Below are 113,382 nucleotides of genomic sequence, written 5' to 3' on the forward strand. Positions count from 1 at the left end.
GCGCGCGCTGCGTTCATGAACGTGACTATGTGGTAGATGCTGATATCGAAACAAAAATATAACAAAAACAGCTAAAATTATTTTGGTGTCTAAGTGTATTGAATGTAAAAAAATATTGTGATCTTGTGTTTTTATGTTTTAAATTAATTTATTTAAAAACTAATTCATTGATTAATTAAATTGGAGATTCCTTCGCGTACCACCAGGGGGAGCTAGCGCACAATCAGTCGTACCACAGCTTGAGAACCGTGGAGACAGAGTATTTGTCCCTGGTGGGATAAATGCCATACGTCCTTAAATCTAATAGACGACAGTTAAGTCCAGTATTTTGGTTCGGGCCTGCATTAAGTGTGTCCCATATTTATTTTTCTGTCCCATGTGGAAAATATGTTGTCGTGTTTCTGGAGTAAAATTTAGATCTGGGAAAAATCGGAAAATCCTCCTGTTATAACTGATATGAGTCTGAATTATGTTGCTGTTGATGTGTTGTGAGAGTTTGTCCACCAGAGGGCAGAACTCGCTTTTCTTCACTGTCCTGCTGCTCTGGGGGCTGGTGTGTGTGTGTGTGTGTGTGTGTGTGTGTGTGTGTGTGTGTGTGTGTGTGTGTGTGTGTGTGTGTGTGTGTGTGTGCTGGTAGCCAATCAGCCAATCATTGTGTGTTCATTAGTGGTGGACAAGTCATTGACAGCATTTAATGGAAACATTCACAGTTCTGACTCAAAGTATTTTCCACGTCTGTGTGTGCTGTGTTAATCATTCAGTCTTCTGAATTATTTTATTTATTTTTATATTTGTTGAGTTTTTATATGTATTACTCTTGTTTTATGTTTTATTTGTGTGTAGCAGCAGGTTACTTTCTGACATAAATATGTAGTTTAAAGTTGCGTTTCCATACTTGTGGTCGGAGAATTTGAATGGTAAAAATCTGAGGATCCGATGGGAAACAATGAATAAGCAGATCAGGCGACTGTGAAGTGGTTTTGATAATCTGTGGAGGCTGGAGAGGCGCTGAGGGTCGCATCTGCAGCCTCACTCTGAGCGCACAGCAGCCGGGATACTGGACGATCTGAGCGCGTCTCCCGCAGGCTGGGCTCGTTTTCTGGGAGGAAAGGAGGATTTTCTTTCTTCAAGGCTGCGTGTTAGAAACACAAGCGGAGTTCAGCTGACAGAAGAGGACAGGGGACAGATTCATGAGGTGAAGCTGAGACGGGCATGGCACCGACGGCGTGAGCCTGGATATCCATGGAGAGTTTTTATAACGAGAGCCAAAACCAAGACCAGGATCACCGAGTCCACCTGGATCAGCACCAGGTGGTCACAGCGGGGGCGGACAGCCCCGGGCAAGGTGGAGGTCTCAGTCTAAGGGCGCTAACTGGCTGCGTCCTGTGCGTTCTGATCGTTTCCACCCTGCTGGGTAACACTCTGGTGTGCGCCGCGGTCATCAAATTCCGCCACCTGCGCTCCAAAGTGACCAACTCCTTCGTAATCTCTCTGGCGGTGTCCGACCTGTTCGTGGCCGTGCTGGTGATGCCCTGGAGGGCGGTGTCCGAAGTCGCCGGCATCTGGCTCTTCGGCCGCTTCTGTGACACCTGGGTCGCTTTCGACATCATGTGCTCCACCGCGTCCATCCTCAACCTGTGCATCATCAGCATGGACCGGTACTGGGCCATCTCCAGCCCGTTCAAGTACGAGCGCAAAATGACACGCAGGTTCGCCTTCCTGATGATCGGCGTCGCCTGGACTCTCTCCATCCTCATCTCTTTCATTCCCGTGCAGCTCAACTGGCACCGCGCGGACGCCGACAACACGACGGCGGACAACCCGGACGACTGCAACGCCAGCCTGAACCGGACCTATGCTATCTCCTCGTCCCTCATAAGCTTCTACATTCCCGTGGTGATCATGGTGGGAACGTACACGCGCATTTTCCGCATCGCGCAAACCCAAATCAGGCGGATCTCGTCTTTGGAGAGGGCGGCAGGGCCCCGTGCGCAAAAACAACGCCACCGTGCGTCAACGCACGACGAAAGCTCGCTGAAAACGTCTTTTAAGAGAGAAACGAAAGTTTTAAAGACTCTGTCCATCATCATGGGAGTGTTCGTGTTCTGCTGGCTGCCGTTTTTCGTCCTGAACTGTGTGGTGCCTTTCTGCGACTTGGACAAACTCAGAGAGCCGCCGTGCGTCAGCGACACCACCTTCAGCATCTTCGTGTGGTTCGGCTGGGCGAACTCATCCCTGAACCCGGTCATTTACGCTTTCAACGCCGACTTCAGGAAGGCTTTCTCCACCATCCTGGGCTGTAATAAATACTGCTCCACCTCCACGGTTGAGGCCGTGGACTTCAGCAACGAGCTGGTGTCCTATCACCACGACACCACCATGCAGAAGGAGGCCTGCGCCATGCCGGGCCCCGGGGCGCAGAGACTCATGGCACCGCCGGCGCCGCACACAGGAGGAAATCTGGAGCAGAACTTTGACAAAGTTTCAGTCATTTCTGATGATTCCCGTAATCACAGCAACTTACTGCTGCCCGCCATCCTGCAGTATGAATGCGAGGCGGAGATTTCTTTGGACATGATGCCCTTCAACTCCTCCGGACCCACCGACTGTTATCTTATTCCGGGTCAAATCCACGACCTGTGAGCACCCTGCAGCTCTGAAACAATAGATGCGCTAAATGGCTTGCATGCAGTTAAAGTGCTGCAGTTGGACGTCAGTATTTGCTAACAATCTGTAGTTAACATGATGCACATTTTAACTTTATGTTGGAAATTTTTACATCAGCTCAACAAAGTGAGGTTCAGGTTTGAAATTCAGGGTTTAAACTGCATCAAATATTTTATTCCTGTTTAAAACTTCAATATGTGTCCAACATGCAGCAGTTTTTTTTTCTCCTCACTGACTGTTAATGATATGAGGGTCATGTACTGGATTTTGGTTCAGAAGTTATTAAAGCATTTCATGCTGTAAACCACGACTGTTGTAATGACTTTATACAGATTTACCACAAATCAGTCAACAAACAAAGTTTGTTGCTGCTGAAAATAGTCCTTAATGCATGCAGCATTCCTCCTGTTTGTTGAATGAAAACTAGTGTGAGCAGCTGTTTGAACCGTTTTGAAACATGAAACTGTATTTGTGAGGTGTAGATTTTGTCGTCAGTGGGAACCAATGGGCTTTGAGCTGCGAGCAGCGGACAGGAAGTCGGACGGGATTAAGAGACGAACTCACATGTTGTTAGCTTTGTTTTTGATGTGATTTTTCATGTTGACAGTAGGTGATAAACAATAACAGATTTCTTTTGTAATTCTGTTTGGTAACATTTCAATGGTGTAAATCGACTTTCAATGGAATAGTTTTATGACAACATGATCATATTCCATAATTGATTTACAAAATGTTTTTGTCAAGCCAAGATCATACACAACGGTGCATTAATTACTTATTTTTTATTTAGCAAATATTTGTCACAAGGTGACTGATATTAATGTTAGAAGAACATACTTCCTCATATCATTGTACAAATTTCAGCCTTTTTACTCTGCCCTCATTGTAAACTGCTCCTGGCTTTGCTTATGATCTCAAATGAATTGTGTTTAATAACACAAGGACTCAACGGGCTAATTGCCAACAGCAGTAGAATTCATTTGTTTGAAGAAGACGCTGTGGTCGAGTGACATTTTGAACCAGAGTTGTTTGATGTGAGTGTGTAGGTTCACTCACTGAACTGCCTTTGATATGTTAAAGAAGGCCGATAGGGTGAGCAGGGATAATTGATATCAATTACATCATTAGCTTCAGTGTTTAATTGCCCCTTCAGGTAATTGCGGGCTGTTTCTGTTGGAGGGCTCGTCCTCCCGTTGAGACTCTGAGCCAAATGAAATATGAAGCTGAGCAGGAGATCAGACGTTCAGCTGTGCTTTTAAGCTGAACTTTGTTGTAAAGGTCTGACGGTGAGTGTAGTGTGTTGAAACTGAAGGTTGTTGAATTATTTTAGAGTGCCTGTCTGGGGCCTCTTCACAGATGTTTTATCTGCTGGTTCTTAGCTAGCGGCTGCCAAACTGGCATGCTGGTTGTAGCTTCAGCTGTTGCTAGGTAACCGCTGGGGACAGGCAGCAATGTTGGAGGTCCACAACTCAAACAGTGTCAGATGGTTATTTTTCCATTTTTGACCTGACACTGGTGTGTTTCAAAACTCATCCAGCATTTTCAGCCATGACAGCTCCATTGAAATGTCAGTTAGCCAGCCAGTCCCCCACTTTGGTTCAGACTGAAACATGTCAATAACTATTGATGGATTGTTCAGAAGGTTTGTGCAGATATTTATGGTCCCCAGAGGATGAATCTCACCGACTGCTTTTAGTGCCACCATGAAATTGACATCTGTGGTTCAGAGTGAAAAACTTTATTTTTCTGCAAAGTGGTCATCGTGGATATTGGTACCACTGCTGGCATTGTTAACCATAGTCGCAGTGTTGGTTGGTCCAGACTGAAATATGTCAACAGCTGCTGGATGGATTGCCGTGAAATGTTCTATGGACACTCATGGTCCCTGGATGATGAATCCGATTGACTTTGTGTGATCCTCTGACTTACTTCCTCCAGCACCACCAGCAGGTTTTACATTTTAGTTTTTTGTGAAATATCTCAACAACTGTCAGATTAATTCTGACGAATATTCCATATTATATACAGTATATTTTTTCACATGACATGGGTAAAGACATGACTTCCGTGCATTCAGCCACCTTCCTGAAAAGGTCGGTGTTGTGAAATTTATGCACATCCAAAAACCTGATGATATCCAAGTCTTTCAGGATGTTTAAAAGTAGGTGTGATTGTCCTGAAATGTCTGGTCAAAAATCTTTCAGGCCAAGGACAAACTGTCCTCACACAGTTGTTTCCATCAGTTTGACATTGCATCAACTTATATTTCCTGGAGACTTACCAAATTCCTCACCTTAAAATTTCATGATTTACATCATGGGGACTTGTGTTTTGTCCCTATATTGACGGTGAGTCCTCATGTGACAAAACAGATTTGTATCTGTACAACATGAATGTGTCCACAAACATGCTTCATGACCATGGTCCTGGGTGGATCAGGTGTAGTGCTGTGATTTTGACTCCCTCCAGAGAGGTTAGAGTTGATTAACATTCAGCTTCCTGTCAGGAAAGTCACAAAATAAATGTCTTTGCAGGAGAAATTAAGTTCTGACATTCAGCGCTGCTGTGTGATCAACAGCTTGTGGAACATAGCAGTTCAGGCTGTCTAATCCTCTTCCAGTTTAGATGAACGGCTCAAAACAGCCAATATTAAATTCTTTCCCATTACTCATTTGTGGGCTCAAATTCTGCAATTTAATGACCTCCCAGTGTTTTTTTTTTTAAACAGTTTAGGGTTCAGTGGAAAAAGAATTGATACCTCAGATGTTTCACTGAGGTGCTTCGTCAGAACTCAACTGGCACCGTCACTGCATATAATTGAGTCAGTGATCAGAGCAATTAAAGTCCATGCAGATCATTTGGTGTGAGCTGAAGTGGGGGGGGGTAGATATTTCAATTGAGGTAGAGAGCACAATTTAAGGTGATGTCAACCAAAAAAAAAGTTGCTGTTTCAGAAACCAGTGTTGAGAATCAGTAATCTGCCCTTGTAGAACTTGAAAGTTCAAGCCATTGCATACAAATGACTGTCTTATGTAAAGCCAAAGCCATCATGTTTAAAGCATTCAGTAAGTGGTCACTGACAGCAAGGCTGGTCCACAATCTTGAAGTAATGGGAACACCCCATTTGACATTGAGTGCAGTGACAGTTTAGCAATGACAAACACAAGTTGACTGTTCATTTGTTTTATTAACACTTCTCAAAACACTCCACATGTTCAGGCTGAAGCCCAGTCACCGAGTTTACCCTGCAAAACACAAGGACAGTTAGTCATGATGAAACCACATTACAGAACAGCTTTAACATCAGTTCAGTTCTTACCCTTGGTTAGCCCTTCTGTCCTCCTGACCACAGTCACTGGTGCAGACCCGCTTGGTGCTCTCGCAGCCTGGTAGGGAGAGCCTGGTGGGTAAGAGGTCTCCGGGGAGTATTGAGTGTTGGAAAGAGACTCCCTTGCTCGCAGGTAGCCATTCCTGGACTGGATGATGTAGGATGAAGGTGGCAGAGGAGACGTCTCACTCATGCTCTGTGGCATTGCCTCAACCAAGCCTGGAGTGCCGGCATAGGCAACAGGGCCATCACCAAACCTGGAGCTTAAATCGCCCCAATAGGGAACGGGGCCATCACCAAACCTCAAGCTTGGAGTGCCAGCATAGGGACCGTCAAACCTCGAGCTCGGAGCGCCGACATAGGGGCCGTCAAACCTCGAGCTCAGAGGGCTGGCGTAAGGAAGAGGTACCTCAACCAAGTCAGGGGTTGGAGCTGTGTTCCAAGCAGCTGTAGCAGGGTATGCAAAGCCAGAAGGAAGAGATGGAGAAGCCATGTGGACTGATCCCGTATTGGAGTGTGCACTGGTGCCAGCAACACTCGAGGGCTGCACAGAGAAGCTGGGCATCTCCCGCACAGGGCTGGCAGGTGGTTGAGAGCCAACAGGAGGGCTGACGTACCCTGCGCTCTGAGAAGGGACCTCAGCAGCCTTGGAAGGCGTAGAGCTGGAATCATAAGCCACAAGGAAATTGTTGGGCTCATAACTTACTGATGAGCCTGCAGCCATACTGGGAGCTCCCAGGCTGGATGGTTGGTTTCCAGCCAGAGAGCTGGCATCATGGGGGGCTGCATCAGGCTGCAGGAATACCAGAGGACGTGAGCCTTCAGACTGAAAGCTTGTTCCAGGAGCAGATCCACCACTGGACCCCAATGTAGCTGTGTAGGGATATCTGTAGTCTAGACAGGATTCAGAGTCAAGTGTAAGGTTTAGCAATAAATAGCAGTAATTCATGGTTTAAAACAGTTTTTATAGCTTACTGTGGTCACACACAAAGCAGTTCTGTGGAATCAGAGGAACCTAGGGTCCTGTTTGTGCATTCTTATGAACAAATCATGGTGTTGATATTAAGTGGTCCTGTTCTCATGGTGAATGATGGAAAAGTAAATAAAGACATACTGCTGACTGACAGTGACTGCATAGTTAAGAATCTGTTGCTACATAGTGAGAAGGGAAACTCACCTTTTGCTGCAGGATAACAAACAGCACTGCTGAACAGCAGACAGAGCCAAGAAACCCTGGAAGAGTTACAGCAAAAACAAAAACATTACTTTCCTCTGAAGGTTGAAGCAAGTCAGAATTTCTGGAGTTGTTGTTCTATATTGCCACTGAATCTGAAAAGAAACCCATCCAACTCACCTTAAAGAGAAGCCAAGCGCCATGTTTGGTGGCAAAAAGCAGCAGTTTCAACTACAACAGCTTATCTTCAGCAGCCTGGTGGAGGTTTGCAGACAGAAGCTTTGTGCCGTGAGCTACATGTGGCTCCTCTGCTCTTATATAGGTGCTCCACATGCTTTCTGCTCTAATTAAACTCATTGATGACACCTGGAGCCCAATCAGTCCCTACAGAGCCAGGGGGAGAGTTCCCATGTGGTGGAAGAGAGGACTTGGATCGTTTTAGTTCATTTTATGAGATTTCTGTTTATAAAACCATTATCTAAAAGCATGTTGGAACTACAGCTATCAGATAGATGTAGTAGTGTAAAATGTACAATACTTGGTAACACTGACACTAAAAATAAACCAAACAATTCACAACTTGTTTCTGCTGCCCCCAAGTGGACAAAAACATCAATTATTTGTCAGGAGTGACAAAACTTTTTGACAAAAAGTGACAAAAATTTTAGCTGTTTTTGAACCATCTTAAATGCCACCGGATGATACTTGAAATTGACTTTCAAATGGTAGATATCACCACACCTGTGGCATCTCTTGTGCTTCAGTCATGTGAGGTAGGTCTGAGCAGCCACCGGAGTGTCTCCTGTGGTAACAATCGCTTGTGCAGCTGTTGTGTTAAAGCACACTCACAGAGGTGCACACCCGGTGAAAATCCACATTAGCACACAGTTGAAACTTCAGCAGGGACTCCTGCTGACAGTCACGCCGCCTCTCGCTGTTTGAAGCTTTTGTTCCACTTGTCGAAGCGCGGCTGCAGTCGCATGGCAGCGGGGTCAGAGGTCATGGAGCAAATCAGACCACAAACACAACAGGCCTGAAGAGCGCTCTCTAGCACACACTCCACTTTCATCTCTGGGAGAAGAAGGCCGGGATTGTGTTGGAGCCTCTTTTCATTCGCTCTCTGAAGTCACTTCAGCAGAGTCCGACTGCGTTCACACAACACGGGCTTTTAAGTGACGCTTCAGTCGATCAACAGAGGCAGAAAGAGACACTGAAGACAAACAGTATTTATCCTCTTGGGGTTGTTCCAGTTGCATAAATTTCACCACACTGATGATGGAAGAACAAAGGCATAAACCATTGTACACAAAGTGACTTTAAATCCAGTCTTATAAGTTTGATTAACTTATATCAAAAGATATATAATATTTAAAAGACTGGCTTCAGGCTATCAACATATATTTCTATGCATTTTGAAGCATCACATTAGAAAAAGTTAAAATTCCTCTTCATTGCTCCACACAGATCTGATGTAACCTTCCTCACATTAATACATGAAACATACACAAACGTCATAGTTCCATCGTGCTTTCTGCGTTTTTGTGGACACATAACAGCAGTCGACAGAAACAAGAATTAATGTGCATTTACTTCTGCAGATTTTCTTAAAAATACATTTGGATGGAAACTGAGCGATGGTGAAATCTTCCTCATCAGTCCCAGGTGGCGGTTTCAGATTTCACAGTGAGACATGTCCACCAATCCAACCAATCAGAATACGACATGAAATGACAGCACCATCGAGCGAGCATAATACTGCTGAAAACATATTTCCCTTAAATTCACTATTTCATATTGTGAGTGATGGTAATCCTGAACAGTGTGATTCTCTCCTGCTTGACTTTTAATCTGCGGACACTTCTGTAAAACCCACCTGTTTAAACTTGCACTAGAGTAGTTTTATTTATTTCAATCTCAATTGTATTTACTACTCTCACACTGCATTTTATGTTTTGCATTTGTTTTTTTCATGGTGTCTATTTTATGCCACATTATACTTCTACCCATCATGTTTCATAATAAGATATTGTTCTTTTACTCCATTGGATTCATCTGATAGCTGTAGTTCCAACATGCTTTTAGATAATGGTTTTATAAACAGAAATCTCATAAAATGAACTAAAACGATCCAAGTCCTCTCTTCCACCACATGGGAACTCTCCCCCTGGCTCTGTAGGGACTGATTGGGCTCCAGGTGTCATCAATGAGTTTAATTAGAGCAGAAAGCATGTGGAGCACCTATATAAGAGCAGAGGAGCCACATGTAGCTCACGGCACAAAGCTTCTGTCTGCAAACCTCCACCAGGCTGCTGAAGATAAGCTGTTGTAGTTGAAACTGCTGCTTTTTGCCACCAAACATGGCGCTTGGCTTCTCTTTAAGGTGAGTTGGATGGGTTTCTTTTCAGATTCAGTGGCAATATAGAACAATTCCAGAAATTCTGACTCGCTTCAACCTTCAGAGGAAAGTAATGTTTTTGTTTTTGCTGTAACTCTTCCAGGGTTTCTTGGCTCTGTCTGCTGTTCAGCAGTGCTGTTTGTTATCCTGCAGCAAAAGGTGAGTTTCCCTTCTCACTATGTAGCAACAGATTCTTAACTATGCAGTCACTGTCAGTCAGCAGTATGTCTTTATTTACTTTTCCATCATTCACCATGAGAACAGGACCACTTAATATCAACACCATGATTTGTTCATAAGAATGCACAAACAGGACCCTAGGTTCCTCTGATTCCATAGAGAACTGCTTTGTGTATGTGTGACCACAGTAAGCTATAAACTGTTAAACCATGAATTACTATTGTTAAATCTTACACTTAACTCTGAATCCTGTCTAGACTACAGAGATCCCTACACAGCTACATTGGGGTCCAGTGGTGGATCTGCTCCTGGAACAAGCTTTCAGTCTGAAGGCTCACGTCCTCTGGTATCCCTGCAGCCTGATGCAGCCCCCCATGATGCCAGCTCTCTGGCTGGAAACCAACCATCCAGCCTGGGAGCTCCCAGTATGGCTGCAGGCTCATCAGTAAGCTATGAGCCAACCAATTTCCTTGTGGCTTATGATTCCAGCTCTACGCCTTCCAAGGCTGCTGAGGTCCCTTCTCAGAGCGCAGGGTATGTCAGCCCTCCTGTTGGCTCTCAACCACCTGCCAGCCCTGTGCGGGAGATGCCCAGCTTCTCTGTGCAGCCCCCGAGTGTTGCTGGCACCAGTGCACACTCCAATACGGGATCAGTCCACATGGCTTCTCCATCTCTTCCTTCTGGCTTTGCATACCCTGCTACAGCTGCTTGGAACACAGCTCCAACCCCTGACTTGGTTGAGGTACCTCTTCCTTATGCCGGCGCTCCGAGCTTGAGGTTTGACGGCCCCTATGCCGGCGCTCCGAGCTTGAGGTTTGACGGCCCCTATGCCGGCGCTCCGAGCTCGAGGTTTGACGGCCCCTATGCCGGCGCTCCGAGCTCGAGGTTTGACGGTCCCTATGCCGGCGCTCCGAGCTCGAGGTTTGACGGTCCCTATGCCGGCGCTCCGAGCTCGAGGTTTGACGGTCCCTATGCCGGCGCTCCGAGCTCGAGGTTTGACGGTCCCTATGCCGGCGCTCCGAGCTCGAGGTTTGACGGACCCTATGCTGGCACTCCAAGCTTGAGGTTTGGTGATGGCCCTGTTCCCTATTGGGGCGATTTAAGCTCCAGGTTTGGTGATGGCCCTGTTGCCTATGCCGGCACTCCAGGCTTGGTTGAGGCAATGCCACAGAGCATGAGTGAGACGTCTCCTCTGCCACCTTCATCCTACATCATCCAGTCCAGGAATGGCTACCTGCGAGCAAGGGAGTCTCTTTCCAACACTCAATACTCCCCGGAGACCTCTTACCCACCAGGCTCTCCCTACCAGGCTGCGAGAGCACCAAGCGGGTCTGCACCAGTGACTGTGGTCAGGAGGACAGAAGGGCTAACCAAGGGTAAGAACTGAACTGATGTTAAAGCTGTTCTGTAATGTGGTTTCATCATGACTAACTGTCCTTGTGTTTTGCAGGGTAAACCTGGTGACTGGGCTTCAGCCTGAACATGTGGAGTGTTTTGAGAAGTGTTAATAAAACAATTGAACAGTCAACTTGTGTTTGTCATTGCTGAAGTAGATACCTGCAGCCTTTGAAGACTCAATTTGAGTTGGTTACCTTCTGGCTGCAGATGTGTTCATGTGCTCTGAAACCTCCAGATTTCCTGAAGAAGCTCAATTTTGAACTCAAACTCCAGAGCCAGTCTTTCAGAAGCCAACAGATGTCAGACTTGACAGTTTACAATGGGTTTGACAGAACAGTGGTTTCCAAAAGGCAAACCAGGAGCTGTGATCCTGGGAACTGACAGGCCAGCTGCAGCCAATGACTGGAACAGTCAGCATTCCAGTTCAGTCAAGATCATGTTGAAGCTCAAGCTGCTTGTCAGCTCCAGTTTCCAAGTACAACTGGTTGCAAAGCAATGGTGTACTAAGATCAAATGTTTACTGAGCCTGGCTAGATGAATTAAGTGTTTGCAGTAGGAGTCTGAAGCTGTGAGACAGGATGGATTCTGTTACATCATTGTCCAGTACCTGTGATACTGCTACAGTCATTAATCGCATTTTTAACAAGCAATGTACTGTCAATCTATTCTGCTCCTCCATTCTTTGATCCAATTTCTTTCATGCCAAGTTTGCCTGACTAAAGCCTATAGACCAGCCATGCTTGCACTTTTTTTTTTTTAATGCCATTATCTTGAACACAAGTTCACCTCAAAACAAGCTCATTTTGCCATAATTTGTCTCATTATCTGAGTAACTGGAGAAACGACTTCAGATTCATCAGTTGGTCATGACATACAGTCACTGCTCTGTGGGTTTGAGAGTTTCAGAGCAAACCAATATAAACTTTGGCCACTTTGAGAATGTTTTTCCTCATGTGATATGAGGATATTCATATTATGTATGCTTACTGTAAGGGACAGACTTACATACAGTGGTCAACTTAAAGCAGATGTGTTACCATTTGGCAAGAAACTACCCACCAAAGTATGGTTGTATAATGAAGTACGTATATAAATTAGACTGAAGTCCAGTTGGGAGTCCCAGCCAGTCAGGTAGGACTGATAAAGCCTGAGTTTCTTTGGTTTGCAGAGACGTTCAATACCGACATTTTATTCTGGCGACTGGGCGGTGGTCTGTCTCAACTTTGGGATAAATCAAAAAGTAATGTCCAAAATGCAGTCACCTCAGATGTAGTTTAAGCTTAACTGAGCCTGACAAAGTACAGCTTAGACTAAGGAAAGCTTAGATTCAAACAAAAACACAGAATCATTACAAAGTCCTTTATTTCTTCCCATCTGTCTGCTGCTGTGCAGGAACATCATCCAGCCTCATCAGCATTTTCCTGATGCTGCAGATTTAAGACTAAACACTGAAGAAGACCAGAGCAGGGAGGAACAGGGGGTGGATCTCATTTCTCAAAATTGTCGTTTCCTCGCTCCTCGATCCTCGCTCGAACCGGAAGTACTTCTGGTCCGCCATATTGCCGGCCGTCCCAAAGCGAAAATTGTGGCTCTGAGGAGCGAGGATCGAGGAGCGAGGAGGGCTCTCGGAGGAGCTATGAGCGAGGATACATCAGTGCATCCTACCCGGAAGTCTGTCAACTGAACGGTATGAAGACTCCGCCCCCACAGCTGGCACGTTTGAACGAGGTGGAGAAAGTGCGCTAGTGTAAATATCCTGCAGTGAATGGCTGTAATTCAGATGAGCCTAACTTAAAGTTACGTTCTCCAAAGAGCGATAATACAAGAACATGAGGATCCGTCATGTTTCAATCACGTAAGAGATGATGTATAGTGAGCAGGGACCATAGGAACCTGCTCACTATTATCCCGCTTAGAACTCTGCTCACTACTAAAGCATTCAATATAAAGTGACACAAAATAGTGATTAAAACATATTTATTGATTTAAAATGAGTCTACTCTCGTCTGTCATCGCTCTCACTGCGCAGCGGCTCTGAAAGCAAAACACTTACGTTGCGTAACAACCGCCTCTCAATGTGCGCAGGACGGCAGGCGGGGAAACTTATTTCTTTACAGATATTCAGAGAAATCATGTCAAATGTGGAGAAGAGACGGAATATCCCAGACCTGAGAGAGACGTAGCTGGAGACAGAGTTTGGTTTACCGCTATTATTTCTACTGATGGGTAAAAGTCCCGCAGCAGCTGATTTCTGCGTTCAGCGTCAGACATTAAAACATCTGTCTCCAGTTTTGTCTCCACTCAGCAGTCTTTAATCTACAACCTGTTCTAACACGAACACATCGGCCTCTCGTCACTTTTTCTGCGTGTTATCTGAGTGAAATAATGTGTTTCATGGCTCGTAGGTTTCTCTTCACTAACAGGTCTGAAATGTGTCTCATTGAACGGGACAGAAGACACAGCGAGGCTGATAAAGTTCAGGTCAGCAAATGACACCTGTTCACCTGGAAGAGGCGTCCAGCCAAGAATGAACTCATTAATTCTCATGTGTGTTAATAAAAGTGTTTCATATTTACTTGCTAGTGCTGGAGACTTTTTAACAATGTAAATATAAGTATGAAATGTAAATATATCTGCAGCAGCTCCAGCTGTGTCGCGTCATCAGAAACAGACGTCGCTTCACGTGACGCTTCAGAGGAAAGGACGTCTCAATTCTCATAAAACATGTTTCCTCGTTTCTTCTCTCCTTGCGTGGTTTCCTTGCGTCCTCTCATGCATCCCTGGTGGGAGGGACTAAGACGCAAGGAAAAGACGCAAGTGAGGGAAACGAGGATGCAATTTTGAGAAATGGGATGTACCCAGGGATAACACATCTGAACAGGAGCGATTCGTGTGACTTCACTGTGTTTCATACCAGACCCTTTTTAAAATGTTCACCATCATTCGCGATCATGCACAGTTCAGATTCATCCGTAACTTTGGAGAAGCGAAGCACGGCCGCATCTTCACTGTCATCAGAAACAAGACTTTCAGTGTTTAGTTGTTGGTAGCTGCTGGAATTATAACCTCAGTATTGAAGCAGACAGGTCGTCTGTGGCCTCCTGCTGCAGAGGAGGTCGACCAAGTTATATTGACCTTATACCTCAAAGCCTCAACTGGGCCAGAAGCAGCGAATTAAACCAGGATTCACCGTTGTTTCACTTTTCACACGTTTTCAAGCGTTTAAAGACCTATCCAGTCACATGTTGAATGCCCTCAACAGCTGTGTGTTGGAGTGTGTCTAAGATCAGTATTTTGTTGCTCCAATCTAAAAGTGTGAAACAGCATTTTACTAAATATGAGTCCTTCATTTGAGGGCAGGTCACGTTTTATCTGACAGGCTTTTCTCTGAAATGAGTGCAAGTATAGTTATTTTTGTAGTCATAGTTATCTTTATATATATTAAAGAAAGAAGTGGGTTTGGAGATACAGTCTCAAATTTCACTTTAAACATTTAGAAAGTTCAGTATTCAACATTTTTTACCAGATGTAAAAAGTTGCCTTCCCACCACAAACCCTGCCCTCATATCTCTTAGTGAACCAACATCTGCTTTCACTTCATGGCTGAATGATTTTCCTGTTAATGATTACTTTAAACGTGTCAAACGAACAGTGCGAGGATTTTGTTTCCAAAATGCCACAAATCCTGACGTCAGTTTCACTTTTCATTTATCGCAGAGAGGATAAATATTAACAGTTTTTGAGCCGAGGACCTTAAATGAGTTAAAAAGCACCATTTAGTTCTATCAATCAGTTTGTAGAGTCGGTGAGATGTTTACTGTCCCATTGTGGATTCAAGCCCTCCACATTCAGCTGCAGGTTTCCACCCAGTCTGCACCACAACAGACTAAACGAGGACAGTCAGACAGCACCACAGTACCATGCATCAGGGCACCAAACGTCCTCGTTAGTGCCCATTAACTTCACATTACAGACGACAGGAGAAGAACTCACGACAGCAGAACAGTCAGAGTAAATTCACATAAATAACATTCATTTTTTTAGGTTTTCCTCCTCACTTTTTCTTTTACAGTCTGACTACAAGACTCGAGCGCGAGAATGCACAAAGAAAACCAAACTGTTTTAAATCGGGTTTGTGTTTGGCTTCCGGCTTTGGCACTGCACAGTTACCATGCTTCACCCACCCCGCAGTCAAAGGAGAGGGTGGGGATGTGCACAGAGGTACTCATTCGACAGCTGAAGAGTACTTTGTAGTATGAAACAGTATGTGACAGATCTTGGTTAACTTGTCATTCATTTAGACATGAGAACTGTGTACCACATGAGCTTTGTCACTATGTCGCTACAGGAGAGAAGGAAAATCACGACTATAACTGCTGTCTGCTGTGCCAGAGACAGAAAGGCTGCAACAGGAAAAACTGTCTCCCAGCTGTCCAGACTGCAACTCCTACATCAACATATTTTACATGCATGTCAGTCACTAATGATTTATGAGGGCAAATAACTCTTCAACCAGCAGCGAAGATCAGTCAGTGAATATTAACACAAATTATCACGATATTCTGAGCTCTAAGTGAATCACTTACTGTATTGACTGATCCGTCACTGAATTATCCTCCAACTTCAGGTCCAACGACTTCATCGCAACTGTGTGAATTTAGCAAAGACGTCGGTAAGATAGCATATTAGCGCGCCATGTTGTTCAGACCGTAGCTACCAGCAGAGTCAGAGGTATCAGGACTGGGAACAGCCTGTTTTGCAGTTCTTCCCATTCTGCCTACATTGCATGAATGCAGCATTAGCTCAGAGGCGGCTAAATGCAGCTTCGAAGGGAAGATGGCAAGAACTTTCACATTAGAAATAAGAAAACTCCCTTACTACAAATCTCTCAGTTTCATTTGTTATTATACATTTTATTCTCTAAAAATGACGCCTTTAGCTTCTTGTTGATGAGTTCTTTAATGCTGCTGGGTCCAGTTTCTGCAGCTAATGGGAGTCAATGCACCCTACTAGCATAGCACACAAGGTGAACAACAAAACACCTGCTTGATGATTTCTATCTGGTTGATCAGTGGAGATTTTGTTAGCCATGCTGAGCCAATTGAACAACTATTCAGTCAAGCATCATGGTGGCTGTTTTTTGTGTGGGAGGGTGTTTGATATCATTTTGCCCAAACCAATCAGTCGTTTGTCAAAGAAATATGTTGATTTCAGATTTTTCAGATTTTATTTTTGGAAGTCAAGCAGCAGCATCCTCATCCACACTCGTCGCCAGTTCTGTGGCTCTGGCACAGAAATTTAATTCTGATTGACAGCAGTCAGTGAGCACATCAACAGACCTGTTTTCACTGAACAAGAGATGTAGTTCAGAGGTCTGGAACCAGGCTGGGCCGGTGGGTGCAGCATGGACACCTCTGCAGTGGAAAAATAAACATGTTTGTGCATTTGTACTTGTTCAATAGAGGTTTACGCTGTTGGTAAAAAAAAAATCAGGTTTTCTCATATTGTGTAAGTGGCTGATCACCACACAACCCAATCAGAGACGGCTTCTCATTAAGGCTGATTCAGAAAACATGAACTGAGAGAGAAAACCCGCTCCGCAGACTGCCGCAGGAAAGAGATATTTTTCACATTATAAATGTTACTAAACATGCTTGTACAAAAAATGAGTATACACAATGTCTTCACTTCAAATAAGATGAATACTTCACCTCGTTAGGATGTTGCCAGGCAACACGTAGAGCTGTTTTTGGAAATGTTTGTCTTAGCATCCATTCACTCTTCAGAAGGGATGAATCATTTCAGAAACATCAGTGTGTCTCGTGCTGAACAGCGAGCGTCAGTGTTTTCACTGCAGTTTTAATCACTTTCACGTCACCTCAGTTTAAGAATGACGTCATCCTTCAGTTCATAAATTACATTAAAGCATAGGAGGTAAATTCAAATTTTCACACCTTTGTAAAGCCTCCAGGTACTGAGGCAACCAACGGCAGTCCAGCGTGTCCAGAGGTGGGTCGTGCAGGTGTGTTTTTCACTGGTTGGGATGGCGCCCTGATTTCAAGCTGACGACGCCGAAGCTTTGGCGACGCTATTCTGTGTGACACCGATGTGATGGAAGTGAAACATCCCTTCTAAAAGTGCTTCTACCCTGAATCACTGGACGATACGGTTTAACGGAGGACAAGATCAACAGTCACGTCACATCATGATACAACCCATGGTTAATAAAGTGCATAAAACAAAGAATAGAAAAAACAGCAAAAAAACAGGCATCTGATAAAAACCTACATGTTTTATACATTGTATAAATAAAGTTTTTTTGTGCATGCAGTTAGTAATGCAAAGGCTCAACTGAACCGAGGAGAAGATGAGCGCTCCTCGTCTGCATCTCTTCGTAGTTTCCTCCTACGCTTCATCTTCCTCCTCATCCGTCTGCAGACTCATCAGGCTTCATGATCTGGTAAGTGATCAGGTACTCTGGATAGGCCTGTGGGCAGCAGAGAGGCGTTCACTGACACCCAGTAACAACAGAGACTCAGAGACCCTAACTCTGCTGACGCTGTGTAAAATGTGTAATACTTTCAATCTTTTAAATAAAGGTTAAATAGAAAAAATGTAATAAAGAAAACTACTACACTGATGGCCTTTTTAAATAACCCCCCTTTTCTGTCCCAACAGATATGTTGCTGTTTCTACCAAGTTTTATCAAGACCCTCCAGGTTTGCTGTGAGCTGTTTGGTTTCACTTTGGTCACTTAATCAATAAATAACAACAATGGCAGCTTCCCACATATATATTATGCTTGATCTCAGTACACAGTACAAACAGAAACAGAACAAAAAAGTGATAATAAAATATCTCAACTGTTGGATGATTGATTTGAAAATATCAAGAAGAACTTGCAGCTAACCTGCTGCTATCTGTAGCTTCATATTCACATTTCACTTCAAAAATGAAATTGAATCAGTTTGCTCTTTGTTCTGCTACATCAACGTGTCTGCTCTGTAAATCACTTCTCCTTTGAGAACAAAATCAGAAACCAGAAGGAACAGCGCCCCCTAGTTTTGAATGAATTCCATTGAATACCATTCTGGTATCTGTCTCCATAGATGGAGACCTTATTTCTGTACAGTTAATTAACTCTTGCATGAAGCCCTAATGGTCACACAAGAGCCGCAGACGGTCCACATGAACTCTTCTGATGATAAAACATCCTTCTTACAACTTATAAACATGAACACCTGAGGTAGGTGAGGAAGCCATCAAACAAACATTCAGCAAGGAAAAGTGCACTGCTAACACCAGTCTGCAGGCTACGTAGCTGCTCACCTGCAGCACATGGCACAACATGCAAACAGATATAAGATCCAATCATCTGGGGCGACAGTGATCTGATTGAGACCTTCTAACCTGCAGAATCACTTTCAGGGTTTAAACTTGCAGGAAAAGACAGAATATCGAAGGACAGAAAATGTGATAATATGACATGACAGCTCTGCTATAATGCTCCCAGCTCCTCTTCGTCTCTTCAGTCCTGCTGCTCTTCAGCTATCCGCTTTAAAGACGACCACCACAAGTAATTTCACACACTAATAGCACTGCTGATTGCTCGAGTGGACATCTGTTCATGCTGGATTGTGAAGTGCCACTTTATGAACAGCTATTGGTTTTAGCAGAAGACATCACACGTCCAATCATCTGAGCACAAACCGCGCTCTTCATGTATACAATCACTGCCGTCCTGCTCTTTTATGTCGGAGACCACTCTGCCCTTCAAAGACGCTTTATCGCTCAGTGTTTCCACATGTGTGGCATCTGGATGTTTCACATTAAAACACAAAATATTTCTTCTTGATATTCGTAATTCTTTCATCGATCCAAAGTAAATGCTGCATTACCTTTTTCATTTACCATCTATTTCTTGTTGCTTCCACTTTGCTGGTTATTCAGTCGCAGGTCAGCTGTACTTTTGTTGTTAAGCGAGCAGGTTCAAAGGTTCAAAGTTTTTTCCTCTGCGAGCATCACCACGTTTACAATTTGTGTTTGGTTTGCAGAGAAAATTATATTCAGAGCAAGTTACAGAAATGCTTCCTGAATTAACCGATTTATTAATCAGCAGCACTGCAGACAAATAACAGCTACGTCAAAGGTATCTGAGAACAGACACGACATGACTGAAAGGTCAGGAGCGAGGAGGCAGGGACAGTGGAAATGCATCGATTAGAAACGTGTTTGATTGGAGGCGTGCTGACCTGCTCTCCTCTGTAGATGACGTACTCGGCCAGCGCGAGGCCGTTAACGCTCGGCCTGCCGGTGACAGAGTGGTGACCCGGCGGGGAGTGAGCCATCTTCATGGCACTGAACTGCAGGAAGGACTTCCCCAGAGTCACCCTGCAGAACAACAGGTGCCTGCGAGGGGCAAAAAACACAGGAAGTACAGACATGAAGAACAGGCTTTCTGACAAAAACACGTAATTCACTCAGCACCTGAAGATTTCATTTAATCTTCAAACTACAGCTCGTCAGAACACGAGCTAACATTAATTGTGTTACGGCAAATTTTACAGAACATTCCCTTTAAAAGATTTTGTCCCAAGCTTACCTGACTGTTTGCTAAGCCCCGCCCCCCATAGTTACTGCTTCTACACCTGTAAAGTGTGTGGCGCAGCAAGCAGTTTACAGTAACACCTGTGGCTGAATGCTGTTGCTAGCGGATTTTATTAGCCGTAAGTAGCGAGCTAATTTAGCTAGGTAAGTTTGAATTGGTTAGAAACACTGTCTCCAGTTTATTTTTTTAATGTCTGGTGTTGACTGAGCCATGAAAAAGGGTTTTGGCTAACGCTAAACTAAACTCCGATACAGGGTTAGCATCATCCAGGAATGGCAGGAAGTGAATGAATTAGCCTGGATGGCCCTTTTTTAGTTCAATCTGTAGTCCCACAAAATGATAGAGCTATCTAATGATATGCTAACTCTTGACCATGGAAGTAACCATTTTATTATGGTTATTTTATTACCATTTGTTTTTACTACAAGTATTAAGCTAGTTAGCCCGGCATTGTAACATAAGCTGCTGACGCTGCTGAGGCTACGACTGCACCACTTCAGGGAGGGCTGCACTGAACGGTCAGTTTCTGATCTACGCAGGTAACTCGCACCTGTGGCAGACGTAGCAGGAGCGGTCTTTGTGCAGCGGGCAGCCCGTTCCTCCTCCGATCCCGTAAACGTACTGGTTGCTTTTTGATGAGTTCTCGGCGAAGTAGATGCCAGCACCGAACATCCCGCCGATGTAGGCGTGGCGCTCGTCAAAACCTTTATGGATGATGGCGTTGACGAACGGCGAGCCTGAGAGGGAACAGTCACAGTAAGATCAATACAAACAGTAATTTATAACTACAATTACTACTATTACAACTGTTACTACTACTGCTATGATTATTATCGCTATTACTACCTGTGTCATCGCTGCTGCTTTTAGTATTTCCATCGCTGCTACTGTTCTACTGCAACTACCACTGCTTCTATTACTGCTCCTACAGCTGCCTCTACTGCTACTACTACGACTGCTGCTGCTGGTACTAGTAGTAGTACTGCTTCACTGCTCTTTCTAGTACTACAACCGCTACAAATACTACTACTATTGCTGTTGCCTTATTACTGCCACTACAACAATGACTGTTACATGTGTTATGTGCTTTGTCGCTAATTACTATGATTGTTATCTACTGGCTACTATTAGTGCATCTTTTCCAACTGCATATTAGTACTTCTGCAACGTGTACTGTTCCATCTGTTATTACTTCTGTTTTAATTAATTATTAACTGTTAATAATTAATAATTAATGCTGTTTATATTCTGACCATGGAAGAGCATGCGTTCGTTGGAGTGGTTGTGGTTTTCCTCTGAAACCTCCTTCCTGCGGTGGGTGTATCTCTCCCACAGCTTCTTGTTGCAGACCTTCTGGATCTGAAACACAAGAGGTCAGACAGAGGTCAACATAAGGTCAGACAGAGGTCAACATAAGGTCAGACAGAGGTCAACTGTATGTCAGGCAGAGGTGAACATAAGGACAGGCAGAGGTCAACTGGATGTCAGGCAGAGGTCAACTGTATGTCAGGCAGAGGTCAACATAAGGTCAGACAGAGGTCAACATAAGGTCAGACAGAGGTCAACTGTATGTCAGGCAGAGGTCAACATAAGGTCAGACAGAGGTCAACTGGATGTCAGACAGAGGTCAACTGGATGTCAGGCAGAGGTCAACATAAGGTCAGGCAGAGGTCAACATAAGGACAGGCAGAGGTCAACATAAGGTCAGGCAGAGGTCAACATAAGGACAGGCAGAGGTAGTCAATAAGTTGAAGTAAGTCAATAAGTAAGTTTGAATCAAACAGCACACGCTACCTTGACCAGCGTGTATCTATTGAAGACTCCTCCAGCATGGCCGCCGTCCCGGTGCTCCCTGATGGTACTCTGCATCTGATTAACAAAAACAATGTTTTCATTGGTTAAATCTGAGGGTCATGTGATAAACCACAAGAAGAAGAAAGCAGGACAACCACTCAAACTCTGACATTCATTTTGCTGAGGAATATCATTGTCTTCATTATTTTAATCACCATCATAGCATTGATTGGTGGTCCCACTATAGTTTTGTAGGCTGCCTTGCCAGTAAAAACAACTGCAGTTTGGAGTGACATTAAAACTAACCAGTCACAATCTCCCAGTAATACAGTGACGACTTCCGCCAGGTAGAAGTCCTGAGGTGGCTACTCCACCTGGAGCAAAGCGGACATTGTTGCCAGCTTGTTGGTTTTTGCAACCAAACTTCAACAAATAATTTCAAGAGGTGCAAAATGGAAGAGATTTTTCAAAGCAAACTAGTGAGTCAGTTTTTATGTATTAAACCACTGCAGAACACAACTGCCTCGATGTAAACAGTACAACTAAATCTCTACCAGCTGATAAATCTCTGTCTTCTCACATAAACATCAACGTTCTGCTCCAACGACACGGCCTCAGCACGACACACACACAAAAATCACACACAAAATGTAGTTTTGATTCTTCTTGTTTTCATTCTTCTTCTTCTTCTTCTATTATCTGTAGGAATAGTAAACATAAACCTGTACCTCCTCCTCCACCGACTGGAACTCTTTGTCATCGGCTGAGAGGTCGATCAAGATCGTTCCGCTGTTGGCTGTATTTAACGTCAGGTAGGGGTTCAGACCTGGCACACACACACACACACACACACACACACACGCACACACACACACACACAAATCAAGACTATATCACATATTGCGTTCCAAATCTTTTCTGGCATTTGATGAAAAAAATTCCATGATTAATATATAGTGTGTTTAAGTGTGTGCGTTGTGTGTTTGAGAGCGTGTCTTTAGGTGTGTGTGTGTGTGTGTGGTGTGTTTGAGAGCGTGTCTTTAGGTGTGTGTGTGTGTGTGTGTGTGTGTGGTGTGTTTGAGAGCGTGTCTTTAGGTGTGTGTGTTTGTGTGTGTGGTGTGTTTGACAGTGTGTCCTCAGGTGTGTGTGGTGTGTTTGACAGTGTGTCTTTAGGTGTGTGTGGTGTGTTTGACAGTGTGTCCTTAGGTGTGTGTGTGGTGTGTTTGACAGTGTGTCTTTAGGTGTGTGTGGTGTGTTTGACAGTGTGTCCTCAGGTGTGTGTGGTGTGTTTGACAGTGTGTCTTTAGGTGTGTGTGGTGTGTTTGACAGTGTGTCCTCAGGTGTGTGTGTCCTCACTCTGCGGCCCGCTGATGAGCCTCTCCACTCCTTTGATGATCTTGTGTCTGTGTCCGTAGGCGTTGATGCCGATCTCCTTCAGCTCGCGGTGACCCATCTCCACCAGCACATCCAGAGTGATCTACACACACACACACACACACACACACACACACACACACACACACACACACACATTAATCTTAACTTGTTGTGTTCACAGCTTGTTCTGCTGCCCCCTGGTGGCCACAGTATCAGTGAATGCAGCTTTAATGTCTGGTCACAGGTTCAGTTTGACCTGTATTACAGTTATTTTTGACACGCAGTATCTTCTCTATAAATACAACATTTACTGCTTCACGTGTCACTTCTCACTCACTGCTCTGACATCAGCCAATCAGAGGTCTGACATCATTTCCTGTCGCTCATGTTGACAGATTTCACACATCACTTTTGTGAAATGGGCTTCAGACTTGTTGTCCGTTTGTACCTCTGCAGTATCTTCCTGAATGTAAGAAATGATGCAAAGAAGGTGACTGAAAAGACTACAAACTGCATAATTCTGTCAGATCTGTTTATTTTCTGGGCTGTGGTCATCACAGGAGGACCATGTTACAGTAAGTAGTGTGACAGCACCATTAGCCTTAATGATCATGTTGTATGACCCATGAACAGGAACTGTTACTGTATGTCGACCACAAACACTGCACCGATGGTCTCACCTGCTCTCTGTCAAAGATCTCCAGAAGATGCTCCAGTCCGAGATTCTTCAAGAACTGAGAGATACTGAGGTCAGCCACTACACACACACACACACACACACACACACACACAGGTTTTATGTGATCACGTCATGATAGAAAGTTTTAAAGGTGCATTGCTTCAGTTGTTGGTGTGTGACCAACAATACAAAGAAAACGTTCCATAGTGGGCGCAGAGGTCAAAACTCCACAGGGTGACTGGACAAGACTGGACAACAAGATAAAAGTTCATTCTGGACCTTGGAAACTAGGAGAGGCAGAAGTGACAGAACCAAGTTAGCGTCACACTAGACAAAGGAGATCCAGAGATATCGTCTTCCTTTCAAAACCTGGCACCTGCATTACCCACAATGCAATTCGACTGGTTCATATTGAAATTCAGGTAAGCTATGCTAATAGCGGTTAATGCAGCCTGTAACCTGCAGCAGAGATGAGGAGCAGCTGCAGAGGTCTGGTCAGATCACTTCTTTCCAACTGCACAAAAACAGCTGACTCAAGTGATATCACTCGAGGACATTTATCAGACTTTAAGCAACTTTTTTTCACATATGCAGAAGTGCTTTCTAAGACTAGACTCAAACTGAATTTGAGTCAAGTTTAGCAAAAAAAAGGTGATCGTGGTTAAAAGGAACTAACTCATGTTCTGTAAATTCTCAGATAATCCACAGTCTGCCATCGTTTTCATCGGCTAAATGAAAGTGAAAATGGAAGTGAGCCAAGGCTATATTAGCTGCTACTAGCACAGCACACCTAAACCTCTGAGCACACTGTCAGTGGTGGAGTTGCATTGTGGGTAATGTAGGCGGCAAGTGTTGACAAGGAAGAAGAATGTGTGCAACAGATGATATTTCTGGTTCTGCTGCAGCGATTCTGACCCTTTTTCTTTGTGCTGTCCATCATGAGTCTGATCATATTATGTTAAAAATTGGTGAAATACTCTTTTAACCGCGTAGTTTTGTTTACCTGAACTGTAACTTAAATTCACGCAGATCAGAAATCACATGTGAATCATTCTGGTAGCTGTCACATGGCTCGTTTTGGAAAGTAGTTTCTGCTTGTGGACTCGTGTTTTATTCTAACTTTCTCACCTTCCTCTTTCTTCTCAGCGCCCGATGAGCCCTCGGCCACCGGCAGCAGCGCAGACATCTCAGGAAACGTAGAGGACGATGAAGATGATGGCGGCGGCGAAGATGAGGAGTTTGAAGCTTTAGAGACAGCGGTGGTGTTGCTGTTGGTCGTGGCTGCCATTGTGGTGTCAAGACCAGAGGAGGGGGAGGAAGAGGAGGAGGAGAGAAGAGGTGGGACGACGGCGACAGGTGGAGCGCCAGAGGCCGCCACGCTGATGACCTGAGGTTTATAACAGCCGGGGAGAGCAGAGGGAGGCATGGCTGCTGTTAACAAAGCCCGAACATCATCAGCCTGCAGGAGGAGGAGGAGGAAGAGGAACACAAGAAGATGGAGGGCGGGATAAAGAAAGAGGTGGAGAAGAGAAGGAGGAAGAGAAGAACAGTGTGAAGAGGAAGAAGATTAAGGCAAAAGTAGCAGGAAGAACGTGGAGGAAGAAGTGGAGGAGCAAACAGAGGGCAGGGGAGGAAGAAAGAGGCAGATAGAAGGAGAAAATGAGGAAGAGGAGAGCAGGACAGAAAGACAAGATGAAGAAGAGAGTAGAGAGGAAATGTGAGTTTTTTCATTTTCAAAAACTTGTTATTTACTCAAAAAAGCAAAATGAGGTGGCGAAGAAGGAAGAGGAAATAACGATGAGGAGGAGACGAGGAGAAAGGAGAAGGGAGAGGTTGGGGAAGAAAGAAGAGGACAGAAGAAAGAGAAAAAATGGAAAAGGAGGAAGAAGAGAAAGATGAGACGACAAGCAGATGAAGATAAAAGAAAGAGGAGGTTGAAGAGAAGAGGAGGGTAGAAAGGGATGAAGAGGATGGAGAAGGATGCAGAAGAGGTGGAGAATAACTAGAAAAGGTGAAGAAATGAGGAAGATGAAGCTAAAATAAGACAGGAAGAAGAGGAAGTGAGAGGAAAAGAAGAAGACAAAATAAAAGACCCCGAAGTAATGCTCTAATTTTGAGTGGTCCCTTTAAATCAGCGTGAGACGCACCGTGACCAGGTCCAGCGGCGACTGTCCCTCCTGGTTTCGGAGGGTGGGGTCTGCACCGTGAGCCAATAGGAGGGCACACAGCTGCGTCCGGCCCTTCTGAGAGGCCTCGTGCAGCGGCGTGAACGCCCACTTATCGGTGGCGTTGACGCAGGCGTCGAACTTGATGAGCAGGGCGGCCACGTCTACGTGCTGGAAGATCACAACAAGACAAGACGATGAACGGCTCTGAAATAAAAGTCAGTCACGTTTCTGAAGGTCTTTGACTGCTGGATTCAATCAAACTGAAAAAATTAAAACAAAGAGGACGAAGAGTCTGCAGCCGTGTGAAGCTCCGGGTAGAGATGAGCGCCGATCATGTGACATCTCCACGTTGACAGCGTGTGTGGTCACTCTGCAGCAGCCTGGTGTTGTTTGTTGTGCAGAGATTAAAGAAACTGAAGCAGAAACTTTTCAGCTGTGGACAACAGAGACTGGAAGAAACACTCAGATCCATTTGGAGATCAGTGCCACTGATTTACTGACCCTCCAGATTTAAACACATCGACCGGTGACCAATTTTCATGAAACTTGGTGGAAGTTTGTAGTTTGAACCAAGGAGCCCATTAAATTTTAGAGCAGAAACATTAATTATATTTCACTTTTGTTAATTTTGCGAGATGGAGCATATGGCCTTGGTGGAGTAAATCCAGTAAATAGTAGTAAAGTTCAATTGTGATGAATTCTACAATTGCAGATTGTAGGAATGACATCACAATCCACATTCACAGTACCAGTCTCATGGATTTCTCGTCGTTTGATGGGAGAACTGGTACAACTGGAACTACGCTTTTTTCCCCCTCAAACTAAGGTGTGGCTATGGAAATGAAAACAAACACAGATCAAGCAACTGATTACAGTTTTACTCACATCCAAACGTGAATTCTAATAGTTCTGGAAATATATCCGGACGTATACAGTGGTAGCAGATTTGCAGATCACAGCGCAGCGGACCACTTCATTATTATTCTGTTATTTCTGCACATGGCGAGTATTTAGTTTGCTCCTGTTGGTCCAGAAACAGACGCTGTTCTGAGACGTCTACTGTCAAACAACTCTCTGTGTGCCGCCTCATTTGAATGAGCCTCCCACCTGTTCATCCCTCTCCTCCCACCTGTGCAGGCAGACAGGTGAGAAAAGAGCCAAACTGCAGCTGCACTGAAAATAATGTGAACAATGAGAGAGCGAATGGAAACACTGATGAGCTGAGAGAGAGATAAAGAGGTGGAGGAGACGGATGAATACAGGATGATGACTCCTCATCACGGGTGTGTGTCAGTGTCCACTTTTTGTCTCTTCAATCAGCAGCTCATCAATCAGAGGACATTATGACCGTGTGTGTGTGTGTGTGTGTGTGTGTGTGTGTGTGTGTCAGAGTCGATTCATCTCTTTAAGTCACAGTCAGTTGAATGTCAGCTGACACTCTGGAGTCTGATTTCATACATACAAGCTTTTCCTGGAGATTGTAAAGAACATAATGTGTGTGTGTGTGTGTGTGTGTGTGTGTGAGAGAGAGAGAGAGAGAGATCCCCTCCTCACCCCGTAGGAGGCAGCATTGTGCAGAGGAATGAGTCCTCCTTTATCTTGAGAGTTGACCTCAGCTCCGTGCTGCAGCAGGTACTCCGCCACCTCCAGGTTATTATAGCCCGCTGTGACACACACACACACACACACACACACACACACACACACACACACGTACGGAGAATTCAGTTCAGGTCTAGACCTCAGTCTGGCCCAAAAAGATCGTACTTGAGCACACACACACTTCAGAGCGAAGGCTAGCTTTTAGCATCAAGGTTAAACTTCCATTGTTCAGGGTGGGACATGTAGTTGTGATGTCTCAGGTGTGTGTGTGTTCTGTACCAGCCAGGTGTAGAGGTGTGGAGTGTCTCCCCTGTGTGTCTCTGCAGTTGACGTTGTCACGCGTGCAGAGTTTCTTCACTCGGGCCAGGCAGCCCTTCTTGGCGGCGTCCAGCAGGGCGGCGTCGCCCCTCAGCAGGTCCTGGATGTCCGTGTCGGCATCCTTCACCAGATCCAGAGGGGTGTTACCGTCCCGGTTCCTCCGGGTCGGATCGGCACCGTGCTGGAAATGACATAACAAACCCTCGTATGTCCTGGCTGAACTCCAATAACAGGCCCGTGTCACTGTGTGTGTGTGTGTGTGTGTGTGTGTGTGTGTGTGTGTGTGTACCTGCAGCAGGAGTTTACAGATGTCGTATTTGCCCTTGGCGGCAGCTTCATGCAGCGGTGTGAACTTCCAGAGGTCAGCCACGTTGACCACAGCACCGTGAAGGACCAACAGCTCGGCGACCTCATAGTGACCGTATGAGCAGGCGTTATGGAGAGGAACCAGACCTCTGACAGAGACGGTCAGTGAGTGTCAGTGGACCTCTGCTCTGAACGATGTTTATTCTCTGTGACTATTTCTCTCTCTCTGTAGCTTTCTTGCTAAAATGTAGTAAATCGATTTGAATTTGATGCATTTAAAAGAGGAAGGAAGCACACCTTTGGATCATGGCTACGAAGCATTTTACTGCACGCTGTCATCATCACATTCATCATATTCAAGAGTTAGTGATGAAGATGCCCTACATTTCTCACAACCTCATAAAGAAGAAGCTAATGAGATAGACACCCCCTCACCCTTTGTCCTTGGCGTGCACGTCGGCTCCGTGCTGCAGCAGGAACTGGACGACGGCCAGCCGGTTGTAGCCGGCCGCGAAGTGCAGCGGCGTGGACTGTCGACCCTCCACGTCCCTGCAGTTCATGTTCTGCATCGTACAGAGTTTCTACGCAGAGGGGCCGAGGAAAGAACGAACTGAACAAGCTGCAGAAGTCAGACAGTAACTGTGAAGCTCCTGATTTATTTGCTTCTCTTGTTGAGTATGAAAGTATTTTTTAAGGAGTTGCAGCAACATTCATCAGAAAGGTGAATGAGAGATTCTCTCAGTTTAATCATAATATTCAGTCCTTAATGTTACTACACCTGTGGCTTTCCCTCTATGACGAGTCAAGATGTCTTGAAAGAGGTCTTAAAGCTCCACAACACAAGGCTTCAACATAAACTGATGCAGTTGTTGCATAATATATTTTCAGGTAATCCTTTTCTTTTGGGGTCTGTTTACTAGTGGAGTTAAGCTAAGAGGTAAACTAGCCAACTTTGACATTATCTAAATTAAATCAATGAATTGGTTAAATAGCTGTAAACGTAGAATACCTTGACAGTTTCCAGATCTCCTGTTTTGGAGGCTTCCAGCAGCTGTCGATCGACTTCAGAGTTCCCAATCAGAACTCCTTCTGCTGAGACGCACACGGATGAAAAACCAAAAAACAATCATCACAGCTGAAACCACGTGATGGCAACTGTCAGTCACAGGAGCATCAAAGATAAACAGGCTGTAGGTCTCAATGCTAAATGCTCCTGATCATGATGATCTGGGAGGGAGCTGCTGGTTTTCACTGGAGTCACGTCTAACATGCCATCACCGGCGCACCTCGCAGGATCTCCTGCACGCTCTCGTTGCCCAGCTGTGAGGGTGAGAACCCCTGCAGCGACGTGAGCAGCGGGTCGCAGCCGGCGCTCAGCAGCAGTCTGCAGGTCTGCAGGTGGCCGCAGCGAGCGGCTCGATGCAGCGCCGTCTGGCCGAGGCGATCCACCGCGTTCACCTGGAAGGAGGTAGAGGAGGTGAGCCAGACTAGCGGCCACATGTTAAAGGTTAGAAGCATTAAACACTGAAGAGAAGAGAACTGAACATGTTGCAGCTGCTGACCTTGGCTTCATGTTTGACTAACAACTCGATGACGTCGTTGTGTGCTTTTTCTGATGCCAGGTGGAGGGGAGTCATCAGGCTGAGGGAGCACAGGAAACATGGTGACATCACAACAGGAAACATGGTGACATCACAACAGGAAACATGGTGACATCACAACAGGAAACATGGTGACATCACAACAGGCTCAGAAACATAGTGACGTCACAACAGGAAACATAGTGACATCACAACAGGAAACATGGTGACATCACAACAGGAAACATGGTGACATCACAACAGGAAACATGGTGACATCACAACAGGAAACATGGTGACATCACAACAGGCTCAGAAACATAGTGACATCACAACAGGAAACATAGTGACATCACAACAGGAAACACAATGACATCACAACAGGAAACATGGTGACATCACAACAGATTCAGAAACATGGTGACATCACAACAGGAAACATGGTGACATCACAACAGGCTCAGAAACATAGTGACGTCACAACAGGAAACAGTGACATCACAACAGGCTCAGAAACATAGTGACATCACAACAGGAAACATGGTGACATCACAACAGGAAACATGACATCACAACAGGCTCAGAAACATAGTGACATCACAACAGGAAACATGGTGACATCACAACAGGAACATGGTGACATCACAACAGGAAACATGGTGACATCACAACAGGAACATTGTGACATCACAACAGACTCAGACACACTCGGGACAGACTCGGGACTCACTCCCTAGTCTTGTCGTTGACGTTGGCTCCCTTCCTCAGTAGAAGTTCACACACTTGTTTCCTCTTCAGGTTTGCAGAGGCAGACGCACAGTGCTGCAGAAATACGAACATTTGTGTTTTGATTCTTCACAGTCTCAAAATGTAAAAAGTGGTGAGAAGATAACTTTAATTTCGCTCTTTCTTCATCGTGCAGAGAATGCAGCTTCTTACCAGCGCGGTCTCCTGAGTGTGGGGGTGTTTGAAGTTGATGGTCTCCAGGCTCAGATGCTTCTTGACTCGGACCACGTCGGCCTCCCTGGCTGCCTGCAGCAGGCTGTGACCTCTGAACTCATCTGTCAAAGATCCAACTGAGTCACACACCAATTTATTGAGCATGAACCAAATTAAACCAAATTAGGAACCTAAAACTATCTAAACCTTTTTAGCCTGAAGCGTATTTGTTTACATCTAGATCATGAAACGTCCTGCTGCTTCGCCTGGTAGCACTTCCTGTTCACGCTGTACAGACAACGAGCACCTGAATTACTTTGATCACGAAAATGTTATGAGTGCCTTTTTTTATCATTTCTAAACAGATTTATGTCCATGAATCCTGATTGTGTGAATGGGTTGACAGGTCAGGGGAGGGGGAGGGAGAATATTACTGCAGGAACGTGTCGTTTTTCTGTGTTATCTGTTCATATCTGTCTCTGTTTCCATCCCTGACACACAGCGACTGAGCTGCAGAACGCAGAGAGCAACGTACAGGCCAGCCGTTCTTTCAGCAGCGGTGTGGGGGCGAGGTCGATGGAGCTTTTATTGTGACAGTTGAGGAAGGTGGGGTCGGCTCCAGAGCTCAGCAGGAGGGAACACACCTGTACACAAACAGACAGGTACGGTGAGTGCATACAGGCTGGACGTAGCAACACAAGAACTTCACAGGATTACTGAGTCTGGTTTTGTATTAACGCTGCCTTTTCCACCGTCAGCACAGCTGGGCTCTGTTTAAAGGGTCTGAGAGGTCCAGCTTTGGTGCTTTGAGAAATATAAACATACTTTTCTACAAAACAAAAAAAATCTTTTTAAATTTAACAGAATAAATCAAAGCTGAATGTTAAAAGTTGTTGAAACATGAGCAACAAAAACTGATCACAAAACATGATGATGAATCTTCTGACCAAACGTTCAACATCAGCTTCACGTTCTTCGTCTTTATTTCAGTCAGTAGCAACGAATCCATGAGATCCAGTGCCGAGAAGTATATTTACTCAAGTGCTGCACATACACATCATTTTGAGGTGATTGTACTTTCCTTTGAAGCTACTGGACATCACTATTGTACTTTTTATTCCACTAAAGCTGGAGAAACTCTGATTTTACAGAATGAACATCTTTAAAATAGGATTTATGGGCAAACATTTTAACCTAAAACTGTCCACATCTGTCCACAAATCTCCACAGAGAAGGTGCAGAGAAACTTAACTGGGAGAAGTGAAGTCTCTGAAAAGCTCAGAACGATAACGAGTGCGCGTTATTAACTGTGCTGCAGGTCGAATTAGCATGAACAAAACATTACTGCAGGCATCATGTTGGGGCAGCAGCATCAGAGCCAGCGACACCAACAGACTTGATAAGATCATCAAGAAGGCTGGCTCTGTACTTGGACTCAGACTTGAGTCTTTTGAGACTGTGGTGGAGAGGAGGACGCTGAATAAACTGCTATCCATCATGGACAATGATCAGCAGCCTCTCCATCACACAGTGGACAGACAGCGGAGCACCTTCTCCCACAGGCTGCTACAGCTCCGCTGTCGAAGGGACAGATACAGGAAATCTTTCCTGCCACATGCCATTATTATGTATATAATTTTTTACTGCTCGCTATTTTGATATTTTATTATGTATAGTTTGTTCTTTATAGTTGTTGTTCTTTACATTTTTTTTCACTTATTTCACTGTGTGTAATGGTCTATCTATCAGTCAGACCCTGATGTCTGCTCAGAAGACTCCTGCTGAAAACAGCTCCAGCGCCCCCTGCTGCTCAGACTGCTGCTCAGGCTGCAGTTCGTCACTGCTCTCGTTATAATCAGCCGAGGTGAAGTGCGAATTAGAAAAGCATTGTACTGTACCTCAACTCGGTTCTTGGAAGCGGCTTCATGAAGAGGCGTGAACTGCCACAGGTCCATGGCGTTCACACAGGCTCCATGCTGGACACAGGGACACAGACAGGAAGACGTCTGAGTTTAAAGACAGGAAACTTCAAACCTGTCGACCAGCTACAGCTCCAACACTCAGCTTTCCTTTTAGCTCCACCTTCATGTGTGCGTGACTTCGACCTGCTGGTGGTGCACATTATTCATCACCATGCACCTGAATGACGTAATTAAAGTTCTACAAATAAGATTTTAATGAAATCAAATTTTCATTGTGTCCAGATTTTTTGGAATTGGTTGTATTAATAATCTGAATTTGCAAAGTAGTGCAGTAAAAGTACAACATCTTCATGGAGCAGAAGTATAAAGTAGCATGAAATAGAAATACTGAAGTAAAGTACAAGTAGCTCAAAGCTGTTTTAAGCACATTACTTTGTAAATGTACTTAGTTGCATTTCACCACTGCACACAAGGAAAAGATGTGATCCAGTTTTTGTAATTTGATCTGATTGATATTAGACTTCCTGCTCACTCTCCCACAGACGCATTACAGCTAATGCTAATGCTAACGCAGCAGAGACATGAACAGAAACTGATACGACAAACACCACAAGTTACAGAAATCAGCAGTTGGACTCAGAGTGATCAGGAAACACCCCCCCATGACCCCCCCCCCCCCCCCCCCCCAAAAAAAAAAAAAAACCTTCAACAGGAGAAAATAAATAAAACAGGATGGACAGACCTGCAAATGGTCATGTACATACAAAGTCAACAGAAATACAGTAAATTTACACCATGAAGTACCAGATAAAGTGCAAACATATATGCAGAATATGAACCAAAGATAACTGACCTTCACCAGCAGCTCAGTGACCTCGTAGTGACCGTATGAACAGGCGTTATGAAGAGGAACCAGATCCCTGAGACACACAGTACACCACATACTACTGATAATACTAATACTGCTTTGAGTACTTAAACTCAGATACAAACACAGCAATGGTCACCAAACGTATATGAATCTGTCTTTTTCCTTTATGACTGCAGCTCTCAGAGGCTTACAAAAATCACACACACACGCTGTCTCACCCCTTGTCCTTGGCGTGCACATCAGCGCCGTGCTGCAGTAACAGTTGGACGGTCTTGACGCGGTTGTATCCGGCTGCCAGGTGTAACGGCGTCGACTGAAACAGCGAGCCAACAAGCCAGTTAATTAACAGGAAGGAAACCCAAACTGCTTCACAACAGCAGCCGACCCCCAGCTCCTCTGGTTACGACATGTTACCACACCGACACCACAGACCGGGCCCAAAACTGGCCCTGGAGCTGTGATCCTCAGGTCAAAACAGCTCAAAGATATCACCAAGAAAAGACAGAACCACTGCTGACCTTTCGTCCATCGCTGGCGTGACAGTTGACGTTGAGCGGCGTCAGCAGAGCCATCAGCTTCTCTTCGTTCCCGCTCCTGTTGGGATGTCAGCGTCATGTCGGATCAACCACCGCAGGACTTAATTAATAACGTCTAGGGCTGCACTGTCACTAGTGATGACTTTCATTAATCTGTAGTTGGGTTGTTTAAACTGTTTGTATGAAGAGGCGAAGACAACAGCAAACAGCAGGTCCTCACATACAGAAGCTTTTGTTCGAAAAATGACAACAAAATGATTCATTTGTGATCAAAATTGATTTTCTTTTGATGGACCAATGGATTAATGGACTGAACCGTTCAGGCTTCAACATAGCTGCTGGCAGAAATGAACACGACCGTACCTTGCACTTTCCAGAAGCTCATCTTTTCTGTATTCACCTGAAAAAAAAAAGCATCTTCATCAGCACGTTTCAGACAGGTTGCTCTTCATCATCAAAGCTGATATCTTTTCTTGACTGGGTTTCAAACTGAACCAGGATGTGCTCAAAGCAGAATGAGGAGAAAATAAATATCGCAAGACAAGTACCGCTAGTGTTAGCAGCTAATGCTGCTACTGCTGATTCTATCTACGGGGACAGACGCTCACAGCCTCTGGTGGAAGCTTTCTGTTGCTTCAGGTGTGTCAATCATTGTCAGAAAGGTTTGTCCTTCCCTGTTTTTTAATGTCAATGTTAAACATCTAATATAAAGTAAACTTAGTATATAAGTGTCAAGAACCACCGCCACCAGAATTCATTCTGTAAACTGTGTGATAACACGTGAAGCTAAAAGCTGCGTACAGGTGTGCTCTTCTACCTGAGGTCTGTTATCACCTGTTAGAACTGCTTTGGCTGACGGTTCAGCCAGATCCAGAGCGGTTCGACCATCTGTGTTCCTGATGGTCGGCTCGGCGCCGTGCCGCAGCAACACTACGTACACACACACACACACACACACACACAAACATGAAATGCATACTGCTGCTGTTCAGTCTGTTTAGACATACATGAGCATCCACGATGTCCACGACAAAACACACATAAGGATCAAGATTCAGGTGCAGCTGCCTCTCAACGACATTTGAATGAACTTTCGCCTCACGGATTGGACGGAGTATCAACGACTGAGCCGCCATCACATTTACGTAACGCTGTCTGAGCCCACAGCAGAAGTTCCCAAACAGCTCTGACTCAGCTTTTCTTTTACGCTAACAGTTTTCGCCCGTTGTAGAATCAGAACTTCAGAACAGTTTTGAGGCTGTGGTGCTTTTGCATTCATGCATGTGCATGTATGGAGCGTGTTTGTACCTATACACACGTCAATCTTGCCCTTGATAGCTGCCTCGTGAAGTGGAGTGTAGTTCCAGTTGTCTCTGGCGTTGGCGTCCGCCCCGTGGTGAAGCAGCAGACTCACCACCTACACAAAAAACACAGGACACAGTACGATGAAGGTCTTTGTTGGCAGAAAAACCCACAGTTTTACAGGTGGAGGCCGGAGGTGGGGTACTGTACGTCAGCATGGCCGAAGGAGCAAGCGTTGTGGAGCGATATGAGCCCCCCGTCGTCTCTGGCGTGGACGTTGGCTCCGTTCTGAAGGAGGAAGTCCACCACATCTCTACGACCGAAACCTGAAGAGGAGGGAAATCATTCATGGGCCCTGTAGTTTATTATTCACATACAGTCCGAACGCTCAGACGTCTCTGTGTCTCACTCTGTTCGATCACGATAAATTATTCAGTAAATGTCCAGTAAAGCAGCAGCAGCTAATGAGGCTTCACAGGGAGAAAGCACCAGAGACATTAAACCACTATCATCAAGATGGAGAAACACTTACAGCAAACATCAGGACTGTATACAAATGTATGTTTATCTAACTCCTTGAAACATGAATGCTCATATAGAAAAGATATTTGGTATGCAGAGGAGGATATCGTCAGCATACAACCAAAGTTTTTACTCTTGTCCAGATCACAGATGGCTTTTATTCTGTAGTTTGCCTGCACCGCGGCATGTATACAACAGTTTTAGTAAAGATTTGTCAGAAGTTTCCCGCCTGATGTGTGTCTCACCTGCAGCAAAGTGCAGAGGTGTCGACTTCCTCCCCGCTGTGTCCCGGCCGTTAACGTTCTCGGCCGACACCAGTTTCCGAACACGCTCCAGGTCTCCGCTCCGACAGGCCTCGAACAGCTCCCTGCTGGCCTCGCCTGTGGCCGACCCCAGGCCGAGTTCCACCACCTCTGCCAGCACGGGCCCCGGGGACACGGCCCCACCCCCGATCCCGGACACCCCAGAACATCTCCGGCCGGACGACATGGACGGTGGCGATCGGCCTCGTCCCGGTTTCAGACTGCTGGTTCTGGAGAGTTTGGAGTGCGAGCAACAGGCGGCTGAACCCCAGAACCCTGCAGCTACTGAGGCCATGCAGGGGGATGAACCACGGTACCCTGCAGAGAGACAGGAAACATGGACTCATACAGAGGTCATGGTCATTAAGATAACAAAGGTCACTAATGAGCAACACAGACACAGTAAGTCCACACACAAATATCAAAATGTCATTGTGCATAAATTAAAGAGAGATTAAAGGATTCAGGAGATCTACTGATATTTAAAACAAGATATAAGAGTTGATTTTAGATTTGGTTTTACTTTAAGACCACGGAAAGGGGTTTCCTGACACCCCTCCCTGGTCCCTGGATGGTTTTTGTGCCTCCAGTTATTCCTTATGTCTCCTGTCTGCTCCCACTCTGTGGGTGTGTCCTTGTTGTGGGCGTGGCCACTGTTCAGCCTAAAAACCTGCTCTCAGCCGTTCACCTGCATCCCATCAGCTCTGCAGGATCCACTCTGATTCCTCAGCCAGTCATCACCAGATCGTTCAGGTCGCCACCAAGGTTCATCAGCTGTCTGTGCTCTCTGTCTGCCTGTCTGTCTGTCTGCCTGCCTGCCTGCCTGCCTGCCTGTCTGCCTGCCTGCCTGCCTGCCTGCCTGTCTGTCTGCCTGCTTCACCCAGCGTTTGCCAGTCTGTCTTCCACCCTACCACTCAGCTCTCTGCTAGACTGGCCCCTCCGTGATTCTGGCTCAGCATCCCAAAACCTCCAGAGTTACTGTAAGGTAACTCATATATGAAAAGAATAATTTCACAGTTTGGAAATATGCTCAATTCTCTCTGTCTTTAGTATTTATGCTAAGCTAAGCTAGCCACCTGCTGGCTGTAATGTACAGATATGAGAGTGACATTAATCAGAGCATCTCAGCAAGAAACCAAATAATCCTATTTTCCAAAAATGTCTTTGTGAAAACAATTGAAAAATCTGTCAGACTTCTTTTTAAATGTTTTGAACTGAAAACAATCTTAATTATTCTTACTGCACACGACTCAATTAGAGACGAAACATAAATGAAATATTAAAGTAATAAATAATGTTTTCCCCTTTGAAATGTAGCAGAGTTCAAGATTCAAGCACAAAGTAGCATCAAATAGAAATACTGAAATGAAGAATACTTCCACCGCAGATATTATTGATATTTCACAGAGAAATACCATTAAGCACAATAACATGTACAGTGAGAGGAATCCAGGCTTTGTACATAGCAGCAGGCTGAGAGGTGGAAAAGCATCATATGAACCAAACAGGCGCTGCAAGCTGTAAATATAACACAGCTGTAAATATAATACAGCTGTAAATATAATACAGCTGTAAATATAATACAGCTGCCCACTGCAGGAGCGTTGTGACCGCACAGGAGATGAAGAAAAGACCAGAAACCATTTAACGTTACGTATTAAAACCCCTTTAGCACTGTCAGGAGGAAACTGCAGTGATTCTGGAGGAATAAATCATAATAATAATAATAATAATAAGGCCTGATGACAATAAAAGGCCTGAGTGGACTCACTGTGGAGCACCGCAGACACACTGTGACACCCTGCCGCGCTCGGACGCGGATATTCCGGCTGTTTATGAAATCATCCCCGGCTGCCAGGCACGCACACTCCGCTCCTGCAGCATCCTCCTCCTCCTCCTCCTCGCGGCCCCTCGCGCGCGGCTGAAGGTTGATTCGGAGATGTGAAAAACCGCTAGAAAGGCTCTGATGTACAGAGATGAGACGAACCTGCGGACGGAGGGAGGAGGACCTTCGTACGCAACAGCCCCCCCTCCCGCAGAAAGAGCACAAAGGATGGCTTCATTTGTCTGCCTGGCACCGCCAGAGCGGGTGGAGCTGCAGGGCTGCTGGGTCTTCATCAGCTTGATGCTTAATTTTATAAGAATTGTTTGTTTGCTTACAGAAAATGTCACATTACTTCAGTTTGGGGTCCAAATCCCAGAAAAATCTATTTGGGTTTCTGTTGTTGGAGGTTAATAAGTTCATTGATAAGAATTCCACAGTAACACAACCAGATGACCTTTGGCAAACAAAATCAGAAATATATACTGCAAATATATAGTTTTGTCTACGAACATTATTCACATATAAAACATGAAGCCCTGTTGGAGGCAAAGGGAGGGTTAAGGCTCCCACTTCATGCACAGAGTCGTGCAGAAGCTCCAGCAGCTCAGGTGGCTCCGGCCTGCAGTTCACCTCTGTTCATTTAAAGCTGCTCTCTGTCTCTGTGGATTACTGTCATCACAACTCTCTGACCTGCTGGACTTAATGTGCAATAATGAGGAAATATATGTAACGTTGTGGTCTTCATCATTGAACTCTTTGAATTAATAATAATAATAACAACAATGATAATAATAATAATAATATTATGTGATGTGGCCAATAAGGCTAAATTATTACTATCTTGCACTATATGTAACTTTTAAGCCATTGTTAACAAAACAGGGGTTAATAGTCTATATAATTCACCTTGTGATAAAATATGTTTTTATTCAGTAGATAAGTGAAATTCTTACACATAGTTATCAAGCACTCAAACTCAAACTCAAAAAAAATACCCATTCGTGAGAAGAAACTTTATAACAAAACAATTCAACTCATTTATTATTATATTTTAAGCTCTCTGGGAAACCCCGCTCAATCGTGCCGTTTGAATAGAAAAATCGAGCGCACCTCCGCCCTGCGGTCTCTGCAGACGACTCCTCAGTCGTGCGACAGGGGGCGCTGTGATCTGAGTCTGCGCAGGTGTGTGCGTGTGTGTGTCTGTGTGTGTGTGCGCGCGCGCCTGCACTGGAGAGGACCCTCTGATGTAGAAAATCGTGATCATTAGTTGCATCAAAAACCAACTGCAGCAGTAAAATCCTACTTTTACATGAATGCATGAGTCAAGATAATCGAATGATTTGATATTTATAACAGTCATAGGGGATATTTTACGGCACACAATACTTTTACTTTGAATACCTCAAGTACATTTTCCTGATTCTACATGCATACTTTTGCTTAAGTTATATTTAGTATAATTAATACAAAGTATTTGACAGTGTAGTTTGATGCTGCTTTCTAAAAGTCACTACTTTATCATCGCAGTTCTTATAGAAACATGTTTTTAATATTCCATGTGAGCTGTTTTTATGAGTCTGGTGAGGAAAGGGTTATGTTTACAGTGGGCAGATGACGTCAGCGTCAGCTGTGCCTCGCGCAAGTGATGTCCGCGTGCACGCACGTGTGTGTGTGTGTGTGTGTGTGTATGTGTGTGTGTGTGTGTGGATGATTCAGCAGCTCCAGCAGCAGGCAGTCCGTCACAGCGGTGCAACACGGACGGTTTTGAGCTGAAAACAAAGCAAACGAGCTGTTTCTGTTTGGATATTCAGCGCTGACGGCCGGTAAACCCGTGGGGGTGGTGCGGTCCCGTCGGAGACCCCGTAGTGTTCGGTAGTGTTCGGTTGTGTTCGGTTTGAACAGGCCGGAGAGCAGCGGCGGACCCCGCAGAGCAGCCCCGCAGAGCAGCCCGCCGTGTGCTCCTTCCCGGACCTCACTGTGGATTTTTTCACCGCTCACCGGGACCTTCATCGCTCGGTGTGCTGTCGCTCACTCTCTCCGGTCGGATTTAATCGAAACTCTTCCTCCTCACTGACATCCAGCTGCTCTCATTCAAACTGCCCAACTTCGACATTTCCGCATTTTGACGTCTGATGCTCCGTCTCCCCGGCAGGTGAGTTCCAGTCTCCCCGTGTGTGAAAACCGGTCATACCGAGCAAATTTCCTCACTGAATACTTTCACGTTAAGCTACACCGACACGGACACACACATTTGACGTTATAGACATTATCCCTGACTTACAGAGCAGGTGATATGGTGACAAATACATCTGCTAACAGCTAGCTAGCAGCATGAGAGCGAGCAGTGAACCTGAAGTCTGCTGGGACAGCAGCACATCACACTGGAGTGACCTTCATAAGGCTTTATATGTGCATGATAATCAGTGATAATGACCTTATAATACTCCGTGGTATCCTATAAATCTAATTTAAATATTACATTCATCACCTGCTGTGTAGATTTATGGGGGAAAACTCGTAGAAAGCAGTTTTTATACTACAATAGGAACCATTACCTGTGACACTAATGTGTTGTTTATGAACTTACATTATATCTTAGTGGTCTGATTGAATACATTATTGTACAAACAATAAATTGAGCACATACAAATGTTTTACCAGCACATATTCACAACGTGTTTGCCAAAAAGAGAATATTAACTTATAGAAATATGTCTTTTAAAGATTTGGTGTCATGACAAAAAGAAGAATGATGCTCAAAAATAAAATCAGAGCTGAAGCAACCAATCGTTTGGTCGACAGGTAGATCGTCAGCAAAATTGATCCAAAACTCTTGATAATCGTTTCATCATTTGAGTCGTTTCTTTCAGCAAAAAATGCCAAACGTCCATTGCATTAAAGTTTTTATGTTACTTGAAGAAAAGTCAATATCTGTGGGGAGCGTTAGCTCGATGACACCTCTGCTCTGAGCCGAAGGGATGTTTTTCATAGTAAAGGACCAAATTTGTAGTAAAATAATCAATTTCAATTTTATTATTGATATGTATAGAGATGCTCGTGTTCATATGCTTAACAATCGCGCTGGTTGTGTTCTCTAGTTGATTCTTTCTGCAGGTTCTGTTGCCTGGTTTTTAGGTGATGCTGTCTGGATGTTTTGGTTCTGTACTCTAGATCGTGAGTTAGACTGGCTCTGCTCTCGAATTGTATTGTTGCGCAGCTTCAGTCCTCTAAGTCTTTGTTCTGCAGACTCTGTTCTCTACTTGTCTCCTTCAGCAGGTTCTGTCCTCTACTTGTCTCGTTCTGCAGATTCTGTCCTCTATATGTTTTGTTCTGCAGGTTCTGTTGTCTAGTTGCTGGTTCAGTCCTCTAGGTATTTGTTCTGCAGGTTCTGTTCTCTACTTGTCTTGTTCTGCAGGTTCTGTTGTCTAGATGCTGGTTCAGTCCTCTAAATCTTTGTTCTGCAGGTTCTGTCCTCTAGTTGTTTTGTTGTGCAGGTTCTGTCCTCTAAGTCTTTGTTCTGCATATGGGTTCTGTCTTATTTGGTTCCACCTGCAGTGTGTTCACTGACAGTGGTGGAACAGAAGCTGCTGTTGACCTGGTGTCAGTCCAGAGGGAACCTGCTGACACTGTGACCGATCTGTGTTTGTGTCCATTTCAGTCTGGCGGAGGTCCAGTCCGTCTTTCCATCTGTCTCTGTCCAATGTTTCCACTCTGCTGGACTTCATTTCTTTCTCTCTCCTCTGACGGATAATTCGCCGTCTGGCTGCTTGAGTCCCTGCTGAGATGAAGAATCTGTTCTTCGACAGAGAACCGGCTCGGAAAAGAGAACAGAATTCAGAATACAGTGAAACGTGACAGATATTTATTTTACTGGTTTTATATTTCCTCTTGTGTTCCGTTCTTCATCTTTTCCTTGTTTTATTTTTCACTTGCATACTATTGAACAGTCATCTTCAGTAAATAGATGGATCCAGACTGTGGTGCAGGCCCTGTGCGTCCAGGATGTAGACTGGACTCAGGCCCAGCCTTTGAATGGGTTGTCCCTCCCAGGTGACACACCTGATGACAGAGGGAATCACAGTCGATGAGTTTGGGTCCAGCTGATGAAAAATTAATTTTTCCAGACTGTTCTCAAAGAACAAAAGCAGCCATGTGGTGAATAATGTATGTGTGGAGTGCTGCACTGAGTCTGCAGGCAGAGCAGGAATTTCACTGTGTCTTCTTCATCTGACAAATCACAAATTCCTGTTTTTCCTCCAACATTCAGGGTTTCCTCTGAAGTAACTGGAGTGAGTGAGTCATTTACAGAAATAACAAAATCATAAAGAAAATCTGCTAATTTCACCTTTCATTTTGAACTTTTACCCAACAGTCTGAACTAACAAATTTCATTTAAATTAGAGAGTTCAACAGCTGCTACTCATAATCATTTTAATCATCAATGAACCTGTGAGTGTAAAACTCACTGAAATCAGCAAAAATTCAAATATCTGAAACATGATTTAAACACCAGAAGTCTCATTTTAAGCTGGTATTAACAACCTCTAGATGCTGTGGACTTTAAACTGAAAGCAGCTCTTATTTCCTGTCACAGTAGACGATGAGAGTGATGTGATGTGAAGCTGTGACCTGACTGTTCTCAGGCTTCGTTAGTCTCTGTGGTTTCATAGTGAGACGCTCTTAACGAGCCCAGTCTGAAGCAGAATCATCAGTTAGCTTCCTGGCTAATGATTGGAGGCTCTCCCTCCCTCCCTCCCTCCCTCTCTCTCTCTCTCTCTCCCTCTCTCCCTCTCTCCCTCCCTCTCTCTCTCTCTCTCTCTCTCTCTCTCTCCCTGTCACTCTCTCTCTCTCTCCTCTCTCCCTCCCTCTCTCTCTCTCTCCCTGCCCCCCCCTCTCCCTCTCTCTCTCCCTCTCTCTCTCCCTCTCTCTCTCTGCTGACTCTTTGCTGTAATGTCAGAAATGTATTGACTTTTCCTTTCCTCCATCACTGAATCTCTTTCTGTCTCTCTCTTTCTCTCTCTCCTGTCTCTCTCCCTCTCTCTCTCTCACTGTCTCTCTCTCTCTCTCTCTCCTGTCTCTCTCTCTCTCTCTCTCTCCTGTCTCTCTCCCTCTCTCTCTCTCACTGTCTCTCTCTCTCTCTCTCTCTGCTGACTCTTTGCTGTAATGACAGAAACGTATTGACTTTTCCTTTCCTCCATCACTGAATCTCTTTCTGTCTTTCTCTCTCTGGCTGATTCACTCCTTTTCTCTCAGCTGACTCCCCCGCTTTCTGTTTACTGTCTCTGTTGACCTTTCTCTCGTTCTCCCTCGTTATGGCTCTTTGTTTGCTCTCTTTCTTTGTCCTCTCTGTTACGCCGATGTGAACGTTGGCTTCATTTGGTCGGCTCTACATGTGGAATTTCATTTATTTGCTGCCTTTAAGAATCCGAGCAGGGAATAAGAACGATGCAGCACAGCCACATGCAAACTGCACGGCGTGCAAATCCCAACATCACAGTGTGCTTTCTACAGGCTGCAGCTACTGTTATTATAACAATCCATCAATCGGCCAGGTATTTGCTCTGTTGATTGCTTTGCCTCTACAACATTTTATTTTGGTTAGCATGCTAACACTTAATAATTAGCACTGAACACAAAGTCCAGTGGAAGCTGAGGAGAATGTCATCAGTTATGATGTTGTTACGATGAGCCTTAATTTAAGAAATTAAAATCTGTTCTTTTTAATTGTTTTTTTGGTTGAACAAGCACTTAATATAATTAAATATAATTGTGTATTTTTAATAGCACTATTACGATACAATTCAATACTGTATATAGATGAACAAATGCACACGGTATGATGATAATGGACCGATAGTTCTCAGAAAAATATGAAATACTGTTTTTGCTTAAAATGCCCATAAGTTTAACTTTAGCAACTTTTAGCATTTGAGAAGTTTGTCTGCACTATTGAGAAATGTCAGAGTGTCAGCCTCGGCCGTCAGGTGTCCTCTGGAGGAAACCTTTTTCACATTGGGTCACATTATGATGTTTTGTTGCTTAGATGAACAATAAATGAGCAGTGTAACAGAAATCTTGATTTCAGAGATGAAACTGGAGCAGCACATTGTGGGTCATAGGTCTCGTCTCCCTGTCTTCCCTTTCATCTTCCTCCTCTCCTTGGTTTCATCTCATTCACTCTCTCTTTTCCACAAGAGCTTCTCACTCTGTTCTTCCTGTCCAGTTTTCCTATCATGGACTTCCAAGAGTTCATTTGATTTGTGATAGATAATCGATGCCCCCTCCCTCTCGCTCGCTCCACTGATGGATTTTGGTGGCAGGAAATGTTTGGTGAATCTTTCGATCTCTCTGTCGGTCGTCTCGTCTCTGACTGGGTGGTGACTGTCTGCAGGGTTTCCTCACTCTGATCCAATCAGCTGAGCTGCTGATGTTGTGTTGGCCAATTAGCAGTGAGAGAGGTTTCCTGAAAGACCTTTGTTAGAAGACCACTTCACTGTCCTGCTTACTGTTCTGTCACTTTCTGTACTGCTTTCTGACCATTTTCATTAAACTTTCTGACCGAAAAGGGGGTTATTCTTATCATGCTAACCAAATGCTAATTACCCTTTAACACAATAATATTATCTTAACAAACAATCCATCCTCATACTTTTTTTTTTCAACACTCTGTTTATTGATTTTTGATACAATTTAGACAACAAACAGACAAATAGACAAACATTTTCAACCACTGACTCCCCCCCTTAACAACAACGTTCTCGGAAGACAAAGAATAGATAAATTATAGCAAGTTATTAATAATAATGTAGTAATAATAATAATAATATAATATTGATGATACATACACCCCATACACGTACATCCATGCATGTATACGCAAAAAATGTGATGTAAACAAAGGTTTTCTGAAGATCCAGAATAAATAAAAAAAATATACCTAAATAAAAATAAAATAAATAATAATAACAACAACAAAACAAAACAAAAACAGATATAAATAACTAAATAAATACATTCGCTGTAACCTGGTCATAATACTATTCTCTTTTTTTTTTTCTTCAACCATAGAGCTCCAGCTGTGATTGTAGGTGCCATCCCTGTTTAAATTCCCCATTTAATTGTCAGGCATTCATACAGTCATGTTATTCATAAAACAGAAAAAAGGTGTCCACATTTCATAAAAATCCTCAACTTTACCTCTAACTATGTAAGTTAATTTCTCTAATGCCAGACTGCCAGACATCTCCCTAGTCCACTGTCTTGAGTTGGGTCTTTGAATTTCTTTCCAATTTAAAGCGATTACACGTTTGGCTTGCAACAGGCAGATGCTGAAAAAATTCCAGGGTATATGTGTAATAAACATATTTCAGCTTCCATGGGGACAACACTTCCTGTTAGTTTAGAAATAACTTCTAGGACCTCCTTCCAGAATATCTGGAGCTTTTTGCATTCCCACATACAATGATAAAGGGTGCCAATTTCTTCAGTACACTTAATGCAAGTATCTGGAAATCCATGCTCATACTTACAGGTGTACATTTCCTTTGCTGTGTGGAAGCAAACTAATCGCTGCTTTATATGCGGTCAAGTCAGAGTGTTCAGTTTCATATGTGAAGGATGTTAATTTAAAGTCCACAACCACCGCAGTAATTACCATAAAGATGAACTGAGCCGTATATAATGAAACTTAAGACACGTTCAGCAGTTGCACACAGCGCTGGTGGCTGTTGGCACAGATGGTTGAGGCGATGAAATCCCCCTCAGAGTGTCAGGAAGAAAGGATTAGCTCGGATGTTGTAATATTCTGCCCGTGTGGCTCAGTTCTTTTTAACTTTCAGTTTAAGGGATAAGTTTGGTGGTCCTGTGCAACGACGTGTGTTCAGCTCTTTTAGCTGATCTTCATACTGCACTGTATTTGGCTACAGTCATTCACGTGTGTTTTCCACGTCAGACAAATCAAACCAAAAGACGAGACACTTGAAGGACATTATGATCCATTTCAAACATGTTTAACTGACACAAGAAAAACAGTCTTTGCCCGTCAATTAAAGAAGAAACTAAAGCAGAGAAAACCAGATGTCTGATATTTTTATTTATTTAAAGAACGATTAATCACTTGATGGAAATTGTTCATGATTAATTTTTCTACCTGAACTAATTAATCAATTAATTGTCTCAGCTCTAATTGACTGAGAAATGTCACCACTTTTACTTTCCACACAAACAAATGTTTTGAATCAGGAAATGTCGAATGAAATAGTAAAGTCAATAAGACTTTCATGAAATATTCACTCAGAGCTTTTAGTGTTCGACAGTTTCTCAGGCACAAACGAGTGGAAGACGAGGAGTTTCCTCGGCTGTCTCGGGATTCAGGCCATATTTAACCAGCCTTCATGTGAAGTTCTGTTATAAAAATACTTTTTGGCCCTCAGATACTCAAACAAGCTGCTTATTAGCTGCAGTAGCTGCTGGATTCCCAGAAGCAGGTTTCCTGACCTGTGTGGTGGATTAGCAGGAGTTGAGTGCGGGCAGCAGAGAGAAAGAGCTGCTTTGTGGCAGATTAATGATGGTGGTGGGGGTGGTGGAGGGTGTATTCGAGTGAGTGGGGGTCCACAGCTCCTAGCACAACAGGGATGTTGTCCATGCCAAGTTGCTATGAAACCAGAAGGGTAGAGGGGGGGAGGGTGCCAGGACTGAAAGGCTCTAAGAGGCTCCCGGACAGCACACGCTACCTTCAGCTGGACCTCCTGAGCTCACGTGGTCGAGTTCACAGTGAACACGCTGATCAAGTGGTTTGAAAACAAACATTTTTCTCTGAATTATTTTGTGTTAGCTGATTTTATGCGATTAAAATGCAACCAGATGGTTTGATGCATCTGAAAAGGATGAGACTCACATGCTGTGGCATTTATATTGATTCTGATTGGCCGACGCCAAACCTGATGTTTAAAACACTGAAACACGTTCTGACGGGGAAACTTCAGCGGAGCTGCAGGAAACATCGAGCCTGTTATCTGCGACAGTGCGAACGCTAAACTGACCCACAAGAGGTCCAAAACCATCAGTGGGTTTCGCTGTTTCGTGATGGAGATGAAGATCAGACTGTGCTCTGTCTGCAGGAGAGGCTCATTCAGGCATGTTCCTGGCTCATTCAGCCATACTTTGTCTGTGTGTGTGTGTGTGTGTGTGTGTGTGTGTGTGTGTGTGTGTGTGTGAGGGGTGTGTGCGTTTGTTGGTTTAGTGCCCAACAAGACGGGGCATTCATGCTGTGTGTGTCATATCTGGCCTGAAGCTGGTGTGTGTGTGTGTGTGTGTGTGTGTGTGTGTGTGTGTGTGTGTGTGTGTGTGTGTGTGTGTGTGTGTGTGTTAATGCTCTGAAACACCCTCATGCAACACTGAAGCCACAGTTGTTTAGATTTTCTTCTTAATAGTTTGAAATGGTAGAAAATGCTGCCTGTGTTGGCAGAGTTTCACTGTTCACCTTCATTTAGCAGCTTCAGCCTTGTGAATTTTAATCTGATGCTTCAGTGCGGTTCAAATGAACTCTGTTGCCTTTGCCTGTTTTTCCGTTTCAGCTGGTGCGAAAGCCGTCAATCAAATTCTGCCTGAAAAGACGTGTCTCGGTCTGCTTCCAAGTATGAAAGCAGGATTTGTGACAACCTGAATTTAATAGCTACCTAAATCCATCTGCTGATCATGAACTGTAAAGGAAGTGATGGTTGGAGTGATCTGTCGGCTGTGAGCAGCGTATATACTGATGCAGGATCATTTCGTTAGCTGCTAACGTGTATGCATGTCACCACACGAGTACGGGGATTTCAATCAGAAACTAAAGAGCAGTTAAAACAGGAGTGTGTTGTGTTTGTGTCCTAGAAACTGAAAATAGATAAAATGAAAGTCTTTTTTTTTTTTTGGCTAATCTAGTGAATTAAATACCTGACAGATTAAGATGCTTCATCATTTTGATGGAAAAGTTATAGAAGAATCGAACTGTGTCATGAAGCAGTCCAGCTCTCTGCTGTGAAATGATGGAAACAGTTAAATAACTGTTGATGTCTCTCCAAACCAAAGAAATAATCGTTTAAAGTGACCCCTCCCACTCTGAGTGCAGCAGCTAGCTGTTTCCTTTTCTGTCAGGCTAACAGCGAGCGTCTGGACGTCAGGCCGGGAGGAAACCTGTCGCTCATGCTCCACAGATCAGATATCCAGATGACCAAACACACCCAACGTCCAGCCAGCAGCCATAAATGATGAAAACACGTCGGCTAAATGTGGCTTTTCTATTTTGATAAGAGCCGTCCTGACTGAGGCGGAGTCAGAGAACGAGCCAATCAGACTCATATTATTCAGTTAACTCACATTAATATCAAAGGTGGCAGCCTGCTTTCTATTTTTGTATTAACTGACTTATTCGCCAGCCTGTTTGTGGATGCTACGTCTTAATACTGCTTTAATACGTGTTTTAATACTGTAAAACACGTCTCAAATTTAAGGAGGCTGGAGGCCAAACGACCAGATTTTGAGGTCAACATGATGCTTGAGAATAATGAAGATAAATAATGATAATATATTGGTGAATTTTTTTTTTTTTCTTATATAAACACACATATGTTTTGATCAGGATATTTCTGAGTAGAGATATATTACTGTTGTCATGATAACCAAAAATAAATCCCCATAAAATGATGATAATCAGCATCAATTGAGGGACAGTCACATACAGAAATGATTTAACCAAAGAATTGGAAAATGTAAATGTAAATGCACCAGCCCTTAAAATCACATTTAGTTAAATCTTTGGAGACCTGATGGTCAGTGCAGCTGCAGGTCATGGGCATTAGTCTACAGATATTCCTCTAATAATCAGACAGTTACATATATGGCAGCCTGTATGTAGCCTGACAGGCAAAATCTAGGGCAAAAAGCACATAAAGCATCTTGAAAAAAGTAATGGCTGCCATTAGCTGTGTTTCCATTGCCCCTAGAAATACGCAAATCCTAAATATCGCAATAAAAAAACGGTAATGGAAACACCTAAATTTCGAAAATCCTCTCAAATATCGCAAAAACATTTTTACCCTCTCATGAGGTGGTTTTTCAGATGTGTCGATATTTAGGTTTATCGCAAAAGTGTAATGGAAACACTTTTTTCAAATTTACACGTCTCTTAGGTCAGCCGACTCCCCGTTTCGGGCCGCATGCAGTCAGATATAACATCTTGTCAATTTTGTAGTGTTTGTATGTTTTCTGGATCTCAATAAGTAGCAGACAAAAACACTCCAGCTGTTCCAGATGTCACGCTGGCTGATCTGTTAAAGACAATCCGACAGCTGTGATCTCGTCCTGTGTCACTTTGCAAAATCTAATCATTCCGTTTTCATGAATCGTGAGATGAACTCGTGATGAGTGTGTGCACTTCAGCTATGTGGGAGACACGCGTGCACGCCATTAACTTTAATATTTACACATAATTGCTGATAGAAAATATGTTCAAAGGACACTTCAGTAATTCACAGTCCTGTATTCTGCTGCTGCTCCACCGGCGCGAGCCGACGCTGTCAGAGCGAGCCGACGCTGTCAGAGGAGCCTCGCGTCATAACAAAGTGATCAATAATAAGCCATTAAAATCAGTGATCACTCTAAGTCAACAGATCATTTCTTTATTTCACCTTCAGCATGTGCTTTTTAATTATAGGGCTTTGTGTTAAGTTTTACCGACGCACAGCACACACACACATCTCGCGGGACGTCCGAGAACTTACGAGAATTTCGGCTGGTTCGCAAAACACCGTTCAATGGAAACACCTGCAGGTCGCATTCGAACTTTGCCGAAATTTCAGAAATATCGCTTTTATTTTGCGAACAACTGTAATGGAAACGCAGCTACTGACTCAAATGAATATATGATTAAAATTCAGAGCTTTTCTCAAAGCAAAGGTAGCATTTTTAAAGGTGAGATGTCCATTATGTCTGTTTGGTTAGCTGAGGTTTGGTAACAGTACTGTGATAGTACTCCACCACAATAAAAATCCTGCATTCAAAACCTTTTTCAAGTAAAAGCATCAGTGGAGGAAAGAAGGAATCGTGTTGCGTCTCTGTAGTGCAGTGATTGTCTGTGAAGCTGCTGAGGTGGTTGGTGCAGTCGGTTGGAGCCTGCTGGCATCGCTTAATGATGCTGCAGCAGAGCACAAATAATGTTTTATGATCACTCTTTAAGATCGTTTGTGATCCGGCGGCCACAAATCAGCTTCTGTTTCTGGACCGCTGTTTTCACGAGATGGCAGAAGGAGTGAGGGGAGGCAAGAGAGGAGGAGGAGGAGGAGGAGGAGGAGGTTATGTTACTCTGCCCTCTGCCAAGAATATCTGTGTCCTCTGATGATCAGCATGTAGAGACTGAAACCACCGAAGGCTCAGAGGAGGAAGACGAGGACGTGATGGAGAGAGAGGAGGAGACAGATGGAGGAGATGATGGATGGCAGCTGAGGTTCATCACTTCAGTCAGTCAGAGCAGCGTCAGTCCACACCGGTTTGTTTACTCTCTGCGCCGCCTGCTACCCATAATCCCTTGCTGTTCGGGGCTGGTCGAGGTCGTTGGTTCAGATTACAGTCACATTTCCAAAGAGCAGCGCCACAGATCTGTTTGAAGACTCGCTGATATTTGATGCCGTTTTCCTCCTCTGGACAGTTCAGATAAACGTGTCGATGTCTCCAGCACGATTACACAAAGCAGCGCGTCCTCGCCGCTGCGCTTGCATCACATGTGGCCTTTAAACTCTCCACAGCAGCACAGAGTTCACTTTATCTTTGACAGGGAGCAGTGGGAAAACACTCGTCTTACACAACAGACGGGGAGTTCAGCTGCAGGAGCTGGTTTTCAGCGTCTTATACAACATGTACAGCTTTGATTTACACACTTATTTATACATGCAGCACACTGAGATCTGATTTCTAACTGATCAGTCACGTAACAAGATGCACTGATAAAACAGAAATGCATCTAAAGTTAGATAAACTAAAAATGAGTGAAAAGATTTAACTTCAGTCACATTCAGATTGGGGGAATGTTTCAGTGACCAGGTCAGGATCTGAGCTGAGCCGTCATTGATTACTCCATTATAACTGTATGAAGCAAACACATGTTAAAGGGGCAGATTAGTTGAGTCCTGTGTCGGAGTGTCAGACAAAGTGTCAATGTTTTAACTGCTAAATGACACATGCTGACAGGACTGAAGAGCAGGAGCAGGTCAGAGTTACTGGATGTTTTCCTCTTGGTTGTGTTTGTGAGTCAGACTGAGAGCAGCCAGCCGGCCGATCAGGTTACTATTGATTCATTTATCATTGAGCGATAACGGAAGATGATCCCGAGCTGCAGGACTGTGGCCTGTGAGCGTTTTTATCCTCAGCTGCCGAGAGCTCGTCTTACATTTTTAAATGCAGACTTGCAGCGTGTGTGTTCCTGCCTTCGTCCTCCATCCTCAGCATGGGGGAAAGATGAGATTGATGATGTCCAGCTTTATATGCACGGCGGGCTCCGTCCAGACCATCTGTTGTGTCGCTGGTCCATCTGTGAGTTCTGCTCTGGCACCTTTTGGCCTTTTCCCCAGTCTGAGAGTGTGAATGAAATCTGACCTCACAGACTGTTCACAGACTCACCTGAGAGCCTGGAGCTGTTTCTATAAGGAGACAGCAGCATCTGCCAGGTGACAACGAGACTGTCATCACTGAAAATAACAGTCGAGACTCAAACAGGAGTCTCACTGTGACATTTTCCTGCTTATTACACGGAAAGAAAATCATCTCTAGCAGTAGTTTGCACTTAAATAACAAATCTGAGTCAAGGTCACGCCACTTTACCAAAGCGCGATGGTCTCATCTGCACTCTTCTTCTGTGGTGGTGAAAACTGAGATTAACCCTGAACATAAAGTCTGAGAATGACACACAAAACCAAGACATCATTACTGTTGATTCAGTTGTTTTCTGAGCTGTGTCGTTCTCATCAGCATCACACTGAGCCAGAACTGAAAAATGTGATTATGAACTCATCTTAATTATGATAAGATAAAATAATACTGATAAGATAAAAAGATTTGCATAAATGAATAAAATCATGAAAGACTGAATAGTATAAAAATCATTTTTTCTTAAAAGGTTTTGTGTGCAATGAAAAGAGAAATTAATATATTGCCACAGTGGCAACGGCTTTTTAAAAGAATATAATATGTCTATTTCTTATTACTTCTGATTCATTCATTGAGATCTCAAAGCACCAAGAATTAAAAAAACAAGCATAAAATACATGTGAAGTGAAATGTGGTGAAACATGAGGACCCAGATGGATGCAGTTGACCTTCTTTAGCTGGCGGCCCTCAATTCCTCTCAGCTCAGCGAGCGGAGAACTAGAGCATGAGGACATTGATAAGCCAGAGTATGACTGATGTACAGTAGAGGAGGAGGAGGAGGAGAGGAAGATGTAGGAATAATAAGAAGCTAATGGAAAGGAGGGGTGGGAGGTTGGGAGGTAGAAGATTGGGGTCAAAAAGAGGAAATATTTTAGTGCATCTACTAACTACAGTGATCACACAATGACCTCAGCCAAACCGCTTCCTGTGAAAGTCAACCAATCACAGTGAGGTTTGTCGAGATCCTCAGCTGACAAAAGAGAACGATCAGATCAGAGGTTTGTTTATCTTTGGTGTTTTGCCGAACATGAATCAGATCAGATTTACATGTTTTCTACATGTTTGGATCAAGTCCAGTTCTGTCTCTGCTGAAGTTACAGAGCTAATAAACACAGCTGCTGGCAGGAAGACATCCTGATGTGCTTCCATCTGTCTCATCAGTCCATCAATCAATCAGCCTGTACAGCCAAGTACAGAACAAAGCTGATAAATCACCTCCACCCCAGGCGAAAACATCTGCAGCTGCTTCAACAGCCAACTGATGGAGCGCGTTCTCCTGTCAGAGGCCGTTCCAGCTTCTAGAACATCCTTCACCGGCGATACTGAACTATCGAACACAAACATCACTGGAACCTCTGCGACGGCTGGACTGCTTCTCTTTGGTGAGGCGTCTGATGTCGGATGGTGTGATGATGATGAGTAGGAACATAGCTTTAATTTCACGTCACATGATTTCATCTGACAGCAGCGAGCTGAGAAGCTGCTGAATGTGTGAAGTTTTCTGTGATGCGTGTGAGCTGGTCTGACTGTGACTGTGCAGCTGCTTCGAGGAGGCGAGTGGACTGTTGTTTCCTGGCTGCTCTGCACTAAACTCCATTAGTGAAAGTGACCTGAAAGCACGGCGCAGTCTGAGCTCATCATGGGATCCTTGACTGATAGCACGGCTGTCAAGGTCAGGAACGCTGGAGCTTCTCTGCACCCACAAACTCACTGCAAACCATTTGACTTGTTTTAAAGCACTAAGTCAAGTCTAACCAGACCAGACGTCATGAGCTTTTAGCAGCATCCCACACATGAGCAGTGCTGCTGTTCTCTGATGCAGCCATGAGGTTAGAAAGAGAAAGAGAAACCCTCGAGACCAGTTCACTGTCAGTGCTGTTTTCCATCTATGAAATAAAACTCATACTGTCCATTTACTATTATAACACCAGACAGAGCTGATTTAGTCTTCAGGTGAGCCTCTTATCACCTTTTTGGGGCAGCCGTGGCCTAGAGGTTGGAGACGCGGCTTGTGACCGGAGGGTCGCCAGTTCAATTCCCCCCACCGGACTGGCAGAGAAACTTGGGTGTATCTCCTCCCCCCTCCATTAGCTGGCTGATATGCCCTTGAGCAAGGCATTTAACCCCCATATGCTCCCCGGGCAGCCCACTGCTCCTGTGTGTTTACGGGATGGGTGAAATGCAGAGAATAATTTCCCAGTTTGAGATCAGAGTCAAGTGAATAAAATTTAAAAAAAAAATTAACAGAAACAAACAAATCAATAAGCGCTAGCTAATACGTGAAATGGACAAATGAAGACAAGCCCACATTATCAGCCGGGTAGTCAAAAGACCAACTGGGCATTCGTGAATTTTAGGACCTAGTGAGAAATACAGGTGATTCATCTAGCGCCATCATCAGGTCAACATTTTGATTTGTCCCATGCTTTTGTTTACGAGTCAGTACCTGCAGAACCAAAGACATTCCCATCAGTCTCAGCTGTTCTGTGTTCAGTGCAAATTTGCAAACACTAGCATGCTAACACGCTACGTCAATATGGTAATCGCGGTAAGCATTATAGCTGCTAAACATCAGCATGTTAAAGACGTGTTACAGTGTGTGGTGTGATGAATGATCGTGGTGATGTTAATTTAAACACAAGATACTTGTGCTCAAAAAGAGGATTCATTCTCAGTGAAGAACCTTGGAGCTCTAATCTGCCTCTATACCTGCCAAAGAGCAGTGATTCCTAACACGTCTCTGGGGGTCATCAGGTGGAAACCTCCCTTCAACAGTGTTTCGCCTACTTAGTCCCACTACACCTCCAGGAGGTTAGGCAGTGAACTCTGGCGTCCCAGAGTCACCCCCCCTAGTGCCAGTTCACACTGCTCCTACACAATCCAAACAGCACCGCCACGTTCAACTGACCCAGAGATGCTCCAGGTAGTGGCCAGTACCGATGCTACCATTTAACTATTGCTAATGCTAATGCTAACCGCTAGGAAGAACAGAAGAAGACAATACAGTTCCGATGCTACCATTTAGCTAATGTTACGTGCTAACCGCTACCTGCTAAGAGGAACAGAAGAAGACAATAAAGCTAGATTCACCTATACTGTTAATGTTAATTGCTAGCTACCAATACTAACTGCTAAGATACTATCATACTCTCACCGCTTTAGCTATTGTTAGCTGCTACAATGCTACCACAGGCCTAGATGCCACATGTAACTGCCGATTGCCACACTACCATCATCTACCCCTGCCTCTCACCAACTGCACCAAGAAAAAGCGGGGTGGGAATACAAACCCTGGTTCGGGTAGGGGATAGAAAATAAAGAGGTAGAGTCAAAAGATGAAAGTAGGGATTGGATACAGACCCTTGTTCGGGTAGGGGGTGGAAAATTTAGAGGGTGCTGAAGGTGGAGGCCTAAACCACAGACTAGATTTAACAGCCTCTTCTAACATTTCCTTCAAGAAGCAGCAAACCCTACCATTTCCTTCAAAAAGCAAACAGAGCAGGAAAACAACCAAAAAGATCAAAACAACAGGCCGCATGGTCCCAAAGAGAGACTCTAGCTGGCCACACCCCCACCTTATCTAAACTTCCTGGTTCTCTTCCTATTGGCAGAGCGAGAAGATGGGGCGGGGAAAGCAGAGCAGAGGAGAGGTGTCTTGTTCAGACTTTAACCTCTTCTCTTGCCGGGTTAGGCATGCATGTCCTCTGCCCCCCCCCCACCGTCCCTATTTCACCCCCCAACTACTATTATTTCTCCTGATCCATATCCACTGACTAGACCTAGCAGCCTCATCTGACATCTCCCTCACTGTCTTTCTTAAATTTTGCCCATGCACTCCCAGCTCCCTCAACAGTGAAACAGCTGACCCTGCAACAAAACCTCTACACCCCACTTCAACCGGACAGACCCTGGTCTTCCATCCCCTCTGCTCAGATTCTGTCTTTAAATCTGCATACTTAGTCTTCTTCCTTTCATAAGCTGCCTCCACTGAATTTTCCCAAGGGACTGTTAACTCAATAAAATACACAGTCTTTTTACTCATAGACCATAAGACAATGTCCGGCCTCAGATTACTACAAACTATTTCCTGGGGCACAACTAGCTTTCCTCCCAAGTCGACCTGCATTTGCCAATCATCAGCCCCTACCAGGCAGCCACCTACCTGCTTTCTCCCTGACTTAGCAGCTCTATTTTTCTCCCCCTCTCGAACAAACTGCACATCTAACCTCTCCTTTTTAGAACTTCCAGAATTCACCTGCTTCCTTCTCTCCTCAATGCCTGCGGCTAAGCTTCTCAGCACCTGATTATGCCGCCATGTATACCGGCCTTGTGATAAGCTAATTCTACAACCTGACAAAATGTGCTTTAAACTTGCTGTACTTGAGCAGAGTGGGCACGATTGATCGCCCTGTACCCAGAGACTTAGGTTCTGCGGGGTTGGCAACACATCGTATGTCGCCCCTATCAGAAATTTAATACGGCCTTCCTCCATATTCCACAGGTCCCTCCAACTAAGTTTCCTCTTCTCAACACCTTCCCAATTCAACCATTGTCCCTGTTTGGCTTGACCAACTGCTTTTGCCCCTCTTAACAACTCCTCCTGCCTACGCACCTGTTCCACTACAAGCTTTCTTTTCTCCTTTAGACCTGCTTTATTCCACACTGGTTTGCCTGGGCCAAGCCCCAAGCCTCCCCGGCCAAATTGAACATTTCCTACTATTTCTGCATGCCTAAGAGCTGCCTCTGCCTCCTGCACTGCTGCCCTTGGGTTCCATTTCCTCCCCCCAGAAGGATTCGGAACCACATTACTAACTAACATGTCCTTACTCCCAGATAATAAAAGTTCTGTCCTAACCTTAGTGCATTTAAACTCCTCTGTTAGACTGGATACTGGCAGCTGAAGCATTCCTTTCCCATACAGAGCTACATTGCTTAAGCACCTGGGAGCACCCAACCATTTTCTAATATAAGAGCTAACTAGCCTTTCCATTCTCTCTGCTACAGATAATGGGACTTCATATACTGACATTGGCCACATTAACCTAGGATACAAGCCAAACTGCAAGCACCACAACCTCAGTTTTCCTGGGAGCCCTGATTTATCTATTCTCTCCAGCCCTTCTGCAACATCCTTTCTAAATTGCACAACCTGTTCAACATCATTCAGGTCCACATTGTACCACCGTCCTAGACTCTTAACTGATTTCTCCCTAATTGTTGGGATTTCCTCACCATCTATAGCGAACTTTCTATCACTTACTTTCCCTCTGTATATTGAAATACTCCTTGACTTACTAGGCTTAATCTTCATACTAGCCCACTTGAGATTCTGATTGACTTTATCTAACAACCTCCTTGTACATGGCACTGTTGAGGTTAGCAGTGTCATATCATCCATATAAGCCCTAATTGGTGGAAGACGCATTCCATTCTGCCGTCTCTCTCCACCTACGACCCACTTGGAAGCCCTAATAATTACCTCCATAGCCATTGTGAAAGCTAGCGGGGACACTGTACATCCTGCCATAATACCAACCTCCAATCTTTGCCAGCCTGTTGTGAGCTCTGCGATACTTGCACACAGTCTGATGTCTTGGAAATATGCTTTCACCAAGTTAACAACTATCTCCGGCACTTTAAAGTAGTCAAAGGAACTCCAAATAAGGTTATGTGGCACTGACCCAAACGCATTAGCCAGATCTAAAAATACAACATTCAAGTCTCTTTTCTCCCTCTTAGCTGTCTGAATCTGATGCCAAATCATGCTAGTATGCTCTAAGCATCCCGCAAATCCTGGTATCCCTGCTTTTTGCACTGTCGTATCTATCATACCATTCCTTTCTAAGTATTTAGCCAGCCTCTGTGCTACGATACTAAAGAAAATCTTTCCCTCAACATTTAGGAGAGAAATCATCCGAAACTGGCTAAGGTCCGATGACTCCTTCTCCTTAGGGATGAAGACACCTCCTGCCCTGCGCCATGCTCTTGGAATACTTTGTTTCTCCCAAACTATTCTCAGGTATCTCCATAGTGTCCTTAAGATGCCAGGTGCACTCTTATAGACACGGTAGGGGACTCCATTAGGCCCTGGGGCCGAAGAAGCCTTTGCACGCCTAACCACCTCCACCACTTCTCTCCACCTAGGTGGGCTCACATCCATCTCCTGCTCCACTTCCCCTAATGGTGGCATGTCAGGTGGAAGACCTATGTTCCTATTCTCCTTTGAATCTGAATACGTCGACTTCAAATACTGTTCAATCTCTGATTTCGTTGCCTTAAGTTGCCCTCCTTTTTCTTGATTAAACAAGCCTTTCACAAAATTAAAGGGGTTCCTAAAAAATGCTGACCTTGCACGTTCCTTCTTCTTTCTCTTCTCCCTAAGGTGTTCTGCCCTTCTGAGTACTGCTAACCTGCTTCTCAGTTCCTCCTGCAACACCTTAATTCCCTCCCTTTCTTCTTCTGTCGCCTTCCTCCACTGCTTTCTTAACTGCCTCCTTTCCTTTACTAACTTCTCTATTTCTCTTTGCCGCCTAGACTTGCCGACCTGCACCCTCTCGCCTCTCCTTTTGACAAGCACGCCAAATCTCTCTCGACCATAGGAGTAGATCACATCTCCAATTTTATCCAATTTCTCCACTACATCTCCTCTAAGCCTGCTTAATATGACTGATAAATCTCTATCAACTGCCTCCCACTCTTTGCTATCATTAGCCCTCGGCCACCTAACTCTAGCTTTCTGCTCCATGCTTCTCTCCTTGGCTGGCCTGTTGACCTCAACACCAACTGCATCCCCTCTCCGTACCTCCTCCTCTCCAGGGATAGTGTTACTGATATCCTGCGAACTGTGGTTTTCTACCTCTCGCTGGACTTCATCCGACTGATTCGACTGACTTCTCAAGAAATACTGGTCGATGCGGCCACTCTGCCCTTCCACCGCTAAACACTTCCTCCTTCCCTGATGGGTTCTAAGGCCTCAGATTGATGTTATTTTCTGCCAGCCACATGGGCAAACTTGAAGCTTCTTATCCTCTGCTGCACAACTTTTGCTCTCCTTAGTTGCCTTCCCTGTCACCTGAGTACTGCTACCTCTGGTCCTAAGAGATGGGTCCGTGCCCCCATCCCTCACTGAGTCATGTATCCAAGGCATAGTCATATCCGTTATCCTGTTCGTTACCATGCAATCCACCTGTGAGTCATCTTCCACCCCTGCTCTCGCTGACTCTTGGGGTATTTTCCTTATATTGGTTGTAGCTAAGTCTGGTTGTAGCAAGGTTAAGGCTTGCCACTGCTGCCATGGGTTGCTAGCCCATACCAGCACCTGTGGGGTCTTTTCCCTCCTGTCAGCTGTCTTTCCAAGCAGTCACATGGTCTTTCCCTTGTTGTCAGCTGCTCTATTCACAACAGTCACTAGCCAAGCTAGTTGTGAGTTAATTTAAACACAAGATACTTGTGCTCAAAAAGAGGATTCATTCTCAGTGAAGAACCTTGGAGCTCTAATCTGCCTCTATACCTGCCAAAGAGCAGTGATTCCTAACACGTCTCTGGGGGTCATCAGGTGGAAACCTCCCTTCAACAGTGTTTCGCCTACTTAGTCCCACTACACCTCCAGGAGGTTAGGCAGTGAACTCCGGTGTCCCAGAGTCACCCCCCCTAGTGCCAGTTCACACTGCTCCTACACAATCCAAACAGCACCGCCACGTTCAACTGACCCAGAGATGCTCCAGGTAGTGGCCAGTACCGATGCTACCATTTAACTATTGCTAATGCTAATGCTAACCGCTAGGAAGAACAGAAGAAGACAATACAGTTCCGATGCTACCATTTAGCTAATGTTACGTGCTAACCGCTACCTGCTAAGAGGAACAGAAGAAGACAATAAAGCTAGATTCACCTATACTGTTAATGTTAATTGCTAGCTACCAATACTAACTGCTAAGATACTATCATACTCTCACCGCTTTAGCTATTGTTAGCTGCTACAATGCTACCACAGGCCTAGATGCCACATGTAACTGCCGATTGCCACACTACCATCATCTACCCCTGCCTCTCACCAACTGCACCAAGAAAAAGCAGGGTGGGAATACAAACCCTGGTTCGGGTAGGGGATAGAAAATAAAGAGGTAGAGTCAAAAGATGGAAGTAGGGATTGGATACAGACCCTTGTTCGGGTAGGGGGTGGAAAATTTAGAGGGTGCTGGAGGTGGAGGCCTAAACCACAGACTAGATTTAACAGCCTCTTCTAACATTTCCTTCAAGAAGCAGCAAACCCTACCATTTCCTTCAAAAAGCAAACAGAGCAGGAAAACAAACCCTAACATTTCCTTCAAGAAGCAAACAAAACAGGAAAACAACCAAAAAGATCAAAAAACAAGCCAACTCTGTATCTTACCACGCAAACTCACCTGAACAGGCCGCATGGTCCCAAAGAGAGACTCTAGCTGGCCACACCCCCACCTTATCTAAACTTCCTGGTTCTCTTCCTATTGGCAGAGCGAGAAGATGGGGCGGGGAAAGCAGAGCAGAGGAGAGGTGTCTTGTTCAGACTTCAACCTCTTCTCTTGCCGGGTTAGGCATGCATGTCCTCTGCCCCCCCCCACCGTCCCTATTTCAGGAGCAGTGTAACAGTGGAGCTCTGTGGCGCAGACATACATCAGCCGTTGATGCTCTCATCATGCTTGTTATCTGATAAATTCGGTGTTTGAGTCTGAACATGAGGTTTTGTTGACCAGAGTGTGCTGCCGGCGTGCTGCAGGCGTGCTGCCGGTGTGCTGCCGGTCTGCTGCAGGTGTGCTGCAGGCGTGCTGCCGGCGTGCTGCAGGTGTGCTGCAGGCGTGCTGCCGGCGTGCTGCCGGCGTGCTGCAGTCAGTGAATGGCTGCGTGACTCTTCAGTCATCGCACTGAAGCATTTTCTTACCCATTAAACAGATGAACAGGGTTTTCACCTGGATTGTCATTCATTGATTCAAATGGACTCTCTGGCTCACGGCCAAAGACGGAAAGCTTCGCTGTTCCCGGTGAGACAGGAAGTGACCCACGTTCACACTCAGCTGACGGTGTGTGTTTCTTTATCTACAGTGCACACAGACACTTTCATATACGGTGATTTTAAAGTAGAAACGATCTGTGTATGTAAGCTGGAGATGTTTTATCTTAAAGATCAAAATATACCTTGAACTCTCGTAGTATCCAAGTAATCCAGGGATTTATCAACCTTTGAGAAATACTGAAGGTTCATGAGGATCTTATTCAAATATTTTTTTCCCTGCAGTTGTTTGGAAGCTTTAAATTGTCACATGGCGACATCCCAGTGACCTTTCTCCACCTCACCAAGTTCAGGACAAAACGACGCCACGTGCTTGACAGCAACCTTTCCCCTCCAACACTTCAGACCTCATGTCGTGTGTGTGATCAGAGACTTATCTGACACGTGTCTCTGCTCTGTGGGAGTCTTCTGCTCTGACGCTGCTGGCTGTTCTCTAGTTAATGGAAAGAAACAAATACCAGCTGATATTTGCTGAACATTTGGTTTGTTATTTTTAGTAAAACAACAAACTCCAAATAAGACAAAGTTTTGCTGCACTCCACCAACTTTTCTCACAACATTTGGACATGGTGCAGTCCCGCTTTTCTAGTTTTCTGCTGCAGATGTGTGATAATAGATGCACCGGACAGATAGAGAGACTTTATTAATCTCACAATGGAGAAATTCACAGTTACAGAAGGAAGAAGGTTACAATCAAAGCTTGCTTTATGATACAGGGCCCTGGTTAGAGGTCAAAGTTCATCAGTTGACATGACAACAAACTGAAAACCTCCACACGGGGGGGGCAGGGGTGCAAATAGTATTGGAATTGTAATATAACTCTGGCAAAGAGTATAAAAATACCTTCTAGAGCAAGAGGAGTGGATTATAGATGTTTACAGTTGATTGATTGATCGAACTCTTTGATTCTCTCTTATTGTGGGCAGCATTGTATGTTTATGTGGCCCAGAATATCTGCAAACTACGTGTGTAACAGAAGGCGTATGCCTTGTATTTTAAGTTTTATCATCTTTCTGTATGAGAATATTGATCATGAAAAGATTTCCCTCTCACTTTCCTGAGCAGACTCACAAACAGAAGGAATGGGTCAGGGTGGCAGCAAAGAGTCCAAGATGAAGACAGAGGGATGGTGATGATGGAGAGAGGGAGGGAGGGAGGGAGAGAGAGAGGAAAGACAACCAAAGAGAGAAAAGGGTAAAGACAGATGCAGAGAGAGAGACTGAGAATCTCATTATCATTCTGTCATGACCTCGTTCATCAGTCTTCATTCCTCCTGTGTGTCCTTGGCATCACAGCAGTGTTTCTGCTGCAGTACAGCTGCCCACACACACACACACACACACACACACTCACACACACACACTCACTCATAACAGAGGAAAACATGGCTGCTTGGTCTTTATCACCATGACTGCAGATTTCTGATGGCTCTTTTTGAAGCCTGGAGTTTGGTTTCAGTGACTGTCGGTTACCTGTCAGTCGACTGTAACTGATGACTGTGGGCAGGTAAATGTGGAGTGACTGTAGACTAACTGTTCGTGGTGCAGTGGCCATTCAAAACGTGCCTGATCAGGACAGGCCGACTGGAAACGCTGTGTCTAGAACTGTCCAGCTCTGCAGATGTTTCTCTGCTTTACAATCGACAACGACTGCGAGGGTCATCAAACTGTTAGCATTAACCAGCGCCCTTCAGAGGGGGTGTCAGCCCTAAGCCTTTCTCTGCATGGCTATGGGTGTAACAGTCACTGAGTGTTGTTCACTTACCTGTCTGCTAGCTGTCACTTTACTGTTTGGTCGTCAGCGTCTGATGTTTGGTTTTAGTTTTTTAAGCTCTTCACTTGCAGAATGGAAATTGTACCAGCTGTACAAACACACAGCATAGTGATGCATGATTCTGTAGTTTCTGAGATGAAGCACGAAGGAACAAATGTGTGCATGTGTCGTAACTGAAGCAGTATTAACTAAAAGCAAAGGAGTGTGGAATGAGCTCTGCAGGCTGTCTGTGACGTCTGTGACGGTGTGAATAATATCATCAACTGTTGCAGAACCCACGATCACTACAATACGGTGCTGAAGCCACGTTAGCTGCGTGTTCACAATAATACAGGACAAGCAGCGAGGCTAACCAGCTAGCTTTACACTTTGTGGGGCTAATTTCTGAACAGGCTTTACCGACGTCACCGTGGTGAAATAAACATGCTTAACATGATGAGACAGTGCAACACCATGAAACACAGAGGATGGAGTTATTATTCATGAACCTTATATCAGTAAAGAGAAGAATGAATTCAATTTCAGAATAACAGACATAAATGTCTCTGAACATGAATAATTTACAACATAAGAGAAATAAAATCTTTTGTTTCTTTCAGGAGGGCGAGCCCCCTCTCGAGGGAAAACGCTGATTACGTAATATTTGTTGTTACTAACGCAGAACAAGTTGCGTTCAGGGCCGCCAGCAAACCTTTCTGATGTTAGCTGCTTTTTAATTTGCCTGAATGTCTCATAATGAAACCAGTTCAAGCTTGTACACCGGACTAGACTGGCAAAACCAGAAACTGACCCAAACCCACAGGAAACTGTCATTATACTGCCGGTTACATAACTGTTGTGTAACTGTTAAGCTTGGGTTGATCACCAGACGAAACTTCGTTGTGATTTCTCCATCATGGATCATCGTAGGCGATGAAACAGACGGATTTAAGACGACACTGGATGATTCTTTGCTTTGTGTGTGTGAACAGAAACCTTTCTTTGCACAGATAACAGTGACTGACTGGAGGTTTTGGGCCTGTGATGAGTCTTTATGTTCCTGCTTCTTGGCCTGTGACTGTGACGCTGCAGCGGGGAAGTCATGAGTCAGTTTAATGCAGCATCTTTTCTGGGAAACACTTCATTAGTTTATCTTCCTCTTCAAAGTCAGTGTGTGATGGGAAATGTTCAACATTGTAACATTTGGTTTGACTCTTTGTTTGGCGATGAGGAACGATGCTGCTGGGTCTCTGTAGGTTAATTCAGTAAACATGTGTGAAAACGTATCTGTAATCTAGTAACGTAGCTGAATGTGGATGTAAGATCAGGATCATCTTCATTGATTCTATCCAGCGGTGATGCTTTTTGACCTTTCAGCCTCTCTCATGCTGAAATCACAAGTCTCTCAGCTGTTAGGCCTCGCTCTCTTCTGTTTGAGATAAACACATCAGCTGTTTATATTTAGGAGTCGGGAAGACTTGTGATGCTGTGGTTAGCTCGCCGTACGGTGGCCCTGGGCGGACAAATGACTGAGGAGGCTTGTGCTGATTTTTATTTTATTCTTTCATCAAAAGGATGTATTCAGCCTGCAGGACTGGACACGTTGAGGAAAAAAGAAATGGAAAAGTTTATTTTTAAATGGAATAATAACTTCTTTTTAACCAAGCCTGTTAATAACAGAGATGTTTGCTTGATTTCTTTACGTAAGGCCCAGGTGAAAGATGCTTAAAATCAAATTACTTATTATTATTCAGTGTCAGCTGTTCTTGGTGTTTATCGTTGATTTTTTTTATGTGCGTACATCTAGGCTTTAATAATTTAAGATTAACACGAAAATCAGAGTTCAGATCAGAGAGGACAGGTGACAGGTGAGGAGAAATCCTCTTCAGTGTCTGTGGGAGAGCAAACAGAAGTGAAGTGATAAAGTAAATAATCAGGAAAATTATTAATCAATAATGAAACTAATGATTAGTTGCTCCTTTACAGGCAGCAGTGTTCAAAAAGACAAAGTGACATTCCTCCAGAATCTGCCTCTTCAGTGTCAAGAACACTCAGGTCCCTGCAGACCTGAAACTGGCCCGCCTTGTTTCTACTGCTGCCTCAGGGTCTGTACCCTGCCTCACCTGTGTGTGTGTGTGTGTGTGTGTGTGTGTGTGTGTGTGTGTGTGTGTGTGTGTGTGTGTGTGTGTGTGTGTGTGTGTGTGTGTTGTCTGATCACTATCTGTGGTTTTGTGTTGGCGGTGCAGGGACGGCTGATTGTTTTTATTCTGGGCGTGGTGTGTTTGTGTGTGAGAGAGATAGAGGTGGTTAATGTGTTGCCTCTGCGCTAACCACATGTCAGGACACACACACACACACACACACACACACACACACGCACACACACACACTCTGCAGGTGAGTCCAGGTGCCACGTGTTTCAGCTGCTAATCACAGTTTGTGTCAGAGCTGAATGTTTCCACTGACTCAGGGCTGTAAATTATTTTCTGTAGCGACTTTGCAGGTGTGTTCGCTCAACAACCATCTCAGGATTAATGTAGGAAGTCTACAGCGGACTTTTCTGTTAGTTATGCTTAAAATATCCAACATCTAGATCGAACATGAAGCCAGCTTGTGACTGGCTCACGTTTTGTCCCTTTAGTCGAGGATGACATGCTCCTGGTGTCTTTGGTGGATGTTATACAAGGTAGCTCTAAAACTGTTTTTACACGTGTTGGTCACCAGAGAGAACTAAGACTGAATGTCCCTCTCACTCCGTCCTGGTCCTCTACGTATTGCTTACGAGTCAAATTTAGCAAAAATGTTTTTGTATATTGGCCTTCATAGCATTCGTTCATAGCATTCATGCATAGCATTCATTCATAGCATTCGTTCATAGCGTTCGTTCATAGCGTTCGTTCATAGCATTCATCACAGGTGAGGCGTAAGTCTGGCCAAAAGGTTTTGGGTACCTGGGAGGTCTTTTAGTCTTTTAATTATGAAGTTTCTATTTTGATTTTCAGCTTTTTTGTTCTTTTTCTTTTTGTTGAATCAGAAGTTTTAATGACCTAGAAGACCCAAGCTAACATAATGCTAAGTGCTATGCTAAGCCTGATTAACTGACTTTGTGCAACTTCATGACAGAGAAATATTTTTTCTCCAGACGTCTGACTTCCTTTATGTTGTCATTGTTGTATTTACCTGCGGAGCGAAATGGAGAACCAATCCTGGTGCAAAGCTTTGAACAGAAATTATGTTTGGATTGATCCTCTTATCGTCATTATGAGTAGTCATCATCCTGAGACATCCTGTACGGTTTGTCAAAATAATCAGTTTTAGTTCACTCGGTCTTAAAAAGATCCCGTTAAATATGGTTTTTAACTTTGAAACCTTCACACGTCCCGGAAAGCAATAGTCCATAAAAGACTCTCTCTGTTGTCTCCTTCCTCTCCAGCTCCTCTTGCTCAGGGTCTCCATGGTGAAGCGGGCGGGGTCTGATGTCAGCCCCTCCTCTTGACGACCCTCCCAACATGCCCACCATGGTTTCTAGGCTGCCCAAGTTCGGCTCACGGCCCAAACCTGCAACGCCCTCCAACAGCAGTCCGATGGGTCCGGCTGCCGCCTCAAGCAACTGCACCTTCACCAGCGCCGCCACTACCAGCACCCGCCTGACCAACGGGTTCTACCACCACCCCGGCCCAGCAGGCGACAACTGCAGTTTAAGTGCACCCCCCGCTTCCGTTAAGCAGAATGGATTTATCAGAGTGCCGACTTCGTTTTCCTTAAAGTGGAGGAAGGAAAATGAGACGATGGAGGACGGAGCGGCCGACGGAGAAAGGGACTTCAGAAGAGGAAAGAGCGGGAATGCCGGGCAGAACCACTCTGGTAATATCGTCCATCAGTATTGTTCCCAACGGCAACAAGGTGCACCAGTTGTGTCACAGCGTGACGCCAAGAAAGGAAAGGGATGTGGTTTTGCCCATCCTGTGACATCCTCATCATCGCCATCACCGCAGTCCAGCCCCAGAACACTTCCTGTCTCTAAAAGTGGATCCAAACCCACCCAAACTTCATTCGGGCTGATCAATGACACAAAAAGGGCCCTAAATGGTCTTTCTGGATCCAAACCACGGAGCGGAACCAATGGTTCTCTGAGACGGCCTCAGAGCTTTGTTCGTGTTGGTGGCTCTAGGCCAAGTTCTGGTCCTGGTTCTCGATCTGGTTCCCCTCTCCAAAAGAAACCGCAGGCCAGCCGTTCTCACTCCAGTGACAGCCTCGGATCTGCTCCATCCACCCAACTGACTGAAAGCGACCGCTTTCGGTCACGTAGCCTCACCCAGGTCCGACAACAACCCTCCCCCACCCTCACTCCCTCTTCTGCCTCCTCAAAGCTCTCCCGCAACCCCACCGTCACCCGCTCCTACTCCATCAACAGGACTGGCGGCCGAGGACTGAAGGAGCCGACAGCTTCCTCCATTCAGGCTCCACCCAGAGGCAACTTGGCAAAATCCCCCGTTACCAACCAGACCCCCGAAGGAGGAGGCAGAGGCGGAGGGGTCAGAGTTCAAAGTCCGGCTGTTCCGGGGAGATCAGGGGTCCACATCCCCTCCCTTCTGCCCCCCTCAGCCTTGAAGAAGGCCCTCTTACCCAACCTTGGCCCCGCCCATAAGCCCAGTGGCATCAGCTATAAGCTGTCACGCCCGTCACTCAGCAAGCAGTCCCGCCCCCTGCGAGTGACCGCAGCCAATGTGTCGGGAGCTGACCTGGAAGGACTGACGGCACGGAGAAACTCAGTAGAGACTCCTTCTACCACAGAGACCAGCCCAGGTTTGAGATTCTTATCTGAGTCCTGGTCTTAGCGAAACAGTAATATCATATCATGACGCCGTCTCATCTCCCCTCTTCTCATATATAATAACATCTCATAATCACATTTTATTACTTGTGTCATTTCATTTTCATTCTTTTTAATCAGTATTTCATCTCTGATATCTCTTCCCTTTCTTCTCACCTACTCTTCTCATACCTCTTCTTCCTTGTCATGTCTAATCTCTCATATATCATCAAATCTCTCAAATAATTTGCATTTTATTTCTGACCTCTCGTATAGTTTTATCTCAACTCATCACATCTCAAATATCAACATCTCATAACATTTGATAACTTTTCATGCCTTCGTCTCTATTATCTCTTCTCATCTTCCATCCATCTCATCCTTCACATACCGTTAAATCTCATCCTTCATCTCATTTTTGATATCTTATTCCATAATATTATATTATCCAATTTTATATCCCAGACATCTGAAATCATATTTCATCCCGTATCTCATCAAATCTCATCATTCATCTCATTGTATCTCTCATATGTCACATTTCTTGTCACGTATCATCTAAAGTGATCACTTTTTCTTTAATGTTTCATCTCTTAAACTCTCTCATCTTCTTCCTTTCGTCGTCTTTTCTCATCAACTCGTCGTCTTTTCTCATCACATCTATCATGTCACCTGCAGAATCATGAGTTTCATCCCATTTTCCTTCTCTGAAATGTAATCTCTTCATCTCATTTTATCTCATGTGTCAGATATAATCCTTCATCTAAAATAATCTCATATTTTATGATTAATCAAATATTTTCTCAGTGACGTCTCACGTCTGTACCGTCTCATCTGTTTCTTCTTCTCCTTCTTCCCCAAACTATCAGAAAGTACTCCAGAGGCTCCAGAGACGGAGGGGCTGACTGCAGAGCCGGTATCCCAGGGAGGGGTGTCGATTGTGTGTGAGACGCTGGAGGACATGTCCCTGTCCTCCAACTCGTCTCTGGACAGAAATGACACCAGTCAGGAGTACATGGACGACTTTGACAACCTCGGTAGGACGAGACGGAAGCACACAGAACATTTCTTTTCTGCTTTTTAAGATATTTCCCTCTGCGTGGTCACTGGAAACCAGCAGCATCTTGCTTTGTGTTTGTAGGAGACGGAGGGGTGGGAATCCTGCTTCTGTCCTCTAAGAACGAAGAAGACGACTCAGGGCTCGACCAATCATGCGCCAGGTTTGACGAAGATAAGGAGGCCGTCAGTGGTGTTACGAAGGCGGCGGGGCTGTGTTTTCTGGACGACGGTATGGACTGGACCAGCATGAGACTCAGCGGTGAGTTTAACGTCCTGTACGGGTCAGGAAACATTCAGTAGGCACATTTTTAAAAATTGTGTTTCTCTCCAGGCGAGCGAGGGGAGCATCGGCTGACCCAGCTGCCCCATCGGAGAAGGTCCAGTCAGCCGGACTACCACGAGCAGGTACCATCACAGGGCTGATCAAAGAAACGTTTGACAGTAGACTGCTGAAGCTGTGCTGCCAGATTTCCTGTCTTCCCTCCCAATATGATTTTATTGTGCCATCAAAACAACAAAATCACTTTCTGGGAAGTCATAAAACAGAAAAAATAACTTCTGTAATTCACCTGTTTGCACCAACTTCTATGTGACAGATCCAACAATTTATATCTGAAAAACAACGCTCATATACTTAAATCATTTGTTAGAGGCAATGAAAAACTTATTTTGCCTTAATTTTTTTTTTTTTAATTAATTTATTTATTTAGGACCGTGCACATTGATGAACATGGCTGTAAATGTGCCAGTTTATAGCTGATTAGCTAATTTGCAACTGTAGTCCTTGGGCAGAATGTTAATTGCCTAATAAAACAACAAGGAAGTACACATTAAAAACATGGAAGTACACATTAAAAACATGGAAGTACACATTACATAAAAATACAATTACAAAATACACATTTCAAAATTACATTCACAAGCAGGCAATTGAGTGCAGTCCAACTTCACCAGATCCAGTGGTCTCAGTCTACTTAATGGACACACTTCTGGGCATCTTTTAACCAGTCTTTGAGCTTTGCTTTAAAAGAGGAATATGTAAGACCTTCCCTTATTGTGGAGGGAAGACTGTTCCAGATGCCCCCCCCCCCAAGACAGACAACACATTTCTACCCAGGTGGTGCATCTGGAAGGGATCTCTACGTCTCCTCTGTCACAGGCCCCGGTGTTCATACCCCTGATAGTCCTGTTTTTTATACATTCATTCAGAGGTGGGGGGGCAAGACCGTGAAGACTTTTGTATATAGCGCAGGCAAATTTATAGACCTTGAAACTATGAAAACTTAGAAAACGATACTTTTTAAGGATATTTGATTGGTGCCACTCCCGTATGGCTAGCTAGCTATTTCTTAGAATGATGTAATATTGCAGATGTAAAGGCTTGGAGTGTCCTGATATTTGACCCCACCCACAGACAGTCAGACTGACACATTGTTCACGGGGTGTAGAAGCTGTTTCTAAGCTGCTGTCAGGTGCGTCATCATCCAAACAGCTTTCCGATGATCCAGCAGCACTGAGCAGATGCTGCAGGGAAGCACCGACTGAAGTTTCCACTTTGAGTCCATTAATCATGCACGAGGCAGGAAGCTGAAGAGCTGAATTCAGGCCAGCGTCCGGTCTCTGTGTGGAGCGAACGAGCCCCCCTTCATTTAAAAATAAGTAGAAAAGGACGGAGGTCAGTTAGAAGGAAAGCATAAATAAGCAGCGTGAGAATGTGATTGTGCTTTTTCCCCGAGCAGCAGCAGCACTGAAACCGTCCCCGTGCAAACACCCGAAGCTCTGAGCTTTAATACGATTAGACCTACGACTGAACTCCACCTCCAGTTTACTGGACTGTCTCAGGGACAGATTTACTCTCTGGCATTTCTACTTTTCAATGCATGAAAAATCTAAATAATCTAAAACATGCATCAATAAGGAACCAGATAATCTGGACACCCCCGTTCATCTGTCGTGTTTCCTGTCTGCAGGACCACAGACAGAATGCTAACAAACGTGTCCCTCCGCAGGGCGGCTCTTCCCTGGACCTGTCCCCCTCAGACAGCTGTGGGTCCGGCGGAACCTACATGTGGGACGAGGAGGGCCTGGAGCCGCTGGGGGGGGTCGCCGCGACCGCCTCCATCACCACCAACAGCAACACCACCCATCACATCGGGAGCTTCGACTCTGACCTCAACAGCATCGTAAGCTTGAACCCTGACGAGTTAAAGTAGATAAACATGAACAGCAGTTTGCTGAGTGCTTAATGACCAGTGAGAGCTGAAACAGTTACAGACAGTTAAAGGTTTACTTGAGTCGCATGATGAAGCTGGTTTTCTTCGAGCGGGGTCAACAATGCGCCAACAAAGGCAGAGAAGAAGAATTAAGCACAGATGGAAACAACGCAGGATTAAAATACATTAAAAACAGCTTTGCAGATGCTTTATGAGGAGGGAAATGCCCTCGACATGTTTGTTTGAACTGAAGGATTCACAGATTCACACTGATGAAGGAAAGGAGGCGTTGATGGTTCAGTGAGGCAGAAAAGTCTCTTGTACAATAAGATGTTCTGTGCGAGGATCAAAATCAAATTAAAACTAAGACAAAACCTTTGTGCACTTCATCAGAAGAACAACTTTCTTCCTAAATGAAGCATTTCGTTGTTTTAAACCTTTTGTTTTGAACTCTGACCTCTGGGATGTGTTTCAGCTTCTAACAGCTGTTAGAATGAGACAGATCCTTTGACTTCACTAAACCGATCCACTGATCCAGTTAACGTCACGGTCTGAGCTGCTACGTCTGCGTGTTGGTTGAACAGACAACAGGACGAAGTGAAGAAGAGGAGAGGAGAGAGTTTGATATTCCAGCAGCATCAGCTCTGTCCTGCCTCTCTGTCCGACCGGGGGGGGCAGTTTTTGGCTTCAGAAACCAGCAGCTAAAACTCATCTTGTCTGACAGCAGATGTTTTTTCTCCAGTGAGCAGCCTGAAAAGAACAAACTGAACATGAAACAGGCAGAAACAGGCCGTCGCTGATGAAGGTAAATGTCAGAACATTGCTGCTGGTTGCAGTTGGCACTTGTTGCACATTTTTGAAACGAGTCTGAACTCGAGGTCAAAACTCCACCTCTGAACATTACTGTCATTCTCAGAGCTGCGGCTTCCGTAATCATCAAGTTCCATGTCACATGAGCGCCTGAATGCAACGCTTGAAGTCCCAGATGTCTGAGTTTTCCAGCAGCACTTGAACTACGACCACTTTTTGCTTATTTTTGCAGTTTGATCACAATTCCAGAGTCCAGTTATTGAATCCTGGTTTAGAACAAAAAGAAAATATTTTAAAAGCACCTTTATTTGCAGCAGATTCAGGCTGCCGCTAACATCATTTTGCCATAAATGATGAGACATGTTGAGGTTTTTTTTGTTTAAAATTACTATTATTTGTATTCATAATGATGTCGACAAAATCCAAGTAGTTGATCAGGAATCCATAAACAGTCAAAAAGCACATTTTTATAGAGTCCTGATGTCTTTAATTGTGGAACTGCTCCCTGTTTAGAATTCAGAAAGACCTCCAATAAAACATCCAATAAAATTATATTATTTCAAGTGTTAAAACGCAGTGCTCAATAGTTCAGTGACATCCATCTTCTGAAATCAGAAATCAAAGCTGCGTCTCTACGCTCCCAGAGGTCATCATGAGCTCCCTGATATTTATCTGCAGAGATCAGCGTCTGCTTCAGATTTCACTATCAGGACAGTTTGAATGACGCCCTCTGGCTCCCTCTGGTGTCTTCTGTGTGAAGTGCAGCCGCCTCTGCAGAACAAACGGGCTCCTCAGCTCGAGTCTTTCACTGCTGCATGTTGTCGGAGGGTGAATGAAGGTGAGGCAGCTCACTGTGATCATTATTATGTTGTTTGTCCAACACTTTCACATCTCAATTAAAAAAACAGATGGCAAAGTATTTAGATTTATAGGTGTGTCTCAAGATAATGAATTTAGAATATAAATAGTATTAAAATTTAAATTATTTGTACATATAAATGAATATAAAAGCTATATCCTATGTGGTAGCTTTATTTATAATGTCATATTATTGCTAATCTGACATTCATATATAAGTGGCAGACACCTAAAATGAAAAAATAAAATAAAATTAACTCATTTCCTCCTAGTTTTTGAAAATGATTATTGTTTTGGCAAACAGCATCAAATACTGCAATACCCATGATCCTCTTGTGTCGTCGCCATGGAGAAGAAGCCAGTCAGAGGTGTTCGTCAGAGTTTCAGCACAATCAAAACATTTCACTGAAGTTGACAGGAAAAAGTCACCATGTTGGCTGAATTTGTCCAAAATCGACCCATAATTGGAGATCAGTTTTCTCAGTAGCATCTTCAGCACCATTAGCAGAACATCTAACAAACTCTGTGACTGGATGTTTCTTCTTGAAATGCACCTTGGATTCTTCCACCTTTGACTTTTTATCAAAGACCTGGATCAGTTAAACTAAATCCAGAACTTGAAACAGTCGACAGCAGTTGAAGGTTCCTTCAGTTAGTCGATTGAACGCGTCCGTCGTCTCCAGCCTCGAGTGCTGCCATTATTGTCTTGTTCACTACAGTTAATGTACTTCCTGAACCACGCTGAGTGGGTGTTAATGAGCTCTCTGTCTCAACGTGCCCTGTGTGTTAACGAGCTGTGGCTCTTAAAGACTGATAGACCCTGATGAGCTCTGGGCCTTAATGATCTGAGGACACTCAGGAGTTCTGAAGTAATGCGAGAAGTTTTTTTCACCATATATTTTCTGTACTGTGTGTACCGTGTACTGTGTTCTGTGTTTCAATAGGCCGGCCCTCTGATTTACAGCAGCAGCTTATGTTGACAGACATGGTTTTTATTCATCTTTGAAATGAGCAGCAGGGGTCAGTGTTGGTCTGAGGACAGGCCTCAGCCTGTGGAGTGTGTGTGTGTGTGTGTGTGTGTGTGTGTGTGTGTGTGTGTGTGTGTGTGTGTGTGTGTGTGATTAGTTCAGAGACCAGAGGAAACGTAGGAAAGATGAGAGGTAGAGCTCAGGAGGTCAAAAATAACCTCCTTTAGTTTAAAATTTAGAAAAATCAGAACAAATCAGTTGTTTGTGCTACAACTTTCACCAAACTGTGGTTCCAATGAGCAAAAATTTTGACTCAATCAACACTAAGCTTGCTGTCAGACTGTCCTCCACAAATGGTCCAGCCGGATATTTGAATGATCAAAGCTTGAGCCCAGAGTGCATCCCAAAGTTTCACTGTAAAGCAGCTTCTCGCGACCTTCATGTCCAGCGTTTGTGAATAAAATGATAAACCTGGGACGTCATGGCAGATGTACTGCGGTAAATTTCTTAATTGTGTCTTAAAAACAGAATTTCTGACAGTATTTTAGTCTATCCTCATGTGAACTACAGCAGTCAGAGGAAATGGAGCGTCTCTAAACAGCAGTGTGGGGGTTCTGGGTCGCAGCGTGAGGCCGGCCCCTCACCTGGCCGGCGGCCCGGCGACATCGTGACTCGCTCTTCGTGTCTGAGGTTGTGAGTTTGAGAACTGAGTGACGCAGAATAAACAGACTAATGCCGCTCAGGCATCGTGCCGCGTGGAGCAGAGAAACATTTTTATTTTATGAAGTTTTAAATAATTATGGTCCGGGCAGTTCTGCTGACGGACCCTCATGAATTTGTCATTTGTCTGCTCCTCTTCCTCGTTTTCTTCTTTCCTCCTCCTCCTCTTCTTCTTCTTCTTCTTCTTCTTCTTCTTCTTCTTCTTCTTCTTCTTCTTCTTCTTCTTCTTCTTCTTCTTCTTCTTCTTCTTCTTCTTCTTCTTCTTCTTCTTCTTCTTCTTCTTCTTCTTCTTCCTCTTCCTCTTCCTCTACTTCACTGCCTGTTTTGCACACTTCTCTGTACAGCAGGTTTGTTTAGCTTTTAGCTTAGCTATTTAGCCTGTGTGCACAGTTTGTCCTCAGGGGCTTCTGTAGCCACTACTTTTACTTTGATGTATTTTACAAGTTTAAGTACTTCAGTCACCTTCTCCGTGCAGCTTTAAGCAGTTACTTCTTCACTTTGGTCTTTATTTTTCTTTTTCTTTATGAATTCTGGAGTCTCTGATCACTTCAACCATTCACCCATAAATTAAAGGTCATACCATCTTTCACGTCTGATGCACCTCTTAAGTTTTTTTATCCTTTATATTCAGGTGTGTGTACTTTTACCAACATAAATTTTATCACGCAGGCGTCTAAATAGCCCAGGTTTTCTCCGGCTGGCTCAGCTTCATCACAGAGACCCAGGTGATGCAGAATGAATTAGAGTCACATGACTTCAAGGTTTAGTCCGGATCGTTCCGCTGATGGACCCTCCTGTATTTCTCTTTGTCTTCCTCTTCTCCCCCTTTTCATCTTCCTCCTCTTCCTCCGTCTGACTCACTGCTGCACAGCTACTTTAATTTTCATTTGTATGCAGTTGACATCCAGTGGCAGCACCTTAACTCCACAGACCTGCAGCCGACCGTAACACCATCGTAACTGCACCATAGTTACCGTGTGCAAATTTTACAGAAGGCGAGAATCTGAGAATAGGTAGAGTGTGTTTTCTGTTACCATGGCAACTGTGGGCGACAAAGATGGTGACAGCCGTAGCCTTAAAATCCTAAGATGACAAATTAAAAATAATGATCAGACTGGAACAAAGTATAAGACTAAAACTAAAATATATTTTCTGTCAAAATATAAAAATTAAATCAAAATCAGGGAAGGAGGAGAGAGAGAGAAAGAAAGAAAGAGAAAGATAAAGGACAAAGGAGACAAGTAAAGTGGAGAGGTTAGCTGAGCGGTTTAAAGAGGATGAGAGGAAAGATGGAGGTCGAGAAAAGATGTATGAAGAGGAGGAGAAGAGGAAAAAGGATAAGAGGAAGACAAAGGAGAAGTGATGAGAGGAAGGAAGATGAAAAGATTGAAGGTGGGAGAGAGAGAGGAGAGGAAGGAGGAGAAAAAAGAAAAAAATTGACAGTTTACTAGAGAGAAGAAGTAAGGTGATAGGAAAGGAGAGGAAGAGCAGAAGAGAAGATACGAGAGGAAGGGGAATAAGGAGAGAAGCAGATGAGAAAGAGGAGAAGAAGGGAGAGAACACACCTGAAAGGAGGAGAAGAGATAAGAGAGGAGGAGGAGGACAGCAGAAAGAGGAGATTAGGAGGTAGTGTGTCGATGTGGATGACTGCACACACACACACACACCTGCAGCCGCCAGGGACAGGCTGCAGGTGTGTGTGTGTGTGTGTGTGTGTGTGTGTGTGTGTCCTCAGGTTACTGTGGTGTGACTAAGCTCCTCCAGGCAGGAAACAAACTCTGTGTGTGAAGTTGAACTCTTTGTTTCTGTTTTATGAACTGAACTTTGCTTCTTTTATTTTTTTTTACTTTGACTGTGATGTTTCTGCGTGTTTCTCACCGTCAGCAGGTCCGTCTCTAAATACCGTCTGACTTCCTGCCTGTGGCTCTCAGCTCAAAGCCCATTGGTTCAGACTGCAGCGATAAATCTTTGAAAACACTTCACACACGTATAGTAATATCCTGTAACGCTGTAATGCTGCATCATTTAGAGCAGGAATAATGATTAGAATACGGCCCAATCATGATGCTGAGGTGGAACGTTCTGTTTTTCAGCCTCTTTAAGTTTCAGAACACGTCCGAATCGAATCCTCTCGCTCCTCCATTATACAGACATACAAAAACTCATTCAGCTGCCATTGATCAGCAGGCTCAAAAGACTCTGCTCACAGCGATGGGAAGGTCTTTCAGTCTTTCATCAGTCTGGTTGAAGCTTGCGTCGGCCTTCGTGCTGTAGCTGCTGCTTCATAGAAGGAGGAAAGAGATTGGTTTGATTTTTGTTCTTTTGTGTTTGTTCTCAGGGATTTTTATTTTGGGCTGTAGAACTGCATAGTGGGACTGTTTCTGTTTCACCTTGTAGAAAAAGATGAAGACAAAACCCCGTTGGCGTGGGACTAATACGAGCTGGGGACCTCGATACTAACTCACAATAACTGTGGAGATTGTGTGTGATCGTAACCTCGTGCAGATCTGTCATATCCGTAGTTTGTGAAGTAAAAATTCCCCTGCAGCTCAGAATATGTTGAACGCTGTGAGATCGGCCGGGTCGAACTTTAAGATGAGCGCTGACGGAGGAGATAAGGTTGACACGCAGCCAGAAAGCATCTGTGACATGATTTAAACGAGCTGCAAACGTGTAGTTATTCTTGCAACACATGCAGAAAGCTGCGTTATTAATGCGGCTGCTGAAGAACAGACCATCACAAACAGGTAAATATAGACAACAGATTGCAGAACTTTGGCTTTGCTGTCTGACACACAGAGCAGCACTGGACAGAAAAAGTCCTACGTAGTGAGCTGAAACGAGCTGTAACACTGTTTGGCTCACCGATCAGCCTAACGACGAGGTCTGTTTCCTGTTGGATTTTCTCCATTGTGCAGTCCGACGCCTCTACACCTCAGGACAGTGGAAGAGTAGCTGTACATTTACATGTAAACGGGTCAGCTCCAGCACTTTGGCCTCATCCGCCACTGTACAGAACAGCCTCATGTAAACAAAGATGACAGCGCACACAGTCAGCGCCTCTTTCCACGTCTGCACATCACAGCCGAGCATCCTCCTGGAAGGAGTTTCCCCAAAGCTCCGTTTTCAATCACCTAAAACCGTGTTTGTGTGTGGACGAAAGACCGAAGCACGCAGAAAAGTGTACGTTTTAAAAACATGTGGACGAGGCATCGATCTCCGCCGTCTGAGCTTTCTGTTCACCTTCTGTTCTATTTCCTGCTCCCGTGAGCGTAGAAATTGGTATTTGTGTTTCGTCTTGGCTCGTAGATTTCTCCTTGTTAAATGTCGGCGGCTCGATGCTCTCGCTCGCTGATGTTGATGTTGATGTTTTAAATCACGCATCACAAGTACGTGTTATGGCGTGAGTGACACAGGAGCTGGAGTATTAAAGTATTAAGCACAGTTAGCTGGATCATAAATACAGCAAAGATGGGAAATGTGTCTGTTTGTGCATCTTTCAGGACGTCTTGAACAACCTGGACTCCTGTGATCTGGATGATGACGACCTCATGCTGGATGCAGACGTCCTGGAGGACGCCTCGCTGCACAGTGGTATGTTAGTGTCTGTGTATGATGAAGGAAAATTATGGGATCCATTAAAGTTATATAAGAGCTGTGATGTGTGACACAATCTGCCAGTAATAACCTAATTTTTACTGTGTTAATTAGGCAAAATGATCCACGCTAACCAACAAATTCAGAGCACTTCAGAACTGCTGGTCAGAACATGAACAAAACACAACAGCATCTTAATGAATTCATCCACAACTGATGCAGAACCTGAAAGTGAACTAATTAAAACTGCTAATTGTAATCTCTAGCTTTAGCTTTTGTTTCGGGTCAGCTAATTGTTCACCTCAACAGTTAAAACAATAGAGTTTAGGTTGAAACAGCTGAAACATGTTTTAAATGAAGTAAATAGTTCAGTTTAGCAGCTGAAACACTTTGTTCAGGTTAGCTAACAGCTAGCAGCTAAGACGATTTAGCTAATGTTTGCTAAAAGTCCAGTTGAGGAATGAAGGCCTTTGTTCCACGTTAGCTCAAGCATTTTAAGCAGCTAAAGCAGATTAGCTTCAGGTTTTGGTCTCACTTTAATCTGTGACAGCAAGGTAACAGGTAAACCACAGGTAAACAGGCTGATTGGTAACAGGTGATAGCATCATGATTGAAAGGCTCAGTGGTTCACAGCGAGGATGGAGCGAGGGTCAACACTTTGTCAACACGTGATTGGATAAAGAGATCAACACCTGGACTCAGGAACACTTCAGGAAACTGTTCAGGGTTGTGTTATTGTATAAAAACACATTATTGTGTTGAATGCAGGACGATGAAGATGAAGGTCAGCCTTCGCAGCAGTTCTCCCTCTGACCTCTGCACCATTCATTTCCATCGTCTCTGTTCTGTTTTAATATGTTTCCGTCTCCTCCGGCTCGTTCTCCTTCTTCTGGAAAACAAAATGCTCAGAGAATATTATCATGAAGACGTAGTGAAGTTCATGATATGTGGCTGATTGTGTGATCACACCTGCAGTCTTCTGTTCTCCAAATACGCTCTTTCATGTGTAACAACCCCTGTTTGATCGTGCTGCTGGTCTGAACCCTGCAGATGGAGACGGGATTTCCCACATGGCTCAGTGGAGGGGGAGACAGCTCTGCTGGGGAACGCAGGACGTCCACAATGACAATGAAAGGTGCTTTTTCTGTGTGCTTGGTTAACCTGAGTGGTAGTCTATATGGTCTGCGCTGGAACGAGATCCATGCTGCTCCAAAACGTTTCCAGAGAGGGCAAACTAAAGTGTGTGTAGAAATACTCAGATTTAACCAGATAACACTAAACATGTCTTTCTAATTACGTTGTTGTAGCGCTGCCAAGGTTAAAACTTCTGGTTGTAGGAGGAAAGGTCAGAAGGGTCATTTCAGAGTTGAGTCCTGATGTCGACTGTAGAGGAAAGGTCACAAATGCAAAAGCCGGATTAAAAAAACAGTCAGCTCATTAGGAAACTGAAAGATTGGCGTGCTCAGTGGGGCGAGGGGGAAATCAATAGTTCTTTTCCTGATCAGTGTGTGCAGTGTGTTTCTGCTCTGGTCACACACATCACATGAACGAACAGGAGGCGGAGATGTCGCGACCTCTGCTCGCTCTGCAGCTTTGAGCTAAATGTTAATATGAAACAGCTTTTTATTGACCCAGACTACATCCACTGAGACGACAGGACGTTACATGTGGTGCATGTCCTCGTGAACTGTCTCCTTTCACCTGCACATGTAGCGTCCACGTTTCAGAAATCAGAAGCATTTTTCATAAAAACTCCTCAGAGACGAGCCAAAAGCCCTTTCAAAAAGGTCAAAGTGATTCACATAACAAGGCAAAATAAAATGACACATTTAATTAAAGATAGAAGGTTAAATTAAGCTTAATGATAATAAAACTGATGATACAGGAGAATACAAACCACAGTGCAGTTAGAGTGACATCACAGTGCAATGTGGGATAAAAGTCGTCCCACATTTAATGTGATAAAAGACTGACGAACAGAAAAGCTTTGATTTAAAAGCACTGAGAGTCGGAGCAGATCTCAAGCTCTGACATAATATACTTTGATAAAATTGAAAATAAAAATATCACATTCTGTCATCAGAGCTGAATTGTACTGAGTAAGCTTTGAATCAGAGTGTATTCTGTTATTCAAATTATATGAGAGGAGGAGACTCACACCTCTGACTGCAGGACTGCAAACATGTAAACGAGAGGGAAGAACACGAGCAGTGAGTTACTGAGCGAACAGTCGAAGATCTGTCGACTCAAGAGTGCACACACTTTTAAATTGTGTGCGTGTGCGTGCGTGTGTTGGGAGGCAATCTGTTTTGTTCTGTCGAATCTGCCTTTATGTCTATATTTATCTCTCCTATATATTGTACCTCTGCCTTGCTCTATGATTTTATTAGTAATTTTTCTTTTGTGTATTACTCCATCAACCTGCCCAGGGACTACAGGTGGAAATTAGCAAATTGCTATAACCTGGCACAATGCATATTCTCCTGTTGTACAGGATTAATGTCTTATTGTGCGCTGTCCCTGTTGGAATAAATAAATTACATTACATAGAGGCTGGCCGTCATGTGACAAACGCTTCCATCGTCCCCTCAGTGATTTCCAGTGCTACAAGCTAACGGAGGATCCTGGGAATAAGAGGACAGACGTGACCAGGGACAGTGAGCTCATTCTGGACCTCTGTCCTCCAAGGTGAGTCAGTATCGCTCTGCAGAGCTCGCAGTTCACCTGATCCCTGTTGGGCTAATATTCATTCGTTAGAGTTTTGAATGAGTTTCCTCACACAGAAATGTGTGAGACGTTCATATTTCTGGACGCCAGTATTTCGGGATTTGCAGCAGAAGCCAGATGTGCAGTATTTCACATTCGTCCCTGAACGCAGCACTTGTTATGTCTCCCCTCAGGTCGCCCTGTCTGTCTCCTGGTACTCCTGGTTTCGGTCTTGATCTGGAGGAGCTGGCTGAAGACTGCTGTGCAGTCAGATCACAGCTGGAGTACCTGCAGAGGTTACTGCTGCAGGTGAGAGGCGAGGAAGAGGAGCATACAAACTCTGATACATTACAGCACGTTTCAGCAGATGAAAAGGCAAAAGGTGAAAGTGTTCTCATGATGGCGCTTGTGTTCTGATAGCGTGTAAATGCTGTGTGTTGTTCAGGAGGAGGATGTGGACGAAGACACTCTGACCACAGACACTTTGAGTCCTGAGGTCAACGACGCCTCCCGCGGCTCAGACGCACAGGTCGGCACGTTTAAAACTTTATTTAAACAGCGAGGTCGACGTAGCAGCAGCCGGCTTTCCTTCAACCGGCCTCGCCCGCTTCTTCTTCCGTTAGAAAATCCAACATTTCCCACAATCCTTTGTGTGTATACGTGTGTGTGTTCAGGTGCAGGCTCTCCTGCAGGAGGTGCAGCAGCTCAGAGAGGAGCTGAGGAGCCGCGACCGAACCATCGCACAACTCACCCGTCAGCTGGTCTGTGTCCATGTCTCTCCACCCTCTCTCTCTCTTTGTCATGTTCCCGTTGTGTGATTCACACACATTAATGTCCCCTAGTTACTAACAAGCCTCCATATTTCCCTGTGAGCAGACCGTTCCCACGGTGACCACCAGGTGTCGTTGCCAGGAGACCACAGGAAGGATGGATCGACACACGCAGACGAGTGTGACAGAGAGAGAGAGCGTGGCCTCGCAGACGCCCTGGAGAGAGCACACTGTGAGAACACACACACACACACACACACACACAGACAGAGAGATGCACAACCACATGCACATACACACACGCACAACCACATGCACATGCACACACAGACAGACACACACACACACATACCTACAGAGACGCACACACACACAGACACACAACTACTCACACACACGCACACACTCACACACACACAGACGTACACACACACAGACGCACAACCGCATGCACACACAGACAGACACACACACACAGAGACGCACAAAGACATACACATAACCGCACACACAGACACACACACACATACCTACAGAGACGCACACACACACACACACACACGCATACAGACACACAACTGCTCACGCACACACACACAAGCAGAGACGTACACACACACACAGACGCACAAAGACATACACATAACCGCACACACAGACACACACACACACACATACCTACAGAGATGCACACACACACACACTCACACACACACACACATGCAGAGACGTACACACACACAGACGCACAAAGACATATACACAACCACACACACACAGACAACTGCACGCGCACACACAGACATACAAAGACATACACACAAACAACGGCACACACACACACACACATAAGCACACGCACACAGAGAGACACACACACACACACACACACACACACCAGTTAATATTTCTCAGAAAACTCCGAGCAGTGATGGAGAACATGTGAGTAAACGTGGAACAGCTGAGCGTTTCGGAGCTTCTCGACTCATCAGCGTCATCAGGCTCCGTCAGTGCTCGTCTTTAAAAACCTTCTTTTCTTTGACTTTTCTCTCTGTTGGACTTTTTTTGTTTGTGGTTTGTATAATTAATTCTCATTATTTTATCTTCTGCTTTACCTTCCTCTTCTTCCTCTTCTTCCTCTTCAGTAACTTCTGCATTGATACAGTTTGTTTCTTGATGTCACGTGAGCCTTCACAGACCGGCTGGTTGACTGAAGTCACCTGTTCCTGTAGCTGTAAATATCTTCATCATCGTCATCACTTCCGTTCGTCTGTCCCTCCGTCTTCCTGTCCTCCCCTTCTCTTCTTCCTCCTCTCTTCAGTTATGATCAGCGTCCTCTCCTCCTCTCTGTCTCTTCACGTCTGTCTCTCCTCAGGCTTTACCTCCTGTTCCTTTCCTCTCTCCACCCTGGCAGTATCAGCGCTCCAGGCCTTACAGGGGGAGGCCGAAGCCCAGCATCCCCTCCCACCTCGCTAGAAAAAGTGAGTCTTTCTCCCCCACCCCCCCACCCCATAGTTCCCAAATACCACCTTCACCCAAACCACTGCTAACTCTTCGACATCTCATCCTCATCATGATCGTCACGAGTGTCCCAGCAGGCTCTGGTATCGTCCCACAGAGTGATTAGAACGTCCAGATCCCAGAACCGACCCCGTGTCCCTGCTAGATCCTGGTTGTAACGCCGGCCGTGTGTCCATCAGGGTGTTTTTACTCACGTTTGGACATATAGCATAGAAAGGCTTGATGGAAAGGGCACAATGTGGAAAGACTTCCTCACTTTTTTGAAAAAGTGTTGGAATGAAAACACCTTCGCTGAATAAGTTCTGACAGAAAACAACTCACATGACTGATCAGCTGTTTCTGCTACAAAACCCCAAGAAGAAGAAGAAGAAGAAGACAAAGCTGTTTCCGCCATCGTCGTATTATCAGATATTCCCATAACGTGCAAGAACAGGTGAAAACATGTCCAGCAGTACCTGACATTAAACAATTATAACTCAGCCAAACGAACAAATCCCTGCCGACCTCGCTCCGTCCAACCCTGCCGTGTCCGTTCTTCAGCGCTCTTCTTCTTCTACTGTTTATTATCGGCGTACATACCGTAGCTTATAAAGCCGACCTCTGATGAAAATACACTTTGCGTCGCCTAGTTTATTCATCCAAACCAGTTTATGGAAACGTGACTAACTTGCGTTTTCTTTGCTTTGTCTTTTTTTTGCATAATTTCAAGATTTCGCTAAAAGTTCCCTTGAGAATAGATGAAACACGGCTCCTCGGTATTTTGATCATTTTTAGGGTCTAATTTTGTTAAATCTTCTTCAAGTTTGAGTAAAACCAGAGAAAAACTGGAAACAAATCAATAATGCAAAGAATCAAAGTGAAAATCCTCTTGCAGCAGAAACGTGCTGTCGTGTCTGCAGATAGTCTTTTGTTAGATTGACTTAATTAAAACTATTAATTGATTAATTAATCAGCTTATTTTGCTAAAAAACTACATCTGCATTGTGCTGAACTCGGCATTTTAGTGTTTTGAGATGATCAGGTCATCAGTTCTCGCTGCGACTCGGACCAGAGACACGGCAGCCGTCACGATGAACCAATCAGAGCTTGACACGTAAGGCGCGGCCTTCACTGCTCCACCAGCTGACTCCGCCCCCACTGCTGTGGTTGCAGTCGTGTGACGCTCCTGACCCTCGAGGCCGATCGTGAAATTAGTTCCAGGTTGAAATCAAAGAAAACATCTTTCTCTTTTCCGTGTTCACAGTTGAAATGAACTCTGTGCTCCTATTGGTCAGCTCCGCCTTTGATTGGACATATCCAGTATATGTAGATAAAATTGACTTAATTACTGCGTGGTCTGAATTTGGCATTAGATTAAAAACCCTTTAATTCATTATAACATGGGATAAAGTGTTAGATGGAGCAGGACAGGTGGAGGATGTTCACGGTTTCAGTGAAATTAATTAAATGAGTTCAGGGTCTCCGTTTATTTCAAATCCTTTATTACAGTTAACAGGATACATGACGGTCATCTCGAACGAGTGCAGCCGCTTCATTTCCTGCACAGATTAAGTAGAGGCTGACAGGTGAAGGGTCGAAGGTCACGGAAGATGTTTTTAATGGAGACCTGACGGCTCTGCCTGCACAAAATGAATATTCTACTCAAAATGACGCTCAACCGAGACGAGTGCACTGAATCACGAGGTCCACATTAAAAGTTTCTGTGTGACGCTGAAGGTTGTTTTAACTTATTCATGAATGAACATTAACGGAGCTCCTTCGTTCAGACATGAGTTTAATCTGCTGGTCACTTCACTTCACTCCAGCTTTTAACCTCTGCCTCTTAATGCGTTCATTCGTCTCCTCTCCACCTCTTCCTCAGTTCTTCTTCACTCTTTCCTGATTAGCTTCACTTCCCTCCATCCTGTCTGTCCTCCTCAGCCCAGTGACTCTGTCTGTCTTTGACTGAGGACAGACAGGTCTCAGCACGTCTGAGAAATCGTGTCTCTGCTTGAAACTGTGAGTGAGTTTTCTTCTTCTCTGTTTTTCTGCTCTAACTCGTCCGTCTGTCCTCTGTGTCTTTGCCTCTCTGCCTTCGCCCAGGAGTGGAAAAACTAGTGCTTTACTTCAGTGACACAGCGTGGTACGGTAGCAACCTTTTTTTATCTTCCTCCTCCTCCTCCTCCTCCTCCACCTCTTTCCTCATTCCTCCCTGTCCCATCCAATGAGACGCTTTGTGTTGTGTTCACCTGTCCATCATTCTGTCCAACATTGCAGAAGGTGAAACCAGCACAAGCTGAAATCACACTGAATCATGGCCTCTGCAGTTGTTTGCTGCTTCTCTACACGTCTGCTGCAGTCAATGTTTGTGAGAGTGTTCTCCGTCTTTAAGCTTCGGTTTGGTCTCAGCTGCAGAGCACGGCGTCCGTCTTCAGCTGGTAAATGTTTGTTAGTTATTCAGGACATTGTCAGGAAGCAGATCAGCTCCTTCAATTGATGAATGAAGTCTAATTATGTTGTTTTGAGATGCTTTGACTGGTCGACGCGTCTGATGGAGCTGATCGAGCCAGGCAGGAAGTCAGACACAGGAGCAGTGCAGAGAATCTGGTAAATTTTCAAAATAAAACACCCTGTGCAGACTCACGATCGTACATCAACAATAAACACAATTAAAACAGAAAAAAAAGAAAAATTTAACCACAAAGACAACTTACTCATGCTAGAAGCACAAATATGAAGGAAAAACGACCAAATCAACGTCACGCAGGCAAAACTTTTCTTCTGAAAAGCTTCCGCTCAGCGTTGTCTGTCTGCAGGTGTGTTCTGCTCAGGTAGTAAATAAATCAGATGAAAAGAAAAGCTGACACGTTGCACGATATAAAGAGCTGAGGACTTTTCTGTGAAATGAATGAACCACCTCTCAGGACCGTTTTACCCATGATTCATTGCTCCCCAGAGGACAGGTCGCACCTTCTCCTTCACACTGGAATGAGCCCAGTGAAGCCGAGTCCAGAGGCTCGTCAGGAGGCGGCGCGGAGCTAAAATTATCTTTCTAAACGGCTCTTAAATTTTGCATTAGATGAGGTGCACTTCACTCCGACTCGTTCAGCCACTTGAAGCAGTCAAACCACTGGAGATGAGATCGCTCAGGATGCCCTTCATTTCCTCGGCATGATGGAGTGAAGCTGCCGCGTCTCCGGGGAAATCATGTCGTGTCCGGACGCCGCTGACGATTGTGGGAGTTGTGATTCTTGGTTAAAGTGCTGATGTTGTTGGACTTGATGTCAGACGTTTTCTGGCTCGTTAGGCTCCGGATGAGATAAACACCTCAGCAGTGAACTGAAATAGACGCTTAAAGTCTGCGAAGGTGCACGCGTGTGCTGGAGGCCAGTTTAACTGACCTGGACCAGGATGTGGTCTGCCAGTCTCTGGGGGTTTTATGGCTCTGGGTGTCGGTGGTTCTCCAACCTTTTTGTCTTGTGATACCTCAAACAAAGCAGCGAGCTGTGGCCTTAATGTGGAAACCAAGGCGATGATGCAATATTAGAGGGAAAAAGAGATTATTATTATTATTTCTTTTATCTTGTGACCCTCAGATGTATCTTGACCCCCAGGTTGGAACCACTGAACTAGATTAATCTGAGCAGATCCACAGAGGTCTCCTGACACAGCTCATATGAAGTGTTTGAACGTTGAGCCCCGCCCACTTCAAACAAGTGAGAAATGACTAAATAAATAAAGAAAATGTGACTTTTAAAGGCTGAAACATGAGCAATAATCAGACCAACAGTATCAAAATGTTCCAATACTACACTTATTATTATTATTATTATTGTTACTAATCCCTGCTGTGACTGAGTTCTGTCCCACCAAAACTACAACCTCATGTTTATTCATTATTGTTCCCACTTTGATCACCGATCGATCGATGATGTGCTGTGAAGTGATATTATTCATCTCAGGGGCCTCCAGGGACCAATCAGAGGACAGCAAAGAGAGGGAGGGGTGGTTAGGCTGGATCAGCACTTTGTATGCCAAGTGTGTGTGTGTGTGTGTGTTACTGTGGGAACATCCTATATGTCGTTCTCAGGGAAGCAGAAAATTTGGCAGTCGAGTGATTCCCTGTGTCCAACACCCCCCCCACACACACACAGAAGGTGAATCCTCCTTCAGAACACCTGCATGTGATTGAGGACACACTTTTCTTTTCTTTCTTCATCTTCTCCTCCCTCTCCCTGACTGTCTTTTCTGTCCTTTTTCCGCATCAGGTCACCCCTTTCTCCCTTTTCTTTTTCTTGTACCCCCCCCCCCCAAATCTGTTTTTTATTTATGGGGGATGGACTTTAAGACATTGGAAATGGGGTCCCTGCAGGAGACAGACAGGTAGACAGACAGGTTGCAGTACCACCGGCCACCTTTAGATGTCAGTGTTGACCAGCGAATATTTCCTCACTGTCAGCTGAGTTCTGCTCCAGCTGTGTGTTCTATGAAGAACCTCCAAATGTTTTCATGTCACACATTCAGAATAGAAACCCAGCGTCTCCACCTGCTGGACACATTGTGATTCTACTTCTCGTTGGGGAAAGTGCGTACTAAAGGTTTAGAGCTGCAACTAGCAATTATTTTGATGATTGTATAATTGTTTCTTAAATAGCAGCACTCTCTGCTTTTCTCTGTTTTATATCATTTTAAACTGAATATATTTCACTTTTGGGCTGTTGGTCGAACAAAATGAGAATCAGCAGGTTAATCAGTCATAAAAATAACGTCCAAAACCCAAAGATATTCATTTTACAGTTATATGAAACAAAAAAAGCAAATGCTCACGTTTGAGGAGCGGTAACCAGAGTGTTTCTGATTAATCGATTACTTAAATGTCTTTAAGTTTCTTACAGTTGATTTGTTGACTATTCATTTGAGCAGCTTTTAAATCCAGTTTTGTGTGGCATTGGGACACAGCTCTTCATTTCTTGTTTTACATAACTGCTTCTGATTGGCTCACAGCCTGAAGGCCTGTAAATGAATCGACAGTTTCAAGCTCATTTTTTCAGGTTGTTCTCTCGAGTAGAGCGATGCCGCTTTTCAATCGCTGATGTGTTTGGGGGGGGTTTGCATTGAAAATAAATTGCATCAGTTTGATAATAATAATAAATGAGACACGACTGCTGACCATTTTTCTACGGCTGTCTCTGTTTGCTTCAGTAGATCTGCTCTCTCTCTGCAGTGAATTCAAAAAGTGTCCACTGGTGATTAAAATGCTGAACTTATTGAAAACAATGTTTGAATGGAAACTGAAGTTTAGTGCTCTGAACACCAGCGGTTATCAGCAGACAGCAGCATCTCACTGTTTCTGAAAGAGGAAGAAAATTTATAACTTAAATCCAAAATAAATCCGCAGCGTTGATGCGCTCAGCATTATTTAACACTTGCGTATTTTTCACTTGAGCACAGCAAGTGTCTGTAGACATCAGCTGACAGTGATCATCTCTGAATGCCAGATATCAATGATAGCACTAGCCAGTAATCACAGGGCTGGTGGTCCGACCCCTGACCTCTTCTTCCTCCTCCTCCTCCTCCTCCTCCTCCTCCTCCTCGTGTTTGTCCCAATCCCAAACAGCACAATCGAGCCGCAGCTGCTCAAAATGAACAAGAAATAAAAGAAATCAGCGACCGCCAGATGAAATTGAAGAAAGAACTGAAGGAATAATCCTGTATGATAAATATTAAAATCAAGTCTCCCAATTTCTTCAAAGGTTTGAAGAACAATAAAAACGACTAAAGAGAAAACGGATTAACAAGCTTCGTTAATGAAGAATTCAAAGCACTTAAACGATTGAACAAAAATCTGAATGATTCTCTGGAGTCAACATCTCAGATTGAAGGATTTGGTGCTTTTCTGCTATTAATATTTTGGATTTTGGACCTTTTTTCTTTTGACGAGGTGTTGAAGCTTTAATCTTCCAAAGAAGAGTTTCAACACTGTGCTGAACGTGGAGCAGAAGGTCCTCGTGTTCACAACGATGGTATCTGATGCAGAATAATTTAAAGATACTGTGGGATTAATCTAAAAAATGTTCACATGATTCAGTGCTAAAAATGTGAGTTAGTTAAAAAGTAAGAGCCAGTTTAAAGTAACTAATATTACTACATATTTACCAGAAAGTACTTGTTTGCTCATTTGCATGTTTATGTATTTATTCTTTCATCTATTTAACATTTTCTTCTTCATTAGTTTTATTCCACTTCTTGTTGCAGCCGCTGTTGTCGTCGTCTGGTGTTTTGTGTCACTGTCCAGTTATTTTCCTACACGTGTAACGATGTCAATAAACCTCCTGTCAGAGTTATTGTGCAGAAGACAAGTCTGCAGGTCTGAAGGTCACAGAAATAATTGATAGAATAATCAATAGTCGCAGTAAGTTTGGCCTCCTAATCCAAAACATGGCTGACTTTTAAGGTGATGGATCGTCTGAAATCTCTGTTAGGTATTCCAGAAGTGTCATCGTCTTATTAATATGTATCTGATCTGTTCATTTATTCAGGATGTCACAGCTATAGGAGGCTTAAATAAATGAGAAAGACATGAGTGATGAATGAGTGAATCTCAGCAGGGACTTTGGTGAACAAACTCCCGGCGGCGGCGGCGACGGCGGCAGCAGCAGCGCGAGACGGATAAAAAAGCAGCAGATTAGTTATTACTTCACAGGAGTTTGCCAGGATCAATAAGCTGAGATTGTAGCACATGATGGATTTCACTGCTCAGTTTTTGTGCTCTTCCTCTGATTCTCGGTGTAAATCGGATTATCAGCGTGTAGATGAGAGCAGGCTGCGGGATTAAAGCAACAAGAAGCTTAACGTTCTGCATCAGTCACGCTCGGTTGCATGCAGCTCGACGATCAGCTCCCCCGTCTTTGTGAGGACCATGTAGATTTTCTGACCGGGAGGGGGGGCGCTTCTGGAGAGCGAAGATGTTTTGAGGAAATCAGTTGGTCAAGGTGAGAACACGTTTGGAGGAGGGACCTTTTTCAGACACTTGACACAAAAGTCAGGAGCAGATTTATCTGATTTTCACGCCTTTGATGGACCGTTAAGACCTGTTTCATACATATTTCATTGAGGTCAAAGTTTTGGTGTTGATGTTGTAGAAGTTCTTTACTCCAACTCGCCCCCACAGCTGCGGCCCCACAGCCGTGGCTCAGGAGCTCCACTCAGAGGGGCGTCGGTTCGATCCCCGGCCTCGGCGGTCTTTGGTGTGTGATTGGGTGAATGTAGACTTTTGTTGTAAAAAGTGCTTTGCTTCATAAAAACAGTCCGTTTGGCAGATTTTTGTGTTGATTCAGAAGAAAGTGGCCGAGACCACGTCCTGAGGTGAACCGGGTTGATTCTCAGTCGTGTGTTTCTGACTTGTTGTCTCTCGCCAAAGTTAAAGCATGAAAATAAACAAAACTGGACTCTTTTAAAATAAAAGCATCGTATACAGCGAGGACACACTCATAAACAACGAGCGCAGCAGGACGCGAGTACATCAAAGCAAACAACACACACACACACACACACAGATCAAACACACACACACACACAGATCAAAGCCGCGATGTCTGAAATGACCAACCATCTGAAAGATTCACTTCTTTTCTCTTCTTCTCTCGCCTCAAACAAGCCATGAATCATTTAACAAAGATTTTCTCTCAGTTTCTTTGTCTTTGTTATATTTAAACATCACACACCAGTCGATCGACTGCGATCGATACGCTCAGATCTCCGTGCGTCGTCCGGTCGGAGCTGATCTGAGTGTTCGAGCGTCGGCAGCTTCACGTCTGTAAAATGTGACTCTGTGTTTTGTTTGCAGCCACAGATTCTTCACTCCTCCAGTCAGGATGACCCGGAACCACTGACGGACCCACGCCCGGCTCCAGCTGACCCCTGCTCCGCCCAGCCACACGCCCCCGCTGAAAGCAACCCGCACTGCCCCGATACCGACGCCACGCACCCAAAGGCCGCGGGAGGAAAGGATTATGGGCAAAGAGCGGGCGAAGAGGCGGAGGAGAACGCAGAGACGAGGGAGAGGAGAGGAACCCGCACCAGGTCCCTGCAGCCCTCCAAGCTCCGCCTCTTCCTGTCTCAGGCCTCCAGCTCCGCTTCTGCCTCGGCCGCCGCCGCTCCGCCGAAGACGAGGGTGGCCAAGCAGCTGCCTCATGACCCAGACGGTAACGGGGTTAAGATCAAAACGGCTGCCTTCACCTCCGGCTCCTCCCGCCTCCCCAAGCCAAAGAGCCACTGAGGCGTCGACCTCTTAAAGCAGCTGTTAGCACGCCGCGACGTGAGCCGACGACCTTTTCCCTGTCCGGGAACGATTGATCCGGACCTCTGAGTCCAGTCCAAACTACACTTCCTGATAGTCTGGGTACCAAGTGGCTAAAAGGATCACTAAATTATTTAAGCTGTAAATGAGGATGAAATATAAACAGTTAACTTATTTATTGTTAATACTTTGAGCACTGACTCATATTAAAGGTGACGCTCTGTGACGCTTCATTTTACGGGTCCCATAAAGACGCTTCCTGTAAATACAACACTGAGTTCATGATTTGACTCTGCAGCGTCACAGTCATGAAGGAGGCCGGGCGGCGTCGTGACGACCAGCCTCCTCACCTGGATTCAGTGCAGTTTGATACGGAGACGTGTGGAGATGCTGCAGACGTGGTTCAGTTCGTGAAAAGTCTTCCTCCTCCTCGTCTTCAGACCTGATGCAGCACATCAGCGCTGTTTGCCGGCGGGAGGAGGAGGAGGAGGAAGAGGAGGATGTGATGCGAAAGCACGAACGAGTGATTTTTCTACATGACGCCCCCTGAGATAATGACTTCCACTGAATTGCTGCATTAAGCGCAGAGTCTTTAGGTGAGTCAGCTCGTAAAAAGTGAAATTTGTCTCCGGGCAAACACGCAATTAAACATATGTGAAGAATAAAGTTTTCAATAATGAATGAATTCAGATGGCTGCAGAAGCAGAGACCGGCCTGCTTGAAGTTTCTTTCAAAGCTCAGTATCTCCTGATAACAACTTTTCTTGGAGTTTAGAGAAAACAAAAGACAAATGATCTCGATAACGACATAATTTATCAGGACAAATCGACTTCATCAGATTTAGAGAAGTGGACCCTGACAATCACTCACTGCTCTGTAGGTTTAATGAACTTTAGCTGTCTGTGGTGGCGATATGAGGGTATTAACATGATGGCTGCTCACTGTGAGAGACGCTGCTCAGCTGAAAGCAGAGGTGTCCCGCACTGCTGCCTGTTTGAGTGGTAAAATAAAGTCGCGTTGATCAATAATAAAAAGTCTCGATCTGACATCTTCACCTGAAAGCAGTTGCTGCAGTTGTTAAGACGCCATCTTTACAGTAGCAGTAAACATGAAGCGACCTTTTGTTTTGCTCCTGATCATCTGGATGTTTAGAGATAATGAAGCTCGTTTTCTCAGAGTAACAGTAATTAACCTGTGATGCTGAGGTGACTTCATTAGAAAAGCAAACTGTAAGCATGACCGTTCTCAGCTTCACAAACGTTTGGAAAATACTTCAAACTGAACTAAAACTGCTGTCATTTTCAAAGTACGTCCGTCTCCTTGGAGACCGATGGGAAGTTATGGGACCAGTGAAGTAAAGCGTCATCTTCAGTGTTTAAAATGATGCTATTATGCTACGCTGAGTGTTTATTTATCTCCTTTAGAAAATGAGTAAAAGACGAAGCTGCAGACGGATTTAAAAAGGCCGTCTGGGAGCTCGTTGGTTCTTCTGCTCCGCAGCAGATCACCTCTGGACGTCCTGCTCGCTCGCTGGCTCAGAGGCCGTTTGACTCTTTGTGTGCCTGACTCGCTCACTTCCTGTCTGGCCTTGGCCAGAGTCGACCAAGTCTGGAAGGCGCAGACTCGTCCCCCGACGACCCTTAACCCAAACTCCGTCTGTCTGAGGCCGGCTCAGACCTGCTGCTCTGCAACACATCACGTCTCCGAGGTCAGAAAATCCAAATGTGAGCTCTTTGTTTCATCCTGTCCACGTTCAGTTTGTGCGTCATGTTTGATTTGATACGTTCTTCCTCGTCTTCAGTCTCGTTCTTGTGAGAATGAGGATTCCTTCACCTGTTGAGTCCACCTGAGAAGACAAACGACGGCCTGAGGGTCAAAAGCTAAATGTTTCCGTGTTTCTGCTCCTTCCTCCAGCGAGCCGATTACTTTGCTCCTCGCTCGTTTGGAGGCCGGACAGAGAACCGAAGAGGCCTCGTTGACTCGAGTTCAACGAGGCCTCTTCTCGAGGTCGGTCGAGGACAGGATGAGGGCGAAGGTCTCAGTATGCTTCAAACGCACCGCGTCGCCTGCAGTGGTGGGAAGCAACACGTCAGTTAGCTCCCCCCCGACTACAACATAAACTTAGACCACTGATCCAGAACCATGTTTTTATATTGGTCCATTAGTAATAATGATCTGAAAGTGACAGGCCGTTCTGTATGATGACCGTTTACTTCCATACTTTTCCTGAAACTCCTGAATGACTGCAGCACTTTTCCTGCTCTGTTATCCCTTTTGAACATTTCGTCACGTCGAGGCTGCGAGCTGCTGGAGGAGCTCAGGGAGGCGGGGGAGGGGGGATGCAGCCGGGAGGGACGACAGCAGGCTGCTTTGACTGTAGACGTGAGCGGACGACGCACCTGTTCGTTTGAAGCATACTGAGGCCTCGGAGAGAGGAGCGGAGGAAGAACGTTTCCGTCAGTGTCGAACAAACACTGAAAACTCTCCTCTTTCAGTTTTAAGACCTTTTACATCACGTTAGACGGCAGTCAGGAGGCGTTTGCTGGATCCAGATGCTCCTTCCTCATTTTAACATTTTGTCGAGCTCATTCTGCGAGTCGGAGAAAACAGCTGGGAAACGGTGAAATGAGCCCGCTGACATTTACCGACTCAAACACTCCGACAAGTAAAATGTTCTCATCTCATTTCTATCAGCGCTAATCCGACGGGATAAAGAGACTCCGCAGTGCTCGCTTTCATATCAGTGACAGTACATGCAATAAAATATGCAACATCGTGCTGAAGGTTTAACCCCCAAAACTGACACTTTGTCCCACCCACGTGCCCTTGAGCAAGAGCGGAGGTGCTGTTGAAGATATATGCAAACAGACTTAGCTTTTATCACACAGATCTCTGCAGCCTCCAGCAGCAGCAACAAACACCTCCACCTCCTAAAACCACCTCCACCTCCTAAAACCACCTCCACCTCCAACAAACACCTCCACCTCCACCTCCAACAAACACCTCCACCTCCTAAAACCACCTCCACCTCCTAAAACCACCTTCAACAACAACAACAACGAGGCCGGGCTTTGAAAAACAGGAATTTAAACAAGTGATTAATTGCTGATTTTTAGCAAAAATTACAAAATATAAGTGAAATTTGGGCTTTTGGGAACTGTGATGTGAATTTTTTGCTCTTTATTGGCCTTTATAGACGTAAACGACTTGTTGGTTAATCAGTAAAGTGATTGGTAGTGATGATGATCACTATTGATCATCAGACCCGAGGCAGACATCATTGCAGCCTGTGCGACCAGATGATTGACAGGTCTCTCCTTCAGGGGCCTGATTGGACGGCTGTGTCCCTCACTGGGCTGCCATTGGTCAGATTTTCTGAGTCAAAGCAGCAACTTTATTCATTCTTTTGTTCTTCATTTGGATTTCCATCATATATCAAATAAAGTGATAATAAACAGGAACAGAAGCTACTTTAAGAACAGAAACATGACAATCAGAAGCTAACCCATCAGTCGTAGGAAGATCTCGTTAGCCTCAGTGTGTGAATAACAGGTCTGCAGCTCCAGGATCAGGCTTCATTATTTATCTACAACTCCTGATCCTCTTTGTCTGTCAGGTGTTGAAATGTTCAATTGAGCTCTATCACCCAAACGTCAAAGTCGAGTCTCAGTGTTTTTAGTTTTCAAAGTGTCCTCACGTTGCTGAGACCAGGTCTTGTTTTTCTAAGGGTTTACCGGGTTGACCGGGTTTACCGGGTCCCGACGCCCAGCAGGTGTTTTACCAAAAGACAATCATGAGAGAAATGTGGTGAAATCTCAAACTTTCATCACATGTGACCAGGTAGCCAATCAGAATACAGCATTAAGCTTTTAATATGAAAAGAGATGGAGGTTAATGAGTCCATAACAGGTGAGAGCAAATATCCCACATATCCCACTCCTCTAATTACCAAACCATTACCAAACCTCTGTGAACATGAGACTCAGTCTGAGCCACCTGTCTGTCTGTCTGTCTCTCTCTCTCTGTCAGTCGTCTTCCTCGTCCTGTCTCTCTGTCCGTCTGTTGTGTGAGATGGCTGAGGCAGGGAGGGATAATGAGGCCGACCGGGAGAGGAGGTGAAGAGAGGAGGCGCTCGGCTCTAATTGGTCCTTTTATATTCGACCAGCTTTCTTCTCCTCTTCTGCCTCTGTTATCCTATCCGTCGCTCCTCTGTCCTTTTTCTGTCCCTCCTTTCCTCGCCTCCTTTCCTTCCCTTCTGCATTCCCTTTTTTCTACGCACTTATATCTCCTACTTTTCCTAAATACGACTGTTTTAGTCCACACACACACACACACACACACACACACACACACACACACACACACACACACACACACCTGGGAGCAACAGCTGGTACCACTCAGGTGTTTCAGATAAACCCAGTTGCCATGGTGACACAGCCCAGCAGCCACTGCAGCGAATCATGGGGGTTTAAAGAAAGGTACTGCCCCCCTCCCCCAACACACACACACACACTCTACATGCACACAACCATACATTCCTCCGGGTTGTTGGTTCAAATCCCAGTACTCCTCTTCTGCTTCCTTCCTCTTCTATCCTATTCCAATTTTTCTCTCCTTTCCTCCTCATTAAGTCCCCTGTCTGCTTGTTTCCTTTCCTACTACCTTATTACATTTCCTCCTTCCTTCCTTATCCCCTCATGCTCTCCCCTTTTATTTCTTCCCTTTCCTAGCTCCTTATTTCCTTCCCCTTCCCGCCCTTTCTTCTCCACCTCCTGATTTTCTTTTCCATCTCCTCATTTATTTCCTCTCTGACTTCCTCATTGTGCTTCCTCTTCATCTCCTTGTCACTCCCTCTCACTTTCTTTCCTTTGCTTCCCCTCCACCTCATCTCCTCCATCTCTGTCCTTCCTTCTTCTTCTCTCAGTTTCTTATCTCATTCTTTATCCTCCACTCTCCCTTCTTAAACCATCTTTTCCTTTCCTTCCTTTCTTTTCCCCTCATTTTCTTACTTGTGCCTCTTATTTCAGAAATTGCTCCTCTTCTCCTTTCTTACTTTTTTCTCAACTCCCTTCCTTGCCTTTCTCCTTGTGTGCTCTCCCATCTCCTACTGTCATTCTTTCCTTTGTTGCTACTTTTTATATCTCCTCCTTTTCTTTCCTTTGCTTCCTTGTCTCCTTTCCTACCCACTCTGTAGCGTCTCTTTTCATCTTCTATTTTCCTCCTTGTCTCCTTCTGTACCTTATTTTCATGTCTCCTCTCTTCTTTCCTTGTCCTCATATTTTTTTCTCTCTCCCTCATTTTTCTTCCTCTTTCTTATCCCTCCCTTCCTTGTCCTCCTTTACTCTTTCTCACCCTTTTTTCTTTCTTTCCACTTTTCCTTGCCTAACTCCTCCCTCCTACTTCCTCCTTCCTTCCCCCTCCCATTCAGTCCCTCTTTCAGACTTTTCTGCCACGAAAGCATTAAAATCAGGAGTTTTGTCATCCGTCAGCAGCTCGTATGTGTCCGTCCTGTTAGTCAGTGCTGTGTGTCATCAGCAGCCCCCAGCAGAGAGGAAACAGGGGCGATTTTGGGGTAAAATAGGAGCAGATTATCAGTTTCTTAGCTGAAGCTTAAACTGGATTTACCTGGTGAATATTCCCACCCCAGAACAAACTAAACCTGAAGGTCACTTCACCTTGAAGAGGGATTCATTCTTGGAGAGAAATAACCGTTAATCCGCCTCCCAGCAGCCTGCTGTCCAATTAAAATCCTCCTTTCACGAAACAGCTGGAAGCAGCTGTGTTGTGAAAGGACAGCGAAACAGCAGGAGAGAAGGAAGTGAGGGCAAAGTCATCGGTTCGACTTCCCCCAAAGCAAAGACGTGTCATTTCTTCTGATCATTTCTACAATTTTAACCTTCTGAGCAAAAGTCACCAGGAACTGAAGCTGCCACATAAGTTTAGTGCAGTAAAAAGTAAAGTACTCCCTCTGGGTGGAGTAGAAGTAAAGTACAAGTACCACGGACGTGCTCTTCAATATAGTACTTGAGTAAATGTACTTCGTGCTGCACGTGTGATCAGATAAGAAGAAGAAAACGTTCTGCAGACTATCAGGACTTTTACTCAAACATATTTCGGCGTATCGTCGGCGTACGCGGCGTCACAGCTCAGAGCGTTCAGATCGGCTCTGTAGCTTCCACCTAAACCCCAGCGGGGTGCGTTCACAGCCGAGCTTCATCACCCAAATCCAAATGCACACATTCTGCAGGCAGTCCAACACAATGAGATGCCCCTCCCTTTAAGAACCGCAGAGAAACAGGAAGAAAAGAATCAAAGTAAAACTCAAAAGTAAAAGAGGAACATGCATTGAAATAAAAGAGGAGAATAACTGAAAAAGATTGTTGCTCAGCTGCAAACGAGGTTACGAGTTTCTGTCGTTTGACGGAAAGACTTCACTGTGGCCTTCATGTTTCTGTTTCTGTTAGTGTTTCTAGATCATTAACGAGGTTGGAAATGATAGAAAACAGCTCGTTAACAGCAGGACGGTCTGCCGGGCTTTAAGGTATGAATCCCACCAGGAGCACCCTAACCCCAACCATCAAGACCGAACGGGAACAATCCTAAACTCTGATTACTTTGATTTATGATGTCATGAAAGTTTGGATTTGTTTGTTCAAGTCCTTCAGCTGGGTCATGATCCAGTTCCACAGAAAAACCACATTTCAGACACACATGACACATTTCCTCATTGACACCCACAGAAAAACATGGAGGACATTTGAGCTGTTGAGAATCTGTCGCACAGAGCTGAAACGATCAGCCGATCAACACAAGAATAATCAGAAACGATCAATTAACTGAAAAACAGGAAGAAACGCAGATTGGATTTCAAAATAAGAGCACAGTTGTCTTGGTAGCTTCATCCAGGATCAAAGCTCCAACTCTGTTCAAAGAATCAGATCAGAACCAGGATCATGTTAGAAGACCAGGACCTGAAATCCACCAAACTGTCGGTCTCATGACGAGCTCTCTGCTCGTCTGAGGCTTCCATCAACGACGCCCCTCCAGACGAAAACGGGTCTGTTTAATCTCAACGAGCCGCTGATATGATGCTGTTCTTCAACACGCCTGTTGTTGTTGTTGTTGTTGTTGTGGTCACTCACTGCTCGACCCTCATAAACGGCTTCACAGCCTGAAATGTCACTGAAAACAAAGGTTTTCAGAAAAAGGAAGCATTGCTGTCTGACAGGAACGTCGTCTCGCTGCTGACGTGTCAAACCTTCAGTTTATTGACTTGTTTCCTTTGCTTTGATTTGAATGTCGGAGTTTAAAGTTTTATAAAAAGTGTGACGTGTCCGTTCTTCAGCCACACAAATGTTTTCAGTTTGAAGGTGATCATTTTGTCCGCTCAGATTTCTGTTTTTTTAATCCAAACAGGTTTTATCGTGAAGGTCACTGAACGCTGACACTTTCAGTTTTGGCTCAGGAAGAGATCAAATATTGTAAATTGTCATTCTTCATGGCCGAAATCTCAAATAATGTCACAGGACACAGATTTCTCTTTTTAACAGAACTGCAGCTCTCGTCACAAATTCAAGCCAATTTTTATCGCTGTTGAGCTTCTGTCAATGAAAGGCACCAGTTTCCTGAGATATTTCACATTAAAAGCCTTCCAGGCGAGGACAGATGATCTCTTTAATCTTGAGTTTCAAGAGCGATTGGAACAACAGCAAAGCAGAGAACAAAAAAGTGAATTAAACATCGATAAACCTGCTGAGAAGGCCTTTTTGTCCCGACTGGTTTTCAGTGAACAGGTTTTAAATGTCAGTCTACGTGGTCTTAAAAGGTCTTTAAAAGTCTTGAATTTAATCTGGTGGACAGTGCAGAACGCTCGGATGATTATTAGCTGTGGAAACGAAGTTCTGGTTCTGACCGTCTGAGAGTCTCCAGTTTGTGTCGATGTTTTGCAGGTCAAAGGTCGGACTTCCCACCGTAAGCTGCTTTGTTGTCGATAATATCTCAATCACTGTATTTACACGTATTTAAATAGACATTTAATATCGTTCTCATGTCGTATCGGAACAGCTCAACCACAATAATCAGAATGATGTACTCGCTCTTCATATCTATACAGTATCCTCCTGCAGTATATCCACTCTGCTGTGTCCTGTACTGTACGCACTGTGTTTGGGGAAATACTTTTATTTTGAAAACTTGAAGGACAGGTATTTTATTTTGACAAACATCCTGCCATTTCCTGTGTAACCTGCTGGTTTTCTTGAATTTAATTTGTGTGCAATAACTCGGTTTTACCTCGCCGCCACACTAACTCTTATTTATGTGATTACCTGTACAAAGTCTTACCTTCTGTAATTCTTCTTGTTATTAACACTGAATTGTGAGCTTGTAAAGCATCTCAGTCTGAAAATGCACTTTAAATGAAACCAGGTGACGTGGGGCTTCGTTCAGCTTCGGCTCTTCAAGACAAAAATGTTTTTCTGTGTGTGTTTTGTGTCACGAACGCATTTCATACCAGACGACAAAGTTCAGCTTAGTTTTCCTGTTTACCTGCGTCAGGCCTGTGACATCACATCCAGGTGTGACCGAGCCTTGAAGACGTGTGTAGCCCTGCTGTGATCGGCCAATGCAGCCTTCTGTTGCTTAATATTTCTTGTCCTCTGCTGTCATTGGCTGAGGTGTCTCTGATGCTGCTGAGAAGCCGAACGCTGAAATAAAATAATCCAAACCAAAAGTTTGTTTCCTGTTTCTTTTTGGTTTGTTTCTTTATTTCTGGGTAAATTTCTTTGAATCCTCGTTTGAAGGTGTGACAGAAGTGTGTTAAAGAAGGTGAAATGCATATTATGAAGGCTTTTAATCTGATAGTGATAAAAAAACCAGCACAGTAGAAGTGGCTGAAATTTTCTAAATGAATAAAAACAATATTTATATGCATATATTTATGTTTTGTATGCAAAGGCAATGACGGACAGTCAGGAAGTGACATCACATGAACAGACTGGCAGGTGAGGGGAAGTCCTGCTCCAGTTTCTACTTTCAAATCATTTCCTGAAATCAGATTTTCAAAACTCACAAAAAAAATGTAGCAAGTAAAATAAAAATATGGTTGTTAAGCTTTATTTTTTTACTGTACATGCTGACTTCAAGCAGATCTTCAGTTTCAATCCTGGAAATCACAAATTATTTCCATGACATTCACATTTTAATTCTACACAAACAAATATCAAATATTATTTCTGCTGTCAGGCCGATACTGGAATGAGGACTCAGGTGCAGAGGTGGCAAATCACACAGGTTGATTTGTACTCAGAGACCTCGCAGAGTGAAATTACACTATGAATCGACCAGCAACATAAATAATGAGAAAACAACAAGTAACAAAAAACGCTCCAAAAGGAGGATAAGAAACGAGCAACTCTAAAGGACAGAACAAAAAACTATAGACTATAGAATTTACAACAAAAAACACTCATGAAGAGGATCAAATGAATCGTAGACAATGTGGCCGTGGTGATGATCAAAGGACGCTCGGGTGAATCGACCAACGGACAAAGACAAAACGGGCACAACACAAGGGAGACGCAGACTATTTAACACGTGGAGGGTGATGAGGAACAGGTGGAGACAACAGGTGACACATGAGGAAGGGGAAGTGCTCTGAAACGAGAGGAGAGCTAGACCTTCAAAATAAAACAGGAAATGACACAAACCTCACCGCGGTGTGACATCTGCAAATTGTCAAAAAGTGAACATTTCTTCACCTTCTTGTTTTTTTTTTTTAGGTTAAGAAATTAATTCTTAACGGCATCAAGTAGAAGAGAAACAGAAGAAGAAGTCAGACGTGTGTGAAAGATTTCATTCGCTGTTCAGAAGTCGAGTGCTTCATGTTTCACAGCAGACAGAACAGTTTGTGTTGAACAGCAGGAGAAGCAAACAGCAGTGTGTTGATCCAAAGGACTGAACTACACACACGCACACACACACACACACAAACACACACACAGAGACTCACACACTCACACTGACTAACTGCATTTCTTTGCTGTTTAGACTCTGAATGAACCTGCAGCAGAGAAGCTGCACTCGATTACACTCAGCTCCCTCCTGACAGAGCAGCCTCATGTACAGCACTATGTGTGTGTGTGTGTGTGTGTGTGTGTGTGTGTGTGTGTGTGTGTGTGTGTGTGAACAGGTAAGTGTTGTAAAGTTTCTCTGACATCCCTCCTGATTAATTCTGAATTCTCCAGACTGGAGTTTTTCATCCGGCTGCTTCCTGCTGCTGAAGATTAAAAAACAAAAAAAGCAGACAAATCCTGAGGGTCACACACACACACACACACACCCACACTCAGGTGGTCTTAATCCCCCTCACACACTCAGCAGGAAGCTCTCCTCATCATGCATCTCCTCCACCAAGGACAAACCTTCCTACAAAATAAAAGCACATCCAGACAAAGACACATTTTAGCAACAAGTCCGACAAATTAAAAGACAAAATGTTGTTAATATCAGACGTCCAGAGCGAAATAATCTGATCTGACGATGTGGCGACTCTGTTGGTTTGGTTAAAATGGCTGCTTTGTTGAGAACGCCAACTGTCTTGTGTTTTGTCTGTCAAAACAAACATGGAGGTCAGGTTACCTCAGGTGACTTCAGGTGGAGCTGTTTACCTACAGGTACAGCTCCCTGTAACACCCCGCTCATCCGTGCACACTGTACTTCCTGTTTTATTTTGTAGACTAACACCTGATATTGCTTCAGTTCCTGCCACTGTGTCTCCCGCCTCCTGATGGTCACACCTGCTCTCATTTCTCACCTGCCCCTGATTTTGCCATTGGTCAACCCCGTATACACACTGATTTCCCTGTTCATCACGTTCCAGCTTCTTTCTTGTGTTCGTCTCTTTGGTTTTTGGGTTTTTGTCCACTTCCTGTCTGGATTTCTCACCTGTGCCTGACTTCACCTGGTGTCCCGAGAGCTTCTCTGCACTCGCCGTCGTTACACAGCTGCTGCAGGTGTTTGCCCCTCAAAGGTTGACGGATGTTTTTGGGTTTGAAACAACTGATGCCGTCGCGCTTCTCTGTTCTTCTCACTTTAGCTCACCTTTCAGAGCATTACCTGAAACTTCTGGCTGCCACTTCACTTTGTGATCCACGTGGTTCAGTTTCCAGCTGTAAGTGGATATGATTACACAAATTATACCTGCCAGTACCAATAATTACCATCAGCCAAACAATAGTGAGTCCCATCAGGGCAGCATCTTTCTGATCCTGGGAGTGATTTAGCAGCTACGTGTTGATTGATGGAGGTCGACTGGTTGGACTTGTTCAGTGTTTCCTTCGTGTTTCTGACTCACTCAGAAAAAACGCTCTTTGATTGAAACACACTCACGACCCTCCTTTCATTTATTTGTGCCAGTTTCTCGCAGCGACAGATTGTCTCTTCTCTCTTTTCTTGCTGCTTTAATCTCAAACCGTCACTTATCCAGGTGTGATGTGAGGCTTCTTCTTCAGCCTGAACCGGTTCCACCTTCAAACTGGTCCACTGGAGCTCAGGACGGCTCGGGGTTCAATATTCAGATCAGATTTCAGCCATGACATTTTCTATCACCGTCTTATTTCTCTCTGAGGTGTTGGTGTGTTTTTCTGAAGCACAGGTGGATGTACAGCTCCGGTTTGTGCAGGAGGAAACCCTGATAATCCTCCGACAGGCAGCAGGCGGAGTTCCTCCACCACACTGTGTGACACTGGAGGTGAAGTGGATTAGTGTAGAAAGACGAGCAACCAGAGCCAGGATTTCACAAACCCGGGACTATATTCCTCCTAAACCTCTTAAACCAACCTTTGACCCTTGTGAATGTGCTAACCTGCTAACCTGCTAACTAGCCTCCAGCATCTCTAAAGCTCAGCGATCAACATGTTGTAACTTGTTTGTTTAATTCTTACAAAATCCAAAGTCGAAAAATTGCGATTGGTTGTTTTACTGAGGGTCATGTGACAGGACCAGTATCTTCCTGGAGTCTTCGCTGGTTGCCTGGCAACTAACCAAGAAATAGTTTGACACATAACCTCCAGATATAGCATGTTCAACAGAGAGCTTTAGATGGAGGCTGTGGATTTTGTTACCTTTGGACAGACTACCTGTTTCCGGTCTTTATGCTAAGCTAAGCTAACCGGCTTCTGGCTGTATGTTTACATGAGCGTGATGTTTCTGTCTGATGTTTGTGTCTCGGCTCTCGTGGAGGTCTGACCCGCGACCCCCTGGCTGGAGCTCAGTCTAGACGCTGGGCGTGTCCTGACAGCCGACTCCTCATCCTCAACCTCAATACGCGTCCTCGTCTCTCACGGCGAGCCGTCGGTCCGTCCACACAGACGTCCCCGACCTCAGCGGGACGTTAATGTCTGAGCCTGACGGTCGGATAACACTGAAAAATGCCCCCATTTTTCCGCTGACGCCCTGAACGCAGCAGGACTGATGGTCAGCGGAGACGCCGCTCCATCTCGATGAAGGCCGCGCTGAGCGACAGCCACGATGATGGCGGTGATGATGATGAGTTGGTGTTGTGGAGACAGACGGCTGCTCCGCCTGTAACACAGACGCAAACATCTGTTATTCGTTATTTTAAGGTCAAGTAATAAAAACGAGCTTCTCAGGTTCATTTTATGTTGTGAGTTACAGGAAAAGCAGGAAACTGTAGCGTAGTTCAGAGGAAAATAAAGACTTTATGTTATTTTCCACAGATTCTTACATGTAAAGCTGCAGAGAAAGGACTCAGTGTTGTACCAGGTGAGCTAACAGAACGCCGCAGCTCTTTCCTTTTACCTCATTAATGTCAGTAATGCTATTTTGAGGTACCTGGATGACTTTGATGCCGACAGATCTGAGCAGAACAACCTGCTTCCTGTGCCGAAGAGTTGTAGAGTTTGTTCCACCTGAGGCGATTAAAGCGCTGAAACTGAGCTGGTCTCATGTTCAGCCAGGTGTGTGTGCGTGTGTGTGTGTGTGTGCGTGTGTGTACGCTCATGTGTGGGTCGTCTCCCGGGAAAAGTGGAATATATGAATGTGTTTTCGAGCCCTCGAGCAGAATGATGAGAGCACAGAAGAAACACAGATCCACTCTCGCCTCGAGCTGCTGAACAGGAAGCCGTCTCGTTAAACCTTCCTGCGCAGCAGCGTCCACATTTCTCAGGTGTTACACGCTGACCTCCGTGTTGTCACCGCCACGTGAACTTTGACAGTTTAAATGCTCCATCTTGAACATATCATCATGCATTTTGTCATATAAATCCTGCATGCTGTACAATATAAACCTGAGTCCAGGTGTTAATCTCCTTTATCCAATCATGTGTTCACAACAGATGCCCATCTCTCCCAGTCTATCTAATCAATGAAGCACTACACACACATCAAAATTTCATTTGTTTACAGCTTACAGAACTCTTGACTTATAAATGAAGCTTTTGTTCATGTTGTTTGTCTTTGGTGCTTCTCAGACTCATATACTGTTTACCTTTACATGCATACATCGTGTTCATAACAGTCAAACTCAGTGAAGCTGATTTTAGTCATGGAAGTAAACATCTGTAAGTATAAAGAAAAGTATATTCTCCAGGTCAGTCTGTATTAGTATCCCTGCTTTGTCACTTAGCATTTAGCAGCCATAGCTAACAGTGGCACTTTAAGTCTTCCGTACACTGGATCTGAAAAGACAAACACAAATGTGGGCAGTGATTGAGGGCCTGGAAATGGCACAAATGTATATGTTCTATATAAAGTTTCCTCTGTGGTCTATGTTGATGTGAAGCGAGGTCCCTCCTCTGTTTCTTCCTGTTTTCTCCCTGTTAAAAGGATCTTTTGGAGAGTTTTTCCTCCTTGCTGCCGCCTCCTCAGGCCTGAGGAAGATCTCATAGATCAAAACGTTGCCTGTCTCTAAAGGAGAAATAAGCTGTTTGTTTGGAGCCTGACGGTGTGCAGTCATTCTTCTGGATCAGGCCTGAATAGTTTTGCCTGGATGGTCCCTCTCCTGAGTTTATCTCCACTCAGATCGAGGCTCTGAGGACAGATGCTGCAGACTGTAAATCACCTCCAGGCTAATTTTCAGTGTTGGCTTATATGAATAAAACTGACTTGACTGGTTTTTAGCTTTCCTCTCTTTCTCTCTCTCTCTGCATGAATAATCCTCTATTGTTCCATTTTAGCTTTTTTCCTGCACAAATGTTTCTGCTTATCTCCTGCAGGGAACACAAGATGCAGAAAAAGAGAGTGAGGGCTTCTGGGAAATGCTGTTTTCATTGTTTCCCCTGTCTGATAAGACGACATCACGGCAGAAAGAGGAACATCATTATTACCTCAGACAGCGTATTATAAAACAGCTGACATGTCCTTTCTAAATCCTGAGCGTTGTCAGCCATTTTTACGCAGACAAATTATTCTATTAGAATTATCTCTGTTTATTATGACGAGCCCAAAGCAGCGCTGTTGTCTCAGATAGCAACAGACAAATCATCATCATCACCGCAGCCTCTGTCTGCATATTCCCGTCCGTGATGTCGTCCCGTAGTGTCAAATGTGCGCCGCCACGAGGTCAGTAAATGTGTTTTTAATGAATCTGGTTTAGCTGTTGTTGCATATTGTGAGATCAGTAAAGCAGCAGCAGCATTAAATTAGGAAAACAGCTGCAGAAACCTGCAGCTTGGATTGATTATCAGCCAATAAATGTGTGTTTAATACACTGTCCTCAGCAGGATATTACAAGCAAATGGTACTGAATCAGTGAATGAGGAAATTGTAAATGCAGCTATCAACTCCTGGCACATGATGTCGGTGAGTGGAGCAGAAAACAAGCACGCCTGGTTGTCGGCGGACGGCATGAACCTCTCAGCTGCAAAGGACACATGACGTAAAGGAGGAGATGAAATCTGTTTGGACAGCAGCTCACGTGATGAGCTGCACGAGGAGCTTCTTTTAATGTGAGAACAGAAATAAAAGAAATTTAAAGCTGGTTGAAGCTGAGGGTCGATGCATCAGGCTTCAGCTCACTGCGGTCTCTCAGGTGATCTCAGGTGACTGTATTACTGACTGTCATCACATATAAGAGGCATAAGTTTACACACAGGAGACTTTGGTCATGTGATCAGGTGAGGCTTCATACTTTAAATACTGTTTCTGAGTCATCACTTCTGCATCAGTGCTGGTTAGAGCATCATCAATGTTTCAAGTTATATGATCATATATAATCTGCTGGATGGCTTAATGTTCAATAATTATTTGTTAGTTAAAGTATATTTTATATTAACTTTGTCAATCTGAAACGTAACTATAGCTGTCAGTTAAATATTAGTTAGTTAGTTAATATTTGCCTCTGAGATGTAGCAGAAAGTAGCATGAAATGGAAAAACTCATGTACAGTAAGTGCAAGTACCTGAATGCAGTACTTCTTCTCTCTGTTTCAACGAGCACACACACACATACACACACACACACACACACACACACACTTAGATCAGTGTTAACTGTTCGCTGTAATCAGTAGAAAATAATTACTTCCCATTATGCTGAGATGACACCCTCTGAACAAGCGGTGTGTGTGTGTGTGTGTGTGTGTGTGTGAATCAATTCTGGTCTCTCTTTTAAATCTTGATTTTTTTTATTGCTTTGAGCCCTGAAGTGAAAAAGCCATTAAGTCTGCAGCAGGTACCTTTTATGACCGTTTGCTTTGAGGGAATAAAAATGAATGAGTGAAGATGAGTTCTCTGTGCTAATCAAACAGGACGGGTGGAGCTCCGCGCTGTCAGTCAGTACCGGCCAGTGACCGAGGACTGTGGGGAGGTGGAGGTCTTCACGGGACCCCCATCTCAAACCAACACATCTAAACTTTAATGACATAAAAGGGTTGTTTGTAAGTGCCCTCAGTCCCCTTATCCACCAGATGCCCTCAGACTGTCTGTCCCATCCACCTACTCACCGCCTTCCCCAGTCACCCCATCCCCACCCAGTATATACCAGCCCCCTCTCCCAGCCTGAATCTGCACCTGCACCCTTTACCTGCCCGACCCCCGTTGACCTGTGTGTTCTCTGCTGCTTCTGTTTTGTTGGAAACTTATGTATCATCACTTTAGCAATAAATCCCTGAACTCTTCCTGGCTGTAGCATCTCGGTCCTTTTCCTTGCTGCCTGTGACGTCTCCTCTGTCAAAGTGATCACACTTTTTCTTCCTTTGAGGCTGCTGGAGGTCTCTGCCAGAGGGCGCCGACTGAAATGACGGATGCTGTTGTTTTTAATGGACCAACTGTCTCTGAAACAGACCTGAAATGTTCCCGACATGCATAGAAGAAGACGCTGATCCAAAAGGGACCAGAGGACTAATGAAACATGAGATAATTAAACATGAATTACATTAACGCACAAGTTTCGTCTTATTCTTTATTTTTCATGAGGTCATCAAATCTCATGTGTTAGTAAATCTTTAATTCACCTCACAAATGTCTAGTTTCACCATTAAAAAGGGGGGAGGAAGAAGATCACTCAGCCTGTGATGCACACAGAACGTGTTAGCAAATACGTTCACGGCTGGTTTGAACCTGGACATGAAAAAAAAAACCAAGTGAAGAATAAAAAGCTTTTTCTTGACCTGCTTTTTAGAATTACAAACAAAAACCTGTTTGCACACTTTCAGGAAGGGTTTTACTGCATCTGCTTTGTTTGCAGTTGGACAAAGAAAAAAAATCCAAACTGTGACTCTAACATCTGCAGCAGCTGTTGTTTTTAAAGAAGATGGTGCAGATTTAATTTCAGCACAGTTTAAAGTGGAGTTTCATATAATTTCTTCCTCATTATTAAACAGATGCTGCACATTTTCGCTCCAAGTAAGAAGAAGAGGCAGAAACAGTTTTCCAGCTTCTCTGCTGCAGCAGCCTTTCTTCCCCTGCAGTCAGGAAGATGTGAGGCGTGAGGTGGAGCTGCAGGGGAAAAACCACTGATCTGCAAAGATGGGCTGTGATTGGACGTGCAGACCCAGGTGCAGACAGAATGCAGGCAGATGCAGAAACAGACAGCACATAAAGACTACAGAGACGCTTGGGCTTTGAGCTCAAACAGAGAACGTCAGACCTTCAGTGTGTTGCTAACACCAGCTCTGGATGAAGCTTCTCTGCTGGATGTGGACTCTCTGCAGGGGGAACATGTTCAAGGCTTTTCCTCTGGCTCGCATCACGAACAGCACTGACAGGAGCCAGAGAGTTTTGTTTTTTCATTTTCAGGTTGTTTGTTGATGAAACCATTCCTCTCACACTGGTAGCGCACCAAATTCAGCTGAATAGTACTTTACACAAAGTGTCTATAATCTGCAGCTCCCCTCGGCTTTCTGGAGCTTTGTAGTGAGCTTCAGCTCATTGTTTATCCGTCCGGACACGACTTCACTGTTCCGGTTCACTCTCGGCGCTCTCATAACATTGTTTTCAGAGGAAAAGCTGCTGTGCTCCACCTGCGCAGCAGCAAACAGCAGCCAGGCGCAGTGAGGGACTAGCTGCTGAGCGTAGCAGTGAACAGCTAGTGATTTCTGGAGGGGCAACTATAATAAAGCCCCATGTAGCCCCTGGTGCCACTCACAGTGTGCGTGAGGAGCTGGGAATGAAAAGGTTTTAGTGTTAGGGAAACAATACCACGTCCAGCCATCAGCCTCTGTCTCTTTTTGTGTCTGACATGGTGCTGAAAATGGTAATTTTCTCCGACCCATACAAACTGTCCTTCATCCTCTGCGTTCTCCCAGCAGACCAACAAAAGAGCAGCTTTGCAATTTACAAGGTCATCACATTTTCCAGCCAGTCGGTGAATGCGTGCTGGCTTTGTGGACAACAGAGAAAAGAACTCATAAAATACACCAAAATATGTTCACATGCAGCACGTCCTCAGTCCCGGACACAGCACGATTTTCTTTCACTGCTTTTTGTCTGAAGTCTGCACCGCTGAGCTGTGACCTGCTTCCCGCCGGCAGCGTGTAACAGCGGTGATCTGGACGTCTACTGTCTCGTTGTGCTTCTTGTGAGTCGCCGAGGGCGAAACTGTCGGCTAACTGATCAGATAAAACAAGATAGCACGACATAAAGTCCCCCGCGGGCGCGTTGGTCTCCGGCGACGAGGTGGCAGCAAGGACATCAAATCAATCGATGAAAACCACTGAGTGAAATTCAAGATAAAAGTTAGTACACACACTTTATTGTGAGGTGAGACAGAGGTCCAGACTCTGAGAGACTGAACAGGTGTGGTGCATCAGCAGCACGCAGACTGTCCGGACAGTTAGACTTAATGTTTATATTCAAGATGCTGGTCGTTGTGATCGGGTTTAGTTCTGGAGACAGCATCAGTACGGTTGCAGATTCCCTTCTTCCTCCAGCTCCTCCTGTTAGGCTCAGGTGTTTCCAGGCCAGATGGGATCCATAATCCCTCCAGCGTGGTCTTGGTTCTGGGTTGGAAGATACTTTCACTATGTTGACTGAATCAGTATCAGAGGAGGAAAAGATCAAGCTGATGTGAAGGTTTACAGCTTGTTTCATTTGGTTTTGTGCATTTCTTTTTCCTGAGTTGACTTTTTCCAGACTTTTCACACAGTTCAATTTACCACCATGCAGGAGTTAATGTCACATCCACAGGACAGGAAGTCACTGTGAATTTGTGTACAGGTGTGTAGAGGTCACATGACAACACACACGCACGCACATGACAGAGTGACGCACAACAAAGGATAAGAGATGTGGTAAAACTTCCCTTAAACAAATCCTTCATAGAGCAAATATGCATGAGGGTGTGCTGCTGCTGCTGCTGCTGCTGTGTGTGTGTGTGTGTGTGTGTGTGTGTGTGTGTGTGTGTGTAGGTGTGTCTTCCATAGGGAGCGTGGATGGGGTGTAGGTGAGTGTTTGTGAATGTTTGTGAGTGTGTTTGAGTGTGTGTGAGTGTGTGGGTGTGTGTGAGTGTGTGAGTGTTTGTGAGTGTGTGTGAATGTTTGTGAGTGTGTGTGAGTGTGTGTGAGTGTGTGTGAGTGTGTGTGAATGTTTGTGAGTGTGTGTGAGTGTGTGTGAGTGTGTGTGAGTGTGTGTGAATGTTTGTGAGTGTGTGTGAGTGTGTGTGAGTGTGTGTGAATGTTTGTGAGTGTGTGTGAGTGTGTGTGAGTGTGTGTGAATGTTTGTGAGTGTGTGTGAGTGTGTGTGTAGATGAATCAGTGAAGGACACGGGAGGATTTTTGGCTTTTCCAGTGTTTAAAGTTTAGTTTTACTCTCTCTGCACCTGACAATTCAACTTGGAGAGTAGAAAGTGAAAGACAAGAAGAAAACAAAAAATATAAGAAGTGATAAGAGTAAAAAAAGAAAACAACAGAAAAACACCAACAGGAGAGAAAACACGTTGGTACCACTGAAAAATAACCTGAAAATCAGTCTCAGTGGAAGTTTTTCTTACGCGCACACACACACACACACACACACACACACACACACACACACACACACACACAGGATGGCCGTCCTGCTAGTCGACTCGACTGTTACCTGTCAGCTGAAATATCACCTTGGCGGCAAAACAGGTTAATTTCCAGCCTCCATCTGGTGGGGATCACCTGAGGTGTGTGTGTGTGTGTGTGTGTGTGTGTGTGTGTGTGTGTGCGTGTGTGTGTGTGTGTGTGTTGAGTGTTTGATGGTCTTTGAATCTTTTTTCTTCTATCGTCACCGTCCAGATCAGTTTTTTGGATCTTTTGATTTCTGTTTTTTTGCACCAGATTACACTCAAGCATACAAACTGTAAAACTGAAGTAAGTACAAATAAACAATTTGTGTGTTTCTGAAATGATAAAAATCTAAAGTATATGCAGTTTTACTCACTAATATGACAGACATTACAGTACAGAACATGCTGATGCGTCAGCATGGTGATGCAACTATTAAATCATGTCATATATAATAAGAAGTAATAGGTACTTTAGTTTAATACTTTAAATACACTTTACTCCTAGTACTTCTCTACCTTAACTTAGGAGTTCTTGTGCTGGACATTGACTTGTAATGGAGTATTTTTACATTGCACTATTGGTACTTTTACTGGAGTCCATCACTTCATCCACTCAAAATGGGTCTGTGAGCCTGGTGATTGTCAGAAGCCAGTCTGCCACACGCTGATAGAAAGCAACTGCAACAACAACACAAACATGTTGCTCTGTTAGCCAGTCTGTCTCTAACCCTGTCAGTCTGGTAATAAACCAAAGAGCAGCCTGTCTGTTGACCATCTGCCCTCTCAGGCCAGCCAAACATCTGCAGTGTGAGCAGGCGTCTGGCCTCTTTTCAGACACTAGCAGAGAGGGCAGAGTGTTTACTGACCTCTCATTGGTTAATTAGCAGGAAGCGACAAATCTGTGGGTGCATGGTTCCAGGTAGTGGAGCGTTAACAGAGTAAATGCAGCGTGTGACTCACTCGCTGAAGCTGCTGCGGTCGGCCTGAACCCAGAAGGCCAGCAGCAGACTCACCTGCTCCACGAGCAGGCTTTAAAAAGTGAGATGGCAGCAGCAGGTTGTTCTGCATTTTGCTTCGTAGATTATACCACATTCATCAAATCCCCAAATTCAGCCATTAATTAGATAAATTGTATTTCTCCCTGAATCACCCATATGAGCATTTTCTGACCTCACATTCAGCCGGATGGCATAAATTGACATGTCTCAGTCTCAAATCCAAATCACACCTCTTATTCCCTCTTATCAACAAAAACTCAATGTCTTCTGTTTAATTGTGTCTTGACATTTTGCAGACTTGGATTTCCACTGACTTATTTCTATTGTGGCCCTTCCTTCATCAGGACAAGAGACACACATTTGAAGTTGAAGACAATATTATGAAGACAGAAGGATGGTGTGAACTTCCAGTTTGCCAGATAAAATGATTTAGGTGCTGTTTAAACTGTGGTGCTACACCATTAAACTACTCAGTGTGCCTGATTAACATTATGTGCACTGGCAAGTGCAGTTGCGAAGAAAACCTGAACTAGAAGCTGAAAAAGATGTTTTTCAGAGTGTTTAGCCACCAATAAATTAACTTAAGCTAGTTAGCCACCATAAGTCTTTCCATTATCATATCCACAGGTGGGAAAGGAAACATGCTGAGAAACAGGAAATGAGCCAATGGGAAGTGGGAGAAATGTTGTATAGTCATATAGAGAACAGATTACTGATTAAATGTGTCACAGAACAAAAAGGAAAAGGGAAGATAATAATAATAATAATAATAATAATAATAATAATAATAATAATAATAATAATAAATGAAAGTTAAATTCAGTTTCATTGCATTTTTTTACACTTAGCTTTTAATTTTCAACTTCACTTTTAATGGATGTTGAAGTCATGAGAGTTGATAAAGTTTAATGAAAAAAAAAACTACGTTTTTACGGTCACGGTGTGGCGCGATACGTTTTCAAAACAAACATGGCGGACAAGAAGCCTGAGTGGGAGAGGAAGTGGTAAATCCGAAGTCGGTCGATTGGCAGTATTTTGGTTTCTCAGAGAAAATTGCCAGCTTGTGTTGTGTTGAAACTATGAGACACAGCGTCGGACCACCGCGGAAACATTTTTAATTGATGCAAACACCTGTTGTTCCCAGTGGTGGAAATTTGCAGACGCTAACGGTAAAGCTAACCGGCTAATGCTAGCTAGTTCTCGTAAACTGGAACCTGGCAACGAACAATCCAACAAACAACGTCCGCTGTTAGGCTTATGGTCATGGATTTACGACCATACAGTGTGGAGGATTCTGAGAAATGATGAAGATATTGGAGATAAAAATACTGAGCTGCCAGTTCTTCAGTGACAAGCTAATGGCTAATGGCAGAATACAACAAGCTGAGCGTCATAGCCGCGAATGGATGGAGGCACAGACAGGTAAAGTATGTTGCTTTAAAGTTAACTTCAGTTTTCCCCTGATTTCTTAAATTAACCTCTCTGGTTGAAGTTGTGTCACTGTGCTGTATGATAGACTGTGGTACAGGTCAGAATAATGCCTCTACATTGTTCGGACTGGTGCAGAGTTGTTGTATTTTGTCACCATCACTAATTTAATTCTTACCTGCTGTTGTTGAACCCCAAGAGACTGAACAATTACCTGATTAGAAGATTAATAATCAATTAGTCAGTCCCATCCTTGGGCTGCGAGTGCTTGTGTTTTTTTTTTTTATTATTTCCAGACATTTTATAGAAGAAATGATCAATTGAGGAAATAATTATCAGGTTAATCTTGTCAACATAACTGTTAGTTGCAGCTCTAGTCATAATCTGTCTTTCTTTGTGAAGATTATACCAAATGAAAGTGCAGCCTACTTATTAGCCACAGAGTGAACATTATACACCAATAATTATTTAACACTTCATTTCAGAAGACTGGACTTGTACTATTACTGCTACTGTCAGTACTATAACTATTGCTGTTAATGTTTGTCTGACTACAGTACACCTCTGGCCAACATCTGGAAGAGACACAGGTTAGAAACGTGTTAATCCTTCAGATGATCTAAAAATCTGCTTCTCATCTTGATCTCATTAGTTTTGTAAATCCACCGGACCGGAGTTACTGTATGAAGTCTTCGGCCTGCAGCGACAGCATGATGCATTAGTGTAGGTTAAAACACTCCAACAGAGTGATGACTCTCTTCTTATTCATCCGAGCTCTCTCCCTTTTTGCCGTTTCACACACATAATTAAGACGGGAGGTATAAAGAGCTTCCAGTGTCTTTAAATCTCTTTTGATTGGTAATTAGCTGAGCTGAGCG

General features: G+C 44.4%; 3 protein-coding genes across 3 annotated transcripts; 2 read left to right on the forward strand and 1 right to left on the reverse strand.

The window, feature by feature from the left end:
• The first annotated feature begins 1,242 nt into the window (after positions 1 to 1,242).
• Positions 1,243 to 2,643, forward strand: LOC121625015 (D(5)-like dopamine receptor). The gene has a single exon (XM_041963021.1). It carries the CDS (start codon positions 1,243 to 1,245, stop codon positions 2,641 to 2,643), a length of 1,401 nt encoding a protein of 466 aa, XP_041818955.1.
• A 14,923-nt stretch (positions 2,644 to 17,566) lies between these two features.
• Positions 17,567 to 39,803, reverse strand: LOC121625236 (poly [ADP-ribose] polymerase tankyrase-2-like). The gene is made up of 31 exons (XM_041963317.1): positions 39,623 to 39,803; positions 35,912 to 36,286; positions 35,355 to 35,470; positions 35,151 to 35,259; positions 34,677 to 34,772; positions 34,206 to 34,242; positions 33,825 to 33,900; positions 33,525 to 33,619; positions 33,289 to 33,355; positions 32,412 to 32,489; positions 31,049 to 31,157; positions 30,514 to 30,635; positions 30,305 to 30,396; positions 29,557 to 29,635; positions 29,281 to 29,452; positions 29,004 to 29,083; positions 28,430 to 28,575; positions 27,978 to 28,143; positions 27,650 to 27,869; positions 27,323 to 27,432; positions 25,748 to 25,936; positions 24,903 to 25,059; positions 24,729 to 24,845; positions 23,602 to 23,678; positions 22,901 to 23,021; positions 22,273 to 22,370; positions 21,545 to 21,619; positions 21,004 to 21,109; positions 20,301 to 20,487; positions 19,395 to 19,551; positions 17,567 to 17,629 (listed from the first exon to the last, which is right to left on the reverse strand). Exons 1-31 carry the CDS (start codon positions 39,801 to 39,803, stop codon positions 17,567 to 17,569), a joined length of 3,873 nt encoding a protein of 1,290 aa, XP_041819251.1.
• LOC121624828 (serine-rich coiled-coil domain-containing protein 2-like) lies at positions 39,555 to 95,469 on the forward strand. The gene is made up of 14 exons (XM_041962750.1): positions 39,555 to 39,945; positions 65,705 to 67,077; positions 67,954 to 68,121; positions 68,226 to 68,402; positions 68,475 to 68,548; positions 70,153 to 70,326; positions 77,216 to 77,306; positions 78,360 to 78,444; positions 79,902 to 79,997; positions 80,210 to 80,324; positions 80,461 to 80,544; positions 80,690 to 80,776; positions 80,892 to 81,017; positions 90,132 to 95,469. The coding sequence occupies exons 2-14, from the start codon at positions 65,748 to 65,750 to the stop codon at positions 90,561 to 90,563; spliced, it is 3,039 nt and encodes a 1,012-aa protein (XP_041818684.1). The 5' UTR covers positions 39,555 to 39,945; positions 65,705 to 65,747; the 3' UTR covers positions 90,564 to 95,469.
• The last annotated feature ends 17,913 nt before the right edge of the window (positions 95,470 to 113,382 follow it).

The sequence above is a fragment of the Chelmon rostratus genome, chromosome 21 (assembly GCF_017976325.1).
Source record: "Chelmon rostratus isolate fCheRos1 chromosome 21, fCheRos1.pri, whole genome shotgun sequence".
NCBI classification, from domain to species: domain Eukaryota; kingdom Metazoa; phylum Chordata; class Actinopteri; order Chaetodontiformes; family Chaetodontidae; genus Chelmon; species Chelmon rostratus.

Bases quoted from the DNA above. Each gene is read 5' to 3' on its own strand.
- LOC121625015 (XM_041963021.1), top strand. From the start codon at position 1,243: ATGGAGAGTTTTTATAACGAGAGCCAAAACCAAGACCAGGATCACCGA.
- LOC121625236 (XM_041963317.1), bottom strand. From the start codon at position 39,803: ATGAAGGTCCCGGTGAGCGGTGAAAAAATCCACAGTGAGGTCCGGGAA. The intron at 34,243-34,676 runs GTGATAACAGAC...TTTTTTTTTCAG, and splicing joins AGCCAAAGCAGTTCTAACAG to GTGAATACAGAAAAGATGAG. The intron at 29,084-29,280 runs GTGCGCCGGTGA...GCGTCTCAGCAG, and splicing joins CGTGCAGGAGATCCTGCGAG to AAGGAGTTCTGATTGGGAAC.
- LOC121624828 (XM_041962750.1), top strand. From the start codon at position 65,748: ATGTCAGCCCCTCCTCTTGACGACCCTCCCAACATGCCCACCATGGTT. The intron at 79,998-80,209 runs GTGAGTCAGTAT...GTCTCCCCTCAG, and splicing joins CTGGACCTCTGTCCTCCAAG to GTCGCCCTGTCTGTCTCCTG. The intron at 80,325-80,460 runs GTGAGAGGCGAG...TGTGTTGTTCAG, and splicing joins TGCAGAGGTTACTGCTGCAG to GAGGAGGATGTGGACGAAGA.